This window comes from Miniopterus schreibersii, assembly GCF_964146895.1.
Source record: "Miniopterus schreibersii genome assembly, chromosome: 1".
Taxonomy (NCBI): Eukaryota; Metazoa; Chordata; class Mammalia; order Chiroptera; family Miniopteridae; genus Miniopterus; species Miniopterus schreibersii.
The window spans coordinates 673,671-782,019 of NC_138101.1; the positions used below are offsets into that span (position 1 = coordinate 673,671).

Consider the following 108,349-nt stretch of genomic DNA (forward strand, 5'->3'; position numbering starts at 1 on the left):
TGCCCCCCAGATCCAGCTGGAGGGCACAGGGCTCCTTCGTGCTGAGCCAATAGGAATGGGCAGGCCGAGCTCTGCATATCTAACTGCTCCCAAGTGAGGCTGGTGCTGCTGGGCCGAGACCTCACTGCTCCAGGGAGTGACCACCACCCAGATGGGGCAGAGGCTGTGCTCAGGCTCAGGCCTAGGGGGAAAATCACCAAAGGGGTATTTTCTCGTCAATGGGAATGGGGTCCCTGGGCAGGTCCCATCTGAGACCTGCCCAGTCAGACCTCCCATGAGGGCCGAGTTTGGAGGTTTGGACCAGCCTGAAGGTGGGCAGCAGTGATGCGCCTGGCTGCCACCAGGGGGTGCTGCTGGCCACTGGCCGCTGTGCAGGGTCAGGACCCTGTGGTGACGTCCTGGCTGGGGACGCGCTGTGGCTCTGGCTGGCCAGTGGGCATCCCAGACTCCACAGGTGGAGGGTGTGTTTGTTCTCAGCACATTTTCAGGAGAGTGCCTGGTATGGGGACAGAAGGCCAGGCTGATGGCAGGAACCTAGGGGCCGCTCTGCTCCCTGCTCCCCGTGGCCCCCTGTGCTCCAGCCCTGTGGTCTCATCCCTGTGGCAGCTCCTGTTCGCCTTCAGGGCCCCCTGCTGCTCCCACTGTCAGTACAGCCTCGGGAGGTCCTTTTATGAGCAGAGTCACTTCCCTCCTGGCTCAAGGACCAACCTGCAGTGGCTCCAGCTCCAGGTGTAAGTGCCAAGCCCTCAGGCCTCCAGCCAGATGCTGCCCCAAGCCCTCACTTCTCTGCTTAAAAGCCACTTCTCAGGAGGGCTTCCTTGACACCCTCACCCGAACCAGCTGATCCAGGGCACTCAGGCCTCAGCACAAGTGTGCCCCCTCCAGCCGGCATTCCAGCCGCCCAGGCTGACCCTCCAGCCTCCCTGCTCAGGGCTCTGATCCTCTATGGCCCTTGTCCTGTGCAGAGTGGTCGGTTTGGGGGGACTCACCCCCAGGAAGGCACCCCTCAAGAGCGGACGTGATATCACAGGATGTGTGTCTTCAACTTTACCAGGCCCCAGGTGCTGGCTGCAGGGGTGTGGGAGATGGGTTGGGACCCTCCAAGGCAGGCCAGAAACCCCAAAAGTCCTACTCAAAGCAGAGCTCTGGGCCCCTTCCCTGGAATGACCCAGGCTCCTGCCCTCCACATGTAGTCCCTCACCCCGAAGTGATAACTACTTCCCTTCCCTCACCCCCATTGAAGCACCACCCCACCCCTGGCACCCCTTCCATTTGCCCCTGGACAAGAACCTATCCACTCTCTGCACAGGGACCCCCCACCCTACCCGCCGCCCTAGACAGAAATGGAGCTGAGAAGCTCAGGGGCCTTCAGGAGCCTGCCAGGGCCCACATCACAGGCAAGAAAACAGACACATGGGGACAGTGACCATGGCTGGGGAGAGGTGGGACAGGGTGCCTGGGGTTGGGTGGGACGGCGGGGAGGAGGGGGGCCTGCAGCCTCTGGGCTCGCCTGCTGCCCCGCTGCCCCGCTGATCCTCAGCGCCCTCCCCTGCCCTTGCCACACCTGGCAGAGGGCAAGCAGCCACGTGGCCTCAGGACTGCCCCTTCTGCTGCAGTCAGGACTGCTCTGAAGGGCCCTGGAGGGACATCGTCCTCACCCAGCTCTGCCTGTCTGGCCTCTCTGGCCACTCTGAGAACTGCCCAGTGCCCTGTCTCCAGCTGGGGCCTCTGAGCCAGACCAGGACTCCTGCAGAAGGCCACTCAGGGCGGCTGGCGGCGCTAAGGCCACAGGCCGGGGGGCAGCGTCCTGGGCCGGGAGCCTCTCTGGGACAAAGGGGCCTTGTGCGGCTGAATGGGTGTTTATCCTGGAGCCCGAGTTAACTCGGGGCCGTGAGGCCAGGCGGGGGCCCTGGCACCGGCCTCCCGCAGGTAAACATGACCGGAGCTGGGCATTCAGCAGCGGCCTGGACTCCTGCCCCCTGCATTTCCTGCGCATCGACACACCAGCGTCATGGGGCCTCCCGCCAGAATGGGGACGTGAGGAAACAGGGAGGGGGAAGCTGTCCTGGGGGCATGATTCTGGGTCCCCATCACTGAGCAGCGAGACCTTGTGGACTGAGCCCCCAAGGGCTGCCTCCCAGGCTCAGGGCTGATCCCTGCGCACAGGAGGTGAGGGTCGCTGACCCCCTGCCCCCTGGTGTGGTGGGCCTGGGAGCCAGAACTTGGGGACCTGGACCAAGGCCCCGCCAGCCTCGACTGAATTTCTGTGTTCCCCCAAATTCATGTCTTGAGGCCCCGGCCCAGTGGGATGAGATGTGGAGGCGAGTGGGGTTAGGTGAGGCCATGAGGTGGGGCCCTCTGATGGGACCGGTGCCCTGCTGAGACCAGAGCACCCTCTCAGCTGTGTGAGGATGGCGACAGCTGCAGGCCAGGACGCGGCCTCACTGAAACCGAACTGACTGCCACCTTGACGGTGGACGTCCAGCATCCAGACTACGAGAAATAAATGCCTGTTGTCCGTGTTTTTATGTTACAGCGGCAGGTGCTGACGAAGGCAGCCACGAAGACTGTGGCTGCCACGCCCAAGGCCACCCACTGCCCAGCTGTCCTCCCTGGGCTGTGGCCCACGAGGGCTCCAGCCCTGGTGGAGAAGCCTGGGTCTGTGGGGCATCACTGCCCATCCCTCCCCTCTGGGGCTGAGTGCACGCTGGCACCTCCCCCGTGTCTCCGTCCAGCCAGTCCCTCGGTGGCCTGGGGCTGCCAGCCACGTGGCTGAGTCACCACAGGGGAGGACCCGCTGGTGATGTTTGTGCCCATGTGTGCCCTGGGAGCACTGGGCTCATGTCCCTTGTGTCCCTGTTCAGGATGTACCAGAGCGAAGGCCCAGCAGGCCGCCACGCCACTCAGGAGGCAGGAGCATCCCCATGGCAGCTGGGGCTGGAGGAGGCCAGAGGACAGGGCCTTTGGCATGCACATCCTGGCCCTGGCTCCTAGTGGCCTCCAGACCCTGGATCCCAGGACCCCTGTGCTTCCCTGGCCCCAGCTCTACTGACCCCCAAGTGCCCCACCCCCAAATTCTGAGGCCCGGAGCCACTAGGGCCAAGCTGGCTTTGTTGAGCTGGGAGGCCTGCAGGGGGCACCGATGAACCGGTCAGAGCCTCTGGCCCAGAAGCAACATGTCCAGATGTCCAGCCCCGCCTCCTGTGCAGGGGTGGGAGCGGGGTCTCCCAGACCCCCACGCTGGAGAATTGAGGGATGGCCTCCACCCGGACCTCATGGAGGCCAGGCTGCCACTGTAGGTACGATGGGTGGGGAGGGCCCAGGCCCAGGACAGCACCATCGCCGGCTGAGGCTCTGGGCAAGCCTGGGGTGGGCTGCAGGGCAGGGTCTTTGACCAGGTCCAGGACCCTCCCTCCCAGGCCCAGCCCTTGTCCAGCAGTGTTCTGGGCCACCCCCTGGTGGGGTGGACACGGCGCCCTGGCCCTTTGAAACGCCAGCCAGGCCCAGGTGTGATGGGCTCATGGCCCCCCCTCTGCCGTTGTTCAGGACTGGAGAGGACCCTCAGAAACACCCCTGCCCCAGCCTGGCCCTGGGCACTGAGCTGGAAGGTTCACCGGTGTCTGTACAATGAATGAATGAGTGGACGGATGGATGTGCTGCCCCAGGAGTGCCCCCCAGGCCCCTCTCTCCGGGGCAGGGGGTAATTTGAGGGCATCATGCCCCCTGCAGGCAGCGAGTGGGATAAGAGGACATTTGAATAATGAATGAATGGAGTGAACGAATGAGCAAGGCTGTGCCCAGCATGGGGGTGCCCATGTCCCCTCTCCTGCACCTCCTTCCTTGTCCCCCCACACCCGCTCCTTAGCCCTGCTGGCACCAGCTGGGCCCACCCCAGGCTGGGCTCCCAGGGGCCAGGCCCACTCTGCAGGGGGCAGAGATGGGGGCAGGGGAGCTGTGGGGAGGGCTGTGTGTTTATTTTTGATAGGAGAGCGTGCGAGACAGTCGGCCCAGAGCCTCGGGCCCTGGAGAAAGGGCTCCTGTGTGTGGGCAGAGGGGCCCGCCTGGGGCACTGATGCCGGGTGGGGTGTGAGTGACACTGCCTGGGCTGCTGTCTACATGCCAGATCTCCAAAGGCTCAGTGTGTCCACTCTGGGGGCCAGACAGGGCCTGCTTGGGGGCTCTCCTGGCAGTAGCTGCTGTGTGGCCTGAACCTCAAGGGGGGCTCTGCGGGATGGGCTGTGGGGCCTGTGCAGCGTGGTAGGGATGGAGGTCACCCCCAGCCTGAGGGGCCCACCAGAGGGCGCTCGCTTCCCTGTGTGCCCAGCTGGCAGGGGGATTCCAGGGCGGTGCGTGGAGCCAGCCAAGGACAGTCCCAAAGTCTGAACCAGGGGCACCGCACAAACAAGCAGCGTCTCCACCGTGGCCTGTGGGGCCACAGCAGCAAAGAGGCTGAGGGGAGCCTACCGGGCCGGGGCTTCCACCTGGGGCGTCTCATCAGCTGGGGACTGTCACCCCTGGGTGTAGGACAGCAGGGCTGGCTCCAGAAGGCAATGGTGGTACCGGGGGGTTGGGACTGGGGCAGGGGCCGTTAGCTCTGGGTAGACCCCTCCACCCAGCCCCCTACCAGTCCCCAAGCCCAGTGTCCCCATCAGTCAGCAAGGGGGTGGGACCCTGAGGCTCTAAGGTTGCTTCTCACACTTGGTCATTCGTTCATTCACACGACAACATGTGCTGAGAGCCCTCTCTGTTCCAGGCCCTGGGGGACAGCCGGGGACAGCCCAGCCCAGTCCCTGCCCTGGCAGAGCCGACCTTCTGGCTGGGGGTGGAGTCGGGGAGCAGACAGGGAAGGAATAAACGGTCAATCCAGAACATACCGGCAGGTGACAGTTGGGGAGGCAGACAATGGGGAGAAAGTGGGCATCCCCTGCCCAGCCCCTCCACACCATGGAGGGAGGGTCACCCACCTACCCACCTCTCTTAAGCTCCCTGGACTGGGTGCTCGCTCCCCACCCATGCCAACCAGGCAGAGGCTCCAAGGTCCCTGCCATGTTCAAGGCCAGAGCAGCAGGGAGCACAAGATTGGGCCCAGGGAGATCTTACCCCCACCCCAGGCCCTGGCAAGGCACAACATTCCCCATCCCCAGCTGGCCAGCTCTGCCCTCTGCTCTGGGACCCAGGCGGGCCCCTCATCCTGTCTGTTTTGCACAGAGGTTGGGGGCTGATGACCCTCAGGCTCCTTTGGACCTGGAAGGCGTCCTCCCACCGGGGTCCAGCACCCCTACTCCCGCAGATGGGCAGGGGCCACAGCTCAGGGTTGGTCGTTCTGCACCAGGCCAGTCAGACAATGGCAGCCGGGCACTGGGCGGGCCAGAGGCAGGGGGTGTCTCTTGCATAAGTGCCACTCTGGGGAGGCCTCAAGGAATCAGAAACACATGGCCAGGCCAGCCCAGCGTCCCTGTGTCCCTGCGTCCAGCCCTCAGGCAGCTCACCCGCAGAGCGGAGCCAAGACAGGCCCCAGATGGCGGGGATCTGCCCGGCCTTCCTTCCCCTACTCTCCCGCTCCACCAGGCACACGCCCTCTGGTCTCAGCCCCGCATCACCCAGCTGGGCTTGCTTACTGCCTCCACCTGGAGGCTCATGACTGCACCTCGCCTTGTCAGGTGAAGGTGGGTCCCTAGAACCAAGAGGCCAGGCTGCTCACAGGCAGTGCCCCTCCTGCTCCAGGAGCCTGGCATCTGGATGACCCAGGCCTCCAGGGTCCAAGGAGTGAATCAAAGGCACACAGCCCCCCCAGCCACCGTGAGCCCAGCCCCCCCTGAGCGCTCATTCACCAACTTGGCTGCACTCCAGCCGGGAGGCGGGTGCGGGGCTTCCTTTCCCTCTGATAACACCTGGTTCCTGAGTGCAGCCTGCCTCCAGAGCAGCGGGCAGAGTCCAGGCCCTGGGCACCCCACGCTGCTGCTGAGACCCCGCCCTCCAGACTAGGCCACACTGCTCACCCCTCCTCTGTGTGTGTGTAAGGGGGACACCTCGCAGGCCAGCCCAGCTTTGAGGGGCTCCGGGAGGAAGGGGCTCCTGAGCTGGGCTCTGGAGGGGGAGGCGTCATTGCCAGGCTGGGGCCTCTCTCTTAGAAGAAGCTTTAAATGCTGGTGGGTGCTCCATGTGGCCAGTCTCTCAGCTGCCCGGGGGATAGCCATGCCCTCCTGGGAGGCCCCACCCTGCAGAGGGCCACGCGGGCCAGGCGAGTGCAGGCCGGGTCTGCGCCCGCCCCAACGTGCCCGTGTGCCGCTCCCCTCCGGGAGCACTCCCTGCGCCAGGTGCTGGCTGGCCTGCCAGGAGCGTGAGCTCATTTCTCCCCCTTCGCAGGCAGGGTGGGTCCAGGCGACACCCCACCCCACAGGCGACGACGTGACTTGCTCAAGGTCCCGTAGGCATCCCCGTGGCTCCCCACCCTGCTCCCCCACCCGCCTTCCTCTGCTTCCTGGAACTGCCCGGGGGCTCCTGAGCCCGCCTGTCCTATCCTCGCATGGACAGCGACAACCAGGGCAGCCCAGGGCAGGGGGGCGGTTGGCAGGCCTGGTGGGAAGGGGCCCAGCGCAAGTTGGGTGGCACTGAAGGAAGGATGCAGTGATGGGTGCTGGCTGCCCCATGGGACACAGGGCTGGGCCCCGCGTGGTCAAGATCCTGTCCTGCACTGGAGCCCTGCTCTCACCAAGCAGGAAGTCCCTGCGGGCCACTGGCCAGGCCTCCTTGACTTCTGGGAACCCCCTCCCCACATGCTAAGGAAGCAGGAATGTGCCCTTGCCCCGCGCCCAGGCTGGCCTGGCCCCAGGTGCCCCACCAGCCCAGCCTGACACACCCCTGCCCCCCAAGCTGGACGAGGCCGGCTTCCTGGAGGAGGTGCCTCGGGCCTCCCAGAGGCCAGACCAGAGGGGAGGCTGGTGGGCCAGGACTCGGGGTGGGGGCTCCCCTCAGGCAGCGGAGGAGGTGGGGGGGAGACAGGGACCCTGCGGCAGGACTCTGGAGCCCCAGGTGGGGGCTTCGCTCTCTCGCTGCTCCCTCCTTCCTGGCCAGGCTCTGCACCCATCTTGGTTTTTTTATTTTTTATTTTTTTTTTAATTTTTAAAAAAATATATCTTTATTGATTTCAGAGAGAGGAAAGGAGAGGGAGAGAGAGACAGAAACATCAATGATGAGAGAGTCAGTGATCGAGCCCGCAACCCGGGCATGCACCCTGACCGGAAATCGAACCCTGATCGCCTGGATCCTAGGTCGACGCTCAAACCCTGAGCCACGTCCAGCTGGACCATCTTTGTTTTTTTAAATCCTCCTTTGAGATTACGTTTATTGATTTTATAGAGAGGAAGAGGGAGAGAGAGAAACATCAATGTGATAGAGAAGGATCAGTCAGTTGCTTCCCTCATGTGCCCCAACCGGGACTCAACCAGAAACATTTTTGGTGTATACTGGACAAGGCTCCACCAGCTGAGCCAGCAGCCAGGGCTGGACCCCGTCTTCACACTGAAGTCCCAGACCCCAAAACCAGAGCCCCTTGCCTCCCCCAGGGCAGTGATGTGACAGGGACAATGACTGGCTTAGCCAAACCCTCCCGCTGGTCGGGCCAGCTGTGCCCCCTGTTCCTGCCTCGAGCGGGCTGGGGGCCCTCAGAGGAGCCCCTCCACACAAGCGCTCACAGACACCCCACCCCCGCACCCACACAGCCAGGGACAGGCCCTCCAGCTGTCCAGACCCAGGGTCCAAGGCTCAGGGCCGGTCCTGCAGCTGGGGACCAGGATGGAGACTGCGGGAGGGGGGAGGTCAGCACATTGCTGCACCTGGGTGGACACCTGGCCTGGGACCCAAGTCCGGAGATGCGGGAGGCCTCAGGTAGGGCCGAGTGTGGGGGGAGGAGGGTTCTGAAGGACAGGTGGCCAGGACGGTGACCTTCAGGCCCTGTGCTGTGGGAGGTGCTGGGGAGCTGGGGGGTGTCACTGGGTCTGGGGTGTGGGCACTGGAGCTGGGCTGGCGGGGCATGGTCAGTGCCCGAGGGGCAGCAGCCACCAGGACCCCAGGGGAGCGATAGTCACAGTGACTAAAGATCTCTGAGCCACCACTCCCTCAGGTGAGGGCAGGTGAGGTGGCCACATAGGAGCTGGGCCTGCTGCCCCCCAGCAAGAACCTGCCAAAGGCGGGGTGTCCAGGCCATGTCCAGCTGGCTCTCCCTGGGTAATGACCAGCACTCTGCTGACCTCTGGGGCCGCCTTCCAATTGGGAGAGCCTGAGGTTCCACTGCTACTTGAGCTTGGTAGGGTGGGGACAGGGCCTTAGACTACCTTGGGCCCCTCAGGGGACCTTGAGCTCAGGTGGGATGAGGGGCCCAGCACTGCAGGCTGAGAGAGGGGCAGGAAGGCTCCCCGGAGGAGGAGGCAGCCTGCCCAGAGCCCACCCCACTCCTTCCCCTTGGGCCTCCAGTTCCGAGCCTTGGGCGGGCAGTTCTCCTCAGAACCCTGGAGCCCGTGGTTTGGCGGAGGCTCCTGGGCTGGGGGAGGGGCTGGCCTCAGCCAGGCGGGCACCCCTCTGAGGCCCCTCACACCCCAAGCTTGTCCTGGGCCCACACACTCCTTGGGGGGCCAGGATGAACCTTAGATCTCACAGTCAGGGCATATGGGGAGGGAGGCCCCCATCCAGTGACAGGGGCTTCCCGGGCGAGGCGAGGCCTAGGGAATGAAGAGCCGGGAGAGGAAAGGATGCTCCCTGGGAGGGGGCAGGACGGAGCCGGGACGTCTCACTGACCAGCACTCGGGGTGATGCTGACGGGAGGGGGCAGACCCTGCAGAGGGCAGGACGCTGCCCAAGGCCTGGGAACAGCTGGTGCGGAGTATGTCCCCCTTGTGAACAGGGTCACTGGGGACAAGGGGCAGCGGGCACAGCGCAGCCCTGTCCAGCGGGCCCCAGAGGCCCCCTGCTGCGTGCTTTGAAGCAGGCCCTGGAGGCGGGAAGGTGGGAGTCGGATGCTCCCCATGCCAACGTCAGCGCGATCCGGTTTCATAACCGGCCTGGATTCCGCCCCAGCCGAGGAAGGAGCATAAAAACCCAATATATTTTAATTATATCTTTGAGGGCCACAGGCTCAATCGTTTCCAGATGGGGACCCTGTTGACGGCCGCACTGTGCTAGGCCTAGGCAGGGGGAACAGGGGCCAGGCCCCCTGGAGGGTGATGGAGGCCCTGTGGCCCAGAGCTCACTGCCCAGCGCATGCCAGGACCAGAGTGGCAGTTATTGGCCATAATTCCCATTTTACAGACGGGAAACTGAGGCTCAGTCCTGCTGGTCCGCATAGACTGAAGCACAGGGGTGGTACCGTGACCCCGGGGCCCTGCCCAGCTGGGAAGACCCTGGGGTGGACCGGCCCGGGCCCTGCAGCAGGGGCCAGCGGAGACACAGTGTGTCAGGGATGTGGGTCCCTTGTCCAGGCCCCAGGCCAGGGGAGGGCTGAGCCACGCTGCTTAGGAAAGCCATCTCCACGGGGATGGACCCAGCCAGCACCGGCTGCTGTCGTATCCTGGCTCCGGGTGAGCAGGGCTGGTCCCGAGACGTCCCTGTCCTGCCTGCTGTGGGACCCGGAGCTGGATAGCCCCCTGCAGGCCCTTTAGCTACCGTCCAGGCAGGGAAGTGCCCGGGGACCAGCAGCCTTCCCGGATCCTGAGTGAGAACTGGGGGCCCGGTGCAGACCAGGGTGGCTGCAGCCTGGCCCAGGGCCCTGCCGGGAGCTGGAGGCCCTGGTGCTACCTGCTGGAGAGCCCCAGCCCCCTGGGTGCGCGCACAGGCGCGTGGTGGAGGGAGGTCGCCGGGCGGTCAATGCTGGGGCTTCGGAAGTCGGCCAGCTAATACTATTTGCCCGTCAGCTTTCCTGGCTCTGGCGTCTGCCAGGACGGTTCCTCTCTGCTGCCCGGCTGTGTCCCCCACCCCTGCTCGGCCCAGCCTGAAAGGGCAGGACAGACACAGGCCATGGCTCCCTGTTCGGTGATCAGGAGATGGAGGTGGGAATGGCAGGGACCTTGAGGGGCCGAGACCCCATTTCTGCCTTTGCACTGGCCTGGGACCCCCCACCCCAGGGGTCGGGGGGGGGAAGTGGGTGAACATGATGGCAGACAGTGTGGGGAGCGCAGCTCCAAGAGTCTGCAGGTAGGGTTCCCTTCACACTCCGGGTGTCAGCGGCAGTGGGCCAGGGTGACCCTGGCCAGCTGGGCCCTCCCCTGGCCCTGTTGACCTAGCCCAGGCTGGGGGCACCTGCCGGTCAGATCAGGGGCTCTGGAGCCAGCACCACAGGCAGTCCCTGGCCCTCCCACTACTGGGCCTCAGTGTCCCACCTGTAAAATGGGCACAGAGGTTCCCTCCCAGAGCTTCTAGGAAGGTACAGGGAGCTAGCCGTGTCTTATGGGACCCTGACATCCAGTGCGAAGGCTTTGCCTCTCCAGGCCCTGCTCTTGGGGCAGCTTCCGCCATGGCCCCTCTGCCTTCTGTCACAGCTGGTGCCCCCAGAGGTGACCCAGCAGAGCCTGACTCCTAAATAACGCCAGTCAGGGGCCTAGGGGGGAGACAGGCTTGGCCCAGGCCGGGCGGCCACAGTGCAGTGGCAAGCTGGCCAAGGAAGACGGCGGAAGGCTCCTTCCTCCTCGTGGCCCGCCCACTTGGTGACCCCAGGATGACACTGAGTGAGCTGAGGCTTTGGGGTCAAGGTGGGACTGGGCCCAGCCCTGGGCCAGGCACCCAGCAGAGATGCCCCTGGGCTCTGTGCCAGGCCCCAGGGCACCCACAGCAGACGTGACGTCATCTGCTGGGCCCACCGAGGCAGGCGTGGGTGCTGGTTCACCCCGGGCTCCCCAAGGCCGATGACTCACCTTCTCCCCACCCACCTCATCCCCAGCTCTGCTCCAGGTGGAGAGGCAGAGGGATGCCTGCTGAGGCCAGTCCTCCAGCTGCCCCTGGGGGCGCCAGCCTCCTGGTGTTTGCCTGGGGCCCCACATTGCTAACCCAGCAGCCGCCTCCCAGCCCAAGGCCACACTCTCTGACAGGAGATTGGATAGGTCATGCCCACTTTCACCACCTTCCTGGCATCTCAAAAACACACCCACTCCAGGCGCCAGCTCCCAGGATTCTGGGAGATGCCAACTCTCATTTCTATGTCCCATACTCCATAGACTCACCCTTCCCTCCACCCCACCCCCCACCGTGTGAGCCCCACGTGCCCACTGGCCATCCCCATCTCTTCACCCTGCAGTGGTCACTCAGCCATCTGCACACCTCTTGGCCATCCCTAGACCTATGGACTCACCAGGCACCTATGTCCACTCCTCTGGCCACCTGCCACTCTGCATCCTTGCACCCCTTCCCTACATCAATTCCCCGGCTCCGTCCGTCCCCAACCAGTGTTTACTGACCCGCGTGTGGCCCCAGGTGCTGCCGGGAGAGGCCCTTCTATGTCAGAGCCCCCACCCAGGCAGGGGCCTGCAGTGAATGAAGCCCCGGCTCTTGACAAATACAAGTGGGTGTGAGGTGACAGAAGGTGGGCCACTCCAGCCCACAGCCCCGCTGCCCAGGCCTGAGCAGGTCTGAAGCTGGCAGGCTGCTGACCGCCTGGAGCTCGGGCACACCTCCCTCCATCCCGCTCTTCCTGCCAGGGAACAGGGACAAGGGCTGACACCTTCATCTGCACCCTTGACTGCTCCCCTGCGGATGACCACTCACTTCAGGCCCTTCTCCAGCTCTGCCACGGCTGCATGACCAGAAGCCAGCCTCAGGGAGTGGCCGGAGGGTCCCCATCATCCCATGCCCCAGAGCTGCCTTTCATGCCTCAGTTTGAGGGTGACCCCCAACATGGATCTCAAGGGCACTGGTTCAGGAAAGCCCCCTCCCCTTGGATGTCAGCCCCTGCCTGTCCGGGTCGCAGGCCGGGACCAGCTCAGCGAGGCTGCAGGGGTCAGCATAGGCCAAACTGGCTATAGAGTCGGCATCCCCCGAGAGCACCCACCCCTTGGGCTGGCTTTCCTCTACAGAGGTCTGCGGGCCGTGGGATGTGGCCATAGCACCTGAGGGTTGTGACAGCCCCTCTCTGGCTTGTCAGGGTGGGTGAGTGTCCCTGTGGCCCTTGTCAGGCCCGGGGACGGTCTGTCTTGTCACCCGCCCGCTCGCTGGACATCTCATCCAGGCCCACTCATCCCCTGAGCAGTTCCCTGGGGAGAGGGGGCCCTGGGATCCTGGCCAGCTGCCCTCCAGGGCCTTCTGGGTCTGGGAGCCCACCAGCCTTTTCACCCCTGGGCGGCGCTGGGGCCTTTGAAAGAAAGAAGGGCTGGACCCCACCAGGAAGCTCTGTGTCCCCTCCCCCTGCCCCAGCTAGGCCTCCACCCTGCCCCCTGCCCCAGGCAGAGATAACGTTTGTTCGAGGAGTGAGAGATAAACCTCTTCGCCTGCCCGAAGCCCTCACTGCCCGCAAATCCCAGGAAGTTCCCGCCCCATCCTGAAACCCCATCTGGAGCCTGGCTCAAGCGGGCAGGGATCCCACCCATCCGGGCAGGCGGGCCCCAGCGCCCCTCCCTGAGGCCCCAGCCTCCTGGAGGGAGGGCGGCACATCCCCCTCAGGGATTGGATGACTGAGGGGTCCAGGAGCTGGCCTGAGGGGATGGGATGACTGAGGGGTCCAGGAGCTTGTCTGCCCCGAGACTCCCCCTTCAGTATTTGCTCTGAAACAAAGGAAAGGCCTTTGGGGCACCCACTCTTCAGAGGCCAAAGGGAGGACCTGGCCTTGCTGTGGCCAAGGCCCCTAAGTGCCCAGTGGAGCCAGCGGGGTCCCATGATGAGAGGTCAGTGAGGAAGGCTATGTTTCTTGTGTCTCAGACACAGTCCCCTCTAGGGTCCCCCCAAAGCTGGACTCCTCCTTTGAAGTGTTGGGGAGTTGTGCAGGGAGGTCCCACGTGGTCCCGTTCTATAGACCTGACTGTGGGAGGTGGGACTGGCAGAGACCAGCCCACCCAGAGGCCCCCAGGAGGGGAGGAGACCTGGGGGGAGGCACTGGGAACATCGGGAAAGGCAGCTGGGGGCATGGGGATCCCCCTGCTTCCTTCCCTTGAGTAAGGTGACCTGTCCACCCGCCCAGCCGGCTCCTGGGGCCCCAAAGCAGCACCCCCAGCTCAGACTGGAGCTCTGGCAGCAGGGTGGCGCTGGGAAGAGGGTCGGACAGCTGGGTGTGGGGGGACAGTGCAGCTCTGACACTGGTGTCCTCAGATGTCTGTCTGGCCCAAGGAAAAGGGGTCTTGGCTGTGGTTGCCTGCAGGTCAGAACAGGGCTGGCAGGGCCTTGCGGGCACCTGGATAGCAGGGTCACACGGTGGGGGGGCCAAGGAGGAAGCAGCCCTGAGCATGGTGGGGGGCCTCACCCCTGGCCCGGAGCAGGAGGCTGCTGGGCTGCTGGGCTGTGGGTGTGGGCGGCAGTGGCCCTCTGTTGGCTGGGGGCTTTCGCGGTGCCGTCGGGCAGATGACTTAATCACAGGCGGGCTTTGTCCCCTGTGCGCCTGCCCGGCGCGGATCCTACACCAGCCCTGCGATTGCCACACGCCCCCACCCCCACCCAGCTCCTAGCAACCAGCAGCCAAGCGTGGGCAAATCCGAGAAGGGCCGGGGGGCTGCACCACGGGCCTGGGAACAGCGCAAGGGTGGCCCTGGGGCGCGGCTGTGCGGACCGCCCCGGCTTGGACTTGGGGGGTGCCTGTCCCGCAGGGCCATGCCAGCCCCCCAGGAGGGCATCCTGGGAGGGGCTCGGGCTAGCATCCTGGCAGAGGAGGCGCCAGGCCCGGGGCAGGGGGCTTTGTATGCTGGGCCCCTCTCTCTTCCTGGGCCCCCACCCGGTGATCCTGTCACAGCCTTAGAAAGCGAGACAAAGGCCCGGGAGGCCCCGGGAGGCTGGGACACAGGCAGGAGATGGGGTTTTAATGACCCAACTATACCGTGGCAGCCAGGCAGCTCGTTAACCCTGTCGGGTCCTCACACTGGGGAGGCCCCCGCCAGCCAGGCCCCCATCACTGACCCCAAGGGGCTGGGAACAAAGTTAAAGTCTCCTCTCCAAGGAGAGTCCCCGATGCCCCACCCAGGGGACCTGTGCCCCAGTCCCCCACCAAAGGCGCTGAGTGCGGTGAGGGCCCGAACAGGGCAGACACAGGCACAGGACACCCCCTGGGCATCACTGTCCTCTGTACCTGGGACTTGCCCGCTCGCTGACCTCCAACCAGGAGCTGAACTCCGCCCTGCAGTCGTCCGGGAACCTGCCCTCCCCTCCCCAGTTCCCGGGCACAGTCCTGCTCACAGGGCAGAGCACACCTGGAGCCCTGTGTGGGCCGCAGAGAGCAGCTCCCGGCCTAGGCCACACCGTCCAGGAGTCTCCCTGCCCCTAACAGGGCCACGTGGCGTGGGCCACCTCTGAGTGATGGGAATGATCTACCCCAGGTCCAGGGAGGGAGTCCTGGTGGAAAGAGGCCTGTGGGGGGCACCCCAACAGCCCCTACGTTCAGTCCCTTTCTGCTCCTAGCTCCCCTGAGGTTCTCAAAAGCACTGCCACCCCCACTGCCCCACGCATCCCATTGCCCCCTCACCACCTCCACCCCTGCTGTCAGGTGCGAACCGGAACCTGGGTCCGTCACCCACTGTGGCCTTGGACTTGCCTGGGGCCCTTGGCAAGCACCTGGGTGCCCGGAGCCTTGTTTTCCTGGAGGGGAAGGTGTAGAAGTGAGACAGCGGATGGAAGTTTCCAGTCCCAGCCACACTGGGCAACCCATAGGAGCCCCAAGGGTGGGGGTGGGCGTGAGCAGCCCCCAGGAGGTGGGCAGCCCAGGGGTGGCGGTGGGAGGAGGCACCCTTGGAAGCACTGAGCCCCAGCAGCTCCCTGCTCTCGGTCCGAGGGGGAGCCTGAGGTCCTGGGGGAGCACGTCTCTCCCAGACACCAGGTCCCTTGCAGGAGAACCTTCTTCCGGGGCCTGAGCCCGCCCTGGGCTTGCTCCCTGCACCGGGCTGGGTGGGGATGCAGGGCTCACTTTTGGAGGTGGGCTCAAGTTGGGGAGTCCTGCAGCCTGGGCGGCAGGCAGAGGTCAGGGCTTCCCTGCTCTCAGGGACCCCAGTGCCAAGCTGTCTGCAGAGGACACTGTGACCCACTCATATCGCCTCAGGCCCAGGAGAGTGTGGACCAGGCCAGGGAGAGGCGGGGAGGGTGGCCAAGGTCTGGCAGGTGCCCTGGTTTTTAGAGTGTGGTCAGACTCAAGGGGGTGCCCCATCAAGACAGCCATGAGCTGGGTCCCAGTGCAGACACTGAGTGGAGGGCACATTCCTCCACATCCATGCATGTGCTTGTGTGTCCGTGTCTGTGTGTCCCTCTGCGTGTGCTCACGGGCCTGTGTGTGCCAACCCAGAGCTGGCCTGGGCCCGCAACGCCGTCATCGGGGTGGCTGTGCATGGTGGGCGCTGACATCCAGCATTCATGGTGTGTGCCGGAATCGTGGGCAAAGGTTCCCTCTGAGTGGTCGCGCCAACGGTCCTCCCTGGGGGACCTGCGTTCTGCCCCTTCTTCAGGGCCATGAGCTTCGGCCAGTCTCTGGGCCCTCAATCCCTACCCTTCCTCCTTGGGGAGGGGGTGCAGGGATGGGGGTCCCCACACACTGTCCTGTCAATGAGCCCTGTGAATGGAGCCACTTCCTGGCCTCGGGCAAGCAGGCCTCCAGCGGGAGTCTCCTAACAGGACGACGTTTCCTGGACGTGATTGAATATGTCAGCCCATATTTCTGGGAGGAAACTGAACAGAAAAGAAAAGAAACCAGCCCCGCAGTGGCCGCCCAGGTCACTCACCTGTGGCCCGGCTGGCCCGGGGGGCCTGGCTGTCCCTGGCGCTGGCGGGGGCGGGGGCGGGCGCCGGGTTAGGGGTGGCCGCGTGCTGCCAAGGCACAAACAGCCGGCTTGTTTTCACCCGCGGGGTTCCGCCGGGTTTCCAACGTCTTAATAAGGAACGTGGCCTGGGCGGGAGCTGGCGGCCGGGCTGTGAATGGCGCCTGTGAGCGCCGGAGAAAGGCGGTCCTCTGCGGCCGACCGGCCGGGGGGCCCGGGATAAATGGCCCCAGTCATGCCGCTGGCTGGCCCAGCGCGAGTGCGCTAAGTTGAAGCTATAAATTACCCCGGGCTGCGGCCAGCTTCACCGCAGGGTGGGCGGGGCGGCCCGGAGGGGGCTCGGGGCTCCGTAAATCGGCCCTTTCACCGCTGGAGGCCGCGCACGAAAGAAAAACTTTGTTTTATTAAAGCAACATCAGGGTTGTGGCCGCCCGGCCGGGAGGCGCCAGCAGCAGGGCTGGGCACCAGCAGGCAGGGGGCTCCTGCCGCACCCCAGGCCTGGGAGAAAGGCCCCTTCAGGAGAGACCAGCTCCAGCCAGGGGGGCTGGGGCTCCCTCCTGTACCCAGCATGGCCGGCCCACGGCTGTGGGCTCTCTGGTGGCCTCACCCTTGTCCCCCAATCCCAAGACATTGCTGGGGGCCATAGGGGACCCCTGAGCCAACCTGGGCCTGATCGGAGGGGTCTGCATACAGAGTGGGGGGTCTGGTGAGCCACTTCCACCGCCAATAGCTGTGTCTTCCCTTCAGGGTCTGAGCTGGACGAGGCCAGTCTGGGGTCGGAGAAGGAAGTAGGAGGGAGACCCAGGCCCCGTGCTCAGCCCCAGTGGGGTCAGGCCCTGCTCAGAGGAGCCTCATTTGGGTGCAGCCCCCACTCCTGGCTGTTCTAGGGAGGCCAGGGTCTTTGGGAACTGCCTAGGATAATATTTAGACAATTTAAGTGGAAATAAATGAAAACTAGGAGGCTTATCTCCATTCTTCCTGGGCCAGAAAGGCACTGGGGGTCCTGCAGACCCCATGTGGCAGGTGGCTGGTGGCTGAGGACACAGGGGGCTGTGAGTGTGGGCTTCTCCTGACACGAGTCACCCCCTGAAGGAGGCCTCTGGTGGTCCACAGCCCTGACCCCCATGTGCTTGCCCTTGTAGGGTGTCCCCCTGAGCGTGGTCCTCTGCCTCCCCCAGAGCCTCCCTCAAAGCACCCCCAGCCCCTCACACCACAGTGGGCCCATCTGTCTCCCTCCTCCCTACACTCCAGACCCTGGGAGGATGGGTGCCTGGTGGAACACCAGCCGTGGCAGGGGTCCTCGGGCACCGAGTCCGGCGAGCGAGGGCTAGTTTGGGGCAGAGGGTCATCAGGCTTCTCTGTCCAAACACCTCAGCTGAAAACAGGGCCAGGCGGTCAGGGTTGGGGCTCACTCTGAAGTCTACCCGTCTCAGAGCCCCTCTGCCCACAGCGGGAGCCCACCCTGTCACAGGCCGTAATACCCACCCTGAGCCCTAGGCCTGGCCCAGGGCTGTTCTCACCCTGGTTCCGTCTGGCTTCCTTGTCTGGTCCTCCTGTCCCCCAGCTCCAGATCTCAGGTGAGTGCAGGTTCCCAGAGGCACAGACTGGACAGAGCCTCGGCCCAGTGCCAGGAGGGGCTGCCAGGACCAAACATGACATGCCCAGGCAGCAACTTGTCTCCAGGGTCCCTGGGGCCAGGCAAAGTTCCAGGGACAACCTGAGTCCCAAAACCCGGGCCCCCCTGCCTGGTCCTCTTCCTATGTCGCCCCTCACACCTTCCTGACTTGACCAGGCCAGGGCAGGGCACCGTGGCTCATGGTGGACCACAGCCGCCCTGGTGTCTTGTCCCCCTGCCCTGTGTCCTGAGAGACTTCACAGAGAAGGGACCAAGCAGGCCAGCCCTACAGTGGTCCTGGGTGTGGTCCCCACTGGGCTGTCGTGGGGGTGGGGGGGTGCGGCATGCAGCAGCCCCAAGCCCATCTGAGCACGTGCTATGTGCCCCGCTTGCGGGAACCTCTGTTTGTTCCCTGTGGGGATTCAGAAACCCAGGCTGAAGAAATGGGCTCTCAGGGATCACCAGTGACTCACATCTGCCCTCCAACTTGGGGTAGGGGTCCCGTGATCGAGGCTGGCCAGGGGTGGGGCCAACCTCCCTGTGGGGACAGACCACAGCCTGTGGAAAAGACCCACAAGGGATTCAGGTAGTGATGTGACACCTGGTGGCCGGAGCAGAGAGAGGCTAGGTTGGGTGAGGGGATAGGTCTGGGGCCACAGGGCACCGGGTACTACGGCCTCTTGGGCACTACAGGCTTTGACTCAGAGGCCACAGGAGCCACTGCAAGTACAGAGCTGCACCCGGGTGGAGGGGCAGGGCCCAGGCAGCGCAGCATAGGCCTGCGGAGGGGCTGGGGGCTGGGTCACCCATGGGCCAGGGCACTGGGCCAGGGGACTGCCGGCTCTTCCCCTGCCCTGGCACTCCTCCCTGATGTGGCAGGAGGAACCCAGGCTGGGCTAGGGTGCCAGGTCCTACCAGGTTGCTGGGGGAAAGAGGCTGGGCAGTGACCAGGCCAGGGGTCATCCAGCCCCCAGCTCACCACACAGGAGACGCAAGGCCTTGCCCATGCCCGGCCCCACAGTGCCCTTTGAAGACTGTCGCCATGTCTGTAGGCAGATGGTGCTAGGAACTGGGAGGGGGCTGTTTGTGCTGGGACTGTGACCCAAAAGGCCTCCTGGAGGAGCCCTGGCCACCCTCCCAAGGCCACACTCTCAGGCCTTTGCCCTGCCTGAGATGCCACCTTCCATGACACCGCTGCAAAGAACCAGCCTACGACTGGGGCCTCAGCCTCAGGTCCGGGCTGCTGGATAGAGGGAGGTTCTCCCAATGTTGGGGTTGGGGGGCAGGGAAGCCAGGCTACCCCCACCCCACCCCCAGCGTCAGCCTTGCAGACCACAGCGCTCAGGAGGAGGCAGGCCCCAGAGGCCTTTCTCTACCCTCCACTCAAAGGTCCCGGGTCCAAGGACACATCTTAGAACTACCACCACCACTTGGTGGTCAGCACAGAAGCTGCAGCCAGAACTGGGGTGCAGAGCCCAGAGCCCCGACCCTGTGCCTGGAGAGAGATGCCCTGCCCTGGGAGGGTGGGCAGCCCCCATGACCAGCTCCCACTGGGCACCCCTGATGGCACAACCCTGCTGCCACCTGGGACGGGGCAGACAAGAGGGGACCTGGGGGCGGGGGCAGGGCCTGTTGCTCCCCAGGGCTGGGCCGGGGCTGGAATGTTTGCACTCACTGTTTGCCCAAGGGGGTGCCCCTAGCCCCTCCTGGGGCCCTCCCACTCCTGGGGGCCGGGCGCAGCTGAGTCCACAGCTCGGAGCTGCTGGGGAGGGGGGACCCTCGGCTGGCCGGCCGGGGAATTCCAGGGCCGGCGCAGGAGGGGCCCCGGGCCCGCCCCCGGCCTCCCGGACCTGGGAGACCCCGGCCCGCCGGCCGCAGATTATGCAAATCCCGCGGCTCCCTAATTAAACCCCTAACGAGCGCTGGGGCCGCGCCAGGGCGCGCGGGGGTCACGCTCCCGAGGGGCCGGGCGTCCGCGCCGGGGCCCCCGCCCCTCCCGGGCCTGGGAACCGCCCGGCCCCCGCCCCCGGGCCCCCGCCCCCGGGGTCCCCCGTCTCCCGGGCCCCCGCCCCCCGGGCCCCGCGCGCAGCCCCGACGGGGCGCTCGGCGGGAGCGCGCGGCACCTGCGCCCCGTCCCCGGCTCGGTCCGGGCGGGAGGCCGCGGGGTCGGGGCGGGGCAGGGGCAGCGCCCCCGGCGCCCCGCGCTCGCCTTTCACTCCCTGTTGTTGGGCCAACAGCCGCCCGGCCGCCTGAAAGGCCGGGATTAGCGAACATTAGCGGCCCTTTGAGCGGCGCCGGGCGCCCCTTCCGCGGCCGCCCCGCCTGCCCACCCGCGGGGGCGACGGCCTGGGGTCGGGCTCTGCCCGCGTGTGGAGCCGGAGGGCGAAGCGCGGGGGGGGGGGGGGGGCGCAGCCTGGGGGGCAGGGCGCGCACCCCGCAGCCTGGGGGGCAGGACGCGCCCCCCCGGGCAGGAGGCCGCAGCCTGGGGAGCCGGGCGCCCACCCCGCAGCCTGGGGGCAGGACGCGCACCCCGCAGCCTGGGGGGCAGGGCGCGCACCCCGCAGCCTGGGGGGCAGGGCGCGCACCCTGCGGGCAGGAGGCCGCAGCCTGGGGGCAGGGCGCGCACCCCGCAGCCTGGGGGCAGGGCGCGCACCCCGCGGGCAGGAGGCCGCAGCCTGGGGGCAGGGCGCGCACCCCGCAGCCTGGGAAGCAGGGCGCGCACCCCGCAGCCTGGGGAGCAGGGCGCGCACCCCGCAGCCTGGGGAGCAGGACGCGCCCCCCCGGGCAGGCCCCTTGTCCTCTGCGGCCTCCAGGGACCGACCTGACCTGCGGAGACCCAGCGCCTTCCGTCCAGGGTGGTCTCCGCAGGAGAGGCCCGCGTGCCCCTTCCTAGGCGGGGCTGGCCCGGCTCAGGGTGCCCCAGGCCCCGCACACCCACCTCCAGGCCCTGGGTCCCGGCCTCTCCCACCAGCCCAAAGAGCTGCCTGCCTGGGTTTCCCAAGCTGAGCTCCAGGCCCCTGTGTCCCCGAGACCACCCTCTTTTCCTCCTGGAGCCCCTGGCTCTAAGGTCACACGGGCGGGTTAGCAGCCCCGCCCCCAGCACGCACCTGACTCTTTCCTCTCTAAATAATTCCTGGGCCCTGGGGCCCGTGACTCCCGAGCGGCGGGAGAGGAGGCTGCAAGAGGGAGAGGTCCTATCCCAGGTGGAAGTCGGCGCCCACACCTGGCCTGGATTAAATTAAGAAGAAGGTAAAGCTATTACCCCATTTAACTGATGGGGAAGCTGAGGGGCAGCTTAGGGCCCCCTGGGATGACGCTGAGTCCAAGAGTCCTACCTTTGCTGGCTGCTGGAGGTCGTGACTGACCCTGACCTCTTGGCCTCCAGAAAAGCAGGAGAGAGGCAGCACCCCACCCCTCCGTCAGGGGCCCCCACCCCCTGGCCAGGGCTAAGACAGACCCAGCCAGATCCTATGACTCTGGAGAAACCACGCGGAGCCTGGGGTTTGCAGTGGGAAACCCGATCGAGTAATGACAGGGTTGGTGTGGGGGTGACCGGCTGAGGGAGCCGCCCCCCACTGGCCTCTCAGCAGTGAGAACCCCCATACCCCTCCACTTCCCACTGACAGCCAGGCCCCGAGGCCCGCTCATGGTCCCCCTCTGCCTTTTCCCTTGCTGGCCCCCAGCCTCTCACTCAGCCTGGCCACCTACCTCCGACCCCAGCCCACACCAGGGCCCCTCCCGGAACCTTCTGGAGCTTCTGGGACTGCTCTTCTGAAATCAACCCCAGGAGGGGTGTCAGGCCAAGGGGAAGCTATACACCCTGCACTGTCACCTGCACCCCTCTGTGGGCCAGTCTGGCCTCTCTGTCCCAGCCCTCAGGTGCCTCCAGGCCCCAAGGCTCCGAGGTGAGGGCCTGGGACAGCAGGAGGGAACTCATGTGAAGTAAGAGACACAAAAGTCACGAGTGTCCTGCAGCCACTAGCCCCGCTGGACCGGCCCCAGCAGCCCAGCCCCACAGACATACGCAGGGACCCACACATGGACACAGCCCCCTTAGGGCTGCCCCTCTGTTAGAGTCGGGGGTCTAGGCTCGACCCCTTCGGGTCTAGCTACCCAGCCGGGCCTTCAGGTAGCTCCTGAGGAGATCTGAGACAGGGGCAGGCCTGCGGGGGTCCCAGAGGGTCCTGGAGTGGCCAGCCACTACAATACCCCCATTCAGAAGCCAGAAGCCACTCCTGAGCTCCCATTGGCCGCACTCTGTGACCAGCAGGCCACCTCAGTCTAACTTTCAAGGCCCTGGTCACTCCAGCAAGGAAGATGGGGGACTGGCCAGGACAGGACAGCAGATGTGGACTCCCAGGACTCATGGGCCTGGGCAGGCACTGCTGGACTGGCCCCGGGACAGGCTCCAGAGCCTCCCTCCGCTGCTGCAGTCCGCGGGCAGCTTTAATTACCGCTCGCTGGGCCCATTGAGCCGCGCTAATCCGGGGCTGCCACCACGGGAGGCTCAGGCGGGTGCCCCCTCCCCCCGCAGCCCGGGCACCGGGTCCCCAGGTTCTCACGTCCCGCAGGCCCCAATTAAAGCGAGCTCTGCCGGGCTGCCGCTGCTAATGAGCTCCGCGGGCCATTGGGCTCCACGCCAGGGGAGCACTGGGGCGGGGGCGGGGGTAGTGGGGGACGGAGTTGGCTTGGGTGGGGTGACTTGGGACTACTCCTGAGGAGAGGCCCAAGGGACTCCCCCTATCTGTGTCCATCTGCTGGTAGGGGTCTGTGACCCTTACCCCCAGGAAGGAGAAACACCTGCCTGTGGGGAAAGCCCACCCCCAGGGCAGAGCCCCCTGACAGGCCGCAGGAAGGGTGGAAAGGTGCTCAGAAGTCAGGACGCCCACGCTCAGGGCAGGAGCTGGGCAGGGGCTGGGGTCCGGAGGACCCTAGTGAGGTCTGTGGCCTGGCAAGGAGCTTCCTCTCACTGGGACAATGGCCCCGGGGATATCAGCCAAGGGACGTGTATGGCTGGTGTCTAGCTGGTGTTTGACACTTTGTGGGGCTTAGACAAGAGGGGTGTGCCCTCTGCATTTCACTCCAAGGACCATCTTGGGGCCTGGGGATCAGAGGCTGAGGGGCCAGAGGGACCCAGTCCTGGCATTCCAGCCTCTGCAGCGCTGGGTAGCTACAGGGGATGGCAGGACCAAGGGAATTTGCCAGAAACTTCTGAGGCTGACCTGGGGTGCCAGTTCAGACTGGGAGGGGTGGCCCTGGGAGGTCCCTGGGGGGCTTTATGGGTTTTGCAAACTTCCCCTAACCCAGGGCTTCAGGTCACTCAGGCACCGTGGCCCCGAGCAGGTCCCTGGCTCAGAGTTGGGATCTCCCAGGGGGATGGGGGACCTGGTGCAGCACACAGGACTCACCAAGTATGGGGGAGATTGGAGGGTCCCCGGCCAGACTGGGTGCTGGTGGGCCACGGTGGCTGGCTGGGTTGCTGTGGCTGGGGTATCACCCCTGGGAGTGCCGCCATTCTGCTTGCCCAGCCTGGTGTGCTATGCCACCTTGGAGGAGCCACCCCTCTCTGGAGGCCGGGCTAGGTGTGTGGGGACCCTGAGGGGCTGGGACCGCAGCCCAGGAGCCCCTCCCCCCACTCCTGCCGCCAGATGGGGGCTCTCAGGGCCGGCCTCACCGTTTCACTGGGGCCTCCGGGTCTGGCCTGCGGTGCAGCCCCCGTTCCCACTCCCACCCCCTTCAGTACGGACCTGGTTGTGGGGCCCCAGACTTTGAAGGGGGGTGAAGGGGGCCTTGGCAGGCAGAGGCCCCAACTCAGGCTGCAGAGGCCCAGAGGGGAGCAACCGGCAGTGTGCAGGGGGTTGGCTGGGAGCACAGGCCTCGGCTTCCATGGGGGGACCCTGACTCGGCTGCCCGACCACAGGCCAGGGGGCTCAGCAAGCCCGACCAAGCGCTCTATCCAGCCTGACCCCTCCGTGCTCACAGACGTGCCAGCACACGCGTGAGCACATGGCCCCTGGGAGGGGTCCCAGGGCCGGGCCCACCGCAGGGTCGGGCTTAGTGAATATTTGTGGTGTGCGGCCGTGGAGCAGGCTGAGAATTTGTGCAGAGGGATCTGGAGGCCGCACGATGACCCAGTTTCCTGGGACAGCTGAGCCAGGCAGAGAGCCCGGGACGGGCTAAGGCGTCAGGGGACCAGCCAAAGCCAGCTCCGGTCCATACAGGCATGGGCACTGAGACACACCAAAAGCCCAGTGAAGCCTGGGGATCCAGGGACAGGCCAGCCTATCTGTCAAGGCAGACACGGAGGCCGTGGGAGAGTACCCTGCTCCCCTGCTCCCAGGGCCAGGCAGGGAGCAGGCAGGCTGTGGGCAGGGCCAACCTGTGCCCACCTGGGTGCCCTGCTGCTGGCCCTAGCCTCCCCCACCTCCTCTTCTCTGGTCACCTCATCTGGCCTGGGATTTGGGTCATGTTTGTGTTCTGGAGAGGAGGGAACCCCCCTGGTTCCCCAAGTCCTTTCGCCCCCCCTTGTGCCGTTCCCTCTGGGAGGCCCCTCTCCCTGCAGACCTCTGGAGGCCCTGGGTTTCGGTGCTGGGGGCCACTCAGGAGCCGGGAGCGGCTGGAGCCCTGTGAGAAGTTGATGGGAAGGGGGCAGGCTTCTCACCTCCAACTGCCTCTCCCTTGGGTCCTGGCCCACTGCACCCACCTCCCTGCCCGGCCGGAGCCTGGTGCCAGCCCTTGTTCCCCGGACAGCCGGTGAGCGCTGGAGGTGCTATCTGTGACAGCAGCAGAATGGGCCCGTCGCACCCAGGGCAGGTGTCGGCGCCTGGGAAGGAGCCAACTCGAAATCCAACCCCGCCTGCCACCCCCCGCCCGCTGCAAACCTGGCAGGCTGTCCCCTGAGATGAGAGATTAGCAGGACCCTTGTCCCGGCCCCTCCCAGTTCGATCTGCCCCAGATACCGGCAGGGGCCAGGCCAGGGGGCCTGGGACCACTTCTAGAATGAGCAGGGCTAGGGTGGGGGTGGGAGGGGAAGGGCTCTTGGGGACCATGCTCTCAGCACCCAGGTGGGGGGGCACCAGGAGACCCAATCTCAGATCCCAGCTCCCTTCCTGCTCAGATGGCAGTGAGATCTGGGTCAGGCAGGGGCCGGGAACAGCGGGCATGGGTGTGGGCTTCCTGCTCTCACCCCCTCCTCCCTCCGGCATAGGGGCCCAGGCGGCCCTGGGGTGACCATGCTGGGCCAGCGCACACACTGCCTACTGACTTTTGCCCAGCTGTGGCCTCCACCTGGGGCCACCCCTGCTGCCCACCCAGGCAGTGTCCTTTCACTGGCCACACAGTCCTTGTTACCCAGGTCCCGGCCCAGCTGCGGTCTGTTCTGGGAAGCCCCCTCTGAGCCCCTGACTCAAGACCCTGTCCTCCAGTGCCCCCCCACCCCTCACCCCTGTCCTTACTGCCTGTGACAGAGGGCGTTCACCCCTTAAAACCAGAGAGGGGTGGGGGGTCGGCCTGTTCTCCATCCTTGGGAACAGCCCTCACTGGGCCGTGTTCAGCTGCTACCTGCAGCATGGTCCAGGCTGGGCCTCTCTCCGTGGGCCTTCACCCCAGCGTGTCTTCTGCTTGAGGGGCCTCTCCCTTGCCTCCCCTTTATCCCCACATGTCATCCACCCACCTGCTGCCCTTCGCTCCCTAGCCAGGCCACGCACACAGTGGGGGTTTTATGGACACCGCCCCCAGGTTGACCAAAGGCCTCTCCTGGGCTCAGCCTGCTCTCCCCAACCTGCCCCTGGGCAGAGCCACAGCCTGACCGTGGGTCTCACTGGCTATTGTCAGCCATCTCCAGGCCCAGGAGGCATCTGGGTCCCAGGATGAAGCCAGAAGAGGGGCGATGTGGGACCCACCCGTGGCCCAGAGTCCAGCTCCAGCATCCCTGAAACCCCACTCCACTTGGGTTCTGCCCCCCATTGCCAGCCCGAGCACATCAAAGCCACATGCTTTCGTTTATGAAGGTGCCTCGTGGGCCAAGTCCGAGGACGGATGAAGCTTCAGCAGATGGTGCCTGGGGGCCTGGGGGCCGTGGAAGGTAGAGTTCACAGCAGGGTGGGGCCCCCTGGGACCCTATGCAGATCACCCAAGGGATAGTGTCCACCTTCCTGAGTGGACACCGTTCCTTGCAGTGGCCCTACAGCCCGAGACGGGGGAGCTCTTGGCTGTGCCACTGCAGGAGCCAGGAGCTGGGCAGATGCTGCGGGAGGGGACAGCTAGTTTCCTCTGACAGGGAGCAGACTGAGCACACTCAGGTTCAGGGGACACTGGTGCACGAGGGGCCGAGTGAGACCCCCAGCCCCAGGGCTTACCCCCTGAGGTCCTTGGCATCAAGGGGTGTCCCCAGAGGGAGCAGGCCTTCGGGACTCAGTGTGGGCTCCTGGCCACCAGCAGCCAGCCCGAGGAGGCCTGAGTCCTGAGCCGTGCCCATCCTGGGGTGGTCAGCACCCCATGAGAGACAGCCCCTCCACGGGGGCAAGTCCAGCTGGGGACCTGGGAGCGGGGCTCTTTCCCTGTCCTCAGCCCATCCCAGCTCCCAAGACCACAGTCACAGCGGCTGAAGTCACAGCGGAAGTCCTGCAACCCTGAACCAGGCGGCATAGCCAACCTGATGCAGACAAGACTGACAAGTGGACACTGGACAGACAGCCCAGGCCAGTGCCACTACGTTCACCCTTCGCCAGGCCAGCGGCTGATGCCAATGCTTCCTGACTCCTGGGCTCTTCTGCCCGTGAATGGGTCGTGTTTGTGTCCGGGGCTGGAGTCCGGGGCAGCGCCTGGATGAGGCGGCCAGTGCTGGGTCAGCATTGTTCACAGCCCCAGGGCAGGCAGGGAGCCTCCCCTACCCTTCCCCACCCGCTCTGGGCCCAGGGCCCAGGCCATTCCAGGAGAGAACATGTGGGGTCACAGCCCATCTGTCGTGCTTCTCCCTCCAGCACGGATGCCTCCACCAGGAAGCCCTCTGGGGAGAAGGCCCTTTGTATCCCAGCTTGTCCGGTGCCTCCAAGGCCCTCACTCAACAACTGTGCCTAAGCCTAAGCAGGCAGGTCCTGACCTCGAGGGCCTTTGTTCCATGAGGTGGTTGGGAGACAGTGGTGAGCGGTCAGCCAGCCTAAACCCAGATCCCTCACCTTCTCCTAATCGGGCCCCCGTTTCTCGCATCCACAGTTAAGCAGCGAGCAGATGCCCTGGGCTCTACCTACCTTCACGCCAACCAGGATCTAGCACCTCTCGCCCTCCATCCCCTCACCTCCTCCCTGGCCTCCCAGCCCCCTCCTCCTCTCCTGGCCTTTTGAGAACCTTAATCAGGTTCTATCCCACTTTGGGCAGCTCCCCCAACCCAGGGCTCCCATCTCACCCCAATAAAAGTGGGGTGGCCTCCTTTCCTCTCCCTTCATCTACCACCAGCCTCTGTTTCTCACTGTTCCTCAGACTTGCCAACAGGCCCCAGCCTCAGGGTCCTTGCAGGGCAGTTCCCTGGGCCTGAGAGCTGTTCCCTGCCCAGCAGGGTCATTGGTCTAGTGGTCAGGCGCCAGGCCTCTGGCCATTTACTCAAAGTCCCCTTTCCTGGCCCTAGTTCTGCCCCTGTGAAGACGAAATCGGGGAGCCTGGCTGGCTCTGCTGAGCACCACGGCTGTGGCCCAGGATTCCGCTCGGCAATATTCCCCCATGGGGCTTAGACGGCCAGGGATCGGGCCTGTGACCCCTGCTCATGGGGTCTGCTGCTCACGGCCGGGCCTGGGGTGAGAGTGTTCGAGGTCCCACCCAGCAGGCTTGGTGCTGGCCCTGCGCCCCACCTCTGGGCTGGACCACTGTCCCCACCCCCACAAACACTCACGCACTAGACTTTCCTCAAACACAACTCCAGCCGTTTCTGCCATCGATTGTCTGCCTGGACAAAAGACCCTTTCAGGACGTCAGAAGTTCGGCAAATAAATGAATGGATGAGCTCTCGGGGAGGAAGAGGTGGTAGGCAGGGCTGGGGGCCAGGCCGGTGTCCTCCTGTCAGCGGCTGGGACAGGAGGGTGGCCTGGGTGCCAGGGGCATGCCCACCCAGTCTGGGGGCCTCGAGCTGCATTTGGGAGGGATTGGGCGGTGAGGCCTGGGAATCAGGGTGTCACACAGAGGGCTCCCACGAAGGCTCGGGCTGGCTCGGTCTGGAGTTGGATATGCCCTGAGACCCACCCTGGGCACTCTGGGGAGGACAGGATGGAAGGCCTGGGGCCCAGGTGACGGTCCCCTGTGTTTCCCTATAAGCCAGGTGTCACCTTTGACTGCTCACCTTCCTGGGGTCCTAGCTTGGTCCTGGAGACAATCCTTAACCTAGAGGAGTGGCCCTCCTGGTGGAGCAGAGCTCTGGGATGGGCAGGCAGGATTCCAGGGCTGCCTTCCAGGGTGGGAGGCTGGGGCTGTGTTCCTGATCCTGGGACCCCACTGTGAATCCAGCGCTTAGGGGACACCGCACGAGGAGGCCGGCCTGTTGGAGACCTGTGTGCTGAGCTCACATCTGTCCTGCCCGAGTCAGGACCCTCAGGGCTCTGCCTGGTCCCCGCGCCAGTCTCCTCCACCACCACTGGACTCAGGGGTGCACAGAAACTCACTCCAAACCCCAATAGCACTGCCCTGGGCCCTCCACCTTACTGCCCTGGCTTCCTGATGCCCCTGGAGTGTGGTACCAGGAAGGGTAAGGGCTTCTTGTCATAGAGGGGCCTGGCCCAGCCAGTCTGGGAAGACAGCTGGTTCCCCAAGGAAAGCAGAGGCCATGATCGGTCCCAGCCCTGGCAGGGACGCTTCAGGACGGACAGAACCAGAGCTTGGCAGCCCGTAGAGTGGGTTGGAGGGATCCAGGAGGACAGCCTGGAGAAGGGAGCTGGGGGAAAGGCTGGCAGGGGAAGAGAGACTGGCCTGCCCAACCGGCCCCTGCTCTGGTCCAGTCCTGGTCCAGCCTCCAGGGCAGCACTGACTCCTGGCCATTCTGGGGACAACAATGGTCGGCATTTAAATTCCAATTGAGTCGGCCCGAGTGGCCAGCGGGCGTGAGAACAGGAGCCCCCATCCCCAGCCGGAGCCCCGCCCGCCACATTCCTGCCTCCCCGGAGATGGCCATGGCCAGCCCGTTGCCAGGGGGCCGGGAATGTGGTGCTCAATGGCCAGGGACAAGGGCCCATTGAGCGGTGACGGGCGGGATTGAGCCGTCAGTGCCCCTCCACTCTGGATCCCCCTCCTCTGTCCCACCCCTTCCAACGTTACCGACATCAGCTGCTCACACCCTCCTGGGCCCTGAGCAGGCCTGGGTCCCCCAACTGACTGACCGACTGACCGCAGGGCCTTTGCCCTCTCACCCCCTCCCGCCAGTCAGAGAGACCGCATCTTAATCAGACGGTGTCACGCTCCTGCCTGGAGCCCTGGGGACCGCCCAATGCCCAATGGAATCGAAGGGCAGGCTTCTCCTCCCACCACAGGCCCGCTGACCGCTGCCTCCCTTGCCCACCCCTGGACTCCGCCTCCCTCGCCCTAACCTGCTCCCATCCCGCCTGAACTTCTCCCCTGACTTCTGTTCCTTGCCCCCCCCCCACTGCCAGCCCCACGGAGACCTGGGGTCCTGCACCTGTCCCTCAGGGCACCACAAGAACAGAGGAAGCAAGGTTCCAACGCCAACCAGCAGGGCCTGGCACCTTCCCTGGGACCCACGTAGGGCGCAGCCCTGCTGAAAGGGATACGGTGGCAACGGCGGCCACCCTCATCCTGGCCCCACTTGGGGGCCAGCGCGAGGTCTGTGGAGGCAGCCCAAGGTGTGCCAAGAGCCAGGTTCCCTCCTACTGGGCCTGCCCCCTGCCCGTGCTTCCTGAGCGGTGCCCGTCAGTGTCTGGTCCTACCCAGGAGGGCCACCCGGACAGACCCGGGCTTTTCTGCCCTCCGTGGCTGGCACAGCACCCCCAGGTCGTTTCAGCAGCCTTGTCTCAGGCCAGGGTGGAGGGACGTCAGACAGGATGCTGGGAACCTGAGCGCAGAGGGGTAGTCCCAGGGGACAGTGGGTGCCCAGGAGGGACAAAGCCCTGGCTGCCAGCACCCCTGCCTGGGAGAGAACCTGGGGGCTGGAGGGAGGCTGGCGCAGTGCCCGTGGCGGCAGGGTATCCCCTGTGCAGACACCTCCTTCCGCCCTGCATGGGAAGATGAGCTCACCAGCCTGTCTCCTGGGTGCACTAGGGGCGGGGGGAGCTAGCTGGGAGGGCGGGGGGGGGCATCTGTGGCCAGGGTGGGCATCCTGCCAGGTCTGGCATACATTCCAAATGAGCACAACAGCCTCCCTTCCCCAGACAGGTGCCAGGGAGCCCCAGACAAGCAAGGTGTGACGGGGCTTTGTGAGGCCTCCAGGGACAAGCAGGGGGAGGGCCCCAGGCAGGTACACTGTCGGGCCCTGGCCGCTCTGCCCACATGGACTGCTGCCTCTGGGGCTCCCTCGAGGGGCCTGACCACATCACCCGCATGCTCAGGGCCTGACCCAGGGCCACACAGCTAAAGACTGCAGCACCATATCACCCCCACCCCAGCCCCTCGCACAAGACACCCAGAGCCCAGCCGCCTCGCCACTACGCTGCCCACAGCCCAGAAACCCCTCCGGCCTCCAGCCTCTGCCCTAGCCCCGAGACCCCTGGTCAGATCAGCCCAGCTCAGCTCCAGACCCTCCAGGGCCAGCTTGCTGAGAAGCCCATGCCACCCTGCCACCCCACCACCCTGCCACCCCACCACCCTGCCACCCCACAGCCCTGCCCCGCTGGACCCTTGGCCCCAGGGCACCCCTCAGCCACCCCTGACCTGGGGTGGGGTCTGGGCTCAGAGCTGGTCCTGTTGTCAGATCACTGCGGTGGCTCTGCAGTCCCCTCCAGGGCACACCTGCAGGGAGGGGGCCACGGTCTTGGCCTTCAAGGGACACGTGGCCATGGAATGCCAAGGGGCCCTCCTTCTGCCAGCTGAGCCCTTCTGCGCTGCCCCTTCCTGCACATGAAGAGCCACAGCAGCATCTTATTTCTCTCTTTGCCCTAACTGCCAGGGAGTTCAGGATCAAGCCAAGGGCTTAAAAGCAACAACTCTTCCTCCCCAGGTTCTGGAGTGTTTCTCTTTTCTTGGCCTAAATGAATTCATTGGGAAAAAGCTGTATTTTTTCGGCACTTAAAGCTCAGACCTGCACACCAGACATGCCTGGTGCCCACCTCCTGGTGCTCACGGTCCTTCTGTCCCAGCTCCACGGCCTGCCCCCCACTCCACCCCTGGCTCCACACAGCCACCCCGGAACCTGCAGTCCTGGCTCTGGCCGGGACTGGCCATCGAGCGTGGGGCTGGGGCGGGGCAGCTCTGAGCCTCACCTGAGTTCGTGCAAAGCCAGTTCTCAGGTCCCAGGGGGGCCCCAGAACCCATCCTGTTTCAAGGGCGTCAACACACACAGACACACAGGCCATCTGCCTACACAGGTGGTCTCCCTCTTCAAGAACCTAGGGACCTACCTGAGCCCCCAGCCGACTCCTGGGTGGAAGGGGTATCCTGAGCAGGAGTGAGCTCCCCGTCCCTGAAGGGTTCAAGCCAGGGCCAACATTGTGCCAAGACATTGGCAGAGCTGCTATGGCAGGTGCCGGGCTCAGGAAAGTATCACACCCTGAGTGGGCAATGGCCAGATGGCAAGGCCCTGACACCTGGCATCCCCTGTGTCTGGCCCGAGTCCACCCTGCCTGGATGCTCCCAGAGGGCAGGGCCTTGGGCTTTGGGGAGCCGGCTGGAGGCTCGGTGGGCCTATGGCCTGGCCGGTATCCTGGGTGAGCATGGCTGTGCTCAGACCACTGTCAACGGGCCTCTGTGCTCCTCAAGGGCCACTAACCCTGCTCACCTGGCAGGACAGATGTGTCTGTGGGGCAGGTCCCGGCTCCAGCTGGCAGCAGCTGGCAGCTACACGTGGTCAGAATGGGGGGGCTCCTCTGCTAGGGACTGGTGCACATGCTGAGGGCTCTGAGAGCCCCCTGTGCAGAGGGTGAGCTCCATGCTCTGCCATCCCTGCACCCAGCCAGCTGTCCCGGAGGCTAAGGCTGCACTCCCTGCCGCTGTGGCAGGGGGACAGTGCGCGGCTGGCATAGCCATAGCCTTTTCCTGGGGACCAAGGTCTTGACTCTTAGGGGCCCCAGTCCTCCTACCCAGCCCTGAAACCCCCTCTACTGGCCCCAGGGTGCTGGACAGGTGCTGGGCTGGGCAGGGGCATGGGGCTCAGCCGACCCCTTTGGCCCTCCAGCACCCTAGGCCCCCATCTTACATAAGAGAACCTCAGTGGTCCGGGACTGAGGACAGAGCCTTGGGAGCAGCACTAGAAACCTGGAGGTGGGGTGAACAGGCCTCGCCTAAGGCCAGCCCTGCTGAACCAAACAAGTGTCCTGTCCACGGTGGGACGGCCCTGCAGGAGAGACTTCATAGCTCGGGGCGCTATCTGCCTCTGTCCCTGGTGGCGCACATGGCAAGCTATATGGCTGTCCCTGGAATGGTTTCTGACCACCAGGGCCACACACACATAGCCCTGAGACCTCAGAGACCCTGCCCTGGAGGCCCCTGGCCAGCTTATCTAGGACCCGGGGTCTCAGACTCACCAAGCTGCTGGTGCGGAGCTGAGGACATCTCGGGGCTGCCCCTCTGAGGTCTCTGGCGGACGACAGTGGGCAGGTCTGGCCTCTGGGGGTGATCTCTCCAGGGCAGGAGACAGCAGGGTGAGCTACAGGGGTGTGAGGAGGCTCTGCTGCGTGCTCCAGGTCTTCCGATAGAGACCCAAGTCTGTTACCTCACCCCGTTGGGTGGCACCTCTACCCTCCCAGTTTTACAAACATGCCCGAGAGCACTCAACAATGCTGGCAGAGCTGGGACCCCTGCACCAGGGCCTTATGGGCTGGGACCACCCTGGACAGGAAGGATGGAGTCTGGGGAGGGGCCCTGGGGAGCCAGAGGTGCTAAGGCTGAGGCCCCTGGGTGTGGGGGGGTCCTGCCCAAGAGGGGCAGGTGGCTCACCAGCCTGCTCCCCTTTCCTGAGGGTCATCTTCAGGGAGTGGGGGCAGGGCAGGCTGGGGAGGACCGGCAGAGAGAGGCCCGGGGAGGGGAGCGGGCTGGCCCCCATCGAGTCTACACCTGCCCGGGGAGCAGCGTTTCTGGCACTACCAGTTCTGTGAGCTCAACAGCAGCAAACAGCCCAGAATCCTTTAAGCTCTTTACAAGGGGAACACGGTGTCTGGGCCACGGGGAAAGGAGTAGGCGTGCTCCTCCGAGCTCCCCGGGTCCCGCAGTGCTGGCCAGCACAGGGGTCTCCCAGGAGTGGGGCGTGAGCCCGTCAGCCTGCGAGCCGGGCTGGGGGTGGCCCTGGCGGCTGCCCTGTCTTGGGGCCTGGACTCACAGTCTCCCGACAGTGAGGTGGACGGACATGGACGGGGGCAGGACAGCGTCAGGACAGGGATGGGGCACAGAGTGAGGCCTACGACTCTCGGTTTTGGAGATCCGCTGCTCCCTCCCCCTTCAGAGGGATGGATGCAGCAGGGGGGCGTGAAAGTAGGAGCTGTGGTGTGTGGATGGCCCCACGCCCCCGACCAGCGTGGTGAGGTCTGCCCCCCGTAACACTTAGCTATGGGGGCAGAAAGCGGCCCATGGACTGGCTGCAACCCCCACCCCCTCACCCCCCGTGAGTGGAGCCCAGGACTGGGCCTCTGTCTTCACCCCACCCTGGGACTGTGCCTCGGCCCCGAGGCCCCCATCACCTGCAGGATAAACCTAACGAGCCCCACAGGGGTGGGGTCAGCCCCAAGGCTGCAGGGGACAGGCTTAGCTGAACCCCTAGAGACCTCTGATGTGCCAGATGGGGGGTGAGGGCAAATGTCACAGGAGACATGGCCATGTAAGCCAGAGGTGGGGTGCTTGGGAGGGCAGCTCACGGCGACACTGCAGGGGCCACAGGTGTGCACAGGAGGGGCCCTTCTTGCTTGGCTGTGTGTCCCTGGGCAGGTCACTGCCCTCTTTGAACCTAAGCAGATTCCTTACCTGTCTACCTGAGATCAGTCACCCCCTTGGTCCCACGCAGCCCCAGAGAAAGGAGCCCTTTCCTGAGCTGGCCAGGGTGGGCTAGGTCCCTGAGCTCCCAGCGTTTGTGAGCTAAGCTGGGAACTGGGCTAGCCTGGAGTCTGCACTAGCCAAAGGTTGCTCTCAGCCAGGTCAGGGGTCTATGGGGCTGGGGGACATCCAGAGCCCTGATCAGAGGCTGAAGCCCTGGACCCTGCTTATGCCCCGAGGACACGCTCCGGCGAGTGCACGCAAGGACACCCAGCCTCGGCCTGGGCCCCAGGTGTGCCAGGACCTGAAGCCCCTGCCCTCGCCGTGCGTGCTCGGGCGGGGTGGAGAGCCTGCCTGGCCTTGCTCTGACCCAGTTTTCCAGGCTCTCCGTGCCCGGGAGGGCAGGCAGCATTGCTATGGGAGCTCACAGGCTTCTCGGCAGCTTCACGGCGCCCTGGGCCTGGGCAGCTTCCTGGGGGCACCTGGCTGGTCGGATGCGCTGAGGGCTTGGCTGCTCGCTGTGAACGCGCACACGCACACGCGCACACACGCGGACATGGGCACAGGCATGTGCTCAAAGGTGTGTCCCCATGGGCCCCTCTGAGGGCTCCAGGCCACACCCAGGACCCGCTGGGGGCCTCCCTGGACTCAGGCCGAGCTGGGCGCACCTATATCCTACATCCTGTTCTTGTGCCTCTAATTCCTGCCGTGGTCACCGGGCTGTCCTGCCGACCCCATTGTCTGCCTCTGGGTGGACCAAGCCCAGCGGCCTCCCTGACCTCTCTCCTGGAAGCCAGTGGTGGAGCCTGGGGGACCATGGATTTTGGGCTCAGCCTCAGAGTCAGGGGCCTGGACGAAGTCCCAGAGGAGGGGTGGCAGGGAGGGTCCGACGGACAGGGGCAGCAGGAATACTTCCAGGGCAGAGGCTGCTGGAGGAGGGAGGGGCGGGGTAGGACAGAGGTTGGCGTGGGAAGGGAGCCCTGGCCGCGATAAGCCCCTTTGATCTGCACTGAGGCAACACAGACCCCATCCTGAGATAACCTGGGCCTGGGAACCAGGCTCCAGCCCCAGGGGCCCTCCCCAAGGACACCCCACCCCCTCCTACCCCAGCCGTGGGCAGACCCTGGTCCAGAAGGTGACTGGTCCGCAGGGCAGTTTTGGCTGGAAACTGGGGCCAGGGAGGCTTAAGCCAAGACTGGGCAGGGACCCCACAGAGCAGGCCTGGTTACAGGGAGGGGAGCCTTGTCTACCCACGCCCCTCCGGGAACTGCTCTGCCCCACCTCACCCTGGTCCCCCAGGCCACCCCCAGCCCTGGCCTCCCTGTATCCAGCCCTCTCTGCCCAGCCTCCCTGCCAGTTCCCACCCACCTTCACCCTGAGCCTGGGGCCCCCGAGAGGCCACTCCCAGGCTGGAGCCTGCTGGGCAGCATCCTCGGTCCTGGGCCGTAGACCAGTATGGGCACAGGGGCAGGCACGGCTCCGGGTGGGGCGGGTGTGTGCTGCCCGGGCACCCTCTTCATGACAGCTACCCTCCGCTGGTCGTCATCCCCACATCCCCGTCCCTGCAGAGCAGCCAGCTGACCAATAAAGCTGTCAGCAGCGGGCGGGAAGGCAGGCGGGCGTGGCGGGGAGGGAGGTCCGCAGACATCTCTATTAGGAGCCGCAGCCCCCGCTCAGCCCAGGGCCAGAGGCGGCTGAGAGGAGCGCCCAGCGGGGAAGCAGCGCTCAGGCTCCTCGCTGGTCACCAGGCCCCCCTCGCCCCTGAACTCACCCAATAGGCAGAGAAGCAAACAGGCTGGGGCTGCGTGGTGATGGTGTCGAGGGGGCCAGCACCCCCGGGACCTCCTGAGGCACCGCACCTCACGCCTCCCTCTGAGTAGGGGTGCCCTGGGGAGGCCACAGTACCCCAGGGCCTGAGCAGACCCTCAGCAAACAGTCGTAGGGACAGATCCCTTGTAAGTGGTTAACCACGCTCTGCTTCCATTTCCCCATCTGTAAAATGGTCCCGTGCTGACCGAGTTGCGCAACAATTAGGGTTAAACAAACACGCCTCCCCTGGTGCCCATCGAGTGCCGGCTGGAGCTGCAGGACGGCACACTTGCCTGCCCCTGGGTCTCCACCGCTCAGGGTTTTGAGAACCTCAGGGCCTGGGGAGACCCACAGGAGCCCCAATCTCCTGGGTGGATGGGACCAAAACAGGCTTCTTGCAGGAGCACTGGCTTCGGCCATCACCCTGCCCCCCTGACCCAAATCAGGGGCTGGCAAGACCCCACTCAAGCTACAGCCTCTCTTCTTAGAGGTCAACAACTGGGCTTGGGGGGAAGTCCTGCGGGAGCCAGCTGCTCCCCATCTCTCCTTCCTGGGAGCTGGAGAGGTGTGTGCAATGGGGTGCCATGGGGGTCTGGGACCAGCAGAGTCCAGCCAAAGCCTCCTGTCCTGGGATCCCCAGAGCCAGGGCCCCTTCCTGGGGCAGCCCAGGACCCCCACGGGCTCACCTCCTCCCCAAGCCCCCCCTGAGCCCTTTTCTCAGGCTGCTTCCTGCCTCCCACAGCCTTCCGGGCAGGTGGTGCCCTTTACAGATGGGAGACAGGCCCTGGGTGTAAGGCAGACACCCCAGGACTGGACCAGGGTGGTGCTAGGTCCAATCCAAGACTCTGCCCGGACACCAGGCTTTGACCTTGCACCCCCTAGTCCACCCCAGGCCAAGTGCTGCTGCAGCTCTGGCCCGACTGCCCACAGTGTCATTGGCGTCACCCAGAGCACTGGGACTGCGCTGGCTGCTGGGGCCGCCTGGAGTGGGTGCCATGTCCCTCACGCTGTGTTCTCCTGGGCGGAGAGCTGGCCCCTGCAGTGGGGGGATAGTGGCTCAGGGTGGGCCCCGCTGGGGGTGCACTGGGAGAGCAGGGCTCCTGACAGCGGGAGGCTCGGTGAGCCAGTGGCCTCTGCCCAGCCTCGGCAAGTTCGCCCTGCAAACAGCTGCCTCCTCCAATTAGTTTGGTGTAGCCCTGTGTGCCAGCATCCGGCGGCTGGGCCCAGGGGAAGGGGGCAGGGGCCGACCTCCCTCTGGCTGCTGGGTGCCTGCCTGAGACTGGGGGGTCCAGCCTACGCCCTGGGATCCGTAAATACTGCAGAGAACACCCACCCTTCCCTTCCCAAGCTCAGCCGAAACCTTGGGCAAAGGAGCCGCACCTGGTCACTGTGTACGTGGGAAGGCCGTGCCACCCGAGGTTCTATGCCTTGGTTTCCCCACCTGTCAAACAGGGCTGATATGGGGCTTGTGTGAGGATTGGCCCCCGGGGGTTCTTTGTCAGGAGCCACCATCACCACCAATTTCAGGCCCCCTGTTCCCAGTCCCGTGGGACGTGCGTGGGTCACCCAACCCGTCTTGGGGAGATCCCCTGGCCATGGCCTGGATGGGGTCCATCGCCGAAGTCGAGGTCCCCGCTGCCTGAGGAACCAAGAGGGCCACTCTGAGCTGGCGCTGTGGCTGAGGTCTGTCCACCAGAGACCTGAGCCGGGACCAGCAGGGGCGGAGGGAGCTCAGGCCTCGAGGGGGCTCTGGCTGAGGCTCAGGGCAGAGTGCGCAGGGGCTTCCTGGAGCGGGCGATGGGCCAGCAGGACCCAAAGGAAGGGGCGGAAGGGGCATTCCCGGGAGGGCGAGGCTGCCCGCTGCAGGGAGGAGGGTGTGACTGGGGCTGGCCCCAGGGCCCGAGCCCGGATTCCTAATTCAGCCGGAGCCTGCGGAGTCGGGCTTGTTTATTCTTGGCAGGAAGGCTGGTGCTGGGGGCCGGAGGGGGCGGGGAGCGAAGCCTTTTCAAAAAATAATAATAATAAAAACGCTCATTTAGAAGGCTCCCAAGACGTGCTGAACTCCAAAAGGGTCCTGGAAAAAATGCTGAGAAGGTTTAAGTGTAAATGGACCCAAAACATCATAATTAAATTTCCCTTAAATTTACCAGAGTTTGGGGTCAAAGAAAAAATAAAACTTAGGGAAAATACACTTGAGGTTTTAGGCAAATGCCAAGTGCTTAGGAAAATAGATTTCTGAGCTGCTCAGCGGCTACCGGCCTGGCCCCCGCCAGCCCAGCCCAGGAGCTGCGGCAGCCTTAACCCCTCCCTGGCCATCTCTGGCCACCTCCTCACTGCCCCCACTCCTGGGCTCACCCCCAGACCGACTCTGCTCCCACCAGCTCCCTCCTGCCCCTCGTCACTGCAGAGCAGCCCTTGGTGCCAGGTTCTGCAGGAGCTGGGGGCCTCTCACCCCCAGCCTGGGTTGGAGCCCAGGGTAAGCCTAAGCCTTCATCTCCTCTCCCCCACCCTGCCACTACTCTCCTGTGTCTATACGTTTTTTGCTCATCTGGAAGCAACCACATTTTCCAAACCTAAAGTCAGGATTTGAGGTCTAGTGGTCTGAGTGAACCGAGGGGCAAAAAAGCCAAATTGTTTGGACTGGGGCTAATCACAGCACATCTGAGAAGACAGCCTTTGAACAGCACATGATTCACAGTATTGCCCTTTTTGCTCAGCCTGCCAGGAAGCTCAGAGCTAAAATTAAGGATATTCTACAGTAGCCGGTGTTGGCCAATGAATTCTGAAATATCTTCCTTTATCCACGTACTTCAAAATTCCATTTTTGGTTATAATGAGCAAGTCAATTGTGCTTTTTATTTAGATCCTCCTCAAATTCTCTGAGAATAAAGTTAAAAGGCATAAATTACCCACAATTCACAACAGCCACAGCCTCTCTCAAATGGGCTCTTTCTTCTTCGTGGGGAGGGGCTCAGCCCAGCCCAGCTCAGCGGATCATCGAGAGGAGCCTCCCCCTCAACCCCCTGGTGTCCTACCCTGGACCGTGGGGCCCACCCCTGTGCCCGAGCAGAGGAGACTTGGAGCATCGGGGTAGGGCAGAGAAGCTCCCAGCCGCAGCACCATCTCTGAGCCTGGCACTCCCTCCAGAAGGGAGCTGAGCAGGGGGCTCCCTTGCCTGGGTTCCAGGCCTGGCACTGGCCTTGACAGGCACCTATGAGCACGTGGCAGCCGCCGCGGTCTGCCAGGAGTGCTGCAGAGAGCACGCGGGATGTAGATTCAAGGCCACACCAGGAGGGTTCCCATGTCTGAGCGCACCTCCCTGCCATGCCCCTCCTCACATCAGCCCAGGCCTGGCAGGAGGAGGCGAGGAGGGGTAAAGGCAGGAAGAGCTGCACCCAGGGCAACACTGCATCCTGCTTCCCTCCCACGGAGGCCCTTTCGGAGCTCACCGCACAGGCCCCAGCAAGCCGGCCGCCAGTTCTGAGTCACCGACCAGGCTGGGCTGGGCCAGGCTGCCCTCAGTCCCCCGACTCTGGTCTCGCCCTTGGTCTCCCACATTCACCTTCGCTCAGGAACCCTGTGGGTGTGGGCCTTGGGAGACGGGTAGGCGGGTGGGGGGAGCGGGCATGGAGGTGGGAACCCTGAGGGGTTCCCCGCATCAGGGCTGGCTCCCCGTTGGACCCTGAACCGCCACACTGGCCCTCATCCCGCTCTCCCCCACTGTCCCGCCCAGCTCACCTGTCTGGTGGCCCAGGGAGGGCCTACCTCGTCGGGGTGCCAGGTGACACTGCAAAGCGTCTCGGGGGAGATGACCCAGCAAGGGGGCTATGACAAAATAGTGGCTACCGATGGCTCATTTATGGAAAGCACCACTGAAATCTAGGACACATGGCTAAGATGGCCCCATAAACAGCGGGCCTGGCCCCAGGGCCACGGGAAGGAAGGCCTGAGAAGCACTCCTGGCTCCAGGTGAAGGTCGGTGTTAGCAACCCCGCAGCCCTCAGACCTTTTAGAAGCCATTTGGCCAAATCAGCCCAGAGCTACAAAGATGCTCCTGATCTTTGACCTAAATGCCACCAGGCAGTGTCCCTGGAGAGGCCAAATGAAGGGACCACTTCAGTTTGTGGGACCCAGGACCAAAGGAACCAGCCAGATGGGGCATGCGGAGGGCAGAGGGGGGCCGTCCTTACCCCCCCCCCCCGAAACCTAGTACTGTGACCTTATTTGGGAAAAGGGTCTTTGCAGGTATTGTTAACTTAAGCTCTTGAGAGGAGACCACCTGGGTGGGTCCTACATCGAATGACACGTGTCCTTAGAAATGATGGAAGGCCATGTGACTATGGAGGCAGAGGTTGGAGCCATGCGGCCACCAGCTCAGGATGCCTGAAGCCCCCCGAGGCTGGAAGAGGCAGAAGGAGCCCCCGGAGCCTCCAGAGTTGAGCCCGGCCCTGAGACACCTTGATCTCAGAACTCCAGCCTCCAGGACTGTGAAAGGCTAAATTTCAGCACCCAGAGACTGGGGGTTTGTGGCAGCAGCCCTGGGAAAGGACTACAGGCTGGAAGCACCCAGGGGTCAGCCCAGGCCTGTTACTGGCCCCCGTAGGCCCCAGGGAGAGGGAGTGGCCAGAGGTAGAAGTGCCTGTCTCCTGCCCGTTGGCCAAACCCACACAGAAGCTGGAGAGCAAGGGGGCCTGTGATGCCACGTGCGCTCGGGCTTCTGGGGACAGAACAGGTGGGATAAGTGGGGGAAGGACGAGGGTGTGGGGGGAACCCCGAGAACGGCTAGCACAGGCCCTCAATACCCCACGGGCACTTCTGCCAAGGACACAGCACTGGAGGCAGAAAGCAGGAAGCTACTTGACAAAGATGAATGGATGCTCACCTCTCAGAGACCATGGGACCCAGGGCACCCTTCTCTGGGGGTCAGGGAGGGGACCTTCCTCTCGGACACAACGCAGGGCCCTTTCTGGGCCTCAGAAGGGTCCAGTGGAAGGCCAGCCCTCAGGTGCAAGCGACCGGCCCCTCCTCCTTGCCCCACCCCAGGCTGACTCCTGCCCCACCTGCCAACTTCATCTACAAAGAAATCAGGGGTTTAAACCCAATCCAGCCCCCCCCCCAGAGGAAGGGGGCCCAGGGAGCCAGCAACCCGCACCCATCCCAGGATACTAAGTAACTACTGAAGTAACTGGTTAATAGAGTAGAGCAGAATGTGTCACTGCGGCCCCTGGGATCTATCCTGGGGGAGGACCTAAGTGTGGGTGGCCTGGGGCTCTGCACTGGAGGGGCAGGGACAGCCCGCTTGGGGTTCAGCGGGCCCCAGCCTGTCTAGGAGACACGGGCTTCAGCAGAGCAGGGGATGAGAGCTGCCCCATCCAGCCGAGGTGCTCTTCTGTCAGGTGGGTGTGAGGGCTCCCTGGGGTGGGGCCCTTCCAGTGCCTTGATGTCTGGCCTTGGAGGCTGGGCGCTCTCCAGGCTGTAGTGGTCCCAGCAGCCAGTCACAGGGGGCAATTCATTGCCCATTTTCCTGATGAGCAAACCGTGTCCCAGAAGCCCCAGCCAGGCGGGCCAGAGGCACTTGGCTGGGGCGGCTGAGCCATGTCCAGGGGACATCTCTCTGGCTCCTGTGGACCCCAACCCTCCTGGGCTTGCCTGAAAGTGGGAGAGTCCGCTTCCTCGTGAAGGTGGGCACAGAAGCCACAGCCACATTGGGTCCTCCCAGCTGGCACATCGCAGGCCAGGTCAGGCTCTGCCACCAGCTCCCCTTGGGGTCCTTCCTCAGAGCCCTAGGGTCGTGTCCCCAGCCCCTGCTGTCCATTGCAATGCCTGGCAAGCACCCAACCTCCAAACTCATGCCTGGGGGGGCGGGGGGCGGGATAATGACCCCCCTGGCGAGGGACTCAGGCAGTTTAGCTACACGTGTGCCACAGTCGCTTAACAAATGCCCCAGTGAGCTTCTGGGTTGAGGAGCCTCTGGATACAGTCAGTCCCCTTGCAAGCGGGCAGCGCTGTCCTCCACCCCGGGCCTTTGCACGCAGCCCCCCTCCCGCGGGCCCCGAGGACTGGCCGCTGGCGCCTCAGGGTGCAGCGCGGGCAGCGCCTTCTCCTCGGAGCCTCTCGGACTTGCTTCGCCCGCTGAGACCGCCCCGAGCCCCTGATCGGCGGCTGGACCGTCACCGGGGCGCGCGCTGTGCCAACCGAGGGCTGCGCTTGGCCGCCCTGAGCGCGCAGCGGTGCGACGGGGACCGCGCTCGCCCGGCCCCGGCTCCCACGCCCTCGGAGACCGCCCGGCGCCCCCGCCGGCCCCACCCCCTAATCCCCGGCCGGCGAGGGAGCGAGCCGGGCCCCGCCTCCGGACCGCCCCAGGGGAGGGGAGGGGCGCGTCCCGCCCCCGAGCGCGTCGGGCGGGCGTGGCCGGGCCGGGCGGGCGGGGCCGGAGGCGGGGCGGGCGCGGGCCGGCCCCCACTGGCCGCGGCGAGCCGGGCCGCCCGACTCAGTGCGCGGTGGCGGCGGTGGCGGCGGCGGGAGCGGCGCGGGCGGCTGGCGCGGCGCGGTCCTGTTCCCCGGGCGCACGGCCGCAGCGGTGAGCGGGCGGCCGGAGGGAAGGCGCGCGGGCGTCGGGCCGGCGGCCGGGGCGAGGAAGGGAGGCAGCGCGCAGCGAGCGGGGCGCCGGCGGCCTCCAGGTCGGTGCGCGGGGTCGCGCGGGCGCGGGAGGGGCCGAGGCGAGCGCGCGGCGGGGCCGGAGCGCACGGCCGCTCGCATCGCGCGCGGTGCCCGCCGCGGGCCCGGCCGGGGCGCGGGCTTCCCGCTCTGGAAAGTTTGCCGCCGCCGCCGCCCTGGGAGGGCTCTGCAGCAGCCAGGGAGGGAAGGGGGAGGAGGGAGGGACCGCGGCGGGGAGGAGGCGGCCGGCGCCAGGCGGCCCGCGAGCGCTGGGCGGCGGCGGGCGGGGCGGCCGGGGGTCGTGGGGCCGCGCGCGGGACCCGGCCCCCGCGGCGCTCGCCCCCGCGCGCCCGGTCACAAGCCGCTCGCCTCCCGCAGACCCCCGAGCGGCGCCCGCCTCCCGCCGGGGCCGGAGCCGGACCATGGGACGCACGCCCGCGCGCACCGCCTGAGGACGCCGCGGCCCCCCCGCGATGGGCTCCCCGGCTTGGGCTCTTGCTCTCTGCGTGGCCGTGGCGGTCGTGACCGGCGCCGCCTCGGGGCCCCCGGGCGCGGAGCAGCGCGTCGTGCGGAGAGTGGCAGGTAAGGGGACGGACGGACGGGTCAGGGGAGGGGTCCGGGGCCCCGGCGGGCAGAGGCGTCGCGGCCCGGGAGCGGGCGCCCGGGTGAGTGGGTGGCGCCGATCCGAGTGGGCCCGCGGGCGCGCCGCGGACTGGCACCGCGGGGCGCGTGCCCTGGTTGCTGTCGCCCTTCCTCCCTGGGGATCGCCGCCAGCCCTGGCACGGCCGTGCGTGGGGCGCCAGGACCCGCGGGGCTACCACCCAGCGCGAGGCGGCCGCGGGCGCCGGGCTCGGAGGTGGCGGCCGCAGCCCCCGCCCGCGCTCCCCCGGGGCGCGCAGCCTGCCGGAGGCGCCGTCGGAGGGCGCGGGGGCTGCGTCTCCACAGCCCCCATTGTTATTCCGCGGGTTCCGCAGGGACGGAAAGTTTCTATTGTTGGTACCCAGCCCCCCCTCGGGCCCCAGTTCACGGCCAGCTTCGCCCCAAGCGAGGGACCGGACTTTGGAGGGAGGGGAGGGTGAGAGTGCGTCCGCCCCTCGCCCCCGGTGCCCGCATGAGGAGGCGATCCTGGCAGTGCCTCCGTGCCCACCGCGCTGCCATGCCCCGTGGGTGCGGGTGTCTGCCCCCAAGCGGTGCGCACGGGCCGGGGGCGCGGCGCCGGGAGGAGATGGATCTGCTGGGAACGGGGAGCCGCGGGCCGGCCGGTGGTCGCGACCAGCGGGACGTCGTTGGGTGTCCAGGGGCCCCGGCCGCGGGGCGAGGCAGCGGAGGGGCGGGAGCGTGTCTGAGCCACGCTGCGCCCGCACACGCGCCCCGGCGCCCGAGGCGCAACCCGCGGCCCCGCAGCCCGGCCGGGCGCTCCCGGTGCCGCCGCGCGCGCCTCCGGACTCGGGCGGCGGGGCCGAGACGCGTGGCCGGGCCGCCCTTGGGACGGTCCCGGGGGGGCGCGGGGCTGCGTGCGCCCCGCCTCCTGCCCGCGCCGCGCGGAGGGCCCTGCGCTGAGCTCGCGCCCCACCCGGCGCCCGAACAGCCGCCCCTTTGTACCTCGCGGCCGCAGGCGCGCACTGACGGCGGCGCCGCGCGGGGCGGTGTGAGCGCGGCGGCCGCGGGCGCGCGGGGCCGGCGGCGGCGGGCGGGGCGCAGGCAGATGGCGGCCGCCCCCCCGCGCCCCCCGCGCCCCTTTCCCCCGCGGCGGCCGCAGGCTCCCGGAACAATGTCATTTTTTTATGAATGAAAGTGGGCCCGGCGCCTGAATGCGCGTGTCATTCAGCGGCGTGACAGGGCCGTCGGGAGGTCAGCGCGCCCTTTTGGCGCCCGCCCGCTTCCAGGGCGCGGGGCCGCCGCGGGAGCCCCCATTAGCATTCCCATTCGCATTCAGAGAGAGAGGTGACTCCCTACGGCTGGGGAATGCCGGCCAGCCCGGGGGAGGGGCGGCTCGGACCCTCGCGGGACCCCTGCGGCGCGGGGGGCTCCCCAGCCCCCCTTCTTCCCCGACCTGGCTGCGCTCCGCGGTCGGTCCCGGGACCGGGGCCCGCGACGCCCCCGCCGGATTCGGGCCTCGGCCGGAGCGCGGGAGGCCGCGGGGGGCGCGGGGGGACCGGCCCTTCCCTCCCCCCTCCGCCCCCGCAGCAGAGCTGGCGAAACAGGTAGTGAGTGGATAGGTCAATAAACTTAATCCGGTTCCTTAAAGAGATGGGCTGGGCAGGAAAAATACAAAGTCCTCTTGAAATTTCCAGAGGTCCCCGCTGGCCTCCCCGGGGAGCGCAAGTAGCCAGAGCTGCTGGGGTCAAGGGCGGGGGAAGGCGGCGCACGCGGGCCGCCCCGGCCCCCCCAGGCCCCCTGGCCACCCCCGGCCCCCAGCAAGGCCGCGCCTCTCCGTGGGGTCCTGCTCTCCTTTGGGGGCCTGGGCAGGGTCCCCCTTCCCCCCAGGAAGGGAGGTTGATGGGAGCAGCGGGAGGCTGACCCCACCCAGCCAGGGGGGTCTGGAGGGTGCAGGGCATTTCCCAGAAGGCCCCGGCTGCACCTCTCCACCTCCTGCACTGCCCGGCTGGACTTTGAGCCTCTGGGGCCTCTGGGTGGTTCATTAACCTGGGCTGAGCCCCAGGCTGGACTTGGGGCCTCTGAGCCCCTGCACTGAGTCCAGCAGCGCCCCCTCCCTCCGTGGCCTCAGGGCCCACTTGGGGTCTGTCGCCCTAAGAATGTCCAGCCTCAGAAAAATCCTTGTGAGGGCTTCTTTGAACCAAACTGGAGACAGTTGCCGGGAAGTAAAATCTCAACCGGCCGAGAAAATGCTCTGGAGACTTTAGAACCAAAGTAGGGACATCTCTGAGATCGGATCGAGAGCGAAACGGAGAGACTCCACTTTTACTCTGGTGGGTACAGGCTAGTTAACCTTTACCGGGATGCGGGCCCCGGATGTGCCTCGGAGGGGCCTGGAACAGCAGATCGCTCTGATATTTCAGATGTGTTATCTTAGGTGCACAAAGAATGGACGATTTCAAAGCTAAAGACTGACCTTTGAGAAGGAAGCTACAGGCCTGGGACGTGACTCCCCACCACCACCCGTGTTTAGTTAGGGATTTTTATGTTCAGACTACCCTCTGCGGTTTTCTCTGGCCTCTGGGCCCGTCTTCCCCTGAGCTTGTCAGGTTTAGTAGGTGGCCCCCTTTTTTGTCCACAGACCCCATTTTACAATTGAATCTAGAGAGGAAAGAGGGGTCTCCCTGAAGAGGTGGGACCAGTCTACCCAAGCTGGTTTGGGGAGACCCCCCACAGCCCCACACCGGCCTGAGTGATTTACAAGTAAATGAGGTGTGAATGGAGCCTCTTCTGGCTGGGAGGGGAGGGGGCTCCCTGACCCCAGGCCCTGCTTGGGGCCTCAAGGCTGTCAGCTGCCCACCGGCTCTGGGTGGCCTCCTGGAGCCTCGGTTTCCTCACCTGTCCAAGAAAACTGGTAATGGAAGGGTTGTTGGGAGGATTAGGCTGCGGATAATCCTGTAAGCCCTCATTAGCCCGCCCAGCCACCGGATCCCCCCCTTTTTTTTTCTGACTTTGTTACGAAACTTTTCAGAATGTTTCCGGGTGGGGAGGCTGGAACCTTTGCCCCAGGGGCCTGGGTCCCTCTGTGGTGCCTCCTCCCCTGGGTTCTTTAAAAGCCTGAACCTGGCTGTAGGTCCCATACTGGGAAGAGGGGTGGCCCACACTGGGGAGAGGGGCGGGGAGCTTCCGTACTCCGGAACCCAGAGCTTTGCTCCTCTGAACACTGGTGGCCTCGGGGCCTTTGAGTCAGGTCTGAGTTTAATGCCCCTCTCCATGTGCCCCTGCCTGACACCACCCACTCAGCCGCTGCTGGTTCTCCCCAGGGTCCCCCATTGGATCTGCAGGGGTGGAGACTCTGCTGGGGTCTGACCTGGTCTGGGAGGCCCCTGCAGGCGCCCAGCTGGGCTGGGTGGTGGGCAGGGCAGGGCTCAGCCCCTCAGCCCCACTCTGGCAGATGGCTGCCAGGCACGGCTGGCCCTGGGGTGCTCTGTGTCCCCCCAGCCCCCTGCTGGACCAGGCTGAAGCAAATACTTGTGCAGATGGCTTGACCTGCCTCACTGCCCAGACCAAACCGGAACCAACTGCTGTTGCCCTTGGGCTGGGGCCTGGGGCTGAGGCTGCCGGACCAGCCGGTCCTTGGCCTTCTGGGGGGCCTCCATCGGCTCTCCACACTGGGTGGTCCCCGCAGGACATGGTGGCCAGGACTGGGGGGCTGGCGGACAGGCCAGGTACCCTCAGACTGTGGGGTGCCCAGGGACGCAGACTCTGGACACTGGCGGACACCTTTCTGGTGGGCACAGGGCTTATGAGGACGCCTGAGGTGGGTGGGCAGAGTTGGGCCTGTCCCGGGAGCCAGGGACCAGAGGGGCAGCTGGGCCCTCGAATCTAGGCCACGCGTCGGCAGAATGACAAGTAATGGAGCAGCGGGCCCAGCTGGGTGGGGAAGGAGGCCTGTGCCCGTGGTACCACCCAGCCCTGTCCTGGGCCCTAAGCCCGGGCTGCCCGCCTGCTCTGGGCATTGTCTGGCCCTGGCAAGGAGGACTGGGGGTGGTGGTCAGCCTGGCCACTGGTGTGTCCCTGGGTCTCGGGCCTCGCTGGCCTCCTGGGAGCTGGGCAGCTACTACTGGTGTGGTGAGGTGGGCACCTTGGCCTGGTTCTGAGGGCTGCCCCTAGCCTGTGACGTCGGCTGTGAAATGGGGGAACCAGGCCCCTTCATCCCAAATGCAGAAGGGGCTTTTTATTTCTAAATGGTTGAAAACGCTCAAAGGAAGGGTACTTCCTGACCCTGTGAGATGAGATTTCGGGTTCATAAATAAAGTCCTGTTGGTGGGGCCACACACAGAAGGGCAGCAGTGGCAGAGCTGTCCCTGGGCCCAGGCCGGTGGGCAGGGCTGAGGGTGCTCCGGCCATCCGCAGGGTGGTTTGTGGGACCCGAGGCTCTGGCTGCAGATCCTCCCGTCATCCAGACTCGCTCGGGCCCTGCCCAGCCCCCAGACACCCTCCGGCCGCAGCCCGAGTTGGCATGTCTGTGAGGCGGGTGCCGTGATGCCTCCTGAGGGTGTGAGCACTCAGCGTTCTTGGTTTGGGGGGTACCTTCCTCATGGTCACCTCCCTTGCCCACAGAGGCCCCGGAACCTGAGCCCCCGGAGCAGGAGCAGCTGGTCTTCGGCAGTGGGGACACCGTGGAGCTGAGCTGCCACTTGCCTGCAGGGGCTCCCACGGGGCCTACCGTCTGGGTTAAGGATGGGGCAGGGCTGGCGCCCTCGGACCGCATCCTGGTGGCGCCACAGCGGTTGCAGGTGCTCAACGCCTCCCATGAGGACGCCGGGGCCTACAGCTGCCGGCAGAGGCTCACCCAGCGGGTTCTGTGCTACTTCAGCGTGCGCGTGACAGGTGGGTGCCGCTGAGCATCCCGGGCAGCTGGGGTCTCGGGCAGGGCATCTGAATGGCCCCTGGTGGAGAGGAGGGCACCCCCTCGACGGCGCTGTGTCCTGAGGGACAAGCCCCCTGGGCCTCTCGGGCAGGCCAGAGACAAACCAGGAGAGGACCCAGCCTCACAGCCGAGGAGCGGCTGGTGCCTGGATGCTGAGGCCCAACATGGGCCCTCCACACCCCCTGTCGTGGGCGCTGGGCACAGCCCCATCTCCATGCCCCTCTTCCCTGTGCTACAGATGCCCCATCCTCAGGAGATGAGGAAGATGAAGAAGATGAGGCAGAAGACACAGGTGAGGCCAGGTTCTAGGCTCCTGGGTCTGGTTGGCGCTGGGGGGACCTGCTTCCCCCAGGCAAGCCCCACCCTCCCCAAGGATGGGGCCACTTGCTCATGAGACAAGAGAGAGACCGAGCCCTGGGTACCACCTGTTTTGGGCATGAGTTGGGGTCTCCTGAGCGTGAGGTGGCACTGGCTGCCTGCCCTGAGCTCTCGGGGTGGGGCACAGGGTGTCGAGGAGACTGAGGCCTGGGGCTGGGGGGCGTGAGGCCTGTGGAGGAACTGGCTGGGGGAGGTGGGCAGCAGGGGCCCTCTGGGGTCCAGTGGGCACGGAGGTGAGGAGCCAGCCAGAGGGAGGAGCTAGGTGGCGATCGAGAGGCGGAGTCTCGGGCAGGGGCCTGTGGGAGCCAGGTGCGGGGCTCACGCGGCTCCGCCTCGGAGATGGGCTCCAGGAAGGCTCCTCCTGCCCCGGGGTCTGCGGGTGTCTCCTCTGCCCTTTGTCCACCAGGAGGTTCGGAGCAAACTGCCTGCCAGTTGCCCCCTCTGGCCCTCTCCTGCTCACATGCTCCTGGTGTCCCCACCGGCCCTGCCGTCTCAGGCTGCGGGCTGGTGCCCCTCCGTTTGGCTCAGGGATGCAGGGCCGCCTTCTCACCGCTCCCTGGGCTCTGCCCCCCCAGCCCTCGGACCCCGGATACCTGGGAGGCTCCTCTTCCCAGCGTCTGTCCAAACTGCTACCACCTGGGACTCGCGCCCTCTGTGGGGGGGCCGCGTGGGGGGCAGCAGGCTTGGGGGGTGCCTGCCCGGCTTCCCCGCAGCAGGAATGCAGCCAAGAGGCGGAGAAAAACCAGTTGGGCTCCAGGGGCGGTGGTGGGAGGGGTGGGGCAGGGCAGCCCTAAAATCAGGGTGGGGGCGGGGCCTCCGGCCGTCATGTCACTGCCACGTCACCCCGACCCGCCTGTTGCCCTATGGGCCCTGGAGCGCTGCAGAGGGTGGCTCAGGGTCTCACCCAGGCACCCGAGCGCCTCCAAGGCTCCTGGTTCTCGGGGTGGCTGTGCCCGGCCTCCTGGTAACTGCTCCTGAGGCTGGGCCCTGTTTGTCCATCAGCTGAGCTTCCTGACCCGGGCAGACCTGGCCGGTCTGCCAGCTGGGTGGGTGGGTGCTGCCCGGGAGATGACTTCTGTCCTGAGGGCTCCGGGGCCGGGGACAGGAAGCGCAGGGACCCTGTGGCCTGGCTTGGAGGTTGCTGGGCGTTGATGCGTCGGACGGGTCCTCGAAAGGCCAGCGGCTCCCTGCGGAGGGGACCTGAGGCTGGGGGGGTGGGCAGCGGGCCTGGCCCCCCACCCCGGGCACGGCCTTCACGTGCCCCTTGCCAGCAGGGGCCCCTTACTGGACACGGCCCGAGCGGATGGAGAAGAAGCTGCTGGCCGTGCCTGCCGCCAACACCGTGCGCTTCCGCTGCCCGGCGGCGGGCAACCCCACCCCCTCCATCTCCTGGTTGAAGAACGGCAAGGAATTCCGGGGCGAGCACCGCATCGGGGGCATCAAGGTGGGCCCGGCGGGTGGGGTGGCCTCGGGCTGGGGGTCCTGGCCGGCCGCCCGCTCACCCGCGCGTCCCCCCGCAGCTGCGCCACCAGCAGTGGAGCCTGGTCATGGAGAGCGTGGTTCCCTCGGACCGTGGCAACTACACCTGCGTCGTGCAGAACAAGTTCGGCACCATCCGGCAGACCTACACCCTGGACGTGCTGGGTGAGGCCCGGGCCACGGAGGAGGGGGGGCCGGGGCGGGGCCGGGCAGCCCCCGAACCCCCGTCTGTCTGTCTGTTTCCAGAGCGCTCTCCGCACCGGCCCATCCTGCAGGCGGGGCTGCCGGCCAACCAGACGGCCGTGCTGGGCAGCGACGTGGAGTTCCACTGCAAGGTGTACAGTGACGCCCAGCCCCACATCCAGTGGCTCAAGCACGTGGAGGTGAACGGCAGCAAGGTGGGGCCGGACGGCACCCCCTACGTCACCGTGCTCAAGGTAGGCGCCGCCCGGGGCTGGCGGGAGCAGGGTTGGGCCGGCGTCCCGGGTTGGGGGGTCCTGTTGGGCTCTCCAGCGAGTCCTCCGTTTCCCCGTCTGCTCTCAGGGTTGGTCCCGGCCCTGGAGGTGGGCTTGCGGATGGCCCCCGGGGGTGGGCTTGGCTCAAGGACCCCGGGCGGCGGGTGGCGGCTGAGTCCACCCAGCGCCCTCTGGGTCTGGGAGCCTGGACGGTGCTCCTTGAGTTGGAGGCGGCCGCGGGGTTTGAGTGTCGTCCATGTGTGCGGAGTGGCTCCCCACCCAGGCTGCCTCTCAGCCGAGGGGCAGGACAGCCTCAGCTTGGTTCCCATGGCTCCGGGGCGGGGGCCACCCGAGTTGGGACGGTTGCGACACTTGCAGCCCAAAGAGAAACATCTGTTTTAGAGATGAGACAGGCCGACGGGGGGGAGCAGGGGCTCAGGGAGAGGCTGGCTGGCCCCATCGGACGGTGTCTCTGCACCCTGGTCGGCTCGTGAGCTGTCTGGGGTGTCGCCGCAGGCCCCGCCTGGGCTCCCCAGGGGTGGGCGGTCCGAGCACCGGCCCCAGAGGGCCTCTCCGGGGTGCCTGCCAGGGCCGTGCTCTGTGCTGGGGACGGCGGATGCAGGGAAGGCGCGTCCTGCGGAACCACAGTCTCCCGCCGTGAGGTGCCCGCACGCCTCCTCCAGGCAGCCTTCCGGGCCGGCACAACCCCATTCACTCCGCGGGGGTCTCCCACTTCCTGCCGTGGAGCCTCGGGGTCTGGGGCTGCCCTCCCGGTGGGGTCTTGACCTGGACCGAGGGCCGTTCCTGCGCAGCCACCCCGTGCCCGGCCGGGCCTCCGCGAGCACCCCTGAGCCGGGTCTCTTGTCCCCGCAGTCCTGGATCAGTGAGAGTGTGGAGGCCGACGCGCGCCTCCGCCTGGCCAATGTGTCCGAGCGCGACGGGGGCGAGTACCTCTGTCGAGCCTCCAATTTCATAGGCGTGTCTGAGAAGGCCTTTTGGCTGCGCGTTCGCAGGCCCCGAGCAGGTAACGACTCTGTCCCACGCCTGCCTGGCACGCCGAGCTCCAGCTCCGACGCCCTGGCCATGCGCCCACTGCACGCCCGCCCCGCTCGCTCCCCACCCTGCCGCTCGCTCGCTGCACGCGGTCACCTCTGCAAGCTGGCCCTCCGGCCCCCGCGCGGCCGGCCGCCCGGAGCCCCGTGGCCTGCGGACCCCGCCTGGCCCGTGCCACCCCCGGAAGGCCCTCAGCCCGGCCGGGGCCGTGCCCCTCCCCGAGCCTCTGCTTTCCTCTCTGGCCCCTGGATCCGCTGTCTGCTCACGTCTCGCTCGCCCGTCCATCTGTCTGTCCGCCTGCCCGCCTGCCTGTCGTTCCCCGCCCCCCGCCCCGGCCCAGTGTCTGCGCTAACCCCGCACGCCGCTGGCCGCAGTGCTGGCCCCACGCCTGGCGCTCACCTGGGACAGAGGACTCGCCGGTGAAGGGACTGGCTTCGGGCTCGGTGTGGATGCACAAGGAGGAGGCCCCGTGGCCGCCGTGGCGGTGGCCGTGGCCGTGGTGGTGGCGGCCGTGGCCGTGGTGGTGGCGGCGTTTCCTTTGCAGCCTGGCTGGACCGTCGCCGCGTGGACTGTGGCTCTCGTGCCCGTGGGGGGTGCTGGCGCTTGCCTATCGCGCTCTGTTCTCTCGTTGTAGACGGCGGGCGCTAACACCACGGACAAGGAGCTAGAGGTTCTGTCCTTGCGCAATGTCACCTTTGAGGACGCGGGGGAGTACACGTGTCTGGCGGGCAATTCTATCGGGTTTTCCCATCACTCTGCGTGGCTGGTGGTGCTGCCAGGTACTGGCTCCTGCTGCTGCTCGCTCTGCGCCTGTCTCGGGGTCGCTGGCTTCGGACATGCCAGAGCTGCCAGGGAGAGGCGGGGACCCCCAGGCTCGGGTCCGCCTGGCTCCACGCCGGGCCCTCGCCTGCGGTGGGATAAAAGTCAACCTGGCCCTGTCCGGGCCCAAAGGGGCCTCGGTTGAGCCCCCAGGAGCCTGTGTGGCAGCTTTGGCGTCTCCCTGGGTGGCGGGCGTGGGTGCTGCTGGCTCCGCTTGGACTCCTTTTCCTGGGCACTTCTTTTTGTTTTTGTTGTTAATTTTCACCGGAGGGTATTTTTTCCGTTGGCTTTTAGAGACAGTGGGAGGGAGGGAGGAGGTGGGGAGACAGAGCGAGAGAAACGTTGACGGTAGAGACGCACTGGCTGGTTGCCCCCCGCGTGCAGCCTGACCTGGGCCAGGGATGGAACCTGCAACCCAGGTACGTGCCCTTGGCCCGGAATCGCACCTGCGACCCTTTGGTCCGCGGGCTGACGCTCTAACCACTGAGCCAGACCAGCCAGGGCTCTTGGGCATTTCTGACCGCAGGACCCTCACCGAGCGAGGTGTTGAGGCTTCAGCACCCCCACCCGGGGCTGAGCACCCTTCCCTGCCCCCATCGTGCCTGTGGCCCCGGGTGGCCTTGGGCCGTGGGGGCTCCGGCGTGGCCGGGCCAGGCCCCCAACGCCCGTGTCTTTGCAGCGGAGGAGGAGCTGGTGGAGGCTGGCGAGGCTGGCAGCGTGTACGCGGGTGTCCTCAGCTACGGGGTGGGCTTCCTGCTGTTCATCCTGCTGGTGGCCGCCGTGACGCTCTGCCGCCTGCGCAGCCCCCCCAAGAAGGGCCTGGCTCCGACCGTGCACAAGGTCTCCCGCTTCCCGCTCAAGAGACAGGTAACAGAAAGTAGATACCAGGTTCCAAGCTGCCTGTCTGCTGCCCAGCTACCTAGGCCCCCTGCCCCCTGCTCTTCCCGGCTTCCGAGCTCAGGGACACCCGGTGGTGTGGGAGGCCCCGGGATTCCCATCTCTGCAGAGGGTGGGCCCTGCCTTCCTGGGGCTACCCCCCCCCCGTGGTGCGGCCCCGTGGCACCAACCTGCCCCTGACGACCCAAGCAGGTGTCCTTGGAGTCCAACTCGTCCATGAACTCCAACACGCCGCTGGTGCGAATCGCCCGGCTGTCCTCAGGGGAGGGCCCCACGCTCGCCAACGTCTCTGAGCTTGAACTGCCTGCCGACCCCAAGTGGGAGCTGCCCCGGGCCCGGTCAGTGGTGGAGACGGGACATTGTGTGCTGGGGCCCTGATCTGATGAGGGGTGGGGGGTACATGCGGGTGGGTCCCCAGGTGGGGAGGCCGCCGTCCAGGGACCTGATTGGACTCAGGAGTCAGGTCGGAATCAAGGCAACTGTTGGATGTGAGGCTGGTGGAGGAGGCCTGGCCTCAGAAGGGTGCTCCTAGGGTGGGGCAGTGGGTGAGGACCCACCCCTCTAAGTGCTCTTTCTAGAGGGCGTGGCAGAGGGCCACAGGCCAGAGGGGCAGTGTACTTCGTCCTCGTGAGCAGGGTCTGGGGACGCGTGTGGAGGGCTTCCTGGAGGCGGTGGTACTGGACCTCTAAGGCTGCCGGGGGCAGGGCTGTGAGTGGCGGGAGTGCTCATTGCCTCTGCTTCTGCCGTCAGGCTCACCCTGGGCAAGCCTCTCGGGGAGGGCTGCTTTGGCCAGGTGGTCATGGCAGAGGCCATTGGCATCGACAAGGACCGGGCCACCAAGCCTGTCACCGTGGCCGTGAAGATGCTGAAAGGTGAGGGAGGTGGGTGGCCGGGGAGCCTGGGCGGGGCGGCTGTGGGCGGCCCTGTCTGATGCCCCCTCGGTCCCCGGGCAGATGACGCCACAGACAAGGACCTCTCGGACCTGGTGTCGGAGATGGAGATGATGAAGATGATTGGGAGACATAAGAACATCATCAACCTGCTGGGCGCCTGCACGCAGGGCGGTGGGTGCCACAGGCGGGGGGCGTCCTGGGCCGTGGGCACCATGCGCGGTGCTCACACGCAGGGCAGCGGGTGGTGAGGCGGCCCCCCTGAGGCACCTGTGCCCACAGGGCCCCTGTATGTGCTGGTGGAGTACGCGGCCAAGGGCAACCTGCGGGAGTACCTGCGGGCCAGGCGGCCCCCGGGCACCGACTACTCCTTCGACACCTGCAAGCTGCCCGAGGAGCAGCTCACCTTCAAAGACCTGGTGTCCTGCGCCTACCAGGTGGCTCGGGGCATGGAGTACCTGGCCTCGCAGAAGGTGAGGGGGTGGGAGGAGAGGCCCCTGGGGGCCAGGGTGGCACTCGAGGCAGGGGCCCCCGGTGGGAGCGGCGGGTGGGGTTGGCCTCAGCCCCGGCCCCTGCCTCTGCCCCCAGTGCATCCACAGGGACCTGGCGGCCCGCAACGTGCTGGTGACCGAGGACAATGTGATGAAGATCGCGGACTTCGGCCTGGCCCGCGACGTGCACAACCTGGACTACTATAAAAAGACAACCAACGTGAGCCTGGTCCAGGCGGGTGGGCGCTGCCAGCCCGGAGGGAGCCTGGCAGACAACCTGCGGTTTCTCCTTCTCAGGGCCGGCTGCCCGTGAAGTGGATGGCGCCCGAGGCCTTGTTCGACCGCGTGTACACCCACCAGAGCGACGTGTACGTGGCCCCCCAGCCCTCGGGTTGGTGGGGGCGGGGTGCCGCGAGGGGCCGGGGCCTGCCCAGGGTGGGGCCACAGGCTCTGGGGCAGAGCTGGGTCCTCAGCTGGAGCCCCAGGGCCTCCTGGGCCTCACGCCTCCCCCTCAGCCCCACCTGCCCTGCTCGCATCCAGTGGGGTCTCTTCCGGGACAAGCCGGAGGCTCACGGTGCTGCGTCCCGTCTCCCCCCAGCTGGTCCTTCGGGGTCCTGCTCTGGGAGATCTTCACACTGGGGGGCTCGCCGTACCCCGGCATCCCTGTGGAGGAGCTTTTCAAGCTACTGAAGGAAGGTCACCGCATGGACAAGCCGGCCAACTGCACCCATGACCTGTGAGTGGGCATGCGCTCGGCCACCCTCCCAGTGTCTGTCCACGGCGGGGGTTCCACGGGGCCCTCCGCTCCCGAGGGCTCGGCTCACTGCCCGGGCCGGTGCCTCGCCCCCCCAGGTACATGATCATGCGGGAGTGCTGGCACGCAGTGCCTTCCCAGAGGCCCACCTTCAAGCAGCTGGTGGAGGACCTGGACCGAATCCTCACTGTGACATCCACCGATGTGAGTGCCCGCCCCGCCCGCCCGCGTTGGTACGAGCCCGGGGAGGGTGCGCACGCTGACCCCCGCTCGCCTGCAGGAGTACCTGGACCTGTCGGTGCCCTTTGAGCAGTACTCGCCGGGCGGCCAGGACACCCCCAGTTCCAGCTCCTCGGGGGACGACTCCGTGTTTGCCCATGACCTGCTGCCCCCGGCCCCGCCCAGCAGTGGGGGCCCGCAGACGTGAAGGGCCCCGGCCTTCAGGCCGAGCCCCCACCAATGTGAGAGTGGGCCCCAGCCCACCACGCTGCTCTTGGGTGTGTCGTCAACCACTGGGGCCCAGTGGCCCAGGCCCGAGACCTGGCATGGGTGGACGGATGGACAGACAGCTTTGCATCTGTGTGTGTGCGTGTGCGTGCGTGCGTGTGTGTGTGTGTGGGCGTGCGCGTGTGAGAGTCTCGGGGTCCCCGGTGCAGGGGTCCCCGGGGTGCCCGGCCTGCTGTACAATGACCTCCTGGCCACCTGTGCCAGCAGCACCAGGGGGACCGAATGTAGAATGTAAGGGGGCTCCTTCCGAGGGCCCTCCCCAGGCTCCCCTGTCCCTCACTGTCACCCCCTAGGGAGCAGCTCCGGGCTCTGGCGTCTCCTCCAGGTGCCCAAGCTGAGCCTGCAGGGAAGCCCCCGCGTGGCGTGCCTCCGACCCAAGTGGCACCTTGCGCCTGGGGGTGAGCGTGAGCACACAGCCCCCACCTCCAGGCCCCCCACCTCCCACCCTGCCCCTCAGGCTGAAATTACGGGTACCTGAAGGCGGGAGCCTTGAACTTCTATCCGAAAGGTTTATTCCAGAGATGAGTGTACATTTATATAAGTAGATGCTGCGTGTGATACACACACATATATATAAATATCTATATGGAAGAAGAAAGGCAGGGACGGCGGGGCACGGGACCCCGGGGGGCCTGGGTGGGAGGCCCCCTGCGGGCGAGTGAGACAGACACAAAAACCGCCAGAAAATCCTGGAGGGGCTCTCTTGGCAGGCACCACAGTTTTGTTTTAAAAATTGTACCTGGACCTGTATATTTGTAAAGGTATTTATGGAACCCCAGACCCCTGCCTCCCACCCCCCCAAAAGCAGCTGTAGTGTTTAACCCACCCCATGGCTGGGGCTTCAGTCTTAACTTATTAACAGCTGAGAAGGTCTGTGCTTCGTTCAGAGGGGCTGCTGAGGGTGTGCCCGGCGCCGGGCACCCCTAGCCCGCACCCTAGGCTGGAGCAGCCCCTCCCACCCAAAGGGTCGTTCGTAGTGTGACGTTGAGTCCAGCGAGGATATTTTCTTTCCTTTGGCCACCTTTTTTGCAGGGGAATTCGATTACTATAGGATTTTTCTTTAGGAGATTTATTTTTTTGGACTTCAAAGCAAGCTGGTATTTTCATACAAGTTCTAATTGCCATGTGCTCCGGGCGGGGAGGCCGTTTCGGGGGGGGTGGGGGGGTGGCACAGCCCCGCACACAGGCTCAGATGTTATTAGATGTTACAAGTTTATATATATATCTATATATATAATTTATTGAGTTTTTACAAGATGTATTTGCTGTAGATTTAACACTTCTTACGCAATGCTTCTAGACTTTTACAGCCTGGACTGCTACCTTTGAAAGCTTGGGAGAGAAAGCCGTGAATTCAGTTCTGTTCCTTTTTTGTACTGTTAATGCCCCCCGAGCTTGGGTGGCTGTTCTCTGCTTGTCAGCGGGCGGGCCTGGCAGGGGCTCGGGGTGGTTTGGTCTCGGCCCCCAACCTTGTGGAGGCCAAAGGTGTTGCCCCGGGCTGGCAGACAAGCTTTCCAAAAATAAACAGATTCAGTTCAGACCCTGCTGCAGGCTTTCTCTGTGACTCTAAGCAGCTCTGCGTCCTCACTGCCCACCTGGGACAGGTTCCGTCGCCCGCCCGCCCTGAGGAGGGAGGGGTGTCCGGCTGTTGCTGGGACAGTGGGCGCTGGGTGGCCTCCGGCCTGGGACTGGCTGCCTCCGTCACACTGAGAGTCCCAGCACAGGCCTCTGGCTCAGGCCTGGGTAAAGCCAGGGTGACGGTGGGCCCGTGTGTCCGGCTGCGTGGGCATAACACTGACAGGGCGGGGCCTCAGTGTCTTCATGGCCTGGGTTTTGGGTCCCCAACTGCAGGAAATGCGGACAGACTGGTGGTACCCACGGGAGGGGGCAGAGTGAGGAGGGGCTGGGGCCGGCTAAGACCCCAGCAGTCCCAGCTCGTGGAGTCCAGGTAGGCCCTGGGGGTTATGTGCAGACGCCTGCATCTGATTCTGAGGTCTCCCCCTCCTCGCCCCAACCCCTGGCGTTCTGCTTGCCCTGTCAGCTGGGCAGGGGGAGGTTTCTAAATGGGGCCCCCAAGGAGCCGGCCAGACTGGGAGACCGCTGTCTGCACTGATGGCCACACTCCTGGCCGCCTTCCTGCCCCCCCCACCCCGAGGCTGCTGCCCTCCCCTCCCTCACAGCTGACGGGGCACGTGGCAGTGATGGCGATTAAGTCTAGGGAGGCTTCCTGGGGGAGGCGGCGGCGCCCAGGTCAAGTGAGGAGACTCGGGCGGATTCGGGGACAGGTGTCATGCAGGCTTCCGCAGATCCTGGAACCCGGCACGGCCCCGGGCTGGCCGGCCCTCCCCGACTCACCCTGCCTCGTAACCCAGTCCTTCCTGTCCCTCCGCACATCTTAGCTATCTTGAGGGACTTGAGTGGAGGAGGTAACTATGGGCTGTGTGAACTACTCTGGCTTCCAAGAAACTTTCGGCCCCTTTGGCTGTGTTCAGCTCACCTGTCCTGGTTCCAGGTAACAGGTGTGGCCCAAGGCCTTGACCCCACTCAGGGAAGCGCTCAGCACCGGGCCCCAAGCCTGACCCTCAACCCCTCCAGCCTGCCAGAGACCCGTGTTTGTGTCCAGCGCGCTTGGGGACTCGCAGTGCTGCGAATGCCCCGCTGGAGGTGGCCGAGCGCGGGCCGGGGCGCCCTCTAGCGTCGGCCCGGCTGCGTCTTCCCTGCGCCCTGTTCCTCTCCGGCGGGCTGGGCTGGGGTGCGCGCTCAGGACACCGGGGCCTGGCCACCTGGGGTGTGGGGGTGGCCTCTGGGATGCGGGACAGGGACCTTCAGCCGCAGGCTGGCCGGCTCCAGACCCCACCTGCCCGGCTCCACCTCCGCGGCCATGGAGGCGGCTCACCTGGCCCCGGGCGCCAGAGCTGCCTTCGGAACCTGGTTCCCAGCCTGTCACTGCCACCTGCCCACCCGGCAAGGCTGGGCACTGGACACTAACCACGCCCGCGTCCTGCCCCAGGTGCGTGGGTGAATACGTTCGGACACTGCTGCCCACGTCTTCAGAAGGCATCCATATAAAACTGTCCCGTCGCCCACAGCGGCAGGGGTGCTTTCAATCCAGACCCCAATGGCTGCCTCTCCTTAGCGTCTAGTCTGCAACAGGCTGGCCCTTCGTCCCTCTGCCGGTGGCTTTCAGGGGTACAGCCATGTCCTGTGGGAAGCCCGGCTTCCTGGACATGCTGGTGTCTCCCACAGGGGAGGGCAGTGCCTGGGCACAGGGCCCTTGGGTCTCACACCCAGCTCCCCAGGGCTGCAGGGTAGGGTGGGTGGGGTCCGGCATGAAGGCCCCTCTGCTGGAATTCCCGGTAAGAGCTTCCCGTGGACTAATTTCCTCCTGAGAAGAGGGGCTGAATCTAATCCCCGATTTTCACAGGAGGCGGCTAGTGGTGGTCTTTTGATTACAACCGATTCTCTTGGATGTTTCTGGCTTTGCCAGGGGCAACCCTTCAGGCGGCTGCTGTGCCCTCTGGGCCGAAGCCCCAGCTCTGCATAGCTGGCCAAGGGCCTGCCTGCCCACAGCCCTGGTGCCTTTCCTATGTGGCCTTCTGAATCGTGGACTCACGTGGCTCCAGTGGAGAAACAGGCTCCAGCCCAGCCTCATGTCCTGGGTGCCCGCTGGGGCTGTGGTCCCGGCTCAGGCCCTACCTGCCCACAGGCTCACACAGGGCCTGGCCTCAGAACAGACCCACAGTGAGCACATGGTCCACAGCATGAGGGTCTGGGGGCCTGCTGGGAGCACCCCGATGAAGCTGGGTGGGCACCTCTGGTCCGGGGGCCAGGCATGAGGAGGGTAAGGGCTGAGGCCTGGGCTGGTCTCAGAGGAATGGGAAGCCGTGGAGGGCGGCCCCCAGGCAGGGTGCTGGGCATTGGCAACGGTGGAAGCAGCCCACTCTGTCCCCCAAGGAGCCTGGTACCAGTGCAGGGGTGATGCCCCCTGAGAGACTCAACATCCTGGGGTAGGGTGGGGTCCTATCCACTGAGGGGCTAGAGGGGGCTGGGAGGACAGGGGAGACCACTTTGTGCCTGTCTGCCTGCTACTGGGACCCTCTGCCAGACGGCCCTCCCAGCCAGGCCTCAGCTCTCCGCCTTAGAGAGGCACCCCTGCCCACAGTCCCCCAGGCTCTTTGGGGAGCAGGCTGTGGTAGGAGCCCTACCTCCTCCAGGACCCCCCCAAGGCAGCGGGGGCCACACCCTTGGTCAGCACTGTCTCCATGCCCAGGGGCCTCAGTCTTGCAGAACAGAACTGTGCTGTCTGGGTGACCCCCAGGTTCGAGGCAGCCACCGAGGGTCGGGTGGGGGAGGGCCTGGTCAGGCAGCAACCACCTCACCTAGCTGGACAAATCAATCACCGAGTGGCGACAGGTCATCAAGATAACACTTTATTCAATCCTGGCCTTACATCAGCTTGGGTGTCTTGTCACCAGCACAGTGTGAGGGGGACGAGCAGAGCACTGACAAAGAACAAGGCGAGGGCTTGCGCCCCGGAAGGTGAGGGTACCAGAGCCCCCCTTCTGCAGGGAGGCAGAGCCAGACCTGGGCCACACAGCTGTCACAGGCAGACACGCAGACAGTCGTGACAATTTCCACCTTGACGTCTTACTTTGAATTGTTATGGGAACATTAATTTGATATTTTAATAAAGCCATTATTTCAGAGAAAAGTGCTTAAACATGTGAAGCCGGGGCCCCTGGAGGACACGTGGAGGCAGAGGCAGGGCCCTGCTGTGAGAACCACGCCTGAAGCTCTTCAGTGGCAGGGCCCAGCATGTTAACAAATCCCGAATGGAAGACTCCATGTGACTGTGGAAGCCACGTGCAGTCCCCCGAACCTCTACTGAAAAGCAGGCCTGTGGGAGGGCACATGTGCTAAGAATTCCCATCTCACTCTCAAGCAGGCAGACACCACGCTCCCGACAGCGGGAGCTTCTTAAACCCCTCGTCAGGCGAGACTCCCATTTCTAGACCCACCTGCACCTGCACACTGGTCTCAGCTGCAGTGAGTCAAGGTCAATACCGTAGAAGCAAACACAAAATGAAGGGGAAGCCTGTAGCAGAGACGGCCAACCTTACAAAAGCTGAAGGTTCCTGCTAGCAGCTCGTGCCTGTGCAGCATGAAGCCCCTGCAGCAGGGGGGCAAACGCTGCTCCTCAAAGCTGCAGACAACCAGGAGGGCGGCTGCACACAGGAGGGATACACAGGACCCGGCAAGGCAGCAAGGATGGGGACGGGAGCCAGGCGCAGCTGATGGGGCCCCAAGGTACTGCTCACTAGTAGGATGGCCGCCGTCCATGGGCACACTGGCCAAGCTCATGGGCAAAGACACCTTACAGCTGAAAACCAGGCCACGAAATACATGAGACGACCCACAGACACTCCAGAAGCATCGGGAGCGCACTGCTCACAGAACTGCAATAAAAATCCTTTAGGACCCAGTGTAGACATACAGAGGTTACACCTGAGGATACAAAATCTCACTCCTACATTGTGTCAAGTCTCTGCTTCAAGGGCCTAATGAAGTTTCAAGTAATTTAGAAGCTATCAGTTCTGAGCCCTCCTCGCCCAGCTGACCTGGCCGCTCTATTCCTGTCCTCCAACCCTATGTTTGGATTCCCCTAAAAGAAGTCTTCCCTTCAAAGGGCAGGTCAGACAGAGCTGAGGCCACAGGACACCTGGCCCTGCCCACCCCACACAGCCACCCTGCCTGAGAGCCAGGTGCTGAGCCCTCGGGACACCAGGGCTGCACAATGAGCCTTTCTGCCAGCCCCTGGGTGCCCACCATAGGGCCGGGAGCAGACACCTGCCTGATCCTTCGAAAGGAGCTGCCCAGGAGAGCAGATGGTGGGTACCTGGAGGCCCCGGGACCGCAGAGCTGTGACAGGGTGATGCCTGGCGGCCGCACCCACTGCTAAACAGGCACAGTGGTATCTGCTCTGATCGCCCACGGGACAGCGAGGTGCTAACAACCCAAATTAGGAAATGTTCCAAGAGCCACAGCAGCACAATACATTTCCAAATGTCAACGCTTCATTAGTGTCACGACACGCTTTACATTAGAGACCACGCTTGAGCCAGGCAGACTGCGGGTAATTGGTTAAAGGGTTAGGTAAAAATCAAAGGTGAATCAAGAAAGAGCTGACACAGACAGGAACCCTGCGTGACAGGACGCTCCTGCCCGATCGTGATTCTGCGAGGCCACACGGCGACCAGGGACGTTCTCTCAGTGGTCAGACAGGGCTCTGGAGACATGACACAGACATTCAAGTCCAAGTCTGCAGACCAGGGTCTCCTCCGGAGCTGAGGGGTCCACGGCCCAGCCTCTCCTCCGGGACAGACACCACCAGGTGCAGGCCCGAGCCACCTCTGAGCCAGGCCAGTGTGTGGCCACGGCGAGGACGCAGACACGGCTCCCTGCAGGCTCGGGGGCTCCAGACTGGTTGACTCTTCGTGGAATGACGAACATTAAAGATTACTTGATGGTGGAAGTTCCTGATTTATTCCAGACAAAATATAGACGTGTCACTACTAGCGTCTCCTCGCGGCAGAAAGGCAGGTGGCGGGCGGCTACCCCTTCACCTCGGCAGCCTCCTTCCCCGCCTTCTCCGCCTTCTCCGCCTTCTCCTTGGCCTTCTCCTTCTCCTCCACCTTCCCCTCCTTCTCCAGCGTCGCCAGAATCTCCGCCACCTGGCTGGTGGAGATGTGAATGTCCTCTTTATCCACCAGCTCAACCACCTACACACAGAGAACAAGGAATCAGGGGGGCTGTTCCCCTGACCACCAGGCTGGGACGGCCACCCGCACCCAAGCACTCCACTGCCCACCAGGGCCCCTGGGAGCCTCCACTGCCCCGGTCCTCAGAGTACCGGCCCCCACCCCACGGGCCAACAGGCTCATAGCCCCACAACAGGTTACAAGCTGCCAGGGGGACGGTGCCTCCCCCAGGGCCCAGGCTGCAGGGACACATCTCTGTCCGTCCAGGGCCTGCCCAGGAGGCTCCCCCAAGAAGAGTGCAGGGTGTGCAGGGCTCGGACATCTGAGGAGGAGCCCCAGGGAAGGGGCAGGTGGCCTGGACTTGCCACTCCCAGCCTGGGCAGCTGGCGAGTGATGACGGTTCGAATGTGCACCTGCTGCTGCCTCGATTCCCAACGAACCGAGTTAGCTGAAACTCCTAACCAGCTGGACAGACAAGGACCCTCAGAACTTCTGCGAAAGCGCTTGTCTCACGGTCTTCCTCGTGGGGGGCTCCCGCTCCAAGCCTCCTGGGCTGCCCAAGCTTTCGCACCAGGGACCTCAGTGGTGCCCTCAGGGTCACCTCCCAGGCCTCAGGACTGTCCAGCGCACCTCCGCCCCGGGGGTCTGCCTGCCCTGCCAGCCCCACCCCACCTTGACGAGGTCGTTGATGTTGACCCGGCCATCCCTGTCCTCATCTAGTGCCGAGACCAGGCTGATGAGCTTGTTTTCTGGAATGTGCTTGATTTGCTTCATGGCGTTGACGAGCTCGGTGACGCTGACGTCAGTCTCCCTGGTAGGGGGGGTGCAGGGTGAGAGTCCGCATGTGACAGGGCCTGCACCCAATCTCAAGGCTCCCAGGTCAGCCCTGCCCCTTCCTGTGGGGACACCCAGCCAGCTGGGACAGAGAGAAACCAGCCCTTGGCCCAGGTGCTGCGTGTGCAGCCCCCGAGCCCGGTACTCCCTGGGCGGTGTTCCCCAGTCTGTCTGCGCCGGGGGGGCTGTTGCTTTCTGACCAGTGAGGGCAGGTGGGCCCATACACACAGCAGGTCAACCCAAAAGGGGACGCTGACCTTGTCTAGGGGCAAAAGGCCTCCAGCCCAAGGACAGGACAGTACAGAGCCTGGTCCCCAGGGGAACCGAGAGTCAGCTACCACCACTGGTGGGGTAGTTTCATTCTGGGACACCAGTGCAGCAGACCCAGTGCATGCATGGGGGTGATTACTGTGTGTCCCTGGAGCCGAAGGGGACTGAGGCTGGAGGGTGGGGAAGTGTGCTGGGAAGGGGGGACAGATATAGCTTCCAGGGGTGCTGTGAGCTGGCCAGCAGCCTGGAGAGATGTGGATTGAGGTGAATACAGCAGGCGAGCGGACAGGGGCACAGTGTGGGCACACAGGGAGAGAGGACAATAGCTGCCGGGGAAACATATGGAGAAGGGAAGCTGACAGGATGGGTTTCTGGCTGGAACCACTGGGTAAAGGCAGGGCAGCCAGGACCAGGGCTACAAATGCACTGGACTCAGCAGCACTTAAGCCCTCTGGTCCTCAGCCCTGGCATCCACGCCCACACTTACCCCGTGGGCAAGCCCGGGACAGCCGGGCCCAGCTTGCCGGCCTGCTGGTCCGCCTCCAGTTGTGCGAGCAGCTCGTCAATCTGCCCGATCATCTGCTGCACCCTCTTGGTCAGCCTCTTGCTGGCTTTGGACTCTTCCACCTCCATCTCTTTGCCAGTCTTTGAAAGTTCCTTCTTAATCTCTTGCAAGTCCTAATGAAGTTATTTTGTAAAAAGATGGTCTTAAAATAAAAAAACTTACAATAAAGTTTACCCTATAACCTAATTAATTCAATCTGGTGTCCAGAGGGTGACAAGCTGCCACTGTGGGTGGAGCAGACACCTCGGGCCCCACCATGAGAGGCACCGCCTGCTGGTATCCAGCACACATGGCTCTGGTTTCTGCAAACTTAAACCTGTTTTCTAGCAAAGGGAACGGAGTCTGTCTGGAACCTCAACTCTCCTCCTGGCTGTTAAAGAGTAAATAAATAGATAAAAGAATCAAGGAATGGTAAGTATCTTCTTAAATTCACACCAGTTTTTCCCAAGAGCAAAGATGGGGGGGAGGAAGATGGGGGGCGGGCTGGACGAGGGAAAGGCTGAATTTATGATACACCCTTAATTTCTGACAAAATTCAAGAACAAAAAGGCTGCCAGGAGAAAGTTAAAAAAAAGGCAAATTACTTTTACCAATTTCAAAATTAGTCAACTTTCCCCAACAGAGCTGTGAAAACAGTTCTTTCAAGTCAGATTAGGAATACTGATAAAAAAGATATGTTTTCCTTTAAAAATAATCCATAGCCTGGCCAGGCGTGGCTCAGTGGCTGAGCACTGACCTAGGACCCAGGAGATCGTGGTTCCATTCCTGGGTTTCTGGCTCGATCCCCAGTCGGGGGCGTGCAGGAGGCAGCCGATCAATGACTCTCATCATTGATGTTTCTCTCTCTCTCTCCCCTCCCTTCCTCTCTCTGAAATCAATAAAAATGTGTTTAAAAATAATAGTAATAAGTAAATAATAAAAATAATAACTACTATAACAGAAAGAAGTCTCCTTCAGGAAACCAGGAATGAAAATAAGATTTCACTACCAACCAGCCAGGTCCTTCACCCGACGCCTTCGTGTGCGGAGAAACTAGAGGGGACCGGCAGCTCCCAGGACAGGGGCAGCTGCAGTGGCCGCGCAGAATTACTGAACAAACTCAACCAGATCCATTTTCTCTCCAAGTACCCAATGGTAACAGACTATACCCTTTGGCTTATCAAATATTTGATGCAAGTAATATTGGAAACCAGCAGAAACCGGAATCTTAAGAGCAAGCCCACAGCCCACCTCGCCACAGTCCTGCGCCCACAGCGCCCACCTCGCCACAGTTCTGCGCCCACAGCGCCCACCTCGCTATAGTCCTGTACGTCGTCTTTCAGCAGCTGCAGCTCCTCCTTCTCTTGCCTCAGGGACGCTGTCTGCTCCTTCAGCTTTGAACAGGCGTCGCTGAGGATGTCGATTTCCTCCTTGGTGATCTCCTCTCCCTGGAAGGAGACAAGGCAGAAGCACTGAGATGAAGGGGAATCACCCTGCATGTGGCGGAGCCTCAGGCGCCTGCACAGGCCCAGCCCTCACGCTCCCCTGCGGGAGTGGCCGTGTCCTCTGACATGTGAACAACAGTGAGACCGTCCCTGTCCAGAGAGAAGCGTCTGCCTGTCCCCCCCGACGCCCCTCGATGTATGACCCTCGCCCCTGCCTCCAGGAGACCAGGTGGTGGTGCTGGCATTCTGCACAAGGCATTTCCTAACTCCTCGCTCCCCAACTCCAAGATTCGTGTGTCCCTGTCAGGGCCAAGTGCTTCCACACAGTGCAGACACCACGCGGCTCATCCCCTCTCCTGGCTACTCTAGGTCCCCTGAATTCCCATGTAAGTTTCCACGTGACTCTGAATTTCAACAGAAGGGCCTGCTGGGATCTGGCTGGTCTTGAATCTACAGAGCAGTTGGAGAACTCGCATCTTCCGGAGTCCCCGCACCTGCGGTGCAGCAATCGCCGTTCACCTGGCTCTGACTCACCTGCACAGTGTCTCCAGCACGCAGTGTGCAAGTGTCCCAGACCTGTTTTTAAACCTGTCCTGAGCTGTTCATTTTTCAGCTGTTCCTGTGACACACTTTGACATGTCCCATTTCTGATGACTCATGACCAGCAGAGACGGTCACTGACTTGCAGGTGCTCTCGTCCTTTGTGAGCAAAGACCACTTCACTTCCTCTTTTCTGATAGGTGTGGTTTTGCTTTTCCCCTTACCCACCTGTCCTGGCCAGACCTTCAGTGCAAGAAGGGGATGGGGAGGGTGACGGCTGCACCACTGTCCCCACAAGGGGCATCCTCCTCGACTGAGAAGTTTCTTACAGGTCCTGGGCTGTCGGCTTTCTCTGCGCCCACTGGAAGGACCACGCGTGGTTTTCTCCTGTTAGCGTAGTAACTACACTGACTTTTATTCCCTGGAAACCCCCATTGCGAGGCTTTACCCTTGTTACAGACGAGCTGCACCTGACTTGCTGTAAGTCTGTTGAGAACTCTTCCCCCTGTTCCTGGAAGACACCAGCCTGTGGTTTCCTCACATCTGGTTCTGGCCTCAGGCAATGCTCATCTCAGAATGAGCTGGGGAAGAGCCCTTCTCCCAACGTCCTACCAGAACTCTGCAGCCCTGTAAAGGACTCTTCCGTACAGGTGGACTCCCAGTACCTTCACCTGGGAAGCCAGGTGGCCCTAAGGCATCCGCTGTGGGAGGCTTTTCAGCCAGACTGCACTTCCTGACGGGCAGAGCTCCTTAGCTCCTCCACCCAGATATGGCCAGGCCTGTGGGGCCCACAGGGACAGAGCGCTGGGTCCCACGCTTTATAGCATCTTTCCAATGAACCCAGGCTCCTCACTGTCATTTTAAAGGTCTGTGCTTCCTGCTAATAAATCCTTGGCAACCCTTAGTTCCTAAGTTCTCCTGTGAGTTCTCACTGTCCCTTTTAAAAAAAATCATCACTGAGAATACGTTTATTGACCAAGGACACAATTACTGATTTTAGAGAGAGAAAGGGAGACAGAGAACTATCAATGTGAGAGAGAAACACTGATCAGTTGCCTCCCATACACACCCCAACCGGGGATTGAACCCACAACCTTTTGGTGTGTGGGGCCAGGCACCAACTTACGGAGCCACCAGGCCAGGGCCTCATCGTCCTTGGACATCTAAATTTTTAACTATCAGAAATGGGATGCATCTGTTTCCATGAAGACAGCCAACCATCCTGGCCCCACTTACTGACAGGTGCCCCTTCTCCACACCCCACTCCATGGACCCAGCCTGTCTCACCTCTGCTCAGGTGTCCCTAACCCAGCCCCACATCCCCTTAAAATGACCCTTGTATCTCAGTCACTAACCCGTCCCAGGTTGCCCTTTGAGTCCAGCTCTGCCAAACTCCCAGGACCCCTTCCTCCCAGCTCAGCCAGGCTCCTGGGACTTCCCTCCTTCCTCCTGGGTCTCAACATGTGGGTAACCTGCTTATTTCCATACGCCCCCAGGCCATGTCCCAGGAGTGGGCAGGCCTCCCTCCTCCTTCTTTGGGCCTCAAGGCCATCAGTGGAATGAAGCAGAGAGGCCCCCCAGGCTAATCCCAAGCCATGCCCGTATCTAAAAGCAGCCCGGCCAGGCTCTGGACAGCCACACCCCACCCACTGCCTACCTCCCAGCATGCTGCCTTCGCAGGTCACAGTTCAATGCGAAGACCCAGCTTGGGTGCTTTGTCTCTGCTCGGGAATATCTGCATCTTCCCGAACCCCAACCCCCAGGCCTTACATTTTGCTTCCCTCTCTGCTCTACAACTGCTCTTGCCAAGGCCACTGACGACCCACACTGCCCATCAGGGGTCAATCCTCAGGCCTCGTCTACCCATCCTTTAGCACCACCTCCTGACACACACCCTCCTCCCTGGCAGCCCTCATGGCCTCGTGGAATTCCCAGACATAAATCTGCCACCCCGGTCTCCCACTCTAGCTGCCAGGTGGACGTGGCCATGTGGTTGGCAGACATCTCCTCCCTACAACGTGCCCCAGAAGCTGCTCTGTCCAGGTGTTCCCTGTATCTGGCCCACCTGGTAGTTCCAGACAGGAGTTCCATGAGGGGAACAGGCTATACCAGGACGGCAAGGCCCAGAGACAAGTACCCCCAGGGTGCACAGCACATAACAGGCTGGGGTGCTAGAGCCCAGGCCACCAGAGAAAGTGACAGGAGGTGGGCCTCTGTGGAGGGACCACAGCAGCGTCCCCTCCCACTGCCCAGCCCAGCTGACCAGAAGACAGACCCCTTTCTGTGTGGGTACCCTGGCACTTTGAGCACAGAGGGCCTGGGCACCGAGAAGCAGCCCCCTCAGCTCTACCTTCTAGGTGCAGGCGCTGTCCTCATACCAGGCCTCCCAGGAACACCTGCAACCTGCAGCCGCAACCTCCTTGCCCATGTCCCCAGGAGTCTACAAGCTGGCCCGTCCTCACCCATGCTCAGCTCTGCCCTGCATCCCTCCTGGGCATGCGTGAGTGCTAGTTACCTTCACACCCTCCAGGATGGGGGCGGTGTCCTTCAGGTCCTCTGACGGCAGGATGTTGGCCACTTCTGGCTGCAGTTCGGCCACAGGCCTCCCAGGTGCAGCCTCCGCCACTTCAGACGCCATTTCCTTCTGAAACACAGGAAGGGCCAGCTCAGTGCCACCCACACCCATGGCTTCCCATGGTGTCCACACAGGCACTGGCGTGACACTGGTCAGGCACTCTCTAAACAGGCCTGCATGTGGTGGAGATTCATAAAGCCTGTCATTCGGCAGTGGGGACCTGCCTCCGCAGGTTTCAGGCAGGACCCTCCAGACAGATGATGTAGAGTGACCAAGTGCATTTACACAGCCAGCAGCTGTGCACAGCTGTGCACCAATATTCAACACTCACCCAGGCCTCACAAGCAGCCACCACACCTCATGTCCTCTTTAGTCCTGTCCTGACCACTGCATGAAGCTACCCTAGAACTTGCCGAATAAACGCCTTATGGGAACGTGTGTTGAGAGCCGGAAGACATCTGCAGCCTGGGCCAGCAGCTAAGCTGGCCCTGCTGTGCTGACCAGAGCCCAAACCAAGGCAGAGCCAGCTGACTCACCCCCCTGGCACCCTGAGCATTCCTGCCCCCACTGTGCCCCAGTATTCCAGAGGAAGAGGGGCCGGACCTACAGAGCCCCAGGCAGTCCTGAGACAGTTTCTGCAGCAGTGAAGCAGGCACCCTTTGCCATGTCCCAGCTCCCCCTGCGGGCCACTTACCGCGGCCTCTGAGAGCCTCTGCAGCTCCTTCTCCCGGTGCTCCTGCTGGATGGCTGCCTCCTCCTGCAGCGTGGCCTCCAGCTTCGCCTTGTTGTCCACCTGCTCGCCCTCCACCTCTGCTGCCTTCACCTGCGCTTCCTTCGCCTTCAGAGAGGGCAAACCTGGGCGTGAGCCTATGGGCTGCCACTGCCAGAGGCCCACAAAGACCCCCTGCCCCAATTCTGACTTGTCGACACCCAGGCTTCTGCTGAGGCCCCCAACAGCTAGGAAACACCACGAGGCCCGAGGATCACCTTCTGCACAGCTGAGGATCCCTTGCTGTTCAGAGAAAGGACAGACCCAAGAGGAGGGAAAGGTGCATAGTGGACCAAAGGGTTCCCATGGCTGAGGGGTGGGTGTTTCTGTGGTCCCTACCCTCAGAAACTGGAGGGCCCCTTAGAGTGCGCAGCAGAAGGGTCTCCCAGTAATACGTACCACAATCTCTGGCAGGGTCTGCAGCGTGGACTTGAGCTGGTCGGCGGGCGACAAGGTGTCTGGGAGGTACATGGCACGGGACAGGATGAGAAGCGATGTAGGGATCTCCTGGTGCAGGTGCAGCTCCAGCCACTGGAATTGGAGGTCAATACCCAGACTCACCTGTGGGCCTTGTCCCGCCCACACCTGGGACCTGGACGGGCTCTGGCCCTGGAACTTTGCTGCCTGTTCTGGTCTGGCTGTGGGGAGGGGAGGAAAAGGGGACTGGCAGCAACTGGCACAACAGGACTTGAGTAGATGGAGCCACGTTCCACTGGGACGCATTCTCAAGCTCTGAAAGGTTGATTTACTGCCTCGTTTTGTGACTCGATGCCCACCTGAGTCAGCTGAGCACAACCCCAAAAGACCTTGAGGTAACACCCTGGAAGCCAGGCCTCAGGGTCGGGAAACACTGGGCAAGATGAGATTTGTTGCCAGGAAGTTTCACTTCAAAGTGGGACAAAGACCCCCGCAGGTGATACTTGTGAATTCACTCAACACTCGGGGCTTACACACCTACTATGCACCAAGGACTCCTTTAGGCTATTTTAATCACAAAAAGACAACACTCAAACTGACAAGAGAGGCCCTGACAACGTTTGGACAAAAACTGGACACAGGACAGATGAAATGAGATGGAACTCGAAGAATAGGGAAAGGTGCTCAGGACAGTAAAACCACCAGAGAAAGAAGAGATGAGAGCACTTGAACCACATGCTGCGAGCAAGCTCCAGGAAGGTGGGAAATGCGCCAGCAGGCCTGGCACATTCAGTAGAAAACAGGGCAATCACCGCACACAGCAGGGCATGCCAGGGACCCTGTGGAAGGTGCAGCAGCCAATGATAAGTGGAGAGGTGGGAACAGACTGCGTAACAGACCACATCTGTGTCAGAGGGGACCTGATGTGACCCGTGTTTGAGGGTGCCAGCAGCATTGGAGGTCAAGAGGCAGACCGCCTGACACCCTGCACTTTATGCCTCCCGACGTGAAAGGAGGATCGCTGTGAATGCTGCTTCACGAGGGCTGATTGTCGGGGGGCAGAGATGCCCGAGGTGCTGGAAGGGGCAGGGTGGGCTGAGAACCTGACCTCAGTGAGAGACATGCCCAAGGGCAGAAGACATCCTTTTTCAAGGACGTTAACATTACCACAAGCTGCTGACAAGAACGAGAGCCACCCTCACAGGTGGTGAACACTGGGTGCCACAGAATTGAGTCGAGACACCCTATCCAGGCCCCTGCCAGATGGGAGGGGAAGGCCAAGGCGAGGCCTCCCAAGGCCCGGCTGCCACCCACGGGTCTTCCCACAGGAGCCTAAGCTGGTCTGATGAAAGAGGAGGGTCCTCAGACCACACGCCTGGCCCAGCTGCCCCACCAGGACGCACCTGCTTCAGCTGGTCCCGCAGGCGGTCTTCCGTGACACCCAGGGCCCGCATGCCTCTCGCTCGACATGCCGACTGCAACTCTTTGACATTGAGGCTGTCCACCCCCTCCTCAGCAATCAGCTGGAAAAGAAAATCAATGCATTATTCTTCTGAAAGGCCACTAGAGGGTTATGGTGCTGATGGCGACATGCTTGGGAACTGTCTAATTATAAGCCACTTTCCTAATGTGCTTTGTTAAGTAACAGATAAACCACCCCCACCAAGGCCAGTTCTGGGTTTGCAGGGACAGGAACCGTCTAACAAAGGGAGGTCTTTGGGAAGCTCTCCCCAGCCGGAGGGAGGAGGGACAAGCAGACAGGAGTTCCCCAGAGGATATGGGCCGCAGCATCAAGGGGACCGTGCAAGCAACAGGAGGGAGGAGACAAAGAACAGCAGTGGCTCCTTGTCTGTTCCCACTCCCAGACCTCAGTCCACCCATCCAACCTGGCCGTGACCCTGAGAGAGACAGTGCCGCCCCACCCATTTTCTTCATTAAGCTTTTATTTTGAGATGGTGGCAGATGAACAGGTGGTGATAACAGATGCAGATTCCCAGTTCTCCCGTGGTGACATCTCACAAGGTGCAGTACAAAACCACCACCAGAGGGGACGCCAGGCTGCTGCAGGCCAGAAGCCTCCACGCCCACAGGCCGTCAGGCCGCCCTGTGCACAGCCAGCGCCCTGGACCTCACACCCACGCAGCTGGTCTGCACTCCCCTGCCCTCTGACGCACGAGTGTGAATGCCCCCGTGCGGCACGTAACTTACCGGGATCCCACGAAGACCCATCCACGCAGATGGCCGGCGTGCCCCCCACCTTGTTGCACTTTGTGCTACGTTGCACTGCCCGGCATGCACATCTGCTTTAATGCCTTGTCCACTGAAGGGCATCTGGGTTGTTCCCTGTTTCAGTTCTTATGAAAAACTGCCTGTCTGCTTTCTGGTCCCCATCTTCCTGTGGGTTACGTAAATCCCAATGGGACTTCCCTCTCGTGTTTCTGGGTGGACCTCCTTCTGTGTGGACCCCAAGAAAGGAAACACCTACTAAAAAGGGATCCTGGAGGCTAGTTGGGCTCAAATTTTCAAAAACAGAGTCTAGCAGCCATTATCTACACAAGGGCCTCTCACAAAAACCACATTCAGGGAGCAGCCTGCTCTCACCTACCGGCCTCCACCCTGAACTGCCTGCCTGCGCTGTGTCCCCGCCATCTGAGCAGCCCTTATAAAGGTTTCCTGGAATCCTGTTTCAACCAGTAGGACCGAGGCTTTCCCCACCCAACCAGAACTGTATCTACAGCCCATCTTCTTCACCAACCAATAAGAATGTCTATTCTAACCAATCAGGACAGTGCCTCTTGGACCAATCAAACTGTGAGGGTTTGGAGCCTTCATTTGCATGAGGATGGACCAATCAGGAACCAGGGCAGGGACTCGTCTGTAAGCCAGCTCCCCTCTGGTTCTGGGAGCACACTTCCCCTTTTCACTGAGCTGAAACCCGGAGATGTCTCACTGCAGCAGGGCAGGGCAGCCCAGCTGGACAGGGGCCTGGCCCCAGGGCTGCCTCACAGCCGCGCTGTTCTCACAGCCTTGCTGCGTCACAATTGAGCTGTTTTGCACTGAATAGTTTCCTTCTTCACTGCACCCCACATTGGGGATTCCTGTTTGGTGCTGAATTGGTGCCAATGGACCATGAGTGACCACATGGCATTTCCAGTGGCCACTCTGGGTACTACACGTGTGTAACTTGCCACAGTCTGTTCCAGTCCTGGTGAACTGTAGAAATCCCACTGCCCTCAGCGTCCCTTGACCGTCTTCCATTCTACTCACATAGAAAGCCACATGCCACAGCGCTGTCGTCTTTGCTTGAACCACCAAACTTGATGTAGAAGACACACAGGGAGGAAGAGCCTCTGTTGGATTTTCTCACTTTTCCTTCCTGATGTCCCATTTCTTCCTATCTTCCTTCCTGTTTAGAGGACACCTCCCTTCAGGTTCTTCTAGGACGTCCCTGCTGGTGACAAACCTCTTGGTTTCCCCCTCCTTCCTATAGGATACTGTTGCTTGACACAGGGCTCTGGGCCAACAGCTCTGCATCTGTATTCTTTTCCCTGCAGGTAAGATGTCACTTTCAAAATTATTTCTGTCCTTAAGTGCTCATTAGTTTGACTATGGTGTGTCTTGGTGTGGATTTCTTTGGGTTTATCCTCTCTGAGGTTCCCTCAGTTGCTTAAACTCACAGAACTTAAGGAATTTGTGGGGTGTTCAGCCATTACTTTGCACACTTTTCCAGCTCTGCTGTCCCTTCTCTTTCCAGGAACCCCACGACACATGAAAAGTTCTGCAGTAATCCCACAGGTCCCTGAGGCTCTGACCACTTTTCACTATTTTCTCTTTGTTGTTTCGATGGGTGAATTCTACTGTTTTACCTTGAAGTCCACTGACCCCTATCTTTTGTCCTGTCCATGCTGCTGTAGGGCCCACCCACGGAGTCTTGTATTTTGGATGGTACTTTTCTTTTTTATTTTATTTTTAAATGTCTTTATTGATTTCAGAGAGGGGAAGGGAGAGAAATAGAAACATCAATGATGAGAGTCACTGATTGGGTGCCTCCTGCACGCCTCCTACTGGGGATCAAGCCCGTAACCTGGGCATGTGCCCTGACTGGGAATCGAACCACGATCTCCTGGATGGTAGGCTGATGCCACTAAGTTTCCACGGGTTCTTCTTTGTTGTCTTCTTTGCTGAGACTGCATTTCCACGTGGTTCACTCCATCACTGCTGGGGAAGCATGTTCCTGTGGCTGCGTTCAGATTGTGCCTGGCCTCTCTAACCTGTCCTCAGTGCTGGCATCCACTGGTGACCATTCTCATTCACTTTGGGATCCTTCTGGTTCTTGGCATGGGAAATAATTTTCTACTGAAACCTAGGCATTTTGAATGTTATGAGACAATTATTTCAATTGTCGGCCTTAGCTGGCTCCCTCTGACGTGTGGGGTTAAGGGGCACTGTTCTAACCAACTTTTATAGATCCTGTAATTGATGATCTGGCATCTGTTGACCCAAACTAATGGCCAAAGTTATTTGCATCTCCCTGGTGGCCCAGTTTTCGTGGGCGCGCGAAAACTGTATTTCAAATCCTTCGACCACAAACTCCAACCTCTGTGTTTCACTTCCTGCCCAACCCAACGTCTCCAGCTGGCCACCCCCACCATAGTAACGAAGGCCCAGTCCCCTTCCGCCTCCTTCCCTGCTGCTGCTGCTTCCTGCTCTGGGTGTGTCAAGGTCTCCTATAGGCCCATGGTGCTGTGACTGTTTCTAGGGAACCATGAACAACAGGCTCCTTTCACTGGTACTGAGCTCCTTGTGCCATCAGTCAACCTCATAAATTGCATCCCAGGTAAACCCTCTGCTGGGGGAGGTACAGTGCTGCCTCGTTCCTGCCAGGCTTCCCACTGGGTCTCAGGAGACCCCCTCGGGGGGGACTACTCATGTGTCTGGGTCTACAGTTCTACATTTGTATTCTTTTGGGAGGGGTGAGTGAGGTTCCAGCTCCCCACCAAGAATCATAGACAACCCCTGCTGGGAGAGGCAGGAGAACCTCACTACTGGCCCCACCTGGCCTCCGCTGACCCGACCCCAGGTGCGGAAGGAGTGCCTTAGAACTGGAGGTGGGGTGGAGGTCTCAGCCCCCACCCACTGTTGTATGTGGGGGCAGGGCCAGTGTTCCCTGCGGTGTGTGGCTGGGCGACCCATCCTGGTCTGTGGTGGAGAGCAGGCTTTTGTACCTGACGGTATTTCTGGATTGCCAGCTTCCTCAGCCCCAAGGCTGGGACCTATAAGGCACAAAGACGACCCACTGTGCTGCTCCTGGGTCCCAGGGTCATCTTCTCACATCTCAGTCTTCTTGTATTTTCTACTTCCTGTCCAGGGGAAAGTGTGCCCACTCCACCTTCTCGACAGCCAAGGTCTGGCTGCCATTCCATTCCCGTGGAAGCTGAGGCACTCCACAGTGAAATGACTTGTCCCAGGTCACAAAGCAAGTGAGTGGTCAGGCTCAACCCTGGCCGTCTGCCCTTCAGCTGCCTCTCCTGAGGTGGGGCAGCCACGCCATATGCACTCCCTGAGCAAGACGGCGCCTCAGGGACTGCCCACGTCGGCGTGGCTCTCCAGAAGAGCAGATGTCCTGAGCACCCTCCTGTGGACAAAATTCACAACATGCCAAAGACAATTTCCTCTTGTCCTTACAAATACTTAGGGATAACCCGAGAGTTGTAGCCACATGGAGTCATTGTCTTCACCAGACCAGCCCCCACTGAGAACAACGGGAGAGGCAGGGACAATAACACAGTCACGTTTGGAGCATTAGAAAGCTGAGATGACCAGGGTTTGGGGTAGTGAATGTCTGTGGCCCAGGACGGACCAGGCAGCCATGTCATGTGGGCTGGACATCTGTGAAACGACGGGGAACCAGGGCATGTGCCAACTCAGAGCAGGCTGAGTCCAGGCCAAAGGCCACTGCTAAGAGGCAGAGATATCTTGTCAGGCTAAGAAGAAACAGCAGGAGTCAAGGGGCTGCTGAGGCAGGCAAGCCCTGAGGGCTACAGCCCAGGGAGAGGGCAGGCATAGGAAACAACCCTGGTGCTGGGTCTCAAGCTGAGCAGGGCAGAGGTGAAGGGCCAGGCAGAGACTCCACACAGCAGATGGGCAGCCAGGGAAAAACCGGCCCAGCCTGGTGCATGTGTATCATGGGGATACAGTGACTTCTCCTGGGGGGCTGTGCCACTCAGGAACTCTATAGTGTGTCTGTATTTGAAAAAACAATACTACATACAAGCAAAATCAAGATAGAAAACAAACAAAAAAAGACCTCTATTTCACACTGTCACGGGAACAATCAGACATGAACCAAGATTAGCATGTTCAAGAAAACGGACGGCAAGATGGACAGTTTTATGTGAAAACTGAAATCTTAAAAAACACACCCCAAAACAGAATTCCTAGGATTGAAATGAAGAACTCAGAATGGGTTTAAGAGTAATTAAACCCACGCTCTGGCCAGGCAGCTCAGCTGGTTAGAGCATCATCCTGATACCCAAGGTTGTGAGTTCAATCCCTGGTCAGGGCACATACAAGAATCAACCAATGGCCTGGCTGGTGTTGCTCAGTGGTTGGGTGTTGACCTATAAACCAGGAGGTCACGGTTTGATTCCCAGAGAGGGCACATGACCGGTTGTGGGCTCAATCCCCAGTAGGGGGCCTGCAGGAGGCAGGCAGCCAATTGATGATGTTTCTCTCTCATCATGGATGTTTCTCTCTCTTTCCCTCTCCCTTCCTTCCTCTCTCTGAAATCAATAAAAAAAAATTAAAACAATAACCACCAACCAACGAATACATAAGTGGAACAACAAATTGGTTTCTTTCTCTCCCCCTTCTTCCTGTCTCTCTAAAATCAATCAATAAAAAAAGAGGCCTAGCCGGCGTGGCTCAGCACTTGAGCACTGAGATATGATCCAGGAGATCGCAGTTCGATTCCCGGTCAGGGCACATGCCCCAACTGTGGGCTCGATCCCCAGCAAGGGGCATGCAGGAGGTGGCTGATCAATGGCTCTCAGGCTTGATGTTTCTCTCTCTTCCTCTCCTTTCCTCTCTATGAAATCAATAAAGACTTACTAAAAAAAAAAAAAAAGTTAAAAAAAAGTTAAAAGAGTAATTAAACCCAGAAGAAGAGATGAATGATCGAAAGGACAAGACGATATGTAGAGAAGAGTGTGTGAGGACATGGTAAAGGGTCCAGCGGAGAATGTGGCGGTGGGGGGGAGGGGGAATTTAGTGAGGTGGTGGAAGCACCCCGATCAGTAAACAGAAAAATGGCAAATTATCATCGTAAAATGGCTAAAATCCCAAAACAAAGACAACCTGAGAGGCTGCCGGATGGACACCTTCCAAGGAACAGTAACAGGCCCACCCACCCCACTGAATGGCAGCCTGGAGTTCTATACTTGGCAAAAATGCCCTGAAAACCAAAAGGAAGGAAGATCCCCACACAGGAGAAACTAAGAGAAGCAGTCACAAGGAGGCAGTTCAGGGAGGAGGTGTCTGGGTGGAACGGGGGCAGGATGGCACGGGAGGAAAGTATTCATCAAGGGGCCTGAGATGCCACAACACCAGGCGAAGACATGTGCAGAGAAGTCTTGGGAAGGAGCCAGCACTGCCGGGAGGGTGGGAAAGTGTGCTGTAAACCTCAGGGAAACTGCCAAAATGACAAGTAAGTAACAGGCCAAGGGGGGGGGGGGTGGAATAACAAAATAATACTTGCTTCACCCAAACAAGGCAAGAGAGGAGATCAAGGGTCACATAAGCAGGTGGGACAAACAGACTGTGGACTAAACACTCATTCGAAGCCAGATGACGAACGTGTGGCGGGTGGAAGGACTCAGAAAGCCTGAAGTGAAAAGCTGGGGAAAGCTGTCCAAACACCAGACACCACAGATTTGAAGGCAAGAGGAGCTACTAGAGAAAGGGGGCTGTTTCATGAATTCTTAGAAGCACCCTCGGGGCACACAGTACAGGCCTGGCTGTGGGCAGGCAAGTGGGCCAGGGAGCAGTATGGTCGTGGGCCAGCACTTGCTTTTGACTTCCTGCCTTCTACTCAGAGGCCCAACTCCAGGTCACTATTTTAAGGAAATTATCAGAGATCTTGGGCAAAAATCCATGTTAAAAGAAACTCATTGGAGTGTTGTTTAGGGAAGCAAAGGACTGGCTCAAGTCAAAATTAATAAGTTACGGTACGCTCATCCCATGGAGCATGAGGCAGGCATAGAACTCACCTTCTCAGTGAGTACCTGGCGACACGGGAAGGTCCCCTACTGCTCACCTTGTCGTCGGCCTTGATGGAGCGCAGCCGCATGGTGAGCTGGAAACGCAGGAAGTTGTTGGTGCCCATGGACTGCAGCTCCAGCAGCTTGCACAGCGCCACCAGCTGTGGCCGTGTGAGGTTATCCAGGGTCAGCTCGTCCTCAAACAATTTGGAAAAACGAATGATTTCCTCATTGCTGGGTCTCTCCCCGGTCTCTCGGATCTGTAGGAGCAATGCTAAGTGTTACCCACAGTAGGGGCCTGTTCTCCAGAGTGTGCACAGGCGCGCGCGCACACGCACACGCACACACACAACCCCTCACAGGCTCAGGGGCCACTTGGCCCAAGCGAGGACATGAGGAAGACAAGTGGGAGTGCCTGGACCATCAGGCACAACCTCACAGCAGCCCCTCAGACTCGAGCCTCGAGGGCAGCCCGGACCGCAGGGCATGACTGGTAACCAGAAGAGGCGCTGGGCCTCTCACTGCTGGGCAGGAGGCCCTGCAACCCTCTCCCCAGCTTGGACATGGCTGTGGAACAGCCTGTGGTCTGTCCTCTCCTCCGCCCGGCCCCCATGCTTGTCACACTGCAGGGTTTCAGGTTCCTCATTTGCCAAACTCTCCCTCCCCTGGAGCTGCTGCAAAGTTGGAGACACAGGTAAGTACCTGAATGTCAGCAGGTTCAAGTTCTCTGTACAAAGGCTCAACCTCACCGGTGTGGAGGGAGCCCCCCATAAACCCCTGGGTGGCAGTGGCCACCAGCATAGCAGGGCCTCTGGTGCCCATAGTAGAGAAGGGAGAATGGCAATGAGGACCGTCCCCAGGGAAGGGAGGTGGCCCGAGGCTCTAACCAGCACTAAGGACCAGTGGGCTGAGGTCACGGGGGCTCCGAAGCATCAGGGCACCTTCTGGAAAAACAAGGAGAAGTCCCTGGTGGCGTTCCCCTTGGCAGCCTTATTCTTCAGGGCCATCTCCTCAAGGGTGTCCTGGAGGAACTTGGCCAGCTCCAGCTTGACCCGCAGCTCCTTCTTCAGCCTCTCCTCCTGTGGGAGACAGGGCATTGCACTCCTCTGCCCAGAGCCCCCTCACGGGGGGCGTGCTGGACCCTTCTCCTCCAGCTCCTGGTCTCAGACACACTGCAGGGACCCGGAGCAGGGCTGGCCAGGAATCCACACATGGCTGGGCAGGTGTGTCCCCAAAGACTGAAACAGGCAGGGTCCGCATGGCTGGGGCCCCATCCCACCCCACGAACGGGTCTTGGCCCGGCCTGGAGACACGGATCTAGGGAAACCTTGTTTTCACACACGTTTAAGAGAAACAGACCCGAACCCCCACATCTGGTAAATACTCCTAGCATGGCTGACGGTCACGCAGGACACAAAACTTGAAAGCATCTAGTGCCTGACGTGTGGCTATCACCTTGATGGACTGGGTCTCGAATGTGGACGGCAGCATGTTGGGGAAGAGCTTCACGACCACAGGCAGCAGGAACTCCATGAAGGGCACCACGATGAAGACCAGGAAGGGCACCAGGCGGAAGAGGTCAGCGCAGATCCGGAGAAACTGCAAAGAGCAGCGTGGTCAGAGGTCACTGGTGGCACGACGTGTGTGGCTGGGAGCTCCAGGCCACAGATGGCCCAAAAGACAACTCCCGGGGGCCATCACTTTCTGCGGGGCCTTCTGCAAAGCTGGCTGGGAGCTAACCCCAGGTGTGGAGTGGAACCCACACCACTGGGTGCCGCCAGGGCCCTCCCCCCCGAAGCACTGACCAGGGACCATGGGGTCCTGCTCTGTGGAAAGAGGTGAGGCAGACACAGTTGATGACAGCGACAGGTGGGGACTAGTCCTTGCTGGGAAGGCTGTGGCCAAACCACCCACCCCGAACGCTGTGCCTCTCTCTGGTTTCTCCTGAGATGGTCAGATTGAGGACTATACAACACAGCAATCACTAGAAAAACAATCCGAGCGCTTCATCAACATAAACACACTGCCGCCGATGCCATTAAAGAAATGGAACCTGGAGGTGATCAAAAGCCCCAGGCACAGGCAGCAAAACTTCCTCCCCATGCAGTTACCACCCAGTGTAACGCTGCTTCCACTAAAACTGCCGTGGCTCCGAGGGCCGCAACCGTGCTCCTCTCCAAGTCCTCACCCCGTGGACAAGCAACGCCACAGCAGAAACGTCTCTCCGGAGGGCGGGGCAAGGACACGTGAGGAAACCCTTGGAGGCCCCACTACCACCACCTTTCTCCCTAAATCACGCATCCATGGTTCTTCCAAACCAGTCTCTATTCCAATGCCCCCAGCACACGACTTCCTAATGAAGCCCCCCCAACGTGTTGGCTCTGCCCTCTCCTGCACGCATTCTCTATCTATCATGAAACAGGCTCACAGCCCCACAGTCTTTGTGAGCTTATAGCTCATTCCTGTTTCTAGTTTATGCTCAAATGGTCCCAGATTTGGTCATGGAAAGACCCTTCAAATGGGTGCCTGTGTGTTATGACATATCTACATTAACATTTTTAGCAGTTCTACTGACGTTTAACTTATTACCATAACATTCACCCATTTTAAGTATATAATTCAATGATTTGGGTTAAATTTCCAGATTGTAAGACCATGGCCAAAATCCAGCTTTAGCCTTTCCGTGATGCCAAAAAGTTCCACAGTGCCCATTTGTAGCTCACCACCATTTCCCCCTCAGCCCTAGCAAACAACAATTTGATGTGCTTCTACAAATTTGCCTTTTCTGGACATTTCCCACACGTGGAACCGTACAACATGCTCTTTCAGGTCTGGCCTAACTATTGGTGCATAAACAAGCCAGTCACAAAAAGAAAAGCACTGCATGATCCCACTTACACAAGGTGACTAATGTAGTCAGATTCAGAGACAAAAAGGAAAATGTGTGAGGAGAGGGGAAGGAGGGGGCACTGACGTTCAACGGGGACAGAGTGTCAGTTTGGGGAGATGGAAAGAGTCCTACAGACAGATGCGGTCATGGTCACACAACAAAAATGGACTTTGTGCCACAGAACTATATCTCTAAAAATGATTAAAATAGTAAAACTTAGGTTGTGTATTTTACCACAGTGAAAAATAATTCCACCTATAATAGCACCAAAAGGTAGGAAACCACACAACACTGCTGGGAAACATGAAAAACGCCGTTTTGTACCCCTGGCCAGTCGAGGTTCTTCTCGAGCCTCTCGTGTTCTGGCACAGTCCCATCCCGTCACACTGCCTCTCAGTCCTGGCCAGCTGTGCTTTCCAAGGAGCCCTGGTTCCTCTTCATGGGGGCGACCAGAAGCTAAGGGCTGGCAGCCAGGTGTGCTCATTGCTATCAGGGTGTCGCTGCCACTAGGCCTGGTCACCAAATTGAAAGGGGGCAGAAGGTTCAACAGTAGGAAGGATCAAGGACCAGATAAGAGCCATTGAACAAAACCTCACTAAGTCACAAAATACCAGATTAATTCCTGGGACTCATAAGGAAGCTGCACAGTGACATTCAACTCTTAGGATCACTGTGTGATGAAGGGTCAACCTTCGAGTGCTGCACCTCAAGAAAGCTCCTCAGAGACCGCCCTGGAGGGAGAGGCCCTGGAGAGAGAAGCCGTGAGCACAGGTGGAGACAGAGACCTGGGCTCCTACCATCCTCTGACTAGACCACACCTCCTCTACAGTGGGCCGGCCCTCAGGCGCACACTGTCCTAAGGTGTGTGAAAGAAACCTAGGCTAACTCGGGCAAGAACTAAGGCTTATTCCGAGACAGTCTCCTACACAGCCACTTCACATGCTTGTCCAGGCAGTGCAGGCACACCGTGACTTCCCTCAGCATCACCACCTGCTCCTGTCACTGTAATGCACTTGGTGTGGAAGCTGGATCTCCTGAGTCAGGGGTGGGCATTGGGGGACAGAAACCCTCCTTGCACTGAGTACTACAGGTCCTGGTTCCAGAGTCAACGCCTCTGTTCCACAGCAGCCCTCACGTGTCCTTCTCTAGAACGTGACGAGCCAGCATTCAACAGTTATATAAACTTGAACTCACATTTCAAATGCACCTTCCACTTCAATAATACTTACATAAACTTTATATATTTTAAAACTTCTAATGTGTTTTTTTCTTTACCTTTGTAAATATCATAATTTTAAGAGTCACTTCTCTGTGATGATCAAGATCACTAACACTTTGTTCAAATTCACATTATCTATGAAGCCCCAAACCGAGAAAATAGCAGCACAGCTCCATAAACCCTCTTCTCAACGCTGACAGCAGGGACCAGCCACCACAACCTCGGTCCATGCAACTGGGACTTACTCAGCTGCTCCAACTTTTCCTTAGCAGCTCACACTGTATTCAATGAAGTAGCGAAAACCCTGTAACTTCCACAGCAGAACGGGACAGGGAGGGCAGGAGTCCTGAGTGCTACAGCAACGCCTCGTCACTGCCCAGAAGACAATGTGCTCTGTAACTAATGTCCAGGAAACACTAACAGGATGACCCTGAGATTCTAGTCCAACTGTTCTTTCTTCAAATTACCCATCTGCATCCTTCTAAAACAGCTTCCCTTGGAAGATTCCAGCCAGTTAAACCACCTGTGTTGTCAATGAAATTCTTAAGAAAGAGTAAAAAATCAGAAGCCAGTTACTCTCACAGGTTAACGGCTAATTCCCAAGGTGTGGTCAGTGCCCCTTTTCTCACAAAGGAACTCTCTGCTGGCTGACTCTGAGGGAAGGGGCCCTTCTGTGCCTTTCCTTGGAGGACCTTAGGGCACTGAGAGCGGGAGCTGCCCCTTGTCCCCTGGGACTCAGCAAAAAGAAAAGAAACAGGGAAGGGGGAGGAAAAGCTGACAGTACGACTGTCAGTGACTTCTTTCAGACCCAAGTAAGAGAGCAGGTCTGGGCACCTGGGAACCGGAGAGAACCCTTGGAGGCTGTGCACCAAATGCCTACCACAAGCTCCAGAGAACCGAGCGCAACCACCCTGCAGTCCGAGGGGAGGAGCACAGACCCTGACACAGAAAAAAAACGAGCCCAGAAGGACACGCACAGCCCAGCAACGAGCCAGACACAGTCCACCGCCAACAAGTGCGATTCAGCAGACGGGGGTCTGGGGTCTGCCCCACAAATGCCCGAGCTTGGCCCCCCACGCGCAGAGGGCGCTTTACCTGCCTGCGCTCGCGGCGGGTCAGCACATGGCCGTTGAGGATGCGCCACAGCATGCGCGCCGCGATCTTGGTGTCGATCCAGAGCAGGCGGAAGCCATGGTAGTAGTGCTTCAGCTCGTCCACCACCCTCTGCCGCAGGGGCTTCTTCTCGGTCACCTCCGCGGGGGGGCTGTACACCGGGCCGCCCTCCTCCAACTTCTTGTTCTTGTCCTTCAGGGACTTGAGTGACTTCTCCACTACGGAGTCATCGCCCAGCGGGGCCGACGTGTGCCAGCTGCGCACGGGCAGGAACCGCGGCCCTGGGACGAGCCGGCCTACAGAGGCCGGGGCCCAGGGCACTAGGGCCACTGCACACGCGCGCTGGGGCCATAGCGTCCAACAGCCCAGGGGGTCGCCTCCAAGGGAAAGGTGCCTGGGGTGGCCCGGGGAGCAGCCGCCCAGAGGAACGTGCCTGGGAAGAAAAGAGAGGAAGACTGATGCCTCTGACCTCCCACCTCTCTCAACTGCACCCCCAAGCTTCCCAGTGTGTAAACCAAACTCCCCACCGCTTCCTGATGTGAAACCCGCCCAGGAGCCCTTCCCCTCCAGAGCTGGGGTGAAGGAGCTGCCCCACGTTCCAGAGCCACAGGAGCTGGGGGCCTCAAATGGGCAGGGTGGACACAAACACAACCAGCAAAAGCTTGACCCTGAAACAGGCCCAACTCTGTGGGTCTCCAAGGCCAGTTCCCACAGACTTGGAGAATTTGGGGGTGGGGGGTGGAAAAGAAAGACCTGCAATTCTTGAGCAAGTCCTGACAATCAGGAGGGTGCTCGAATCAGCAGTGGTGACCCAGACCTGTGAATCGGCCGCCCAAAGGCGTTTGTGCAAAATGGGGAAAAAAATTAAGGCCCAAAGTCCATTTCCTCCCGCTCTGCCCCTCACTGCTCACTCTGCTCTGCGCCAGCCTCCTCACCGGAGGCACACAGCGAGCACCATGCTCATTCAGGCCCCGTGCCCTGCGGCCCTGTCCTCCTAGCCCGGGACATACTCGAATCCATCACGCCCAGTGTGTCTCCACTGGATGGGGCTCTGCTAGGCGCAGTGGAAAGCCACAGGGCCTTCTGTAAGTGAGCACTCAGCACCCTCTGCGAGGCCCACAGGGCTGCCCGGAACCCTGCAGCCAGCGCAGGCCACTCTGCTCTTCTGGGCCCTATGCAGCTGTATCCTTGGTGTCCACCCACAAAATGGCTTTGCAAGGAGGGCCACTGCAGCCTCAGTGTCTGGAGCAGGGGCCATGCCACCCTCAGCTCTTGGTGCCCAGCCAGAGCCTGGCACAACCCAGGGTCTGTGCTTGATAAAGAAATCCTCTTTCCACTGCAGCAGAGATGGACATGTCTACAATGCAACGCTGGGAGAGCCCGGCCGGCATGGCTCAGCGGTTAAGCATCGAACTATGAGTCAGGAAATCATGGTTCGAATCCCGGTCAGGACATATGCCCGAGTTTCGGTTTCAATCCTTAGTAGGGGGCGTGCAGGAGGCAGCCGATCAATGACTCTCTCTCATCATTGATGTTTCTCTCTCTCTCTCTCTCTCTCTCTCTCTCTCTCTCTCTCCCCCTTCCTCTCTGAAATCAATAAAAACAGATTAAAAACAAAAAATGGGACAACTGACCCATACAGTCCTCTTTCAGTTTCAGTCTTCTACTCATCTCACCTGCCACTAGAAACCTCACCCTGGTCATGTACACATACACCTCTAGGTGGCCACAGGCTCCAGCTTACTTCAGAGGCACACCCCATCTTCTTCCCACCTGTCATCCCTCTGCAGCTGGCTTGCCACTGGCAATGAGGACCTGAGCTCTGGAGCAGACCGTTCAGTTCAAGTAGCTCCACTACTTATTGCTGTGTGACCTTGGGCAAGTAACCTAACCTCCCTGTGCTTTGAGAGCATCTTTTGTAAATGTATGTGCTAATACACTTTGTAATAGTGTCTGGCGCATAGCAATACCCAGCACAGAAGTGGTAGCTATTACTGTCCCATCAAAGCAGTTGAGAAGCCACCAATCAGGGCTGGAAGAAAGCTGGGAAATGCCTGGTTTAGCTGCTCCTCTTACCGATGAATACTGAAGGACCCACTTGCAGCCTGTAGTGGGCAGGTGCAGCTGGCATAAGGCGCTGCTCCCCCCCCACTGACCAATCTCTACCACCTCTCTTCTGTCCTGAACCCCTGCTCCTGCCTTCAAAAGCACAGGGCCAGTCCTGTCCCACGAAGGGTTCCTCAAACCCTCCCTGTCCTGACAGTCACAGGCCCCAAGGGACAGGCTACAAGGAGCACAGCAGAGGGGCTCAGGTTGTCCCTCGACCACCTGCAGCTGTGAGACTGGCCACAGCCTATGCCTCTGTGCCCCAGCCTCATCACATGGTGCAGCAAGGACAGTGTCCACACACAGATCAACCTTACTCCTAACCTCACAAGCTTAAGTATCCAATTTCCAACCCTCCATTAGCAAGTGGCTTCCATCAGCAGTCTCAAGGGGCAGCCAATAGGCACGGACAAACATGTGAAGTCAGACTGAGCTGAGGAACACACAGTGTGCCCGTCAAGGGCCTCCGAGGCCAGACCTGCTGCCGTGACGCACATTAGAGAGATCACTACCAACACACTAGCCCGAAAAGGTCAGCTCTTTTCCAAAGCATGAAAATTCCCATCCAAACTAAACCAGTCTGGGCACTGCCACCTTCTGGAGCAGCTGGGACAGATGGCATCATTGAGAAGGCCGCCCAACCCCACCGAGCACCCGCATCCTGGGAAGCACCACTCCCTCGCCTGCACGCACCAGCAGCTTGGCCTCCTACCACCCAGTCACCACACCTGCTCCTGAACCTTTTTTCTTTCCTTCTCCCTTTTTAAAAATAGGTCACTTTCTAATCAGGGGGAAAAATCTTCTGGGTGAAAGCAACATGTCAACAAGAAACACATGGTTACCAGAGGAAGGCCCTCTGGGTCATACTCAGAAGCTTGGGGGCTTCCATTAGTTGCTGTTTTACTTTAGGATGCTGGCTCAACCCTGGCACCTGGCTGTCCCTCCAAGAAGAGAAAGACCAAGCAGTGCCTGGCAGAGCAGTGCTCACGGTGCCAGTCACACAGCCACCAGACACAAGCACAGGAGGTGGGCACCCAGACTCTTCTCAGCAGCAGCACACCCTGACTTTAAACAGCTGTGAAAATGCCACAGGCACAACACCTGCAGCCACTGAACTCCTGGTAACACGTCCCCTTGAAAGAGTCAGTGCATCAAGACAACGGCCTGGGGCCGGAGGCCACCATCTCTCAGGGACATGACAGCAGCAGGGCAGTGTGATAGGAGCAGTGCAGTGACTGAGGGGACTGTGCCAGAGTGCAAAACGCCTCTCTCACCTCAGCCAGGGAACCGGAGCCCACCACCCACAGCACCTCCACACCTAAGGAGGCCTGAGGCCCCAGGACAGCCAGCGGAGCCATGTGCAGGGAGCACCTGTCACCAACATGTTAAGCTCTCTGCAGCCAATCTGTGAGCATCACACTAATGAGACGTCAGGACACACAGCCTCCCTTCACTCGGGTTCCCCACTGGGCGAGGTCTCAAGGCCCCCGCTACCGTCTGCTCACTCAGAGCCTGGGATGCCTCCTCTCTGCCTTTCTTTCTGGAATAAAGAGGTCCAGAGTAGCCAGGCAGTGTCCACGATGTTGTCTTGGACCAGCAACTCCACTTCCTCCCGTCAGGGGTCTGGACTATTTAAACCGAAGACTGAGATCATAAAACAGCCAATAGGAACGGCCACCACTTGCAGTTACTCATCTGTGTGGCTCAAGGTTTCTTACGCTGTGCGGTTGAAAGGAAAAAAACTTGGGTGCTGAGAATGACGTGATTTGACTCTCATCTATGATTCCTAATCTGAACTGTATGAGTTCAGCAAAACAGCTTTTAGTTCTCCTTGTTTGATTCTTTAAAGAAAGTGTTTAACTCTAAAAATTGTGAACTTATAAAAAAGTTGTACTAATGAAGCTGCTTGTTTTCAATCCTTACCTGATATTTTTTTTCCATTGATTTTTCGGGGGGGGGGGGGGGAGAAACATCAATGTGAGAGAGACACAGCGAGTGGTTGCCTCCCGCTTGTGCCCCCACCAAGGCGAAGCCTGCAACCAAGGTCATGCCCTTGTCTGGAATCGAACCAGGGACCCTTCGTCCACGGGGTGACACTCTAACCACTGAGCAAAACCAGCCAGAGCATAAAGCACAGTTTTTATGTTTTAATGTGAACCTTAAGTGCGGGTACATTTGACTCTTAAAAAGGTCCTCGACAAATTCAACACCCATTCCTAATAAGAACCCTTTAAAATGAGAAGACCAGGAGCTAACGTCACACACAGCGGCACACACCAGACTCTCTATGCCTTGCTGCTATGAGACGCAGGAATGATCACAGCTGTTCTTACAACAGGTCTGGCTACTGAGGGAGGAGCTGAAAGCACAGAAGCAAAAGCACTGGGAAGAAAAGACAAAACTGTGCAGAGGATGGTCCCCCAGCTCTGACGATGAAGGTGTTATAACAGCAGCTAAAAACGCCCAATGGGCTGTGTGAAGTGGCCAGCACAGGAAACCAGGCGTCGCTGAGCAACGATCACTAGGAGAGACCATGGGAAGGAAGGCCCCTTGCAACCACCAAGCAGATAACATCTGGGAACTGTCTTCAAGGCAGCGCATGTGACCTGTACAAAAACGACATACCTTCTTCTGGAAGATAAAAAAGGTCTTAACAACTTACACCTGGAAACACTGTATGTGACTAAAAAAGTTAATATTCACGGCACTGTCTGGGCAGCTCCGTTAGTTGGCGCATCATCCCGTGCGCCAAAAAGGACTTGGGTTCAACCCAGGTCAGGGTACATACGGGAGGCACTGGATCGGTGTTCCTCTGTCTCTAACAATCGATAAAAACATAACCTCAGTGAGGATAAAAGTTAATATTCTCCAATGATGTTATGGGTTTAATGACATTCCAGTTACAGTCCCCAGAAGACCATGTAGAACTGAAATAATTTCAACTAGAGGCACAATTCAGGAAGACGACATGCGAGGCCTGGTCCCAGAAACAAAAGCTGGCTGGAAAAGTCACTAAGGTAAATGGCAGACACAGACCGTCAAAAACAATAGATGCCCCACACAGGGAGGCAGGCACGCAGTCCCGCAAGCTCTGGGGCCCCCATCAGCAGCCCCGCTCCCTCACACCTGGGTTGTTCACTGCAGGTGAACCCAACCACACAGCAGCCCCCTAACCCGTCTTAGCCATCAGTACCCTAAAGCCAGAGATTTCACACCAAACACTGACTCCAGCTGTCTTTCCTGTGGGGCCACATCCTTCACGGCAACCATGACCGTACCCCCAGATCGCTGGGCCACCTGGTTTCCAGCCACCCACAGGCCCCAGGCCCTTGAAATGCCACCTACTTCACTTCAGAATAAAACCTAGAAAGGCCAAAAGTAACAGTGTCCTACGCTCACACATCGATGGCTCCATCTCATAAAAAGTACTTTGCAAGTCCTGTGACCACAGAACCCTAATTAAAATCAAAGTCAAGCCCTAGCTGGTTTGGCTCCGTGGTTAGAGCATCGGCCCGTGGACCAAAGGGTCCCAGGTTCGATTCATACCTTGGTTGCAGGTTTGGCCCAGTAGGGAGGCAACCAATCGCTGTGTCCCTCCCTCCCCTCCTCTGAAAAAGCCGTGGAAAACATATCCTCAGGTGAGGAGCAAAAAACAATCAAGTCAGGAGCCGGACACCCTGGGGGGGCCGTGAGGGCTGCTGCTGGGGGGCCGTCAGGGCTGCCGCTGGGAGGGGCTTCTACACAGACTGTTGTTTCCCCACAAATGCTGTCCTTGCACCGATTCCACCAGAGACACTCACACACGTGCGAGAGGTCCCGCAGGCCACTGCTCACGCAAGCGCTTTATAAAGTCAGAGTGGGAAGTATGCCTGAGCACAATTTTACTGTAACAACCACCAAGTTTTTGTTTTGTTTTACAACAACCAAGTTTTCATGTGTGACTTGTGTACTTTTTATTCTAGGGAATTAAATCTGTCCCAGGAAACTTTCTCCAGAAAAGTTTTATAGCCAAAATGAGGAGACAAATTAACAATCTCAAACGAGTAAGGAAACCCAAAAGTCCCCACAGCTCCAAGACAAGTGGCTGTGAGGGGCTGTCCGGCCAGCAACACTGGGGCAGGAGGTCCTGCACCTTGAAAAAGAATCAGGGATGTTGGAGGGGAGAGAGCAGCTCAGCCCTGGGTGTTCGGGCAGGTGGACAAGGACCTGGTACCACGACAGAGGTCTGGGTGCCCCACCACACAGGCAGGTAAAGGGGTCAGGAGATTACGCTCAGGGATGCGGGCAGAAGGGAGGGCAGGTGGGAGGACACAGCAGCCCTGAGAGTTCAAGTCTGTATGGGACGGTGGACAGGGAAGGGTGGATGCCTCTCCCTCCAGTAAGCCCTCTAACTTGTCAGCAGTACCACGGACCTCTCACCAAAAGGAGGGGCTAAGTCCACCACGTTCCAGATGTGTCCCCAGAACTTGGTGGGGGTGACCTTCATAGCCTACACTCACTCAGCACGAGGCTCGGGGAAGAGCCGTGTGTGAGGCAGGGCCTGCCTGGGGTTCACTGACAGAGCACAGCACCAACAATGCTGCCTGCACACCCGGGATCTCTGCACAAACATGACACAGGCCACTGCAAATGGAAGCCATATGGGTGGAAAAGATCTCTCCTGTTAAGTACACAACACTGTGTTCAGACTGTGGGCACCACTGACTGTCATAAAAAACAGACATAAGAAAAAGGCCAGAATGAAATACACAAAATGCCGGCCACATCTGTTTGTTTGCTTTTCTAATCCTCACCTGAGGATATTTTTTCCACTGCTTTTCAGAAAGTGGAAGGAGAAGAGGGAGGGGGAGGGAGAGACAGAGACAGAGATGTGAGAGAGACACATTGACTGAGTCGCCTCCCGCATGTGGATCGAACCTGCAACTGAGGTACGTGCCCTTGGTTGGAATCGAACCTGGAGCCCTAAGTCTGCAGGCCGATGCTCTAATCATTGAGTGAACCAGCCAGGGCTGCGGACAGTATTTGTAACAGGCACTGGGATTATGAGTGTTGATTTATTTTTCACAGATTCACCAATGAACGTGGTTATATATTTCAAAGTGAAAAGACAAAGGCTTAAATGAAGCAAAACCACCTCCAGGCAAGCTCGGCCGGTGCTGCTCAGCGGTTGAGCGTCGACCTAGGATCCAGGAGATCGATATTCGAGTCCTGGTCAGGGCACAGGCCCGGGTTGCGGGCTTGATACCCAATAAGGGGCGTGCAGGAGGCAGCCGATCAATGACTCTCATCACTGGTGCTTCTCTCTCTCTTCCCCTCTCCCTTCCTCTCTCTGAAATCAATAAAGACATATTTAAAAAAACAACAACAGGCAAGTAGGAGATGGTGGCTCCCCAAATCACTCAAGCAGCACTCAGGGCAGACCCAAGGTTCATGTACTTACACACGGCTTATCAACCCCACGGTGTTGGCACAACTGAGACACGCATGTTCCCCCAGACTACCTACAACAAAAACAAAGAAAATACAAAGGAATCAGTTTCAAACCAGGCAATTTATGCTGACACCGTCCTTCAGAGTCTGAGGGAGCACCTCTCTTTTGTAGGGTAAGTTGCTGGAAGCCTGTTTGCATGCTGGGAAGTTTCAGTGTGCTCCCAAGTGAAGGGTCTGCCCCACTGAGGAACACAGTGCCTCAGGGTGGCCCTAGGGAAGAAGGGGTACCTGAGTCAGCCCCTGGCTCCTCGCATCCCAAGTGGGGACCTCAGCCTCTGACAGGGAGTCCCACCTTCAGGTCCCCTCAAGTGGGACAACTCCCCACGTGCTCCAGCGTGGCTCTGCTGGGCAGAGGCCAGGATGCACATGACCCCCAACACACAGGCAGCCCCACAGAGCAAGCAAGGGCCACTCCAAGTGACCCAAAGCTTTCCTTGCCCTCGTGAGGGGTGAGGGCTGAGAATCACTGAAAAAACAATTGTCAAGTATAAGCCATTTCTTGGTTAAACACTACTGATGAGCCCACAGCACAATTTTAGGACTCTGATGTATTCTTGAGCCTTCTGTAACTCACAACCTCCCATCAGCACAACTTCAGGATTATCCACATGACCAACATCCGGGCCTACTTCTGATCAAGCCCTGTGCTGGGAAAACAGCCTGCGAGGGGGAGGAGACTGATCCTGATCCTGACGGGTGCCAGGCAGAGCCTGGAAAGGCGGGCTGGCACCCTAAGGCCCTCAGGCAGCAGGAGTGGCTGGAACAGGTTTGGGTTGCTGAGAGCCAACTCTGGGTGCCAGCAGAAGGGAGGAGAGAAGATGGCCAGGGCAGGGGACAGGCACCACCCCTGGGCACCCCCGGAGCAGGGCAGGCAAGGTGGACCCAAGCTGCTCCCAGGGGACCCTCTGGGGACAGGGACTTCCAGCTGTCACTTACGTAATTCAACAGGAGGCTAGTGCCACGGCAAATCTCCCTCTCTTGTACAGGGGCCATTCTCAGCAAACACTGATTTAGAACCTCGTATATGGACATCGGCCTAGTTTCGCATTGGTAGCTGGCTCACAAGTTCAGTCACCATGATTCGTAAAATAATCTTGTACATTTCAAATGTTACATTTTCAGTTAAAATTAAAAAGCACAAGGCAAAGAACACACCACTCCAGCTGAGCAGCCCCCCTTGCTGTCTCCCAAAAAGAAGCCTCCCCCCTCACCCGTGGCCTGTCGCTCCATCCCTGCATGGGCCAGCCCCTCCCTCAAGCTGGCTCAGAAATGGCTCCCTACCCTGCATATGCCCCCCGGCAAGCCAACAAGACGTCATAGCTCCCAGAGCTCCCCAGCCTGGCCTGCCCCACACCTGGTGGTGGCGTGAACTCGCACAGCCCCTCCCTTCCCATGCTCACTGCCTTCTGAATGCACCCTGAAGGCTTGAAGGCTTCCATCCCAGCCTTCTGAGGAAACCCCAGGATCTGTCCTCTCCTCCCCTCCCTCTCTGCAGTAGGGATGTGGTCCATGGACCACTCCCTCCTGAAGCCCTTTGGTTTAGTTTTTTTCTAACAACCAACTCTCCCACACCAGCTGTGTCCTACAATTCAAGTCTGACACTACCCTGAGTTAGTGCAGACCCAGGTTAAGGCTCAGTCTCATAAGACTGGCTGCACTTCACGTGTCAGTTGAAAGCAGGGTCCCCAGGCTGCCCACACTCTGCCAAGTACAAATTCAGGGGTTCTCATGAATCCCTCAGTTTTGATAATATGCCAGAATGGCACAGAACTCAGGAAAGTGCTCTACTTATTATCACAATTTATTACAAAAGACAGAGATGAACATCCAGATAAAGAGATACAAAGCTAAGGTACAGAAGAGTCCTGAATGCAGAAGCTTCTGTCCCTGTGAGGTTGGCAAGTGCCACCAACCCAGAAGCTCCCCAAGCCTCCCTGTTCAAAACTTTTTATCTTCATTACCTAAGCATGATTGGCCATTGGCGATCCAACTCAATTTCCAGGCCCACACTCCTCCCCGGAGGTTGGGATGAGGTAGGAAGTCCAGACCACTAATCACAGGTACTTCATTAGCATAAACTCAGGTTAGAGAAAAGGGGGCTCATTATCTATCACATGAGACACCCTGATCACTCAAGAAATTCCAAGGGCTTTCGGAGCTCTGGCAGGAACTGGGGAGAGGAACAGAGACCAAGTGCATTTCTTCACATCCCACACTCTCCACTCCGGATTCTCCCCCACCAGCTGCTCCAGACAGCATCCTCTCTACCCCAGCTCCAGCTCCAGCTCCAGCTCCAGCTCCAGCTCCAGCTCCAGCTCCAGCTCCTCCTGAGGCACTCCGTACCCAAATACCTGTGGGTACACTTGACATGGAGGTCCATGGGCACCTCACGTTCAACACCTCCAAGACCTCCAGGCTTCCCCAGCCTGCTCCTCCCAGAATCCTGTTTCAATAATGGGCAGAGGCTGGGAGTCTCCCTTTGATAGGCTGCTGCTCTCCTGCTCTCACACCCTGTCCCTGGTGAATATGGTCAGCGCACCTCGAGGCAGCCCCAGGCCCACTCCTAAGTATGTACTGCACACAGCACTTCCCCGAAAAGAATGTGGTATGCAAATGGGAGGGGTGGTAATTGTAGAGTGGAGGAACCTGACAGGCACCACCTTAGCCCTTCACCACCTTAGCCCTTCGGTCAAGGTCACTGCCATAAACCACACTGATAGCAGGCAACCTTGGTAAAACATGACGACGCTTCACCTCTGTAGTCTCCTCCCCAAAACCCACAATCCCAGTCTAACCCTGTGAAAACAGATAAATCTCCACAGTGGAGCATCCTACAATATATCTGACCCAGTCCTCCTAAAAACTGCCAAGGGATGTCAGAAACTGTCACAGCCATGAGGAAACTAAAGAGAAATGAGATTAAATGTAACGTGGTCTTCTGGATGAAGTCCTGGGATGAAAAGAGTACATCAGAAAAAAAGTGTGCATAGTATAAGAAGAAAGTATGTAGCGGGAGGGAAAAACGTATCACAATAAAGGAAATCTGAATGCAGTGTGGACCTCAGTTAATAACAATGTATCAAAGTTGGTTTAATAACTGTGACAAAGAATCATACTGATGTCAGATGTTAATAATAGGAGGAGTGTGCTCCAGAAAAGGGCCACAGCACCCAGCTGGGAGTGTCCTTTCCTAGGGTTCAGGGCTCTGGGGTCCCTGTTGGTCCAGCCCTGGGTGCTGAAGGCTCTGGAGTCGTCCCTGTTGGTCCTACAGCAAAGGAGCTGTCCGACCCACTCTCTCCCCCTTGTGTCTGTGTAACGGAGAACATAACCACAGGAAACACTTGTGTTCCCAAAATGATACGGCCACAAAACATATTGGCTAACGTCAAACTGTAACATGCTGGGAAATGTGGAGAGGCCAAAGCATCTTTATCAACATTCGACCCAGAGCGAGCTGCGACAGCAGCTGGAGCGCCTAAACCCGGGCTGGGCACCAGGCACCCAGTCAGTTCTCGCGGCCCTGCCCACCCACCGCTCCAAAGGTCTAAGCAGCCAACCAGCCGTCACTGTTAAAAATTACAAGAATCCCTTCTTGGAGTACCTTGGTGAAGCACCTCGAAAGAGACCATTTTACTTGAGCCTCTGAGTCTTAAGGGACGAGTGTCATCTTCACCCCAATCTTACAAACAGGGAACAAACTCAGAAAGGTTAATGTAAAAGGGAGGGGGAGGGGGAGCGCGGGCACCCTCCGTGTGGGCCCCTAAGAGCTCAGCGTTGGGTGCGGCTTCCGTGTCACAGCCAGAGCCACGCAGGCCACGGGGGCAAAGCCCGGGGACCCTCTCCTGACGCCCCGCAGGCCAGCAGGTCCTGCTCGCCAGCGCCTGCCGCCCCGGCCACCTCCTCTCAGGAGCCCGGGAAGTGGCCCAAGAACACGGCTGTTCTCGTGACGGGCGCCACGTTCCACGGGGCTTAGCCGCGAGGGGAGCGTCCCGGGCCGGCCGGCCGCGCGCTCCTTCCAAACTTTCCCGGCGCCGGGGCGGCTGAGGTCACGGCGCGAGTGAGTCACCGGCCGCCGCCCGGCCGGCCGTCCCGGGAGCGGCCTCGCCCGCCGCCCGCCCGCCCGCGAGAGGCGCAGGGGCAGGGCCGGCCGAGGCCCGCCGGCGTCACCCCAGCCCCGGGCCGCGCCCGAGCGCCCCAACCCACCGCCGGGGAGCCCCCTCGCCTCCCGGGCCCGCGCGGTCGGCGGAGCGCTTACCCCCGCGGGCGGCGGCGCGCGGCGCCGGGAGGCGGGCGGGCCCCCGGCCGCGGCAGCTCCTCAGTAATATGGACGCCATGTGCCGGCCGCTCGGGCCTCCGCGGCTGCCTCCTCCTCCTCGCCGGCCCGGCGGCGCCTCGGGCCGCCCGTGCGGACGGTTGAGGGCGGCGGTTGGCTCCGGTGGCGGGCGCGCTCAGCTCAAGGACCCGGCACCGGCGGCGGCCATGTCCCGCTCAGACGTCCGGCCGCACGGCGCGGGGCGTGGCGACCGGGCGCCGCTCCCATTGGGCCCCTCGGGCGCCCGCCGCCGGCCAGGTGAGGGCGGTCCCGGCGTGCCCCGCGGCCGACTACCGGTCCCGGCGTGCCCCGCGGCCCAGCCCCGCGCGCTGCATTCTGGTCCTCGCCGCGCCGCCGCGCCGACGCCGGGGGAATTTGGGCGCATGCGTGGCGGGCCCTTCCGGCGGCGGGAGCGGCGAGGGCGACGCGCGCAGACGGCCCCGCGGGGGCTGCAGGGGGCCGGGCGCCGCGCTCGTCTCTGGGCGGCCTCGGCCGCGCCCGGGGAGTGGAGCCCCGGGGTCCAGGGCGCCCGCCGCGCCCGCCGCCCGGCCTCGCGCTCCGCCCCGGCTCCGCGCGGGGGCCTCGGGGATTCCCCGGGGGCCGCGCCCGGCTCCGCTCCGCGCCCGCCTCCTGCGCGACCTTTGGGCCCCACCCTCCCTTCGCTAGAAGGAGGTCATGCTCGCCGCCGCCCTGGGGGCCGCGCTCCCCCGGGGGCCACGCCCGGCGCCTGCGCCCCGACCCTGCCCCGGGCTGGGCCTCGCCGCGCTGCTCCCCCCGCCCCCGCGCCCCGTGCGCCTCCCTCGGGCGCGAGCGTGGAGCTCCGGCCCCCGCCGCCCCTTCCTGCAGGAGCCGGGTGAACCGCGCGGCCCGCGCCCTCCCCGGCGCCCTCTGCGCGGAGAAGGAGCCCCGGGCCGCCTTCCTGAGCCAGAGCTGCCGGCGCCGGGCCCGGCCGCGATGGGAGACGGCGGTGCCAGGGCGGGGCACTTTGGAAAGGACATGAAGTGCCCCTGTTGGCGCTGGGCAGTGAGCCAGGGACACCGAATGCGGGTTCATCTGGGCGCACGTGCCGGAAGCCGAGGCCTCCCCGGCCAGCAAACGATGAAGCCGGGCCCCTTTCCCACCCACACCCCCAGGCGGCGAAGGACAGGCCTCGTTCCTGCGCCCAAGGTCACGCCCCAGCCAGGGTGGACGAGCTCCCAGGGGCGGACAGGGCCGGCATTTTAACGCCCAAAGTGTAGGGGTGTGGTCGCCCTAGTACCAGGAGCCGACAGAGCTCCCCTGGCCCCGTCCTACAGCCTTGGCGGGGCAGGGAGGTGAGGCCCCGCAGAGGGCGCACGTGAGATTCAGAGCTGGTCCCTGAGGCTGCTGAGGGTCCCAGCTGACCCCAGGCAGGGCTGAGCAAGAGGCAGTGACGGCGGGATGGGCACGAGTGTCTCTTTTCAGGACTTTGAAAGACATTGGTTGGGGAGGTGGTAGGAAAGCTCCCCCCCCCCCCCAAACACTTGGGATGCCCTGGCCAGCTCTGTGGGGTGGGGGTAGGGAGAAGTCAAAAACAAGGTTTCTAGGAGGGGCAGAGGGGTGCTGTGGCGGGGGCTTCTGGGCAGCACCTGTGAGTTCTCTGTAGCCCAGGCTGGTTGGAGTGTTAGAGAAACTAATTTTTCAACAATAAGCTTACTGGGTTTTCTGGTTATCTAAAGAACATGTGCTCATAGTAGCCATTTTAAGTTTATAAAATAAGTATAAACAAGTCGAAATACCGTGCAAAACCTAGTGCCACACCCATGGCCAGCTTTGTGCTCTGCATCTCCACGCCACAGTCCAGGTGTGCAGAATCATGGCTCTGCTGCTTTGTTTTATTTACTTATTTATTTATTAAGTATGTTTTTGTTGATATCAGAGAGAGAAATATCAATGATGAGAAAGAGTCATTCATTAATCAGCTGCCTTCTGCACAGCGCCCTACTGGGGATTGAGCCCACAGCCCCGGCATGTGCCCTGACCAGGAATAGAACTGTATCCTGGTTCATAGGTCGATGCTCAACCACTGAGCCACACCGGCCGGGCCAGCCACTGTGTTTTAATAGCGTGGACTCTCTTTGCCCTTTTCTCTCTCGTTTTTGGGGACTCTCTTCTCCTCTTTCCTGTGCTCTCCACAAATTGTACATAACCTTCCATAATTGCCCAGCATTTACACCAGAGACAAAGAGTGGAGGGAAACGGTGGGATGTCCCGGCAGCAGGACCTCCCCAGGTAGGGAGGTTAGAGAATCAGGTTAGAGACCGTGTTAGGGAATCAGGCGAGGGATTAGGTTTAGAGTCAGGGTGCCCGAGGGAGACTCAGCCAGGCTTTGAGCTGTACTTCAGCCACACTCGGGTGCAGAGCAGGTGAAGCTGGATTTGACCAGGTTGGGGTTTTGCCTGAAAGTATGATGAAGGAAGGGGGGGACAGTGGAGTCAAGGTGTGTGCAAGAGAGTGACAGGCTTGAGGGGGAAGTTTGAACTGGGGAAGAGAGGAAAGACTGAAGAGGTGGAGGGGTGGGAGGTGACGGGGCCCCTGGCCTTGGGGCCTGCTGGGCCTGCAGGTTTGGAGTCGGGTACCAGAGCGAGTGAGCTGGCGAGAGAGGGATGCTTGAAGCTAGAATTGGGGCTTCAGGGGACAGGTCTTTGAAGCGAAGGTGGCCCCTTAACCCTTCTGCGTCCCTCTGCTGCCAAGCACTATGGGCAAGGAAGGAGCCTGGCCTGGCTGGTGTGGCTCAGAGGTTGAGGGTCGACCTATGAACCAGGAGGTTATAGTGCGATTCCCGGTCAGGGCACATGCTGGGTTGTGGGCTCGATCCCCAGTCAGGGGCATGCAGGAGGCAGCTGATGGAGGTTTCTCTCATTGATGTTTCTCTCTCCCTCTCCCTTCTTCTCTCTGAAATCAATAAAAATGTTTTTAAAAAAAGAAGAAAAGAGAAAAAAGAAGGAAGGCTGGACTGCCAGCCTCGGCCCGTCTCTGGTGACTGAGGAAACGTCTCTCTCAGGCCCTGTTGTTGAAGGGGTTTCTGTGTATAAATCTGAACTTAGCACGTGGATTCAAGAACAGACTCTGAGAGGCTGGGTTTTCGGGTCAGTGCGATTGCAAAGGTATATTTTTGTAAACCTTTAAAATTGTTTTGTGCCTCACTGTGTTAAAGTGAAGCGGTGTCTGCCGAGGAGTAGCCCGGCCCGAATGGTGCGGTGGTGCCAGCCAGCAGGGCAGCTGTGACTCGTTCCCTTTTGTCCCTGGGATGCAGTGATGGCATCGGTGGGCCCACCGGTGAGGAACTGACAGCAACTGGGCTGCGTAGAGGAGCCTGTGTCTGGCAGTTCGCTATTTTTATAACATGGTAATTGAGTTGAACACAAAGTATAGCAACTGATCTCCCTCCTTCCTGGCTGAGTGAGCCTTGGTGAAATAGTGATGCCAGCATCCTGAACGCACCCCGGTGGGCAGGGTCTGGCTGCGGCTTCTGTTTGAAACGATGCTTGTGCTTTGGTTGCCGCCCAAAGCTTTGAAGTATTGCCGGGGATGGAGCCTGCAACCAAGGTACGTGCCCTTGACTGGGAATCGAACCCAAGACCCTTCAGTCCATGGGCCGACACTCTAACCGCTGAGCAGAACAGGCGAGGGCCTTTCTTGGTCTTTTAAAAACAGTTTTTAGCTGATACTCTTCAAGAGCGGTGCGTACCTGGAACTGCGCCACTCATGGAAGGAAAGGGTGCCTGAGAAGGTGGGTGTCTTCCCAGGGCTGTGTTGTTCCCCCCAGGGCCCTCTGCTGGGAAACAGGATCAAGTCTCCACAGTGCCTTTTGAACTGCACCCTCCAGGTTACAGATGCAGGGCAGTATCGTGTCAGGCCTCTGAACGTAGCTTATCTCCTACCTGCTTTACGATACCTGGTGGCGGCCGTGCTGTATCGGAGCCGTTTTTCATGACGTTATTCTAGAGTTTTAGAATTGTTTTCTTCCCAGATGATGATGGAGATGCTAATTTTTTTTTTTTTTTTTTAAATGTTGCCAGGTACCACAACGGTAACAGAACTTTGCTGTTTTCTGGAGATCTGTTTTTTACCTTTTTTTTCCTTAATGGAGTGTGCTTGGACGCCTCTATAGCTTTGTTCAGATGACTGCAGAACCTGGAAGAGCTGTTGCTGGTATTGGTGCATAACGTAGTGCTGTCGGTCTTTTTATATAAAAATACATAACTATATATACAGATATATAATTTGAATTTTTGGAAACTAGCTGTGCTGTTAACCTTGGAAAAACTGTCCCGGTTGTATGGTGCTGGGTTGGCATTGTACAGAAATTAACAGCCATATTGGTCTAGAAACGTCCAACGTCTTTTCCATTTGTACAGGGGTAAGGCACTGCATTAAATATGTAAGGTCTTCATCTACACAGATTTGACTACAGAAACTAACAAAGTATTCTCTAAATAATGAAAAAAACATGAAATAAAGTGAAGCGATGACGTGGCCAAGTCCTCAGGGCGGTCGGGAGCCGCTTTCTACTGTGTCCACACGCAGGCAGCCCTGCTCCAATAGGGCAGAGTCAGCCAGCTCCCAGGAGCCCCCCATGCCCCTCTAACATCACCCCTCTCACAGGCAACCTCTGCTTTGGCTTCCACCCCCCAAAATCAATTTTGCCTGTTTTTCACTTTGTATAAGTGGGATCAAATAGCATATGCTTTTTTAAATCTGGCTGCTTCCATTTGACATTATATCTGTCAAATTCACCAGCATCGTGGGTAACAAGTGTTTTTTCCTTGCTCTGCAGTATCCCATTATATGAAGAACCCCAGTTTGTTCATCAGTCTTGTGGTAGAGGGACCCGCTGTTCGGGGCATTATGAGTAATGTTGCTGTTAACATTGTCGTTTGTGGCACATGGTGTTTGTGGCAGGTGGCGTTTGCGGCACCAATGCTTGCCTTTGACAGGAGCAGGCTTGCCGGTCAGGGTGTGCTGAAGGCCAGCCTTCGCCGCTCCTGGCAGGTGGTTCTCCAGGGTGGTTCTACCAGCTTACCCACCCCCGGCAGGCAGAGCGGTCACTCCCAATCCCCACCAGTGCTCGGGTTTGTGGTTATTGTGAAGGTCACTCTGGAAGATGTGGGGCTGCTTGTGGTTCATTCTTAATTCCTTTCTTGCCTACAGATTTCGAGGCAGTTTTTCATGTTTTTTTTAACATTTATTTTTATTCTAAAAAATATTTTTATTAGTTGATTGACTTTAGAGAGAGATAGAGAGAGAAAGCGCGAGAGAAGCATTGATTTGTTGGTCCATTATTGATGTGGTCATTGGTTGCTTCTTGTATGTGCCCTGACTGGGGATCGAACCCACAACCTTAGCGTGTCGGGACAACGCTCTAACCAACTGAGCTTCCTGGCCCACATGGTTTTTTCAAAATGAATTTTTATTGATTTTTAGAGAGAAAGGAAGGGAGAGGGAGAGAGGAAGGGGAAGAGAGACAGAGAGAAACCCAATGTGAGAGAGAAGCATCGTTCAATGTCTCCCGTACACACAGAGCCTTGGTGTTGTTTTCAGCCCCTGTGTTTGCAAGAACATGTTACAGAAGCAAATAACTAACATACCGCACGGAATTACAGCGGCACTCGCCTTATGCGTGGGTCAGTTCTGCTGCTTGGCCTTTTTGTTTATACTCGAGCCAATACCCAGTGGTTCCAATTACTGTGGCCTTATAACTTGTCTTGATGTATGGTGCTGGCTGACCTCCAGCTCCTGCTGCTTCGAGTCTGTTTTGGAAGTTTTTGATGTCCTTTGATGAACAGAAGTTCTTAATTTTAGTACAATTTGTCAATATTTCCTTTGCTAGCTAGTGTTTTTTCCCCCCTACCGTCCTTTTAGAGAATCTCCCCTGGCTGAAGGTCAGAAGGGTGTCCACTCGTATCTTCTACAAAAAGAATGAACGAGCCCAGCCGGTGTGGCTCAGTGGTTGAGCATCGACCTATGAACCAAGAGGTCACTGGTTCGATTCCCAATCAGGGCGCACGCCCAGGTTCCAGGCTCGAGCTCCAGTAGGGGGCGTGCAAGAGGCAGCAGATCTATGTTTCTCTCTCACTGATTTTTTTTTTTTAATATATCTTTATTGATTTCAGAGAAAGGAAGGGAGAGAGAGTTGAAACATCAGTGATGGGAGAGTCGTCATTGATCAGCTGCTTCCTGCACACCCTTAATCAGGGATCATGCAAACCGGGGCATGTGCCCTGACCGGGAATCAAATCACGATCTCCTGGATCCTAGGTCGATGCTCAACCGCTGAGCCACACCCGGCCGGGCTCATTGATGTTTCTATCTATCTCCCTTCCTCTTTCTTAAAAAAAAAAAAAAAAAAAAATCAATAAAAACATATATTTTTTTAAAAAGAGTGAAAGATTTTCTTTTGCTGTGTAAGACCTGTGCGACCTAGAGTTTCCTGGAGACTGGCACAGTGTGAGGTATGGCCCAGCTTCCCATTTTTACCCTACGGATCACACAGCCCTTCCACAGGCCTCCATGTTCAGGAGTCTCCTTCCCCCAGTCTGCGTGTCCCTCTGTCCTGGACCAAAGTTCCGTCCGGTGTGAGTCTGGTGCTGGACTCTGTCTTCTCTCTCGTTGGTCAGCTGTTCCCTCGGCCATGGACCCACTTCCTGTGACTCTGACCCGAGGCTCAGTCTCCCTGAAGCTAAAGAGGTCCCTGCATGAGACCCTGGGGAGTCAATGGGTTCCCATGGCCGCCTTTTGGGGTGAAGTTTTGGCTGCTATTGGTGAGGCCCGCCGCCTCTTTCCTCGCCGCCGGCCCCTCTGGTTTGATTCAAGTGCCTGCGCGTGGTTTGCATCCCACAAGGCCTAATCCTGCTGGGGCTCCCTGAATGTCTGGGACATTTAAGTCGGTGTTTCCGTCAACTTTGGAAAACCTTTGGCCATTACTTTAGCAAAAAAATTTTTTCTGTCCCACTCCTACCTTTCTTTCTCGGGCTCCCAAGCACCCATCAGACCCTGTGGCCTGGTCCACCAAGTGCCCGAGGCTCTTCCTCACGCTCCCCTCCGCGTTCTTCGGGTGGGCACTCCCTGTGGAAGCTCATTGGCTCGCTCTTCTGTCTCCTGCCGTCTTCCAAGCCCTTCTGGTGACTTTGTCATTTACGTACTTTTCATCTCTAGAGCTTTCATTTTATTTAAAAAAAAAAATTTTTTTTAATTGATGTCAGAGAGAGGAAGGGAGAGGGAGAGGAGATAGAAGCAGCATCTTGTCGGCTACCCCACAGGAAACTTGAGCCGGATCTGTCCAGCTTCCTCACTGAGTGACTGACCGGAGGAACTGGGTGTGATGATCACTCTTGACCGTTCTTTTGATAACAGACAGGATGTGTTTGGGGAATGTTTTGCTCTAGGATGTGGCCCCTGGGGACAGGGCAGGGATCCCGGTGTCTCAACCGTATGCCAGGGACGGTCAGGCGGCCTGAGTGAGGTCTGCGCTGGGACGGGAGCGCCCGGGGATTTTGTTCTCTGGTGAATGGAGGCCTCGCCCTCAGCATGTGCAGCCCAGTCTTCAGCCAAGGACAGTGGGCGTCTTGGACTCCCCTCCGCACAGTTGCCTCTCTGTCGCTGCCCCTCAGCTCGGCCCACGGGGTGCCCGGGTGGACCCCATCTCCCTGTGCCACCAGACTGCCCACACAGTGAGAGCTGGGGTGGCCAAGGCGACCTCAAGCATTTCCCTTCCTTGAGGTCACCGTCCTGCTCTTCCTGTCCCCACCCCCTGAAAACGCTGCCTCATCAGTTTTACGGTTGTTTGCAGTGGGAGGCGGCCTGGGGCAGGCTTCTCTGTTACACAGATCTGCTTTTTAGGAGAGATCCGTCCAGCCCTAGCTGGCTTGCTCAGTGGTTAGAGTGTCGCGGGCAGACTGAGGGGTCCCGGGTTTGAGCCCAGCCAGGGGCATGTTCCTCAGTCGCAGGCGCAATCCCGGCCGCCAGTGGGAGGCAACCAGTCAGTGCGTCTCTCTCACAACGATGTTTCTCTCCCTCTCTCCCCACCCACTCTCTCTGAAAAGCCATGGAAAAAATATCTTTGGGTGAGGGTTGGAAGAGAGCGAGAGATCCTTCCATATCTGTGGAAAGCCGGTGGGATTAGTTAGCGGTGATGACCCCGTGGGGTGCTAAGTTTCGACAAAGCTTCTGCCGAGATGTAAGGTGTTGGCTCCAGGGGAACCAGGGAGGGGGAGCTCTACGAGCCTCAACTCTTCCCTGTGAATGTAAAATTATTCCAATAAAAATCATGAGCCCGGCCAGGCGTGGCTCAGCAGTTGAGCGTCCAGCCAGGATCCAGGCGATCGGGGTTCAATTCTTGGTCAGGGCACATGCCCTGGTTGTGGCTCGATCAATGACTCTCATCATTGATGTTTCTCTCTCTCCCTCTCCCTCTCCTTCCCTCTCTCTGAAATCAATAAAGATATATTAAAAAAAAATCATCGAAAGGCTCCATCTGGCTGGGGGAGTGGGGAGGGGAGGGCAGGCTTCGTGTCCCGCGTGGCTGTCCCCCCGGGCTGCTGTCCCCAGCTCAGGCGGTGAGGCCTGTCGCGGAGCCCAGCACCCAAGAGGCCCCCGGCTTCTACCCCTCGCTGCCCGCCCAGGGCTCAGGGAGGACTTTTTATTTTTCCTTTCTGCCTCTCTGGGCTTTAATTTCCCGCAGTTTTCATAATTAGAAAAAGAAGTGTTGCTTCTGCACAAAACAATGTTTCTTCGGCCAAAGCCTGAGCTGCAACAGCCCGGCCGGCGGCTGGAGAGGGACCGAGACTGGGTCGGGGGCGGGGCCTCGCGCGGGACCAATGCGGGTGTCCTGGGGGCGGGGCCTAGATGGAACCGGGGGCGGGGCCTCGCGTGCGTGGCCAATGCGGCGAGCGGCGCCGCGGGGCGGGGTCCTGGGGGCGGGGCCGGGGCGGCGGGAGGCTGCAGCCCGCGGGCCGCGCAAGAAACTCCGCGGCCCCAGCGCCCAGGCGGGGCCCCCGCGTTCCCCCCGAACCTGCGAGCTCCGCTGCGCTCGGCTCCCGCAGCCCGCTCCCCGGGCCTCTCCGGCGGCTCCGGGGGAGCGCAGCGCGACAGGTGCGAGCCCGCGCCCCGGTGGACCCGCCGTTCCTTCCCGCGCAGCGCTTGGCATCATCTTGCAGACCGGGCCCCCGGGTGCCCCAGGCCGTACCACCAGCTAGGGGTGGGGGTTGAAAAGCGTCTCCCGGGAGACAGGCTGGGCTCCCAACTTCCTGCCCGCGAAGGTGACCTTATTTGGAAACAGGGCCTTTGCACATGCTCGAGTGGAGAGAGGTGGTTAGGTGGGTCCCACCCCCATGCCTGGTGTCCTCGTAAGAGAAACAGGCCGGCGACCGCACCCGGAGAAGGCCACGAGGAGGTGGGCCCGGGCCTGCCGTGGTGCTGACACCCAAGGAGCACCAGGGCCTGCGGGCCACCAGCAGCAGCTAGGACGAGGCGAGAGAAGAGTCTCCCCAGAGCCCTTGGAGGGGAGGGAGGCCCTAGGTACACCCGCTTTCAGGCACCTGGCCTCTGGAGAGAAGACTTTGTGTTGCTTTGTGGTACTTCGATGATGTCCCGAGGAACCAGCACGGGGGGGGGGGGGGGGGGGGCGGGGCAGGACTGGAAGCCTGGCTGTCCAGCTCCAGGCGGCGTTAAAGATAAACTTGGTCTGGGACTCGTCCAGCAGACTCAGCCAGCCTGGGAGGGGATCGAGGAAGGCTTCTGGAAAAAGGGGTATCACAGCTAAGGCCTGGCGTGGGCATGGGGAGGGGAGGAGAGGCATTCACTTGGGACCTGCCCAGGGTGGGTGTTCAGGGCTGTCCCAACGGTGACATCCAGGGGGAGTCAGCCTCACAGACCGGGAGCCCTGGGGAAAGGCCGGGCTGGACAGGCAGAGCCAGCCAGACACCCGCCCCCCTCCTGAAAGTCCAACTTGAGTCTGGCTGAGGAGTGGGATTTGTGTGAGGGGCACTGGGAGACCTAGCAGGTGGGCAACGTGGTCAATTTTGTGCTTTAAAAAAATTCCCCTGCCCGGCCGGGCGAGGCTCAGCAGTTGAGCGTCGACCTAGGATCCAGGCAATCGGGGTTCGATTCCCGGTCAGGGCACATGCCCGGGTTGTGGGCTCGATCAATGACTCATCATTGATGTTTCTCTCTCTCTCCCTCTCTCTGAAATCAATAAAGATATATTAAAAAAAAAAAATTCCCCTGGCTGGGTGCAGAGGGTAGACTAGAGGGGAAGAAAGCTGGGGAGACAGCTGCCCCTAATTCCAAGCAGGAAAGTTGAATTAAGGCCCTGGGGGGGTGGGCAGAGCAGCAGGAGAGACAAAGAGAGGAGGGTTAGGTTGGCTGGGGTGGAATCTCCAGGAAGAAGATTTTGTGGGTAGATGGATCTGTAGTTGTCCCCAGGACTGGACCCTGGTCCTGGGCTGCAGTTTGCTCTTGGAGGTGGCTACTGAGACTGATTACAGGCACCTAAGGCCTCTTGGGGGCCCCAGTAGGCCAGCCCCAAGGCAGGCAGAGAGAGGCTTGGGTAGGCAGAGAGGCTGGGGAGGCCTCCTGCTCAGGCCTCTCAGCCAGTGCTTGGGGTTGGGGGCTAGCAGGGTTTCAGTCTACATGTCCATCTTCCCGCCTGACCGGGACCCCTGCTCAACAGATGGGTGGCCCATGTGACCTGAAGGGCCTTGCAGTGCTGTTTGCTGGCTCCTGGGGGCTGTCCCAGTGGACTGAAGTGGTCCTTGGGCTGGGTGGGAGCTGAGGTAGGGCCTGGCCTTGGGAAAGGCCAGCTTCTAGCCTGGAGAGTAGGTTGTGTGGTCAGGACAGGGAAGGGGCTGCTGGGAAGGTCTGGGGGCGGGGAGGCCCCCCACTACTGCTGGGTCTGGACCTGGCCTGGGCTGAAAGGGCCTCCTTTCCCTCCTCTCCTTGGAGGCAGGGGCCACTGGGGGCATGGGAGGAGGGGCGGCTTGGGACTGCTGGTTTCCACTTGGAAGCCCTCTTTATTTGGCCAGGGATGGAGAAAGGCTGGGGTCAGAGTGCACACATCCCCATGGAAACAGCAATGAGCCTGGCCCCTGGGGGACCCTGGCCCTGGTGGGGGATGGGGAGGCCAAGCTGGAGCTTGGGGGCTCCTTCAGCTAAGGGGCCTGGGGCTTGCCTTTGGCAGCAGCTCTTACAGGGAGGTCCAGGCCCTGAGCTACAGAACCTGTGGCAAAAAGGAGCAGGGAGGCAGAACCGGCTTCAGCTGGGCCACAGAGAACTGAGAGAGAGAGTGGACTGTACCCTCCAAGTGGGCGATTAGCAGACAGTGGACAACCAGAGCTAGTGAGGCTGCAGGCCTTGCTGCCAGGGGACTCCCAGTTCCTCTTGACCCCGTGTTTTGTGGCTGCGGGGCTTGTTCTAGAACCAGCAGGCAGGTTGCGGTACCCTGGTCCTAAATGCCCAGCTCAGCTCAGCCTCAGCCTGAGAGGCTGCCTGCAGGGGGTGGTAGTGGGGTAGCAAGTGGGAGCCAAGATGCAGTACAGCTGAACCCCAACGGTCAGAGCGGGGCAGCCCTCACCCTCTGAAAGCCTCGTCTCTGTGGTTGCTACTTTACGTCAAGACTGGATTCTTAGTCCCTCCAACGGCTGCAGTGACCCCCATCTGAGTACAGAGTTTTCATTCAGGGAAGTGATGAGTCTCAAAGAGACCAAAACGAGGTTGGGCCCCAGCTGCCGCCATCCTTGAGTGCCCTGCACACCTCTGGGCCCACCGGGCTGGAGGCCTCACCTCTCCGGGCCCTCACCCACCTGCCTCAGGCCTGCTCTCCAAGAACAGCTGTTTTCTCAGCCCATCCTGCAGGAGAAACTACCCAGGCTCTCAGAGCTTCCAAGCTGTGTGTGCACCAAAATAGTTGCCCTGGGAACAAGGGCCCACCTGTGGGAGCCTCATGGGTGAGTGCACCTGTGAGGGTGCACCTGTGAGGGACGTGCACCTGCATAGGCCCTCCTTGTCCAGGAATCTATCTACCTTTAGGCTTCCTGCAGTCCACCTGGCAAGGCCCCTAGTGGTGCAGGGCTGGGGCTGTCCAGCCGGCTAGACTTGCTGAAAAGACCTCAGACCCTCCAAGAGACGGCCGGCTGGGTGCAGGGAGGCCCATGCTGCACAGGAAAAGACCATCTAGCCCCAAATAACTTTTTTCAAGAAAACCCACACACACTCATGTTTTAAATAAATTTACATGTTGATTGCACTGTTCTAAATCAGATTTTGTCTTTTTTTTTTTTTTTTCTGGAAGAGGAGCCTTCATTCCTAATCTGTGAAATAAAGTACATTGGTGATTTATCTTGTGCTGCAGGGATTTAAAAGGTAGGTGCTGGGGCGGCCGTACGTTTTCGGGCTTGTGCTACAGAGGGGTCCAGGGGGCACTATCCTCCCACAACCAGAGGGATGTGACAAAATGCAAATGTGAAGGCGCCACCGCCCAGCCAGACCCCTTCCAGGGGCTCCCAGGGGTGAGGCGTCTCTTCTGGCGGCTCAGGACCCCCAGCGCCCCGCAAGGGCGGCGCACGCGGCAGGGCTCTGCCTGCGGCTCCCGGAGGAGGGCGCACAGTTCCGTCCTCCATCAGCCGGGGCGCCGGGAGGGCCTCGTCCTGGTCCTGGGAGCGCCGGCCGTCCCCGCCCTGGTGGGCATCAGCCGAAGGTCCGGCTGGCCGGCGGGAGGCTGAGCGCCGACCTCTCATTGGTCGGCGGCACCGGCCGGGCCTTTGCACCCGGGCCCCGGGCGGCGGATGTGGCGCGTCCCAGCCGGGGGGAGGCCGGCGGCGCGCGGCTCCGCCACCGAGGACCCCGTGCGAGCGGGCGGCTGGCGCTGCGCAGGAGACCCCCGGGGCCGCCACGCCATTTACTGTCCTCACCGGTCACAACGGTCTCCCAAAGCTGGGCTCCGGCCGGAGGCTGACATCGCCGCCCCTGCCCAGCCTTCCTGGGCCGCAGCTCCCCAGCAGCTCCGGGCCGGCCCAGAGCCCGCGCCCTGCGGGACTGCGGGAGCCCCGCCCGCTCCCGCGTCGCTGTCGCCGTCGGCGAGCGTCTCCGCTGCAGGGCCCAGGCGTGGGGGGCGCTGCGCCCCTCGGCGGCCCCGAGCCCGCCGCGCTGCCCGGGGGGCCCGGCTGGGTTCCCGCCCGCCACCTTCCCCGCCGGGGCGGCCCCGCCGGGCAGCGCCCCCCGCCCCGCGGCCCTGCGCGCCTCCCGCGCGTGGCGCCGGGTAGCGCAGGGCGCGGGGCGGGCGGGAGCGAGGGCGCCGCGGGCCCACGTCCCGGGCCGCGGGGCGGGGCTCGCGGGCGGCCGGCGGCGCGGATTGGACGCGCGGCCGTGACGTCAGCGCGCGCCGCTCGCTCCTGCCTCAGCCTCCGGCCCGAGCTTTCGGTTCGGCCGCTGCC

The 108,349-nt window shown here is 61.2% G+C and overlaps 2 protein-coding genes and 1 pseudogene across 10 annotated transcripts; 2 read left to right on the top strand and 1 right to left on the bottom strand.

Moving 5' to 3' along the window:
• The first annotated feature begins 25,572 nt into the window (after nucleotides 1-25,572).
• On the top strand, nucleotides 25,573-42,560 carry LOC308566411 (annotated as a pseudogene). The gene is made up of 3 exons: nucleotides 25,573-25,618; nucleotides 41,589-42,131; nucleotides 42,487-42,560. The product of its transcript is annotated as an uncharacterized misc_RNA (transcript).
• On the top strand, nucleotides 42,048-56,906 carry FGFR3 (fibroblast growth factor receptor 3). Of its 8 annotated transcripts, XM_081135651.1 has the most exons (18): nucleotides 42,048-42,131; nucleotides 42,487-42,690; nucleotides 47,329-47,598; nucleotides 47,877-47,930; nucleotides 49,288-49,460; nucleotides 49,537-49,660; nucleotides 49,742-49,932; nucleotides 50,824-50,974; nucleotides 52,502-52,689; nucleotides 52,909-53,057; nucleotides 53,470-53,591; nucleotides 53,673-53,783; nucleotides 53,892-54,082; nucleotides 54,198-54,320; nucleotides 54,398-54,468; nucleotides 54,699-54,836; nucleotides 54,953-55,058; nucleotides 55,135-56,906. In XM_081135651.1, the coding sequence occupies exons 2-18, from the start codon at nucleotides 42,582-42,584 to the stop codon at nucleotides 55,279-55,281; spliced, it is 2,418 nt and encodes an 805-aa protein (XP_080991777.1). In that variant the 5' UTR covers nucleotides 42,048-42,131; nucleotides 42,487-42,581; the 3' UTR covers nucleotides 55,282-56,906. The 8 variants fall into 8 exon arrangements, with proteins under 8 accessions (XP_080991777.1, XP_080991771.1, XP_080991773.1 ...); XM_081135645.1 differs by lacking the exon at nucleotides 42,048-42,131 and having other exon boundaries at nucleotides 42,496-42,690; nucleotides 52,912-53,057; XM_081135647.1 differs by lacking the exons at nucleotides 42,048-42,131; nucleotides 50,824-50,974 and adding an exon at nucleotides 51,638-51,782 and having other exon boundaries at nucleotides 42,496-42,690.
• Nucleotides 56,907-59,775: 2,869 nt separating this feature from the next.
• Nucleotides 59,776-95,103, bottom strand: LETM1 (leucine zipper and EF-hand containing transmembrane protein 1). The gene is made up of 14 exons (XM_081117391.1): nucleotides 94,845-95,103; nucleotides 90,540-90,600; nucleotides 82,976-83,426; nucleotides 79,227-79,370; nucleotides 78,713-78,850; nucleotides 77,828-78,031; nucleotides 70,917-71,036; nucleotides 69,496-69,627; nucleotides 69,022-69,165; nucleotides 68,268-68,396; nucleotides 65,081-65,215; nucleotides 63,711-63,901; nucleotides 62,792-62,930; nucleotides 59,776-62,140 (listed from the first exon to the last, which is right to left on the bottom strand). The coding sequence occupies exons 1-14, from the start codon at nucleotides 94,921-94,923 to the stop codon at nucleotides 61,973-61,975; spliced, it is 2,235 nt and encodes a 744-aa protein (XP_080973517.1). The 5' UTR covers nucleotides 94,924-95,103; the 3' UTR covers nucleotides 59,776-61,972.
• Between the last annotated feature and the right edge of the window lie 13,246 nt (nucleotides 95,104-108,349).

Coding starts and splice junctions, on each gene's coding strand:
- FGFR3 (XM_081135651.1), top strand. CDS start 42,582: ATGGGCTCCCCGGCTTGGGCTCTTGCTCTCTGCGTGGCCGTGGCGGTC. Junction 50,975..52,501: donor CGTTCGCAGGCCCCGAGCAG/GTAACGACTCTG, acceptor GTGTCTTTGCAG/CGGAGGAGGAGCTGGTGGAG. Junction 53,784..53,891: donor GGGCGCCTGCACGCAGGGCG/GTGGGTGCCACA, acceptor CTGTGCCCACAG/GGCCCCTGTATGTGCTGGTG.
- LETM1 (XM_081117391.1), bottom strand. CDS start 94,923: ATGGCGTCCATATTACTGAGGAGCTGCCGCGGCCGGGGGCCCGCCCGC. Junction 83,427..90,539: donor GTGGGGTTGATAAGCCGTGT/GTAAGTACATGA, acceptor TTTTCTTCCCAG/GCACGTTCCTCTGGGCGGCT. Junction 79,371..82,975: donor CCCGCCGCGAGCGCAGGCAG/GTAAAGCGCCCT, acceptor TGCTCTTTGCAG/TTTCTCCGGATCTGCGCTGA.